Source organism: Harmonia axyridis, chromosome 7 (genome assembly GCF_914767665.1).
Source record: "Harmonia axyridis chromosome 7, icHarAxyr1.1, whole genome shotgun sequence".
Lineage (NCBI taxonomy): Eukaryota > Metazoa > Arthropoda > Insecta > Coleoptera > Coccinellidae > Harmonia > Harmonia axyridis.
The window spans coordinates 26,767,852-26,871,820 of NC_059507.1; the positions used below are offsets into that span (position 1 = coordinate 26,767,852).

A 103,969-nucleotide genomic window follows, 5' to 3' on the forward strand; every position below is an offset into this window, starting at 1 on the left:
AATGTATACATTAGCTGAAAAATATGAACATTTGGCTGATAAAAACTATTCATCACTGATGAGACAATAAAAATGTTTCAATGGGAGAAAATGCACAAACTTAGAATGGAATGTCTTAAACTGAATGTAGAAATAAGAAAAAAATAACTGGAAAAATTCCCATTCAATCTGATATATTTATAAGATATTTTTTATTTAATTTTGAGGGCTATGGTTCCTTAACTAATGAAGAATAACATTTTCTTCTCTACTGATCTTTTTTTAACTTTCATTAATAACTCATAGCAGTTTTTCAATTTCAAGAATTATTTTGTAATATTTCTAAATCATCTTCAAAGAAATTCTCCATCAGGACCTCATCAAAAAGTTCCATCTTCAAGAATAATGAATCTTTCTCTTTCTGATAACAACTTAAAACGTGTGCACAGCGGAATCAGCCGACTAGGTTGTTTATGTTCTTCAATATTATTTTGAGGTTAGGGAATCGCTTAAGATGATTTTAAGGGTCGAAATTTGGTCAGTTAGCTGAGGTTGGCTTAATGGGTGCTTTAAGAGACTCATAAAGTCGATGCACACGCATTGATCGCTAAGTATGATTTAAGGGACCATTAGCCTAACTGACCCTTGAAAAAAAGAAGGTACAAACGGGCATAAGTCAAATGTAAAAGGATTTAGATCGAAAAGTTATAACGGGTGTTTTTTTCGAAGTATATAACTTCAAGTTGGCATTACTATTCAAGATGGCGACCGATTTAACAGCTGTCAAGTGATTTATTCTCAGTTTGGTTTGGCAATTCATCATGAATAGACTCACGCTTGAACAACGCTTGCAAATAGTGCAATTTTATTTCGAAAATAATGGTTCGGTGCGGAATACGTATCGCGCACTACGTCCTTTTTATTTTGTTTAGCGATGAGCACACTTCTGGTTGAATGGCTACGTCAACAAACAAAACTGCCGCATTTGGAGTGAAGCTAATCCTCAAGTATATGTCGAAACACCGTTACATCTAGAAAAACTGACTGTTTGGTGCGCTTTATGGGCTGGTGGAATCATTGGTCTGTACTTCTTAAAAACGATGATGGCCAGAACGTTACAGTCAATGGTGATCGGTATAGAGCCATGATTACTAACTTTTTCATTCCTGAATTGAATAACAATGATGTCCAGGAGCTGTGGTTCTAACAAGACGGCGCAACATGTCACACAGTTCGTGCCAAAATCGATTTATTGAAAGACACGTTTGGTGACCGCCCAATTTCACGTTTTGGACCTGTGAACTGGCCTCCAAGATCTTGTGATTTAACACCGCTAGACTACTTTCTGTAGGGCTATATAAAGTCATTGGTCTATGCGAATAAGCGACAAACCCTTGACCATTTGGAAGACAACATTCGCCGTGCTATTCCGGCGTTGGAAAAAGTCATCGAAAATTGAACGTCCAGATTGGACTACATCCGAGCCAGCTGTGGCGATCATATGCCAGAAATCATATTTAAAATGTAATGACACAAGATTATCTTGCGGATAAATAAAATTCATGTCAATCGAGTAATCCATCGTTGTTTTATTGCAATTTAAAGTTCTATAGCTCTAAAAAAAAACACCCTGTACAAACGGTCGTAAGTCGAATGTAAAAGGATTTAGATCGAAAAGTTATATGAATGAAACTTTCAAAACAATCTCTGGAACATTGACAGATTGCTCACTACCAATTCCAATATATCCAAAAATTCTAGGAAAAATTTTTCGCATAGAAATTATTCCGAGAAAAAAATAAAATTCTCAGAACATATTACGATTTCTGCAGAAACCACACTATCGACTGGCCAGATCGCACACTCCAGCCCATCGCAGGTAGAAGAAGAGGGGTGCCACAACTTGTGGACCAGCTCTGGGGATAATTACGAACAGGTATCAAGGCCAACTCGAACATAACGCAGCTCAGTGTGATTATAGGAAGTGATTAATTCTATTAAATTCGAAGGTTGAGACCAGCGACGATGCGGTTCGTATTTCCATGGTCCCGGATCTCTTATGTGTACGTTTTTCATGTTTATTCGATGGTTTGACGATTATATAACAAGGATCTACGCAAGGAAGATGAGTGAGGCGAATTTAGAGCCTATGTGCGGAAGGATAAGATCGTGATTTGCATAAATCAACATAGGTCAACTGTAATTGATTGTTGAAAATTATGTATTAGGTTGTGTTCATGAGAAGTTTTAAAAACGATCAGTTGCAATGCTTTGCCTGATTTGACGTTTATGGAGGACTTGAAGTTAAGTTTTTGTTGAATATATCGCAATTGTGGTCCTCCAGGACTGTATTTCAAGCAAGGTGCTAGCAACATGTATTAGGTTGTGTTCATGAGAAGTTTTAAAAACGATCAGTTGCAATGCTTTGCCTGATTTGACGTTAATGGAGGACTTGAAGTTAAGTTTTTGTTGAATATATCGCAATTGTGGTCCTCCAGGACTGTATTTCAAGCAAGGTGCTAGCAACATGTATTAGGTTGTGTTCATGAGAAGTTTTAAAAACGATCAGTTGCAATGCTTTGCCTGATTTGACGTTAATGGAGGACTTGAAGTTAAGTTTTTGTTGAATATATCGCAATTGTGGTCCTCCAGGACTGTATTTCAAGCAAGGTGCTAGCAACATGTATTAGGTTGTGTTCATGAGAAGTTTTAAAAACGATCAGTTGCAATGCTTTGCCTGATTTGACGTTTATGGAGGACTTGAAGTTAAGTTTTTGTTGAATATATCGCAATTGTGGTCCTCCAGGACTGTATTTCAAGCAAGGTGCTAGCAACATGTATTAGGTTGTGTTCATGAGAAGTTTTAAAAACGATCAGTTGCAATGCTTTGCCTGATTTGACGTTAATGGAGGACTTGAAGTTAAGTTTTTGTTGAATATATCGCAATTGTGGTCCTCCAGGACTGTATTTCAAGCAAGGTGCTAGCAACATGTATTAGGTTGTGTTCATGAGAAGTTTTAAAAACGATCAGTTGCAATGCTTTGCCTGATTTGACGTTTATGGAGGACTTGAAGTTAAGTTTTTGTTGAATATATCGCAATTGTGGTCCTCCAGGACTGTATTTCAAGCAAGGTGCTAGCAACATGTATTAGGTTGTGTTCATGAGAAGTTTTAAAAACGATCAGTTGCAATGCTTTGCCTGATTTGACGTTAATGGAGGACTTGAAGTTAAGTTTTTGTTGAATATATCGCAATTGTGGTCCTCCAGGACTGTATTTCAAGCAAGGTGCTAGCAACATGTATTAGGTTGTGTTCATGAGAAGTTTTAAAAACGATCAGTTGCAATGCTTTGCCTGATTTGACGTTAATGGAGGACTTGAAGTTAAGTTTTTGTTGAATATATCGCAATTGTGGTCCTCCAGGACTGGATTTCAAGCAAGGTGCTAGCAACATAATCCGTTGGATAGTTCTGGAGTTATATTCATATGAAAATTTCATTTCTCTAATTCTGTGGTTATTCCGTTCATTCTTCCACATCTTGCAGAACTAAATCGTGCGAGAATATATCAGAAACGCTCAGTTTTCATGCTTATATTTTATTATTATATGTTGGTACTCCGAACTTTCCGTCACGGCTTTATCTGTCAATTCATCAATTTGCTTTAAAGAAATCAGTTTTGCCAACCAACATTTTTTAATGCAAAAATCACTAAATGATATTTATGGAAATATTTTATTAATTTCAATAAAAATGTAAAGAATTAGAGAAAATAATGTATAATACTCGTACAGAAGGCTCATTCTACCACTCGTTCATTCAAAAACTCGCCACTGCGTGGCTCGTTTTTGAATTTTGAACTCGTGGAAGAATATCAATGCCTTCTGCACTTGTATTATAAATAACTATTTTTTTACATAACGGTGAGCAATCAGGCAGGAGCGGATCCAGGCCCCACTTTTGATGGGGGCACTTTTAGATGCTCAAAATACTGAAAATGTGGAACCCAGACACTTCCGCCATTTTTTTTTTGCCGTTCATTAATATGGGTTTTCACAAAATGTATTGAAGGTGAAATTTTTGCTGATCTTGTGATTATTTGAGCCTAAGTATGTCAAATTCTAGGAGGGCCGACAAAATTTAAGAGGTGCCCCGGGCCATTTGGGGGGGGGCGTTCCCCCAGTTCCCCCACCCCCCCCCCTGGATCCGCGCCTGCAATCAGGGCAGAAAGCAAAAACAATAACTTAAATGAACTCGATAAGAAAGCACATCTGCAAAGAAGGCTTGAAACCACACTACATCGAAAAAAATTAGTGTATACGACCGTTCTTCTGCTCTTGTTCATATACGTAGTATCTGAAAATTCGATAAAGTGGAGAGGAAAGCAAATTCATGTAGAATACCTAAAAAATAGTGACAAAAACTGACCTATCTCATAATTCTACACAAATGTCGAATCATTACAATAGAACGGATTTTGGAGGGTATACTTCGGAACTTACTGAAAATTGGAGATATATTATAACCCATTTTGAATTTTGTAATGCTCAAGTTCGAGGGAGTATAAAACGCGAGGTAATCTTTTCGGAGTTAGATATATATTTGGGCTGAATAGATTGTTCATTCAACATATAACAGGTTAAATTAGCCTGGTAGATGAATTAAAGTAATCAGTTATTTAAAGGTATAGCATCAGTGTCTAGAACCAAGCTGAATAGTTATTGAAATGTCTTCAACAAACTGATGAAGGCCCTAAACCAATGATTTAATTTCAAATGGCAGCCTATCGAAACAATCTTCTGGATATTCTAGAATCTAGAGTGAATGGAACGATTTAAATATGCGCCAAGAATGTACTAAGATTGAAAGAACAGCTTGTAATAGATTCGAACATTTGAAACCCTGCCTTCGAGGGGCAAGGAACTCTTTTTATGATATATTTTGATCAAAATAAGGCCTTTGACTCACTTCCCAATAGGTGGATCAAAATATTGAGAATTTATCAGATCTGCCAATCATTCAAATTATGACAGATGTCTCTGGGCAAAGATTCAGAAGACTGAAAACTGACTGAAAATACCCATTGAATTTCTACAAAACAATTCTCAATACATTTCTCGATAAGTTACTATTTTGAGAGAATTAAGGTCTTCCAGAAAAGCTTGGAAAACCGAGATTTCGCCTAGGACGTAAAACTGCACTTTTTCCGCTTCAGTGCCGAAGTTGCAGTATTCCGCTGACCAGTATAGTAGCTGCAATCAGCCTCGTGCTCTTATATTTATACCTAGATAGAGCACCATTCTCCAAACTCATAATGTTTTCAACACTTCAACAATTAATTATTCATTAGTTGATTATTCACATTTGGGAAAGATAAATTCCGGTTTGCAGTGGACAAGACAAGGAGTTAATAACTCATTAAAAATTGAGACCAAATAAACTGATTTTCTTTCATTTCGGATTAGTCGGATTAGTTCGAACTCTCAAAGAAAAACATCCACAAAATAAGCATCCTATAATCTGGAAGCCACCTACAAGCACCTTATTTTCTAAATTAAAAGATTCAACTCCCTTAAATAACCAATATAATGTGATATACAGGGTGTTCTGATTTGTTTCCGACAAACTGGAATGGAATGGATAGATCACATCATTTTAAGCAAAAAAGTTCCTATGAACATGGGTCCGGAAATGCTTCGTTTCCGAGATACAGGGTGTTGAAGTTGAAAAAGTAATTCGCGTTTTCTTAAATATCTTTCGACTGATTCCAAATAATTGCATGAAAGTTGGTACATAGGGTTTTTGAGGTGAGAAATTCAAATTTGTGGTCGATTTGGTTGTATTTTCTAGAGGGCGCCACTGGCAATCATTTCGTCCCCTTCAAACCGTTGCAACTTTTCTGTGCTACCCTGTACGTCATTCTGGGCTAAAAAAATCAATTCCCCTGACTTTTCTAGTTAAAAAAGGTATAACTCATTTAAGTTGCTAGGGGCAACCGTTTCAGAGAAAAACGCATTTAAAGCCAAATCCATATTTTTGTAATCTCTAAAACATGTAGAAACAAATTTGTAATAATTTTAAATTAAATATTTTTTAGAAGTAACAATTTAGAACAAAACAAAATAACATAATAATTTTTAAAGAAGGTGTTCGAAATGTCCACCGTTCTGTTGAATGCACAAATGACATCTTCGAATGATTGATTGTTTTACATGCAACAATTGTTGCGGCAATAGATTTAAAATGGCTATACACAATGACAGATTTAAAGTGTGTTAGGTTCAGATGTCATTAATTATAATTATGGTTAACTAAGTTAATAGCTTATCAACAAATACAGGAAAATGGTATTGGTTACCAAAGGCCCGAACGAAGCATACAAAGAAGAAATCATCTACAGAGAAATAGGATTTTACAGACCTTCGAAGAAAATAAAAACTCAGTATTCGTAAAGCATCCCAACAACGCAATATTTCAGGAAACAGAATATTCAGAACACTTAAAAACAACAATTACATAGCATACCACTTCTACTTATTAGTGGGCAATAGAAAATCCGCATGCATTTCGCCTTAGAAATTTTCAAAATGAATTTAAATTTAATATTTGAATAGTAATAATTTCATGAAAGAATTTCGAAGCAGTCAAAACATATTAAAGAAAACGCGAATTATTTTTTTAACTTTAACACCCTGTATCTCGGAAACGAAGCATTTCCGGACCCATGTTCATAGGAACTTTTTAGCTTAAAATGATGTGATCTATCACCCATTTCAGTTTGTCGGAAACAAATCAGAACACCTTGTATAAAATGCCCAAAATGCAATCTAAACAACTATTAAGAATGCGAATCGAATAACATAAATATGATTGGAATGTGAGATTCAGGGATAAGAGAAATACAACCACCCTTGCAAAAACACATTTTACAGTAGAACATATGTTCGCGGATATAGTAGATTATGAAACAAATGGAGAGAAAAGATACATCAGCGCAATTATACATAAAACTAAATAAAACAGTCAACAGGACAGATACACAAGATCAAAGTCAAGTATATTAGACAGATATCGGGATTACCACAACCCATAAATGTGTTAACACATGACATCTGTAAAAAAACAAAATATTACTCATTCAACAGTTTGTTCTGACAGTGATTGCAATTTTATATTAGAGTTTTTCGTGTGTATATTGTTCTTGTTTTATATATTTACATGTTACTAATAATAATTTCCAATATTGTCTGAATACAAACTTATCCTATTTATTCGACTAAATGGACTTGGTAAGTAAATACTTTAAACTTCGACTTGGTTACCTTTCATTTATACATATTTTTCACTTAACTTAAACCCATTTTGTAGGTTTTTTCCTGTAGGCTTGATAATGTTTAAATAAATAGACGAAACGTTGGCTTAGTCCAAATTGGTCGTCTGATTTCTATGGTCTTATGGCGACTTGCACCGTCGAATATATGCCTGACTTAGGTCCATCTTAAATTTTGAGAGAGGTTTAAGACACAGATTGTCTTGCATCTCAGACTAAGTGCGTGTTAAGTTTTTCTTATTTTAAGCAGTCATATTTCTTGTCTTAAAAATGACTTATTCCCTTCTTAAACATTTATAACCTCAAAAATGAACTTCTCTTATCATTGTTCGCAGTGTTGTTTTGTTTATTTTGATTCGTTTCAATTCGATAATATGAGAATAACCCTTTAGATATGTTAGAAATAATTGATTTTGGCTTTCCAAAATATTTCGAATATAATAGAGCTGATCACTATATCACAATATATACCTTTTAACTTGATTCTTTATGTACCTTTGATAGTTTGTGTTTACAATCAACATGTTTCGTGAGGTTAGAATGTCAGTTTATAAATAGATTTCGAAGTTCATGTTTGGGTGAAACGGCTGTAATCTAGTATTACTATACAGGATGGTGCAGATTTTAGTGCAATATATTTGGTGTTGTATAGAACAACTCTTTTCATGAAAAAAAATTCATATAAACATATATCTTAATGAGCTTCCTATTCGAGACACAGGGTGTTAAAAACAGTTTTTACTTATATTTCTGGTATTATTACATTCATTGGTTTTCAATTTTTTAGGTATTAAAGTCTAGGTGATGTAATATTTTGAATCATAATTCGAAAATTGAATAATTAATTTTTGCAGATTTTCGTGGATAGTATGCTTTGTACTCGATTATCTCGAAAATAGTACATTCTATGAAAAAATTCAGGAGACCAGATTTATTTTAGCTCTGTTGATGTCAGCAATTAAATAATTTTTCAGAAAAATAGGCAGTGATGTAGAGTTTCAATAGAAAAAGGATCATCGCACCTCTATATCTACGCCACTGAATAATAGTGGCAAGAGACGCCAATACCTAAAAATTGAAACAATGAATGTAATAATACCAGAGTTATAAGTAAAAAACTGGCACAATAGAATACAATACTAAAATACAAATATTTCCATCATTAGAAAATTTAAAAAAAATCAAAAAAGCCATTGACTTGGCACTAGGAGCTTTTGAGTGTTCGTTCATTCACGTTCCTATTGCGCCCTTGGAGACAATCCTCCTGAAATTTGGCATTAATATTCGAGTGATTATTTATTATAATCTAAATATTAACCTAGTCCGATCATTTTTTTGATATTCTCCTTGAAATTTATCTGATTTTGATGACGCAATCAATACGCAATTTTGGACTAGCTTGAAATTGTTATTTTTTTATAGGTATACCTACCTAGACGTAAAATCTCACCCAAATTGTCTCTGGAACATTGAGGTTTTTCTAATATTTTTTTCGAATTTTGGTGACGCGATAAAAAAATAAGCGTGATGCTCGAAATAGTTATCCTGAAATAATTCTGAATAAAAATTTCTTCTCCATTGCATCCGTAATGCAATCTGAAATTATCGAGAAAACTGTATTTCTAATAAGCATATTTACGGAACCTCTAGTCTGATTTTGCCCATTATCGAACTCACAATAACATAGCCATTCGAGATCCGAAACTGCCCGGAAAATCTCAAATTCGAAAAATACTGACATGATAAATATCAAGAGTTTTTAATATTATCCAATTTCCTCCAATAAATTTAACGTTTATTTTATATCTTTGTTATTTTATGTTGAAATGTCTATAAATCCTAATAATTCATGAACATTACGCATATACACCTGAATTCAGGGTACTTGGTCTCCGTTGAAATAGTGATGCTATGACTTTTGCAGTGGACTCTTAAAAATAAATATACAATTTACCAACAATTTTCACACAAATTGGTGCGGAATTGGAATAGGTATAGCACCAAGCTTGCGCAGAAAATAAAGTTACACATTTTGTGTATCTTTGATTGTGTAGTAATTAGTAATTCTATCAAATTGTTTTATTTTTAACACTTAACAGTTATTGTTTTTAAAAAAGTTCAAAATATTTGTGCACTTCTCATGAACAATTGTAGGGGAAAGGTATACAAATTTTGTGAACTTTCTCTATATAAACATTTCGAAAATATACCCAATATTTGTGCCCTTTTAACGAACAATTGTAGAAACATTCAAAAAACTCCAACTGTAATATATATCTCTAAAACGGTAATCAATTTCTATGATCTGTTATGGGTATCATATAAAACATAAAAATTACTGAAAAAAGGTTTTATAATTTTTCGATTATCGAGTTATAGTGAAATATTTGAAAGTCATTTTTCGAGAACGAATCAAGTTATCTATGATTCACTTTCTGATCCTATCGTATCATTCCGAAAAAATAGATCGGAGGTCTCTAAGTCAGTGGGGACGCCAGCTTCCAAAAACAGGGTTGGCCAAGAGGGGGCCGGATTTTTTTTTTGGGGGGGCCAAAGTAAAGCAGAACTATAGTTTTGCTAATCTTTAAGCCTTAGTATGTCAAATTATAGGGGGAGCTAGTAGAATTTTAGGGAAGGCCGGGCCCCCCCTAGCGTCGCCACTGCCTTAAGTCTTAATATTCTCGAGTCGAGATGCTTTCAGTGAGCTTCCTGTAATTTTTTAAAACTTCTACTTTCGATTAATGTATACTCGTTTGTGTAAAAATTTTTTTTATTTTTCACATCATATTGTATAGAATCTTCCAAAGTAATAAATATCTCTTTTCAATTTCAATACAATTGTGTAACTTAATGAAACAATTTTCATAGCACAAGGAATTGATATTATATAAATCGGGATTTCTCTGAGTATATATGAATTGCACTTCTCTCAATGATGTCGGTATCACAGATAACATTCGTAGAATAAAATCATCGAAAGGGTACGTTCGGTAAATTTCCGTGATGATTCCGGGTTCGATCTACGCCAGTGATAATTCTAACGACCTATCCGATTACGTTCAAAATGAACTGAACCTAATTATTTTCGAATGAAAATCGTAGATACGACACGATCGACGATTACAATGTATCGACAGAGCCAGAATTAGACACGAATTTATCTGGGTGCTTACGATTAGTTCCAGAAATCATGAAAGACGAGATCAAATTCGATTTCAATACATACGGATTGATAAGACAATCGACCTGTGTTTACAGTTGAAGAAATAATACCTAAAGTCCCTGACTCAATGGATGTTCTACAGATAGAGTATCATGTGTGATTCTTTGATCGATGTTTTATTGTCTCTTTTTGAAATGAGTCAATAATGATGCAGTTTATTATCGTATCGACAAGCGTTGTTTTCTTCAAACCTTCGAACAGCTTTTAAACCTTCAGATTGAAAGAGTGAACTTTAAAAATCATCACTTTGTTTTAAATGTCAATAATTTTATAGGTCAATTATAATAAATGTTTAAAAGATCTATCTGACGTTCTCACAACTAACTTATATAATTTCTATAGAATCCGGATGTGATTCGAATAATTTTATATCTTGAGCGAAAGCTGAAAAATTTTTACATTATATTCTGTTCTCCTTATCTCTCGGAATGTCCTTAACTCTTCTGAAAAAATTTGAAAAAGTTTAAAGATAATAGTTTTCCTCGGAATTCAAAGATTGAGATTGAAGTAAGTCTCTTCGTCGCACAACCTAAAGCATACCTTAGAATAAAACACTAACTATTATACAATATTCGTGATTCGTGAAAATGTTGTTACTGGTGAGAGAATTACAAATATGTTAACATACTCAATTAATTCCATTTCAAAGACAATAAATATGTTTGTTTTGAAATTATGTGTTTTTGTCCAATTCCTTTTTTATTGCGTGGGAAAAGTTTCGTATTTTCATTGAGAATAGAGTTTTATTAATGAAATTTCGTATTTCAACCTCATGAAAAAATTTAAATCATTATTAAAATGATTTCAGACAATTAAAGTATCTTTGTCGTAGTTTTTAAATCGATAAAATAATATCGGATTGATTTTACATGAAATTTCTTCTTAAGTTTTTATAATCTACGCCACTGTTCAAAGTCCAGCCCTCCCTTAAATTTTACTGGCTCCCCTAAAATTTGACATACTACGGCTAAAATAATTACAAGATCAGCAGAACTATAATTTTCGAGTATTATTTCGTGTTACTTTGGCCCCTCCAAAAAATAATCCGGTCGGTTAGTACTATAGTATATCCAAAGTCACTTGAACTAGTCCATAAAAACACTTGGCTATAGAGGTCCCTTTGAAGTGTATACCGCGATCCGCTAAATACCGGGGTTTATTTGAAAGTATTGTTAGGCAATAAATACACTGGCCTCAAAGGAATTTTTGGAGACTTGGACAACCCTTGTATAATCGAAATATTCTGGCTTCCTCCAAGTGACTTTGCATATACTATACCTATATATTGTTTATGGAAGAAATGTTTATTTTTTGAATGGTACATCTATCCCAAGGCGGCCATATTTTCTTTCCATTCACATCTCATTATTCTCATTCCTTTGGTTGTTGCATTGCTGTTTTAGTTAGAAGTACTAATATTTAATATTTGAGATACACAGTTTGCAGTTAAAATTCTTGCAAAAGAAAAAAGTTCGACTTATTTTTATTTTATATAACATTGTATATATAATTTCGAATTATTTTTAGAAATGATCTCAGATGAGGAAAATTTCTTCATCATAATTTTCAAATCAATAATCAATTTCAAATGGAAATTACATAAAATTTCTGATAGCATTCTTACTTTTTATTACCTACTTACGCCCAATGTCTATAGATTTAGTGTAAACTATAGACCTTGACTTACGCCATTGTTCAAAGTCGGTCATATTGAAATTCTATTCAGCTAATACTCCTTCCTGTTGTTCTATATTCTAAGGTTGTGTTCGTTCACTTTAACTTTATACACAGAATACTATACCAATTTTTTCTTTTTTTTTGTCAAAAAAAAATCGTTTTCAATGAAATATTACCAAATGCAAGCAATAAACCTATGGAGGGTAGAGATATGGATATGGAGGGTAAATAAAGATAAGGAGAATAATCTTCCCGCATCCGTTGAACTGACCTAACTGGTGGCATTAGTGTAGCCAAATAGTAAATTTCATAGAAAACGTCAAAAAGTACTGATAGAGATAAAGCAAGAAGTAAACAAGAATGAAAGTGTGTTCCTCAACAGATACTACTGGAAAAAAACCTAAAAATTTAGCTAATATGTATTTCGATTGCACACTCAAAATGAAAAGAGCAATTTTATAACGCAAACAATAAAATATATTTTGGATCAAATGAAAAGATACGTACACAATGGAAGACAATAATTCAAAAACCTCTAATTTTAGAGGTTTTTAAATTATTGACTCCCAAATGAACTTGTAGAAATTTTACAAAGAAGTAATAATGTTCTTTTCAAAGGAATAGAAAGCTTTGTCAAAGCTAGAAAAAGAATTATTTTAGAGGAAGTTACTTTCTTGAGCACCAGCTTCAACAGATTCTAAGTTTCGAAATTCCAACTGAAAATAGGATATTTCTTGTGGCCTTTCTTTTTGGTGAAATATATTTGAAAATCTGAAATCTATTCGGTATTTCGTAAATTTCGTTTGAGTGTGTTTTGAGCGTGTTCCTCAACAGATGCTACTGGAAGAAAACCTGAAAATTTGACTAATATTTCAATTGTTCACTCAAAACGAAAAAAGCAAATTCAACACTTAGATCTCTTCAACTACGTCGTTATTTCAAATATCACACCCAGTATATCATTAGATAGCTTTTTTTTTTAGCGATGCCATACCTTGGGTAAAAACACAACGGTTCATGAGTTCATGGGATTCTTACGAAAAAAATGGTGGCGACGAGGACTCACATTTTTTTGAAAAAATCTTTATCATTTTCGAATCTGCAAATACTTAGTATTATAACACTGTTTCTAACGGGTGTTTTTTTTCGATGTATATAACTTTAAGTTGGCATTACTGTTCAAGATGGCGACCGATTTGACAGCTATCAAGTGATTCTCAGTTTATTTTGGCAATTCATCATGAATAGACTCACGCCTGAACAACTCTTGCAAATAGTGCAATTTCATTTCGAAAATAATGGTTCTGTGCGGAATACCTATCGCGCACTACGTCCATTTTATTTTGTTTAGCGATGAAGCACACTTCTGGTTGAATGGCTACGTCAACGAACAAAACTGCCGCATTTGGAGTGAAGCTAGTTCTCAAGTGTATGTCGAAACACCGTTACATCCAGAAAAACTGACTGTTTGGTGCGATTTATGGGCTGGTGGAATCATTGGTCCGTACTTCTTCAAAATTGATGATGGCCAGAACGTTACAGTCAATGGTGATCGGTATAGGGCCATGATTACTAACTTTTTCATTCCTGAATTGAACAACCATGATGTCCAGGAGCTGTGGTTCCAACAAGACGGCGCAACATGTCACACAGCTCGTGCCACAATCGATTTATTGAAAGACACGTTTGGTGACCGCCTAATTTCACGTTTTGGACCTGTGAATTGGCCTCCAAGATCTTGTGATTTAACACCGCTAGACTACTTTCTGTGGGGCTATGTAAAGTCATTGGTCTATGCGGATGAGCCACAAACCGTTGACCATTTGGAAGACAACATTCGCCGTGTTATTGCCGATATACGGCCATAAATGTCATCGTCCAGATTGGACTACATCCGAGCCAACCGTGGCGGTCATATGCCAGAAATCATATTTAAAATGTAATGCCACAAGATTATCTTGCGGATGAATGAAATTCATGTCAATCGAATAATCCATCGTTGTTTTATTGCAATTTGAAGTTCTATAGCTCTAAAAAACACCCTTTAGAAGGTCATGAACATGGACAACTAAAATTCATCAAAACTCAAGGTTTTCAAATTATAAACTATATTTTTGATTATTTCAGTCGATTCTACTTATAAAAAGAGTGGAGAGTTACTTGAGCAAACCCTATTCCTGAATTGAATACTTTGAGATTTATCGTGGAAGAACTTTAAACGAAGAAAAACTGCAATTTCTAACTGTGTGGAGTAGTCTGTGAGTTCTGGAAAACTCGAAAAAAAATAAAATTCGATGCTCCGATAACTAAATTTGACATTTCAAGAATTGTAATTGTAATGAATTATTCGTAACTGAATATTGTATTGGTTTATGGATTTCTCAACAATCCCAACGAAAAATTAGTTATAATTTATGAAATGTAAAATTTTGTTATCCAATCATCGAATTTCAGTTTCTTTCTGCGTTTTCCGGAAGTCACAGACTACTCCACTCAGTTAGGATTTGCAGTTATTCCTCATTTAAAGTTCTTCTTACTCTTGAAGTATTCATTTTAGGTGAAGGGTTTGCTTAAGTAACCCCCACTATTTTTGTACGTAGAATCGACTGAATTAATAAAAAATATAGGTTCTAATTTGAAAATCTTGAGTTTTGATGAATTTGGGTTGTCCAAGTTCATGATCTTCTTATTAACACTCTGTACATTCTTGATCCAAACTGGAAACGGTCTTATAATGCTAAGTATTTGCAGAATCGAAAATGAAAAAGGTTTTATCGAAACAATTTTTTTCTGAAGAAGTATTCGAAAAAATGTGAATCCCCGTCGACACCATTTTTTTTATAAGTATCTCATTAACTCATGAACTGTTGAATTTTTACCCAAGGTATGGCATATTGCTGAAATTGTCATCTTATCTTATGATGCATTAATATACTGGGTGTGCTATTCGAAATTGGGAAGTAGTAGTATGTTTCCAGTATAACCGGAAGTTTAGGGATCTGAAAATATATGAGGGAGAAAGATCATCGTCTCAAACCTCAACATGCAAACTTTCAGCACAAAATTATAATTAGTTCTCCATAAACGTCTAATAGGCCATCGCGGTGAATCACCCTGTATTACTTGTTAGCTTTCTTTTTGGTAAAATATATTTGAAAATCTTAAATCTGTTCGGTATTTCGTTTGAGTTCAGCTATGTGTACGATTGTCAATTCAATTCTTCGCATACAAAATTCAAGGTCGGACTAACCCACTAAACAATAAATTTTGGTGAATGATGATCCACCACATAGAACCACGTAGATCTCTGACGCGATATGGTATGCGATTTGAATAAAACAACGGCAGAAATTATTATCGTTCGTACGTTTCCGGAATCGATATTTTCAATTTTCTGTTCTTCTTATCGTGATATCGGTCATTTTTGATATAATCAAGGGCTAAATCGTATCTGCGAAGAACAATAAACGATAACGTGATTATCAAAGGCTTTAAACGAGCTGATTGATACTAGATGTGGAAATTCAATGGATGGTTATTTACACGATTTCAAGAGTATCAAGAGTTCATAGTCGAAATCAGCTCTCGAAAGTTGATAGTCGAATAATTTTTTCCAGAAAATTTTTGAGGAATTCTCTATACAGGGTGGCCCAGTTTTAAAGATCCACTGAAAAAACTCCTTGGGAAGAGTTTGGATCGAAAATGAAAGTTTCAGGGCCCCCGCAAGGGATATCAACGCCCGCGTGCGGAACATATTTTGGCGCCCCTTAAAGGGGGGAGGTGGAGAAAAGCACTGCTGGATAATCGAGAAATTTTTTTTTTTATTTTTGTTAAGAATTTATTGTAGAATGGTTGAAAATCTATCAGCAACCTTCATTGCCTTAAGAACTTTATGGTGTTAGTTGTAACATAATACATTTCAAATGTGTTTCAAAATTTAAGCTGTATTCTTCTATAAATCATTTATAAAGGCATAAACATTTAATTAAGATCAATCCAGAAATTGAATGGATGTTTTTCTAGATTTTGCTGCTGCAAATTCTTTTATATTATCAATCAATCAATTTTATCGAGTATCTCTTGCTCTATATCTAAGATTGCCAATCCAGAAAATCTTTCTTATGACATGGTAGAATTCAAATAGTTTTTAATTATTTTTAATTTAGTGAATGATCTCTCACCAGAAGCAACAGACACAGGTAAAGTGAGAAGGATTCTTGAGGCAGTACTAAGTTTCGGTAGAGAAGAAGTTAGATTATTTTCAAAAATATATTGTGGAGGATTTTCGCTTTAGATAATGAAAACAATCTTAGGGCTTTTATCTCGTTGAATCATTTTCTTTCACGTCAGCCTCTTTTTTTCCTGATCAGTTAGCTTTTGTTAAAGATCATGACAGCATTTTAATAGATATTTGTCATTTAATTTAAGAATATCACAAATAAAACAGAAAACGTAATCGTAATCAGATATCATAATAAACCTACTATTTAAGGAACTTAGTGTTTGATCAATTATTTTCAAAAAGAAATTTATTTTAAAAGCGATTTTTGGATCTTGAGGTGCCTCATCAGTCTGTTCATAATCGAACAATTTTGGTTTATACTTTCGTCTTACAGTATATAATGAAGAAAAACCTTGATCTATCTCAAGAGCAGCCGCTAGTTTTCCAGCTTCCGCAAGTTTTTCGTCGAGAACATTATCATCCCTATAATTTTTGAAATGATCAACTAAATTTTTCAAATAGTTTTGGCACACTTCAAAGTCAATCGCTACACTTTGCATCATTTTGCTTACAATATTAATCTGGAATGAAACATCATAAGAAATTATTATACTTCAAATAAATTTAAAAGAATGAATATTTAATAAAAGAGAACTTGCTTTATGTCTAGTTTCTATGTTAAAAGTATCATTTTCTGCTATTTATAAAAGGCTGTTTTTACATATTTGAATAAAATGAAACTTTAGCATCAATTCTACTTGACCATCTAGTATCACTTAGGGGTTTTAGATGTTACCGAGGATCATGCTCTTTTATAACATTCCAATTTTTTGGGGATGAAGAGAAATATATATAAAGTTCTTGTTCAATATCAAAATAGTCCACTGTTTCATTTGAAACCTTAGCAGCATCATTTTCAGTTTAATTTAAGCTGTGTGCAGCACTTGGCGCAAAAAATGCCCTAGGATTAGCATCGAGTATGCGTTTTTGTAAACCAATATCTGGCTATTTCATACCGATTGCGACGTTCGGAAACTTGTATAAATTGCAAAAAAGAAGTTTGGAAAAAAAAGTTGTTGAAAAAATTTGAAAGAATCTTATTCGAAAACCTTTGGTCCATCGGTCCTTCATGCGGTCTATAAGAGGTTTTGGCGCCCTTTTAGAGTGGCGCCCGCGTGCGGTGCACGCGTTGCACGCGCGGTTGCGGGGGCCCTGGAAAGTTTTATAGACTTCATTGAATGCAGACATTCAGAAGTTTGATTTTAAGGTCAAGTAAATTTTTTTAATAGGGAATAATTATTTTTCGATTCTCAATCTCATTCTTCGTAGAAAATAAGAAATACTTCGTCTCCTTCGTTTTTCCCAATAAATGAACCATTGTGGAGATATGATTCTTCATACTTATCTACTTATGATGAAAATCTTCTAAACATTTACTACTGAGCATTTTTGAAGAGATCAGTATCATGATGGAGAGAGAAATAACAAATCAAAAATTAACTCTCATTCGAAAGAATCCAACAAAACTTAAATTAATAACAAATGTCATGTAAGTTGATGTTCAAAAGTTAGCAATGTAGGTACCTACAGTTCTATCCTCTGTTCAAAGCTTCAGACGGTTGATAAAGCCTCATTTTATTAAAGAGAAAAATTGTCTGTAATTACGCACAATCTGGTATACAGGGTGATTCACCGCAATGGCCTAGTCGGAGTTTATGAAACACTAATAATAATGTTGTGCTGAAAATTTGCTTATTAGGGTTTGAGACAATGAACTTTCTCCAAAAATATTTTCAGATCTCAACAATTTCCGGTTATACAGGAAACAAACTACTACTTTCTTATTGCGAATTGCACACCCAGTATATTATTGCATCATTAGATAGCTTTTTTTATGACAAATTCAGTTATAATGCATACCTTGGTTAGAAACTCAACGGTTCATGAGTTAATGAGTTTTTGAATATTTCTGCAGGAAAAGTTTTTTCAAAAAAACCTTCATCATTTTCGATTCTGTAAATACGTAATATTATAAATCTGTTCGCGGTTTGGGCGAAAAATGTACAGGGTGTTTATCAGGAAAAAAGTTGTAGAGATCTGAAAATATTTCAGGGAGAAAGTTCAAAGTCTCAAAAACCAACATGTAAATTTTCAGCTCAAAATTATGATTATTTTTCCATAAACGTCTAATAGGTCATCGTGGTGACTCACCTTGTATACCACCACTGCATTTTTTTGTATGGGAACAATGTCAAAATTCGGCATGCGCTGAGATTTTAACGTAGCCTCTGATTGGAACAAATTCAGAAAAAAAAACTAGTTTTCATTTTTGAATATGTTCATACATATTCAATACAGAAGAAGAATACAGAAGAAAATGATTTTGAATTAATTTATCATACTCATCAGCATAAAACACTTCTTATCTCCTGAAAAATTCATTCTATAGAAAAAAAGAGACAGAATGTTTTGAGTTTTTCCAGAAAATCAATATTCTGCAAAAATAAATGTATAATCCCAAAATAAAAAATCTTGAAATGACTCAAACTCGAAGATCATATCTAACGTCCTTATTTGATGTCCACCTGAAAATTAAAAAACTTCCATTTGAAACAATTTTTGATCCAGTTCAAAGGAGTTTTCGGTGTATAGGTTAAAATAGGTCATCCTGCATAATTCATTTCAAATTTTAACCTCTTCTCTCCCAACATAACTCATAAAGAAAAGTCTGAAAATAAACATCATAGCACAGGCTTTGAGACCAGGGTTCAATTCCGAATAAGTATAATATTTGAAATCATACACTTGTAGAGTCAAATTTCCATTTACATAACATGTCATTATGTCGTCTAATTGCCACTTAAGAGGGGTTTATACCACATGGCATTCTCTTGAAAGTTTAACAAAAGTTTGACTAGTTAACTACTACTCTCTCTTCAGCATGAGTGAAGCAATCTCTGATTTACCGTTTTTTTCTATCACATATACAAGAATTCAAAATACGTTTTTACATCTTTATTTTATTCAATACATAATAATGTATTCTTCTCGAATTTTCTATGATTTTGATGATATGTGTTCTTCTCAAATTTTCTATGATTTTAATAATATGATCATCTTGAAATTTCACACAAAACTTGAAACTATTAGGTGTTTTATCATCACGGACATAAAGGCTGATTTTTTTTCAATATTCTTTTTGAAATTTCTATGTTCTGGCTACTCGATCAACATAGAATTTTCCCTGAAGCTTGAAAATGTTATACATTCAAATGCAAATTTTCATCTCAATCGAATCTGTAGTTTTGAAAATAACTGTTCGAACTTCTAGATATACGGAACCCCTAGTTTAATTTTACTCACTAACCATTCGAAATCCGAAACTCTCGAGAAAATTTCAAGCTATCACGACTTTCCGTTCGAGAGTTATTGTGTTCACGGACGGTCAGACAGAATCGAAATCGTCATCATGAGTCGTTTGAGACCATTTGTTCTTAACGTATCTTCAGGCGTCAAATCGTTAATGACCGAACAGAAGAGTATATTCTAAAACAAGTTGCAGATTGGGCTCCTATTCCAACACGAATGCGAAATGGGCGACGAAGGAGCGAGTTTTCGAACGCATGAGTGTTGGAATTGCCTTCTGCAACGAGTATTAGACGATAATTTCTCTATTTCAGTCAAGTTTTGTGAAATATTGCCGAAATTCAATGAAAAATTCAGATTATATATCCTAGTGACTTTTGTATTTTATCTTGGCAGTTGGTGTGAATGTTACGTAAATTGACAGATTGAAGAATTTGGATATGAATCGTACGTTTCGAATTCTGAAATAATTTACAATTACGCATTAAATTCGTGATTTATGTCTGACGAAATCAATTTTACACCACCAGAATTAAGAGAAACTGGAAATAATGTTGCAATTCATTTCACTATATCCAAATTATATTATACTGACAATTATTGACGTTTGTTGAAATTTGATAGACAAGTATAGACAACCACATAACGAAAAATATAACTGAAAACGATGCTGTAATGGGTTCATTACAGCACTGTTTTTAGAACTGTAATGGACTCATTACGATACTGAAATAGAGAAATAAATATGTGCAGGGAGTAAATATCTACATAGATATCTCTACATATTCGTCCTTAATAGATCCATCACGTGATTTTGTAAGACAAATCTGGACAGCAACGAATGTCCCCAGAATCGGAGATCGCATTGACCTATGAAATTTCCATTAAATTTCAGATATCAGACAATACGAAGCTTCATCAATTGGGTAAACAGAATGATACGTGAAGTGATTATTTTGTTTGAATTTGTTTTTCGAGCGATGTTGTATCGCTGCTATTTCAGACCAGATAGGGTATCTTTCTCAATATGGTGATCTATCACTAATGAATGTTTTTTCGAGTTGTTTATGTCGGGAACTTTAATTGTAATAGATTATCTAAAGTCCATATGAGTATAGAAAGTAATCGAACTTTTTCGAGATGAAAAAGTATTGCGTTCAGGAAATAATTATTTCGAGGTCCGTTTAAATATAATTATATCAAAATGAAATCAAAATAATTGTAGTTGTGAAAGAAATAATCAATGTGACCAAATTCCTCTCATCATTTTTTTTTATTTGAGTTCCTTGAAAACGCAATAGAGATAGGATTTATTCAATTGATGAATGCTATTTTTGAAGAAAATGAAATTATTTCCATTCTTGGGTGCTTGTTCCCTGAACAGATCGATCGATAATTTCGTCACAATGTCTATTTTGACTGATGATGAATCCGTTCCCAATTTTGATTATATTCGTCCGTAAACACGATAATTTTCGAACGGAAAAATCAATAAACTCAAAAATATGGATAATTTCACAAATAATCCATTGGATTTATATCCGAAAAATTACCTGCCCATTTTGCCTTCTTGAAAAATGTAATTATGAATTTTTTTGCTAAACATAGTATTTATTTTCAACTCAATTGAGAAGTAAGGATATCGTATGAAATCTAAATATATTCCAATTGGAAATTGTATGTTTTGTATTATTCGAGAAATTAATCTGTTTTTTTTTTGTGTTCTCCCATATGCCTATTATTGACTGGGGAGGTATTTTGGATGTTCACAGGAGAATAATAATAAGTAATAAGTTTATTCACCAAAAAAATGTTTTACATAGATAACAAAAGAACAGTTGAGATGTAAATAAACATTGAAATCCCACTAAAACTAAAGCTGCGATAACTCAAAATGATCTTTTTTGAGTTATCTCGTTGGCAATTTGACTATATGTCATATCGTTGCGAACGAGATAACTCAAAAAAGAGCATTTTGAGTTATCGCAGCCTTCCACTTGAAAACTGAATACTAAGCATGCTAGGTGGTTCTTAAAATTTGAAACTCTGTGGTACTCAGAATAAGAGAGATAGGCCAAACATATGTTATATATTTGAAATCAGGGGAAAAAGAGCTAGTCAAATATAGAAAAATATACAGGGTGTTCCATTTGAAAAAATGAAGTTGCTATCAATATGTGGCCCACTCTGTATATATTTCGTTTTGTGAAATCATTTTCAAAAACATTAGTCGATTTCGTGAAACTTTTGTGGAAAACATTTTTTTGTACCTCTTTTAGTAACAAAGTTAAAGGGGGGTCCAATTATGGTAAAAAACCCGGTACGTATATACCTACAAGAATTTACCCAATTGTTCCGCAGAAAATCAGGAAACTGAAATGTGTGAACCGATTCGAAACAGAAATCAGGTTTATAAGAGAGAATCGATACATGTTCCATAGAGTGATCAATTCTAGTTGAGATTTAACTGGGCAAATAATAATAATAATAATATATATTTTTTCTTTAAAACCACATATTTACATATATGAGTACAAAAAAATATACAAAAGGTATAGGATATTTCCAAAATGATTATACAATCAACTAGCATCTGAGGAGTATTTCTGAAGAGAGTAGAAACACTTAGAAAATAAAAAAATTTCAACTGACCTATTGAACTCACGTATATTTTCAATTCTTTTCAATTCCAAGGGGACTGCATTTTGAATTTTGATTCCCATATATCTTGGTGATTTTTCGAATCTTGTTAAGTTGTGATGTGGAATTACCAAATCGTGCAATTGTGGTGTAAAATATCCATGATTAAAATTCAGAGGCAGGAATGTATTGATATTCTTTTTAATGTGTTTCACAATTTCAAAAATATATCCCAGACCCAAGGGTAATATTCTCAGTTTTCCAAAGAGTAGTCTGCAAGAAGTTCTATATGAGATACCCCACAAATTGACCTTACATTCCTTTTTCGGAGTTTGAAAACTCTTTCAGTACATGACGAACAACCCCAAAGCATAATTCCATATTTTATCCTAGATAAAGGCTGAAATAGTACGAGAGACATATTTCACTATTTGTGGTATCCTTGAGTCTATACAAAGCAAAGCATACAGATGATAAAATGGAGTCCGGGAACTCTTTCCAACTCTTAGTAGGAGGCTTTTATTTCTGTTATTTCAACAATGTCTTTTCAGTATTCAGAAACAATTTGTTGTCAACGAACCATTCAAAAAATCGTGTCATATTATTACAGGTACTCAACAATGCATTCTGTACCGATCTTTCCGAACACAGTAGTGTATCATAATCAGCAAACATTATCAGCTTAGATGGAACATCAGGAGCAACAGAAAGATCGTTCACAAATATCAGAAATAGTAATGGCCCCAATATGGAACCCTGAGGTACGCCACACCCAATTTCAACAAAAATCTAGACTGGAAACACCCTAATGCTGAAATCACCGGCTGAATTAGGATTCTTTATAAATTCTCGAACGTGTACCTACCTACCACCGAAGAAGACGGTACACACCCGATAATGAGAGAAAAAAATACCGATGATGACCAAGAAAAAGATGAAACTCAGGATATTTGAATAAGAATTGAAAAGGGATAGCTGGTGAAATTGTTCATTCTAATTTTCTCTACAATTTTGATTCGAAATAGCTGTACACAGTTGTCATTGAATAACTCCACAGTATTTTCTAAAGTTTATTTGTAATTTCCGAACCAGAAACCAATAAACTCATTATTATTAAAAAAAAAATACCTACACTCTTGCTCTGACAACAAAAAAGTTTTACTGCTGCTATACCTATAACCAAACACATAGATTCTGCAAGACTTTTTCGAGTGGGTATAATAAATGAATTTGTGAAATGCTACAACTGCAGCCATTTGAATAAATAATTAAAGAGTAGGCTATGATGTGAAATTGCGGATTCCTTTTTTAACCTGGGTCGTTTCCGACTTTTACTTGTGAATAACCTCAATCTTAACCTTTCACTTTCACATGAATTCGACAATTAGATGCAATTTTTCTAAAGAATTACATCAAAACCTCGATTTGTTCTGCCGTGGGAGAAATGGAGTTTGTTTCCTAGAACGATGAATACAGCTGACCGGTCTTTTCACTTGAACAGCATTGTGTGACGCAAACTAGTCGATCTTGTGCAATCTGACATAATTCGTTCCCCTTATGGTTTCTTATTTTTAACAATATATCTTCAAAAACGTTGGAGAAAAAAAGTTTACCTGTATCAAATTTTCAGTTTCTATGTGTTGTGAATTGCGGAAATTTAAAAATCGATTAGAAAAGAGTCGGTCGTCTGAAAACGAAACCATTCTGATTATTTGTTATGTTGTTTGAGCAAGCAATATTTATTCAAAAACGATTTTGTTACTTCGAAAGACCTGTCTAACAGCGTGGTACACGAAAAACTAAAAAAAATTCGGAATTGTTTCCTTTTTTGGCTTATAACTACTGAAAAGTGCATGCTACGAAGGGAATGTTGCATACCTTTTCAAAGTAAACAGAACAAGCTATGATTTCAGCTGGACTTAAGTATCCTAGATTGAAAAGGTCCCGAAATACCTACATCATTTCACAAGTTGATGGCATGTTGATTCTTTTCTCTGAATATTATAAATTTGGTCTTGGTGATGTTCATTATTTTTGCCGAACCATTTTTCGAGGTTTTCCAAATCTTTTTCAACTCCGGATTTGCATTCATCTGGAGTGGAACCAACGCAGATTAATGAAACGTCATCGGTATACATTACAGTATCATTCGATGTTACTTTAATCAAATCATTTGCGTATATTATATAAAGTAGGGGACCTAAGATAGATCCTTGGGGAACCCCCTACCTACATGCAAGGCGTTTGATATTATTTTTTTCTCATTTTTTTTTTTTACAATTGTTCTCTGTACTCTCCATGTTAAGTATTATCGAAATAGTTCTGACGTTATACCTCTTATACCATATCTTTCCATTTTTTGCAGTAAGATGTTGTGATTCACTGTATCGAACGCTTTGGTCAAGTGCAAGAAAAGCGTCGCTGTTTCTGATTTTTATGCAATGATTTTATTACGGATTTTAGAACTCGATATAATGCATCTAATCTAATGAGACTAACAGGTGAGCTTCTTAGAAGTGAGCCTCTGTCTCTTTATTTCAGTATATTTGTACAATATTATTTGAAGTGTTCATTTTGTTTTTATAGTCAAATGAACTTTATTATTATTATGGCCGATTTTCCCTTTCTAAATCCACATTGTTGTTCCACCAATATTTTTTTCTTCTCAAAGAACTGCATTACTCTATCGAAAATTATTCTTTCGAAAAATTTTTTAACATTCGAGAGTAGAGATATTGGTCGGTAGTTATCAAAATTGTTTTTTTCTCCTAGTAGCTACGCTTCCTCATCCTCCGCTCTTAAAAAAGCAGGTCTTGACAAAACGTTATTTGGGGTTTCCAAGTTACGCTTGTGTAACCCACACCTATAATTCAAAATAGGTGAAATTTTTATGAAACATTAAATATTGCAACCTGAATAACCATACCAAAAGAATTTTAATTTGCTCGATTTTTTATGTTGTAGAGGTAGAACTCGTGTTGCTGATTAAATGTCTTCATTGCATCACCGCTCAAAATTCAACAGTTAAGATTATATAGGGTGCTAAAATAATTTTACTGGATTTTCAAATAGCCATTGTGAAGAAACTTTTTGGAATATATAAATCAAATCGAATATGTACCGATTATTCATACAGCTTGTTGAAGTCCATACTGTGGAGAAAAATGATTTCTGCAGGCACAGAAGATTCACAGGGTGGGTCTAAGATGCATAGAACCCCTGATGTGTGTAATGATTCGATTTTGTTTCAGCTTTTTTGAGATATTTCACCTGTTGCTTTGGTGTTCTGCTTACAAGACTCCTGTAAGGTGGCTTTCTTCAGAATTGTTCGAATTCTTGCAATCTGTCTGGCGCCGTTTGAAAATGAAATAATGATTTGAGACACTGCAAACTTTCACAATTAATTAAAATTCAGTTCTTATCGAATTTTCAATTAAATGAATGGAATATAATGACAGACGGCCATTGGTCTATTCAGAGTATAGAAGATTGTCACCAGCATACAATATAAAATATTATAATTCTATACTCAAACGTCACGACAGTCGAGAATCGCGAGAAATGTCAAATACAAACGCTGTATGCGCCATCTGAAACAGACGCGAACTCTCGAAATCAAGTACCTAGGTATAAATCTAAAAAATCTCACGTTTTGTCTGAAAGTTTTACAGGTAAGTAGACACACATGGTTTTTTATGCATCATAGGTGAGTCCAAAGATTTCAGGTTTTTCAGTGATTACTTAAATGATGAGCGGTGGAATTTCATTAATTTTCACATATTTTATGGAATACCAATACTTATCAATTACGATTTTGACTACCTCGGTAGTATGGTCGACTGGGAGGTTGACTGTGGTGCCGGGTTCGAATCCCAACTAGGTCATGGATGTTGTGCATGTCTAATAATAATTATTTATTAATCAACTTGAACCTGGGTAAATGTCCAATGAGCGAGCCCATAAAAAAAAATCAATTACGATTGATGACTTTGACATCTCCAGAATTTAATGAGATTATAGTAGTGACAAATGGTATTCTGTCACCTATAATATTATTATTCAATGATTTTTTTTGTTATTTTTCGAGAAACCTCTACCTAATATTATATAAGGACACTAAACTTTTGGACATTCATAACCTAAAGAAATTGAAACAAGTTAAACTGATACATGGCATGACGAACAATTATATAAAGTCAAATTATAGATATACACTAGTACAGGATGTGCATAGTCATAACACCCGAGATAGAGGTACCATCAGAAGTGAACTCAGGTTTACAAGGAAAGCCCAGGACTGCCCAATTTACCGAGCAATAGAAGCATTTAACCAAATACCACCAGAAATAAAGCATATAATGCTGTATATCTTGGAAAATTGACTCTGCCGTTTGTAATAAATAAATAAATAAATATAAGAACTAAAAAAAAACTTTAATAGTAAGCTTATGTTGTACCTGAAATATTTTGTTTAGTTTAACTTTGTTGTTGTTTTGAATATTTAATAGTATTATTTTTTTGTATATTGTTAAATAGGCCTTGTCACCAGTACTTGTACTGTATTAGAGGTCAAGAATAAAGAAGTAAATGAATAAAAATAATTTCCATTTCAAAACTGATTGCAATGATTCTTCTACCTCCGCTCTAGACTCGAAAGCAATATCGAAATCATATCTGAATTTTATAAATACCCATTTGTTTTAATGTCTGGAACATGACATTCTGAACAGGAAGCGACTGTCTGGTCTTATCGTACTCCTACAACAGAAATACACAGCGCAAATTGAACTAGTACATATTTATTAAATTTATAATCGATTATTATTAATAATAACTTAGAGCTATATGGGTATGTGAATTTAGCTTCGAATATTTGGCGAGAAACTTCCTTTGGAGGAGTCTCCTCATTTCAGTCTTCTCTTCCTCCATGTACCATTTCTAACATATAAAGGATGTTTTTTTAGAGCTATAGAACTTCAAATTGCAATAAAACAACGATGGATTATTCGATTGACATGAATTTTATTTATCCGCAAGAAAATCTTGTGGCATTACATTTTAAATATGATTTCTGGCATATGACCGCCACGGCTGGCTCGGATGTAGTCCAATCTGGACGTCCAATTTTCGATGACTTTTTCCAACATTTGTGGCCGTATATCGGCAATAACACGGCGAATGTTGTCTTCCAAATGGTCAAGGGTTTGTGGCTTATCCGCATAGACCAATAACTTTACATAGCCCCAAAAAAAGTAGTCTAGCGGTGTTAAATCACAAGATCTTGGAGGCCAATTCACAGGTCTAAAACGTGAAATTAGGCGGTCACCAAACGTGTCTTTCAATAAATCGATTGTGGCACGAGCTGTGTGACATGTTGCTCCGTCTGGTTGGAACCAGAGGTCCTGGACATCATGGTTGTTCAATTCATCAGTTACTATGGGTATAGTAATAATAATTATTGTCATGTTATACATATATGTTGTTTCCAATGTTTCCATAGATATTGTTAGATGTTGTCAACATGGTGTATCACAGCATAGATCCAGAAATCGCACGCTTGAGGTCTCAATAGTAGGGGCACCAAAGCCTATGCAGTTCACTGAAGCCATGTGAAATAATTCTAATTTGAAAAATAACTCAAATGCTGATAATGTGGACGACACAAGAACCTAACGGCCGATAATAAATAATGATAACTACTAAACGTAAACTGCGACTCTTTTGGTTCAGGTCAAAAAAGTGACTTGAGAAACATTTATTTTCAACCCTCTTTGATTTTGCCGCTAATTGGAGAATTCGCTTTATGGATAACACACATCTGGATGCGAGAAGGAAATTCAACTACCTATTTGGGGATTGATAAATAAATACAGGCAGAAGCGCTGCTCACTTTATTGAAATCACGTATTCACTCTTGTTCTTCCAGCAATCAGAGGTAATTATTGTAAAACGAATTTAGTCACCAATTCAGTGCACTTTGTGTGTATGCATGATCCTAGCCTAGGACAAGAGTGATCTTTCAAAGCGTATACGTACCTCCAGTACGTATACGTTCAGAACAGAGGCGTAGCCAAAGCAAATGTATTTAATGTAGTAAATATGTTTACGAGTGCCTCACGTGAGCGTAGTTGAGTACAGTTGAGTAGTTAGGAATATACTTGAATAAATAATTTTGTTATAGGAGAATGAAACGAAAAGAAGAGAAATATTCATTTATGCTATTAATATCATGAATATTTGATATTAATAGCATAAATGAATATTTCTCTTCTTTTCGTTTCATTCTCCTATAACAAAATTTCTGGATCTATTGTAGATACAAATGAAACATAAAACATTGAATACAATTTATCCAGGGCTTTAAAGGTCATCATTTTAGGTCCATTTACCCCATTACTTATGCCTCTCTCTGATTTTGGCTCTTTCAAAGGGTATTTTGAAATAGAAGATATTTGGCATCACATCTGATGGTTTTGCCAAGAGGTTTGATTGTTTGAATCTAATTGATACAATACCCCCATATGTCCAATCCGATTTCCAGGTCGAAGCTTTCCATGATGGGATATTCTTATTGCTACCACCAGCCTCTTCATTTCCTATTTCCTCACATGTAAGTGAAAGGTAGGCAGATCCAGCATAACTTTAGCGCTGTTCAAGACTAGCCTTTGTAATTTCTGCAGCCGACTGCGTGTGGTGACATCTTCGGTTTTTGTGCAGCCCCACATGACTGCTACGGCTCTGGAATGAGTCTTATCCATATGTTTCCTACAGTTCACTTTACTATGCTGAATGGCACCCAGCTATTTGCACTTACTGGAGAAGTTCAAAGTCAAGTCATTCTGAACCGGTGCAACAGAGCACCTATTAAGACTTCTTCTAGTGAATAGAATCGGTATTATCTTTGAGGGATTGACAGTTAGTAATTCTTCTTCCCACCACTTCTCGATGATACTAAGAGCATGCTGCATTCGGTCACTTAGTGAACCTTATGCTTACCTCTATGTCACTACTTTGTTGTCGGCGTACACCTAATTATTGAAACCATTTACCGTAAGCATCTCCAGGGGGGCATCCCCTGCATGTCAGCACAGTCACTTCCCTTCCCCCAGACAGGTCATGACGGTTCGCCCCTTCAACATAGCCGATATCCTCTTAAAAATGGAATGTTCTATTCCTTTGCGTTCAACAGCATTGCATATTGGAACATGCAAGGTATCCTTTGTGGTGAGGGTACCTTCCACCTCTACAGACAGATGATGGAGAGCATCTTCAGTAGATTTACCCGCCCTAAAGGCAAACTGTTCCTATGGAGCTTCAAATTTCCCCTCATGTTGTGGTCTATTATTTTCTCCATGATCTCCAGGAGAAAGGAGGTGAGATATATGACCCAAGAAGTCCTTCCTACCTTCTTTGAGTATAATTTAAATACCCTTGCTTCACTCTATGATTGGGGAGTATAGCCCCTTCACATAGCTAGGCTTAATATCTCAGCTAGCGGGGGTATAATGAATTCAATTCCTTTTTAGAGCTTGGCCGGAAAGATGCCGATGCCTTCCCGCAAATTTGAAAGGCCGTAAGTGTTTTGATCTCCCAATCAATTATTTCTGGATTGAATGAACCATCAGCTTTCTTATATTCCCACCTGGAGGGGTTAGGCTATACATCTCCAACGGTGGTATCATCTCTTATGCTAATTCGCTTAGAGCGAGGAAAATAAGTGACTAGCAGAGCTCGTAGGCTCTCTTCAGGATCGTTCGTGAAGTTCCCACATGACTTCTTGATTTGGCTAATTGGGTAGGAGTGATTTTTAGTCCCTTTCGAAGTCTGGCTGCGAAGGCTGTTACCTATATCTATCCCCCACAGAACTATTGAAGACTTTCCTATTCCTTGTCTTGAGGTCCTCCAACTCCACAAAGGAACGTCTCTGAAGATCATCTTTTTCCGTCAGTGGACAGCTACTTTCTTATGATCTCTCCTAACACATTGTGAAGTAAGCAGATGCAAATTCCGACTCTTCATTTGAACTGTTGATGTACGTTTCCCTAATTTTGCCGTTGTGTCTATATGTACTAGTGGAAATTATAAATTTTTTATTTAATCTATGACGAAATGTTAGCGTTATATGTGTAATTTGAAAATTTGCTAAATCCACATCTCACATACCTATGCATATGTAAAGGTAAGATTTGCCTTGTATCTCTGGTCTCCAATTTTCTTAATCCACGACTGGATGTTGTTTACATAGATGCTCATCAACACAGTGGCGGATGTAGGATTTCTTCCAAGGGGGGAAAGGTTGGTGCTTGGTTTAGGAGCTGTTGGCGTACAGTACCGAATGCACATGAAAGTTATACAGAAATAAATCATTTTTCCATTTTTCAACATGAGTTGCTTCGGAAAAAGACGAAGCATCATCGCTCAAAAGACATCATAGACCTATTTAAATAGACATAAACTGAAGGAAATATGGACTCCGCGGCACAGTTCGTTGTGTCCCATAAAGGCAACGTAGTACCTACAAGAAGCCATCTACAGACTTCAATATTGTTTTGCTCGATGGATAATTGAAGTAAACCCTGAGAAGAGCGAAGCCGTTCTTTTCAGCCGAAAGAAAAAAGATCCCCAAGGACACGTCGTAATGTTCAGTAGGAGGATCGAATGGCAAAACGAGGCCAAGTATCTGAGAGTTATACTTGACAAGAAGCTCACTTGGAAACAACACGTGTGCTGTGACTAAGGAAAAGACAGCAGCGTCAGCGTTGCAACCGCTAATTTGCAAAAGCAGCAAAATGTCTCTTTCCAACAACCTTCTTCTATATAAGTCCACCATTCGGCCGGTCATGTCTTACACATGCCCGGCTTGGAGATACGCAGCAAAGATCCATCTGCAGAGACTTCAAGTCGTACAAAATACTATCCGGAGATGAGCCGTGAATGTACCATGGTTTGTCAAAAACGTACGGATACATGAAGACCTGCAAATACCATTCCTACACGACCATCTGAAAGATCTGAGCGTCAAGACCTTCAGTAAAATGAAAAATCACGCAAACCCTCTTATAGAGGAGGCTTACGACTAAGATGAAAAAGCCCCTGTAGGAAACACAAACGACCGAAGATGGCACTTCCCTAGGAAGTGTGGGTTAAAGTCAAACTCTTACTGCTACAGATATTGTGTAATGATTACACAAATCTTCTAAGTGGCATATTGCCACCTGCTAGAGCAAATCAAAATAGCTCACCAGAGGAGAATTATATTGAGATTGAGCAGTAAAAGGCTCATAGCCTGACTGCAAAAGAGAAAGAAGTTTTAAGGAAAAATGGACTATATGTTTAAAAAAAATTACTCCTTCTGTTAATAAGTAATAAATATCTACTACATATATTGCGAAAACTAATACCATAAAAATAAAACACATGAAATTTTAAGGTGGCCTCATTCAACCTAGATACTTCACAGACTTTTTGGCAGAATGATAATGGGCTCAGTTCCCTCTTAAAAGCTAATAAAAACAGATAACCCATCAATTTCCGTTCCTTCCTCATTAATTAATTATCTAATAACGAAGTTAGGTATCCGTTTCACTGTTTACATCTTGACTTTAACAAATTCGAATGTCTGTTGCAGTTACATCACCATGATGCTATCGTTCTTCCTTTGTTTCTAGAACGAAAAATGCCTTCTAGCATAATTTCGCTTTTCGAGGAAAGGTCTCCGAACAATCACAATAATCCGGTTCGGTATTTTTGTTCAATCAATTCAATTTCAATAAAATCCAGCCAGCAGCCTTACGGCATTTAAAACGGACGTAAACATTGGGCTGGTACTGGTCTCTCCGGAGGGGCAACTACTTGATTTATTATGGATTCTGTAACTTCTCATCCCTAATTGTCTATTATTCCGCTTCAACACTTCACAACTCACGAATCGCTCGATTTATTGTATTAAAAATTGTATTATCTTGTATCAATTCAATTCATGGAAAGCAATGTCTTGGCGTCAGAAACTTTTAAATTAGCGCACATTCTTGCACCCGTGGGGACAACAGAAATGTGTATGTTATTATGATGTTACGATACTCTTAAAATTTGGCATGACCATTCGAGTGGTTATTTTACGTGTACGAACTAAATTTAATCCCAGATTGAAAAAGGGAAAAAAACCATATATTTATATTTGATCGGTGTGGAAAAAATAACAAACATAATTTCTGTTCAAATTACCTATTTCATACTTCCGATCGAAAATTTTGTTCTTCTTCAGACTTAAATTAAAAAAAAAACATACATCAGTCACAGTAATGGAGGAAACAAACAAGTACAAAAACTCACCATCAGTATAAACAATTGAAATTTAAGAAAATTACATTAATTAAATTCACAGAATCCCCTACAAACCACTCTTATGAAACTGATACGAGAAATCAGCGTTAATGAACAAAAACGACAAACACATGTAGGACACTACAGTCAAGATAAATCTTTCTTTTTTCAAGCGAGAATTTTGAACATATTTTCCGTGCATACAGGCTTGAACAAACTAAAAATGAAAATAAAGGCATCACAATGGAGTAGTTTTCATTTTTTTGTTAAGGATTAATTCTAAAAATTTAAGTAAAATGAAACAAAAATGTGGAAGAATCATTGAACTATCTCTAGAAATGAAAAAGTTATGGGACTTTGAAGTTGCGCTTGGAAGAATAATTTCATAGTACGTAGCGTCTAGTGTGTGACGTCACGCCACTTACACGAGGCGACTGGTATTCGCAGAGTGCTTACGAAATCATTGGTGTACAATCACTTGTGCCGTTCGTGTCGTGTTTTGTTCGTTACACGATGGCTGAAATAAAAAAAATCCTACAAATATTGTACTATGCCTATGTGTCCAAGCACGACAATTAAAAACCCCAATAAATTGTTTTTTCATGTACCAAATGACACGAATCAAAGGAAGAAGTGGTGCAAATTAATGAGGCGTGACTTAATTGGACCTAAAACTACTTCATATGTGTGTGAAGATCATGTTGATGTGAGTACCTATCAGTACTAGCTATCTATTTCTGATAATAAAAATACTAAGGTGTAAGTTGGTTCGAAATAAGTTATTGTGTAAAAATAACTTTGTCCTTTCACGAAGCCTTCTTCCATTATGGTGACATAAAAACAAAACTCGAGTTAAAACTACACAGTACAACTACAAACGGCGCGAGAGCCTTGGCGCGGCTAAGTATTTAAACGTAATTTATGGTGTAGCGATCACAGGCAAGTGGCGTGACTTCACAGACGAATCGGAGACCAAAGACGTTCCGCGCTAAAATACGTAAATTTAAATAATCTATTTCTCAGTCATTTATTGATGGATTTTCAAAATTTTTTCACTGATTTATCAGTTTTGCTCTATATTTTAATTCTATCGTGTCAAATATAGTATTATTAACATCACTAAACTAGTCCATTTAATTTTGTTTATTGAATAACTGTACTTTGGACTCAGATGCAGAGCCGCCGCCAGGGCTGGCATACCGGACATTTTGCAGGGGCGCCATATTATAAAGGCGCAAAGTCAGTTAATAGAACAGGATATCCTTTTTGATACAAAAATGTTTTTTTAGTAAAAATACAACTCTTTGTAGTGACATTAAGAAATCGCCAATTACCAATTTTATTGAAATCGAAAAATCTACTAGTTTTAAAAACACAAATAAATACTAAAATGCACTTCGAAAAACTGCGTTGTCGTTTTGATATAGTGCGTCGTACTTTCAAACAATTCTGTATAATTTTCTTAAATTTCAAAATTTTATGCTGGTGAGTTTTTTACTTATTTTTTCGCCCATTATTGTGACTGATGTATCTTTTGTTTTTTTTATTTTAGCCTGAAAAAAAGCTCGTTGCTCGTTTTAAATAATTTTAACACAAATCATTTCATTTCGTTCGTTTGACAGTTATCGTGACAGTTACGTTCGGATACGACTGGCACCACAGAATACTAACTGTCATCGAGAAGGATCTATTCGTGGAACAACTACTCAGAAAATATATTATCTACTAAAACTTCCTGTCAAAAAATTTCGGATATTCTAATTTCATTTCGATCTAATGGGCATTATTGAAATTATTAGGAAAACAAAACTCCAAAACGCCATATATACGAAAACCCTAGTCAGATTTTGCGTTTTACGATACTAACTGTCATCGTGAAGGATCTATTCGTTGAACAACTACTCAGAAAATATATTATCTACTAAAACTTGCTGTCAAAAAATTTCGGATGTTCTAATTTCATTTCGATCCAATGGGCCTTTTTGAAATTTTTGGAAAAAAAAAATTCCAAAACGCCATTTATGTAGGAAAACCCTAGTCAGATTTTGCGTTTTAACGAACTTACTCGTTGCAATCAAGGTTCGTTTAACAGTTATCGTGACAGTTACGTTCGGATAGAGCTGGCACCACAGAATACTAACTGTCATCGTGAATGATCTATTCGTGGAACAACTACTCAGAAAATATATTATCTACTAAAACTTGCTGTCAAAAAATTTTGGATGTTCTAATTTCATTTCGATCTAATGTGCATTATTGAAATTATTAGGAAAACAAAATTCCATTACGTTATTGTTCGAAAACCCCAGTCAGATTTCGCGTTTTAATGAACTTACCCGATGCATTCAAGGTTTGTTTGACAGTTATCGTGACAGTTACGTTCGGATACGGCTGACACCACAGAATACTAACTGTCATTGTGAAGGATCTATTCGTTGAACAACAACTCATAAAATATAATACCTACTAAAACTTGCTGTCAAAAAATTTCGGATGTTCTAATTTAATTTCGATCCAATGGGCCTTTTTGAAATTTTTGGAAAAACAAAATTCCAAAGTGCCATATGTAGGAAAACCCTAGTCAGATTTTGCGTTTTAACGAACTTACTCGTTGCAATCAAGGTTCGTTTGACAGTTATCGTGACAGTTACATTCGGATACGACTAGCACCACAGAACACTAACTGTCATCATGAAGGATCTATTCGTGGAACAACTACTCAGAAAATATATTATCTACTAAAACTTCCAGTCAAAAAATTTTGGATGTTCTAATTTCATTTCGATCTAATGGGCATTTTTGAAATTATTAGAAAAACAAAATTCTAAAACGTCATATGAACGAAAACACTAACCGGAGGCATTCAAGGTTCGTTTGACAGTTATCGTGCTTACGTTCGGATCGAAATGGCACCAATGCACCATAGAATACTGTCAATGTCATCGTGAGGGATCTATTTGTGGAACTACTATTTAGAAAAGATATTTCTGAAACATGCTGTTAAAAGAGATTTTGGATACCTATTCTAATTTCATTTCGATCTTATGGGCAATACTGAAATTATCTCAAATCTCAAAACACAATGTACGAAATGTACGAAACCCATAGTCAGATTTTACCTGTCAACGAATTTATCATCAGGTTCGTTTGACAGTTATGGTGCCTTAGATGGGATCGGAATGGCACCACAGAATACTAACTGTCATCGTGAAGGATCTATTCGTGTAACAACTATTGAGAAAATATATTACTGAAACGTGCTAATAAAAGAAATTTTAGATTTACTTTTATATTGTAAGGTTTATTACAGGATGTTCGAGACGCCTCGATATACAGGTATGCATATCAAATGATTTTAGAAAAAGGCGTTATTAAACTTAGAAAAGGGCAAACACTGCATTCTTGAATAAGTTGCAGAATGGGCTGTTTTTCCAACAGCAATACGAAAATCGAAAACGAGCGAAAAATGAGCGAGTTTTCGAACGCATGAGTATTGGAATTGCCTTCGACAACGAGTATTAGACGATATTTTCTCTATTTCATTTCAGTCAAGTTTTGTGAAATATTGTCGAAATTCAATACAAAATTCAGATAATACCTACATCCTAGAGACTTATGTATTGTATCTTGGCAATTGGTGTGACTGTTACAAATATTGACAGATTACGGAATTTGAATTTGAATCATACGTTTCGAATTTTGAAATAATTTATAATTGCGCATCAAATTCGTGAATTATGTCTGACAAAATCGATTTAACACCACTAGAATTAAGAGAAAATGCAAATAATGTCGCCAATCATTTCACTATATCCAAATTATATTATATTGACAATTAACGTGTGTTGAAATTTGAGAGAATTGGAAGTCAGTGTAGACAACAAAAAACGAAAAATACAAATGAAGACAATACTCTAATGAGTTCATTACAGCACTGTTTTTAGTACTGTAATGAACTCATTTCGATACTGAAATAGAGAAATTAAATTAAATCTGTGTAGACAACAAAAAACGAAAAATATAACTGAAAACAATGCTCTAATGAGTTCATTACAGCACTGTTTTTAGTACTGTAATGAACTCATTACGATACTGAAATAGAGAAATTAAATGGAATCTGGCACAGTCAATGCTTATCTGATCTCGATTGTTTTTTTTTTGCATAGTTACTTATAACCGAGCTTATAACTATCAAACTTGTTAAAAAACTTAAAATAACGATATAATAGTTTTGTTTCTATAGACTTTTTCAGTTGTATAATACCGATAAATTATAAAGTAGCTTTAAGTATAATTCGCATCACTCAATCATTTCGTCAATCATTTCTCAATCGTGGTTGAAGAATTTGAGAGTTTGGTTCAACTCAACAACCACAGGGCTATTTCGGGCAGCAATTGATAAGGTCCGTGTCGCCATCATGTTAGCCAACATCCAGAATGGATAGGCACCAAAAGAAGAAAAATCATATCATATTTGGGAAGCCATCCAAATTCCATTTTTTCCCATTTTAAATCATTAGCAATCTTCAGCGTGTTCTATGTTAATTCTATACTCTGCCCATCTGTTTATTTATTAATAGGTAGGTATAGTTTATTCAAAGTCACTTGAACTAGTCCATAAAAACGCTTGGCCATATAGATGACCCTTTGAAGTGTATACCGCGATCTGCAAAATACCGGGGTTTATCTGAAAGTATTGTTAGCCAATAAATTCACTGGACCCAAAGGAATTTCTGGAAATTTGGACGAACCTTGTATAATCGAAATATTCATCTTCCTCCAAGTTACTTTGGATATACTATACAATCTCTTCTTTTTTAAAAATTTTTATATTATTTATGCCTTTTGTATTTTAATGCGACAATTTTATTAAGAGAATTTTTATTTCCGCTAATGATACTTAAGTTCAGTCAATTTGTATATTTTCCTTTCTTGATGTTTAATATTTTCGTTTTTTTCCTTCGTTACATTGTTTTTGTTAATTTATTTTGTTCCGTTGTGTCTTTTTCTTTATTATTTTTCGCCGACTTTTGAGTACATCTCGAGTCAACCAGTAGCGTACCCAGGGGGAGGGGGAAATATCCCCCCCAGAGGAATATCCATTATTAGTCAACGCTCAATAATTTGGTGGTGTAAAAAAAAATCAAGATCAAAGATCTTGATCTGATCTTACTGTCGTCGACATAATCATTATTTACTTACTGGCTATAAATGTCAAATTGATGTTAAACATAAAAAATCAAATAAAATTGATAAGATTCTGAAGTAAAAGCTCCGAACTACTCGAATTGAATATAAATCTCAGGAAGTGTCTGGAATTTTAAAGGACATCGGATACGAATAACCAATTTTTCTTTCTTTATCCCCCCAAGACTTATGTATGGGTACGCCACTGAAGTCAACATTGATTTATACAAAACGCAGTTTACAAAATGAAAAAATATTCGACCCTTTTCGAGAAAATTTGGGGTTAGCAAGATAAGTAAATCATTCTGTACATATATCTAATGTTGAAATTTATCAATTTCAACAAAATCTCAAAAAACCTCATGTTCATGTCCTTATGATATCAACAATCATACCTAATCGAATGAATCGTCTTACAATGTAAGAGGGGTACAAAAGGAAATTTTTAGTTGAATTTAATTGAAATTCAATTTCAACAAAATTCGAAAAGTATTTTCAAAGTTGCAAGGGATTATTCATGATAAACGATGATCGATATGAGTTTATTATTTATTTCTCACTGACTAGCGAATAAAACAAAATAGTTTGCAAAAATTTTCATTTTTATTACTAACGAATATTTAAAACTCCGAGATCGTCAGTTACAGTTCACGCAGTAGAGCGCTGAAACCGTTGCTGGAAATGCGTTGCTATTTCCACACCCGCCAATTTTCACACAATGAATTTATTATATCCACATATCAAACAGAATTTTGTACAAGAAATAATTCTGGGAAAACACCAAACGATTTTTTTCATCTATTTTATTTGATGTGATACACATTAATGGTGCAGTAAATTTCAAGGGCATTCAAAATATCACCCTTGAACATTTCAAGAGGAAAGAATAATTAAGAGCCTTTGAAATATATCAATTTAATTATTGTTTTCCCTATTATGAAATAGAACAATCAGAGAAAACAATTTCAGAATAAAATCTATAGTAAATTAAATAAATGGGAATACCTTACAAGTCGCGATTAAATATTTGTTTATCAGTTATTCTCAGAAAAACATAAATTTCTTGATCGTTCAGATAATGTGATACTTTGAAATCTCAAATTTCGATTGAATTTTCAATAATAATATCACAAGTGAATAAGTGATTGAATTTCCTTGATAAGTCTATCGAATTATTTCATAACCAAACTGAGTGCTTGAAAACACCCACGTTAGAGATGAAGTGATATTTTCTTCAACAACTCAGTTGAGATATGAAATCAAAGACAGAATTCTGAGATAAATTCGATCATGAGACCATAACAGGAATTTTATTAAACTATTTCACAAAAGTAGAAAAAAGTGAAAATGTAGAAAATCTCAAATGACGGCAGAATTATTCATATTTATTTTTTTATGAACTGCTATATAGGTATGGATAACTGAAAACACCAAACTTGACATCAGGCTAATTAGAATAAAGAGTCAAGTTTGAATTATTGATAACACAAACTTAGCTTCTGATTGGTTGATTTAACAAGATCTTGAAATAGTCTGATACTTATGTAGGAAAATTCTCGATTAGTATGTTAATTTGTTGCTTTGACAATAAAAGGTTAAATAAAAATAAAAAAGGAATTAGGTATTTTTTTAGAATTGAATACCTAGAAAAGGGGTTCTTGCTATGGTGCTATAGGCATTTAATAATGACTGTAACATCGTAATATTAGTGAAAAGCGGAAAAGAACATTTCAAAGCCCCCTACGATGTTATACAATTATTTATAAAGACCCTGTCTTTTGGAAGTATGAAACACGCAAGTGAAATAGTCACATAATTATTTCGACAGTTGAAAATACGTCCGAATTTCAGAGATTTACATGCAATCTTGGCTTAAAAGGCATGTTGAATAAATTGCTGGTAAGAGGATCTAATAAAATCAAGATATTGAACACATGATGAAGCGTTATAATTCAAAAACAAAGTATATTTCACGAATTAGTTGGAGTTATTCAATACATAATCTATTTGTATATCGCTCGACTCAATTTAAATATATCAAAATATGTTTTGATTGTTTTTTTTTTGTTATGTTCTTAGTTGCTGTACCTACCAACCTTCCTACGATGATCTCTATATATTGTTTATAACAATAACAATAACAACTATCTCTATTTCCAAATTTCAGATATAATATATACATAAAAAATGAAATGACGTCACAATTGCATAAATAAACTAAACTAAATTCTCACATCTGAAATAATCGCATAAAGAATATGGTTCCAATTCAATTAATATATTCTTTATGAACCTATTGAATTTTCCAAAATTATAACAGTTCTTCAAATTATCAGGTAACTTATTATGAAATTTTATGCCCATATAATAAGGTCCCTTTTCTAAAATAGATAATTTATGTTGTGGATAAATTAAATCTTTCGTTCTTGTATCATAATTATGTGTTCCCCCAACTATGAATCCATCCTTATTTTTAAAAACAAAAACTAAACATTCATATATGTTCAAATTTACCTCTACATGAATCCCTATACCCCATCTTGAATATGGTTCTAATTACTCTTTTTTGTGAAACAAAAACTGACTGGATTCCAGAACTACTTCCTCAGAAAATGAGGCACTAGAAACCAATGTATCTCTATACATTTCACGAATTCAAGAGAAAATTAGCGTGGGCTATAAAAAACTGACACAACACATTTTTTTTTTATTTTTGTGTTTTCAATTTAAACTTGAGATCAGCTTGAAAAAAAATTATAATTATTCTACATAGTCTTTCAGACACAAAATAATTCAACAAAACGACTCTATGTAAATTCGCAGTACTTTCAACTATTTCCAAAACTATATACTAATGCTCAAAATATTTTGATAGTTTAATCTGTTTAATTCATAAATCATGGGTGATAGGTCATAAATACTATACGTTATAACCTATGGAAATAGTAAACATGAAGAATCCTTTTAGTCCCATCACTAGAAATATTTTGGTCAAATGTTTTATTGTTTCCTCAATATTTGAGGAAATGAAGATATTCACAATCAAATTAAGAAGTCCGTTGAAATGTTTTTCATTAAAGAAAAAAACACTGTTTTTGCGCACTTCATACCTATTTTGTGTAATAGTTCGATCGATTCGGAAATAAAAAAAATAAGTTCTTATATTTTTGGGAAATTATTTCTATAAAATAATACTCATCACTACTCGAAAATTGCTATACTTATATCCTCAAGTGCATATTTTTCGATCATGATTCAGATTTCAAATAGATAATGTATCATTTCTGTTTTTCTCCAAAACACTCAAGTAGCTTGATATTAGTTCTTAATTTTTTTTTCACTCTATAGTTATTAATGTTATAGTTATATATCAAATTATGAATATGTTATATATGATTTCATTTATTTTTTTTTATAATAGACTAAGACTAGTTGACATTCATGAACCACTTATGAGAATTTTTTCTTTACATATTTTTGCAAACAAAACAAAAATCGAAGTCATAAACATCATACTTCTAAGAACCACAGGAAAAAAAGTGATATATAACAAAAAAGAAGCTAACCAATCAAACTTCGAAAACAAAACGTGGTCGTCATATCGACTCGAGAAAAACGTGTTTTCAACTGTTCTGTTTGTTTCGTGTGAATGTTTTGGTTTTTTGAGGATTTTAGCGGCTAAAGAATTTATTCTAACCCTCTTCATCAAATTGGATCGAATCTCTTTTTAGAAATCATATGTAGAATAGTTGCTATTTCAACATTTTCCATCGAAAAAATTCAGGTATTAAACAACAGATTTTAATAATTCTTGATGAGATCTGATAAAAATATTGAATGAAGGAAATTAACAAACTATAACAAACCATTGGCTGCTTTTTCGGTTATTTGGAGAAAAGGATCGAAGAAATGTCAAGATGCTAGAAGTTACAAGAATTACTGAATTTTCGTGGGTTGTCTATTTCCCGGCGAAATACGCAAAAAACATTTTTGATTAATTTTGAATTTCAAAAATAAGATCGATTTCGTCCGAAATAGACATTTTCTCTCCAAAATCATACCGAATATTCATTTATTTATTTCTTTTCCGTCTTTTAGAGAAAATTGTTCCAAAACAGTGATACCTAAATAACATTTTTTTGAAATTCTCACGTCATCATGTTTTCATGGCATGCCACAGACCAGAATGTTTTAACTTCATATTTATTATATCTAGTATGAAAAGATTCAGATAAGTATTCAGACGACTAAATTAAATGAACTGAAGCAAAATTGTTTATGCGAAATTTCGTGAAAAAATTACATAGATAAATATAAATGAATGGTTTCAATACTAGACTCCAACAAACGCGAAAAATTTCTTGATTTTACGTCATTGCGTTTCTCTCTTACATTGCAAAGGTCATATTCTAAATCTAGATAATTATTTGAACAGAAAATAACTGTATCAAGGATCATCCGTAGTACTAGTTACCTTCAAAGAGAGATTCTTCCGGGCAGGCCAACCGCCAGCATCGTTCAAATTGAATTCTGTTTCATTGCGCATGGTGGGGAGAACGAGTAGTCGAACGTCGAATACAACCATTTCAGAACAAATATACAAGTCCAGTTTCAGTATTACCGACTACGGTACAGCACGCGATATAGGCTGCGTTAAGTGGAAAAGCGCGATCATACGTATTTGAATTTGATAATAAAAAAACACGTTATCAAATCGATAAAGCGAGTTATCCCTGTTCTGCAGTATATCGTTGTGTCTGTGATACAGATTATTGTGTGTGTTACCATCTTGATTTTTCTCTCCTCAAGGAATATGTCTACCATTATAATGCAACAAAACACCCTATATGACTTCGGAGACTCATACATCAAAGTAAGTTTCAAATTCAATATGCTATTAGATTTAGAGCGAAAGCATTAACTAGTATTTGAAACGTTTCTATCCAGCATTGCAGAATTGGCGCACCTGTTGATTCGCTGCCACAAGTGTGTTTCTGACGAGAAACATACCTACGTAGAATTCTACGTGTATTTATTTGTTTGAAAGGGCTGCCTCCCAATACTAATGCACGTTTCGTTCGTGAAATTTTCGCGAAATATTTTCTCTTCTAGGTATCTTACAATAATATCTATATCCAACCTTCTCATAAATTATTATGAAATTGTCGCAACCTCTAGATCTTATGAAAAACTTATAGGCCCACAAAAACGGAAGAAATTTGCACTTTGACTTTCCAAATTTCTGCAGTAATTCAATAATCATATGACCATGTTCGGAAACTAGTTTATAATTAGGAATATCTGAACAGAAAAATTTTTCTCTCGAAAATGTACAGTCTCGAATTCTGAATAAATATGAGGATTAAAAGGAATTTGATGTTAATAAAGGCTTTAATGATATTTCTATTTCCGCAGTCATTTAATAATCATAAATGCTTTGATTATATTTCTACGTTGCAAATCCTAGAGTTATTAGTCAACGTAGGTACTATCATGAAATTTGTGATTGTTATTGGTATGTTGTTGTTCCTATGTATTGATTTGAGATTTATGGAATATTCAATTTTCGATTTGGACATCAGTACCTATCATATTTGGATATTAGATGACCAAGAAAGTAATTATCAAGAAACTTTCTCATTCGTTATTTAATGCTAGTAATTCTGACTCAAACTGGTCATAAAGCAAATTGAGATATCTCTTAAATTTCTCTACCAATATTGAACTTTTATCTTGAAAATTTTCCTAATTGATGAAATTTTCATTCAATTATAATTCGATTATAATTAAAAGAATACGACTATCATTCTCTTTCATACTAATAATTACTTGTCGATATTAATTCCAACGAAAATAGTCTTTCATATCAGCCCGATATGTCGAAACTATGTATCTTCAGATTGTTCTTAAATAATTAATCAATTGAAGATTGACATGTTTTGTTCACAATTATTGACTTCTTATCAAGTTTTTCTGCATCTTTGAAATGATTAGGCCGTTATTCGGTAAGAATATTTTTAGGGTATATTATTACCGGCATCTAGTCCTTTATTGAAAGAATCTTTATATATTGTGATCTTTTTAGCTTTCGAAGGCAGTTTTTAGATTTATTTTCAATTGAATGTTTAAAGTTACAAAAATGACACGAATTGGACTTTGTGTTAAATATTCTATTCGTTATCATGGTATTATTATACGTTTTCAATCAATTTTCTTCGCTGTATAAGGAGTGAAAAATATAATGTCTTCATTGAATTTTTTTTGTGCTTCATAGTTCTTAAAATATCTTTTAATTATTTTTTAATCTTTTTAATTTAAATTTGTTTTGGAGCTTCAGGGGTGGTATAAAACACTATTGTATCAAATTTTATTCATTAAGGTCTTATAAAGCTCTAAGAGAATTTCGAATGACAGAAAACCAGATTGATTTCATTTCACTTTTCAGAAAGCTTGTACTGAAAATTTGTTATTTTTTTCGAACCAATCGATTGTTCATAATTGTTAAAAATTGATTATGTTGCATCCAATAACTACGTTTGGTTTTTGGGGTGATTTATTGTTGTTGACAAAGCGGGCTTAACTTACTTAATTTCTAAATTAATTGGACCGAGAAACTTCAGAAATTGACAGGAAATTAACTAAATATCTTTGAGGGCATTTCCAAAGAATACACCTTCTACGTAACTTGTGTTTCTTGTCGCATGATCAAAGTACGAAATCAACCAGTGAATTAGAAGAATATTGTTAATTTGCTATCGTACTTTTCTTTGGATGAAATTAATTTAGAATATTTCGTAATGCATTCTTTCATTATTGGTGTCTCTTTTCGTCAAGACTTTCCTCAAGATCACCAAATATTCAATTCATAAAAAATGTTTTATCAAATAATCGCGCAATGATTCCATTCAAACCATACATTTTCAAATTTTTTTCTTGTGGATTGTAAATATGAATTGTAAACTTTTCATTATAATTTGAGGCATTTTCCCCAAACTTATTTAGTAGATAATTGAAATAACTTCCATATCTATGTTTTTATTCTTGTGCCTCAGTTGATTGAATTACAAACTCACATAAAAAAACAAACATTCAATTTATATATGTATAATTCATATAAGAGATTTAGACGTGCTCCGCTTTTGTAATAATTTTTTTATTCGAAATTAAATGAAAACTGCTCGTAGTTTCTTTCATTTGAAAAATGTTCACAAAAGAAAAAATTCAAAGTTTTCATATTTAAGTTTTGTCTTGAAAATATCTCGAAAGCTTCCTAGTATAAATATCGTTTGAACCATCTGATAAACAGGTGGCTTTTCACATAACAGCTTCCACCTCACCCTGCTGTACCTGTTTTCAAGGTCGGTATACCTGTATCTCGACTTCCAATCAGAAAAAGGACGATGTGGGAGCTTGCGTAAGAGGAATAAGGGTCTGAAAATTAGTTTTCTTGACAGCACTAACGATGGATCCGAGGATGGATCAGACATATTATATTTTATGAGGGTATCGAACAAAGTTTTTTGTGAATGTTGTATTTGACAACAATATTACGAGAGCGCAGAGTACGCTCGCAATGTTCGCATGGAAAAAACAAACCCATAAAATACATTTGAATTCATTAAGCATGATTGATAACGGCTTTCTTAAATATTCAAGGAAAATATTTACTCCGATATACATTCATTTATGATCTGTCACGTGATCCATTGTTCTAAGGAATAATCGTTGTTCGTTTTAATTCCACTTGATAAAAAACGTTCATAACTTCGAACAAGCACATAAAGAATTGGTTTGAAGGCGCCTTGAAGTTGGCTATATTATTCCGATTGAAAAATCTGAGTGTGATTGTTTAATGATACTGCCTTTGTAATAGTTCCAAGATATCTATTTTCAATTCGAGTTATTGAAATATTTCCAGTTAGTCTTTTTGTAATCCTTCAAATTAAATTATTATCAACTTCGATACCCGTTAATGAATGTCCAATTATTTATTCTGTACCTCCTAAATATAGTTAACCACAGATTGAAAGGTCTCAACGTCGATTGCCTAGTTGAAACAAGGAAGTGATGAATCGAAAAAGAAATAAACTTCCTGAAAGTGAAAGTCTCGAGTTCCATCGAGTAAAAAGTGAAAGCAGCTTTATGGTTACGTTGTTTATAAATGATGGATGTCATATTAGCTATACACGATTTTGCTTGCTTAACTCTGGGTGTTGTACCAATTATCTGGAGTTCCGCAATGAATATTATTAGGTTATTTTTCTACTGAAGGGTCATTCTACTGGAATAAATTTCAAACTACTCAATATAATTCAAAGAAAATGTGATATGATGAACAGTAGTGAGGACCTCTTAAAATACTGCCCTTAAATTTAAATTAGCTCTTTTAGTTTACCAGGGGCGGACTAGGTTGTTAACGTGCCTTTCTGTGCCAAAACTGCATAGTAAAGAATCTTTGTAATATTGTTGGATTCAATACTATAAACTATAACTTTTTTGTTCCTTGAATAACTTTCGTATGACACTTTGTTTCCGACAAAAAAATGGAATTAATTCAATATTTTTTTATTAGAAATAAAAAAATTAATTCCTTCGTTATTTTGTTTTTCGAAAACGTTTCATTTTATCGACGATAAACAAGAGTACCTTTTTTTCAGCTTAATGTTCAAGCTATACAAATTTGTTTTTTTCTATTCCTTATCATACAGGGTGTTGAAAATGTAAGCATTAAAATGTACAATCTAGTCCGCCCCTGGTAAACTAAAAGAGCTAATTCAAATTTAAGGGCAGTATTTTAAGAGGTCCTTACTACTGTTCTTCATATCAAATTTTCTTTGAATTATATCAAGAAGTTCGAAATTTATTCCATTAAAATGGATTTCCAGTGACGTCATTTAGGAGGCCGTATCTCCGTAGAGAGGGCCTCAAGGAAAAAAAATGATGGGAACTTGTCATCTTATTTTTTTTATGTTTTTTTCTGAATCCGAGATATTTTCCCGGACACCCTTTATACTTATTCCTTGGGTTGAATGGGCAATATTATGTCTGCCTTAAAATTACTGGTTCGAAAGGAAGTTTTGTCCATATTTCATAAAAGTCAAATAAAAAATGACTTTTTAACGCGGTACCACAAACTACCACGCGTCTCCCACTATCTGCTTTCACGCTGGAGGGAGCGATTCGCTTTTGTCAACCGCCGCCACATCCACGTCGAGAAAGTAGGCTTTTGGAACGTCCACAACTTTTACCGATTGTTCATCGAAGACAGATGAAAGTACGCCTGGCTGAGATGCTGATCGTCTAAAAGTTCTTGCTCCGCTCCTGAACGAAATATTGAGTTTATTTTCTTCTACTTCTGTCAGTGTTCCACGAGAGCGCGAGTCTTTTGTTTCGTCTTCAATCGGGAACGCGATAGTTAATATGTGATGATTGGGTGTTTGTGAAAGTGAATGTGCAAGGGATTTCACTTGTGAATCTTCGTGCAGTTGTTGAGAAGTTTCATTAAGTAATATCCCATTCGATTCGATCGATCTAGGAGCTTGATTTTCTTGGATATGTCGCAGGAAACATGGTTAGTTGATTTTTCTACCGTGAAACCACAGATTCTCGATGAGTCACCATTTAATTCTATGATCTCTTCGATTATTTTCCGTGTAATGATTTCAAGGGCTTAACGCTCTTCTCTGTCAGTTTCTTCCACTCTTAATCGAGCTTGCCTCTGCAAATACAATAGGTTATGAATCCATGAGCCCGCATAATACACTGATAAGTATCAATAAATAACCTTTCATGCCACTTTCCAAGGAAAAATACGTAGTATTTCCGATACACGAGTCGTATTTCAGTCGTTTCCTCTTTTATTTATATTAATGATGAAATAATGTGTTTATGAAAATATTATCAGTGTTATTCACCTTCCTTTTCTGAGGTTTTCGTTTGATCAGTGTTTTTCATTGATAACCGATCGGATGTGACGTATATTATGCGACTTTTCGCGAATATCGGAGATATGCAAGTCGCAAATATTTTCAATTGATTCCCAAATCATCTCATTTGAAGTGAATATTGTATTCAATTCAATATTTTGCGAATGTATATGGTCGTCGTTTACTTTTTTTTCATATCACAATCCTTTTTTTGCAAGGATTACTTAATCATCAGTGGCATGTTTCTCTAATTAGGAATCCAATTCTGAAAGGTAAATTCCCGGAAACTAATTCAAAATTAACATTTTAAGATGAAATACTTACTTTATGATTCCTTGAATTCGCAGCCTTCTATGAATTGATACGTTACCTTTCATTCCTCAATAAAACCACATCTTCTTGAGAAATGATTATTCCGAGGCAGCGTCTATATTCTGAGAATTAGAAGGTAACGTGCAACTTGATTTAAAAAAAGAGTTATGAACATTCCAATAACTAGAAACGTATTTTAATTAGCGACTGCTATTGTTATCTAGAAACGCCATGAAATCATGAATAATGCACCAACTGTAATGTCGTCAACTCCATTATATGTTTATCCATATTACTGACAAAGTTCATTTTACATTATATGTTGTGAACGTTAAAATAAACCCCCCGAAGAAATTGAGCCTGCCACGGAGTGAAATCCTCAAAGCGAAAGTTGCCTTAATCATATAGGACGTAATTCTGCGTTCATGAATAGAACACACCTCTCTAACAATCTGTCAAAGACAATTTACTCTCACTGATTGACAAATGCGACGCGAGAAATTAAATTATTTTTAAACGACAAACCTACGATTCTTGGAAAATGTAGGTTAGCAAGGTTCAATGAATGCGAATGTGGAGAATGAAGTAATTAATATTATGTCTGAAAGGTTAATTCATTTCGATTTGGTTAATGGACTCACGTAGCAGATGATACGCTCTCCGACGATTCTTCCATACTGTGGAAGAAGATTCACCGTCAGAAAGTGAAAGCGGTTGGAATCTCTATCGTCATCATATTTTAGTGTAATCATAGATGTCGATTCCGATCGGGCTGGTGACTAGATGGAAGATTGGCTCCACGGTATCTTCTAGCATAGAAAGTGGTTGATTCTATCGATATTTCTTTTGGAAATTCGGTGGTTTTGTGATCACTGAATGTCACAGAATTTTCATTATTGATATTTGACATATTCCAGATCGATGTTAGTTCTTCCTTTTTGCTATATTTCGTTCAAAAGTTCGCGTAAATCGAATAATATTAAATTTGATATCCTTGAAACTGATGATTAACAATCGCATTCTTTTGATTTCAGAACAGCGTCGCAAGATCGGATCAGCACTTAACAGTTGGTACAAATGCCGTACGCCTCACGTTATCGAGAATGGCCTCCAATCCTGGAACACAAGAACTTGCAAATTTTCTCGGGAGCCTAGCATCGCATCATCAGCATCGTCGTCTCGAAAGGTAGGTGAAAATAATAATAATAAATAATGGATTAACGTATGTATATTAACATATTAAATAAATTCACGGCTTTCAGACAATTTTTCAATTAGGTAAAAAGTACCTCCCCGAGCGGGACTCGAACCCGCAACCTCCGAATTACTAATCCCATACTCTCGTCTTTAAGCTATCGAGGAAGTTGATAGCTCAAAGGCGAGAGCATCAGGCTAGTTATTCAGAGGTTTCGGGTTCGAGTCCCGCTCGGGTTGGTACTTTTTCCAGAATTGAAAAATTATCTGAATGCCGTGAAATTAATTTAATATAATAATAATAATGCCTCTAGGTACTAGTGATGCATGTTGTTATTTGGCATTGCTACGTCGATTAGTATTGCTGTCGTTTGATGTTTATCATCGACATTCTGCACATATGGCTGTAAAATACAAAAATTGAATGAAACACCGCATTGATCCTGTTTCTTTAAGACTTTTATAAAAAAAGCTTCGAAGACGATCATTTCTGGAAAATAAATGGAAGAATGTATTCTAATGTTACTCTGAGAATGCATATCCTAATTATTTCCAAAGCGTCATGTTGTTTATTGAATTGAAAATTTTATTTCTCGTTCAAACCCCTAACGGTGTTATGTTTTTGTCATTTTTTTTTTAGTTGATATCTCAATAAGCTTGAAGGCCTTCGTGTTACACTTTTAAGGTCTTCAGCATACTTCCAAAAAAACTTGTGTAATTAAGTTGGTAGCGTAAAAACAGGAGAATTAATTTGTAAAAACTGACATCTTGAGGTTCAACTGGATTCATGAAATTTGGTTCAAAAATAGATTAGTCTGAGAGAATCTAAAAAAGAAGGAAATTATTCATCAAATAAGATTCCATGTAATTGGTTTGGTACTAATAAATCTCAGTTTGTGATTTTGCCGAGTTCTTTCAAGTAACATAGTTCTGTATGAGATGCATGGAAAACCTGGTGTGTCTACTTCACCTGTAAAACTTTCAGACAAAACGGGAAATATTTCAGATTTATACCTACTTGATTTCGAGGGATCGCGTCTGTTTCAGATGGCGCTTCTATCGTTTATATTTGACATTTCTCTCTATTCTCGGCTCTCGTGAGTATAGAACAATAATATTTCTGCTATAGTCTGTCATTATATTCCATTCATTCCATTAAAAATTCGATAGGAACTGAATTGTAGTTTATTGTGGAAGTTTGTAAAATCAGTATTTCATTTTTGAACGGCGCCAGGCAGATAGCGAGAGTTCGAAATTTTCTGAAGAGCGCCACCTTACAGGACTCTGGTGAAGCAGAACACCAAAGCAACAGGTGGATATATCAAAAAATCTTAAACAAAATCGAATCAGGGATTCTATGCATCTTAATCTCGACTCAATTTCAATATTCCTCGAGCATTGCAACATACATATGGATCATATTGTAAAAAGTGAAAGTATTAACACGTTGGAAATGTGGCAATCGGGCAGTAATGGGTAATAGGTGCACATTAGAAACGCTCACACACACACCACATACCGTGTAATTACTGAGACTTAATTCAGTAGATATTGCTTCGAGAACATGAGTGAGAAATCTTGATGTTAAAGTCCGTGTCTTCTTCCTTTTTCAGGACTCAGTCAGCTCCCGCACCCTCCGTTTCGCCATCTAGCGTCGTTTCTGGGGCGTCCATCAACAACAACACCTCGAGGTACAAGACGGAGCTATGTAGACCCTTCGAAGAGTTCGGCGTTTGCAAATACGGCGATAAGTGTCAATTCGCACACGGCGTTGGAGAGTTGAGAAGTCTGGCTCGCCATCCGAAGTATAAAACGGAGCTTTGCCGAACATATCATACAGGTAAGATTCGAATTGTGAAGAAAAATCTAGAAAATTGTGTCTATACTTCAATATAATGGACTGTAACTTTTACTTTTATCGTTTATTACAATTTACAAATGTACAACTTTAAATAAAAAAAAAGAACGTAGACAACGTGGCAACAGTGGTACTAAATGTGAGGTTAGTTCGTTCTCTCTTCGGGTAGGAAGTGGCCATTGCATCCCCTATCGTTTTAGATGCGGGGTTGCCAGTGACCATAGAACAAAGTGATCATATTGTATTAGACAGAAAGTAATTAAGCTGATCAACTTGAACAGAAAATATTCCTTGACCTTTGCTCCTAGCAAGTCTGCACTCCAGAGCACTTCCAACACGATTATATCATCTCCCGAGTTCTGCTTAGCTCATTGCCTCTTTTGAAATTCCTATGGTGCCTTCAATGGCCAGAACAGAAAATTCATCAAAATCGGACGTTTGCTCATGAGCAAGCCCTACAGTATGTCCGAAAGAGCTGAAATTTTCAAGGAACTATTCTCCACTCCATGCAAATATCCATTATGATCGAACAAGTAGAACTCGAGATATAGAAACATCAGGAATTTCACGTTTGAGCATGCTCAACCTTTCATCTGAAAAAGCTGGATTTTGTATGGGAACATCTATAGCACCAACAGATACCATTATCCAAATTTCATTTCAATCTGAAAAGAATTGTGGTATTTGTGGCTGTACAAAGAGGATGTGGGGACACACAGAACCAAAGTTACTCAGGATAGCCTGAAATGCATTTACTAGTGGACATTTCGAAATTGGAGACCCAACATTTCTTTAGCGCCATAAGTGATCACAATGCCTCCACTACCTTCAGTAAAGTCTGGAGCAATATTTCATTCCTTCATTGTTCTTTCCGGTTCATCCGGTAATCTTTGTTTACTGAAACATGAAAAACATATATTGTTATTCTGACTTCTTCCTGCATACCTGATGAACTTGACAGCTGAAATAACCTCAATCTTGTTCGCGAGATTTTTTAATTAGGGTTTGACGCAAGTTTCGACAACTTAGTTGTCGTCATCAGAAACTAAATTACAAAAAGATGCGCACTGCTTAGGGTGCTTATGTAGTTTCTGATTACGACAACTTTGTTGTTGATACGTGAGTCAAACGCTGATCAAAAAATACTATGGAGAAGAGTTTAGTACCGAGTTCACAGAAACTCGATTATTTCATACTATGTAATGCTGAAAGACAGAATTGGAAAATTCGAGACTATCCGGTTGTAAGAGTATAAATAAATCGATTATTAACGTATCAATCGATAATAAATTAGTAGAATCCCACCACTGAATAAAAAAAAGTTTCGTATAAACGTAGGCGATTTGAAGTGAAGAAATATATTCAGTACAAATCAATCAAAACATAATACGAAATAAAATATGAAATTTCCTGACTTTTAAGCTGTCGTCTTGTCGATTTTTCACCTGACGTTTCGCTTGCTACTGCGGTAAGCATCTTCAGAGGTTCATATTGAAACTCGACGCTGGATTTCTCTGCGAATAAAGTATTTATTCTCTCTTCACCGGAGAGGACTGAAATGTCCCTAATTTTCCTATTCTGTCAAACAATCCGGCCGTGAAAGCTTTCAGCATTACATAATATGAAATTGTTCGAGTTTCTGTAAACTCGGAACTAAACTCTTGTTCGCAGTATTTTTCCATTAGCGTTTGACCCGCGTATCGACAATGAAGTTGTCATCATAAGAAACTATGTGTTACTTACTAAATTACTAAAACATTCTCACTATCCAGGGTCAGAACTCTAATTATGAATTTCTCATTCAAAATGGCTTTTCCTTCAGGAGAATTTAACGAATTCTTTAAATTATCATCTGATAGTCGAAATTTTTCATCCGGGTGTGATTTTTATTTACTATATTTCATTTTAGTTTCTTTTCTATCCCTCGATATCTGAATAATTTGGTTATAATTTGAACTATTTGTTATTTTTTTTTTAATATTCAATTTTATTCTGCATTAAATAACAAGGTTGAAAAAACATTTCAATTCCATATCAATTATTCCGATTTAACAGACTTACACCCAGTTGCTGGAACGTTCATTAAAATTTAATGCTACATCAAATTTTTAATCCTCCATTCAACCATTAAGTTTTAATGAACGTTCTTGCAACTGGTATTATACTTTAAGTTGGGAAAATCCAAACTCATTATGAACTAAACTGAGTTTAGTCTGACACAAAACACAGTCATGAATAGTTAGTTACGCATATATCTCATTGCTTCATTTAAAAAATAAAATGGCCGTTTTTGAAAAAAATCTAAATCGATATTTATTGCAGCTGGATTTTGTCCATATGGTCCAAGATGTCACTTCGTCCATAATCAAGAAGAAGCACTGATGAACGCTAAAGGAATGTCGCCACCCCTTATGTTATCCAGAAATAGCCTATCATCCAACATTTCAAGGTCGCGACCTGCTGCTCTCAGTCCCAGCTTGTCCTTAGATAGCCCTAGTCCTCCATGCAGCCTAAGTCAATCACCAACCTCCTCCATGGGTTCTTTCTTCAGCAGCGAACCAGAATTACACTCTCCAGTTAACGAGGACAGACTACCCGTTTTCAACAGATTGTCTACAGCTCAGTTGTTACAACTCTCCGAACTTATGTTGTAATATATAGTGAGGTTTATCTCAGCCCGAAGCCTTAAAACTCAAGACTCCTATTTAATTAAAAACAGTGTCTTATTTATGTTAAATCCCGTCTTTTAGACGGAGTGATTTCAATATTGTGTGATTTTTAAATTATATTATTTTTATAAGATGCGTTTTGGTTGATACAGAACGCCTGACTAATTTGATACTTTCAGTTTCTTTGAATTCTTTTGAATACTGTTTTATTTAGTAACTTTGGCTTAAACTCTAACTACAGAGGCTATCTTTCATTTGTCAAAATTTCAAGTTTTTATTTTCTCCTCAAACACACTTCCAAACATGAGCAACAATGTTTCTGGAAAGGTTGATGGGGATTTGATTTTAATTTGAGTTTATCAAGCGTTCTAGTGTCAACTGAAGCGTTCTACAGCTAGAGGCGAGTTTTTACGAATGTTGGCAATTTTCTTTAATGAATGTGCAAGTTAGGTTAGGTTTCAGTCATCGGTCTCGATTTCTGTAACATTCCTCCGTGATCGAAGATTTATTTATTATTTTTTTTATTATACTTTCTCATGTTTTTCTTCATTTTTCTTTTTTACTTGTGTGCTTTGTGACCGATGAGAGAATATGATTTTTTTTGTTATTTAAACATTATTTAATTTGTGTGTTTTCCTCATTTGCAACAAGTTTATGTTTGTAGTTATTTTATTATTATAATTTATATGTAACTTATTTATGGCAATATGAGACGATTGTGCTAGCTGTCAATGGCGATAGCATATGATGCGTCCAGTGAATTTTGTATAGGGGCGCTATACCTGCATATATTATTTATATTTAGCAATGTATCTATATTAATAAATTATATTTTGTTCTTAATAAATCGATTTTTATTGGATTTCCGCTTACCCCGTCTCCACTTATCATTCATTTGAAATTTCAAATGGGTTGTTTACTAGGTTGGTTAACTAATTTCATACATTTTTGGGTGATATGTAGTATGAAAATTATGGGATGTAAGAGATGTGATCTCTCAATCATGGACGTGCTGATGGCTATATTTTGGAAGGCAAAGAACTTGAATTTTACATCAAGAAGTCGAAAAAATCAAAGTATTCAATATTTAATGATAAATTTGTGAATATCAGCGTGTTATTTTGCAATAAGTGCTTTAATATAAACTATTATCTGTGCTTATGAGAACTGAAATTAAGTCACCAATACTCTCAATTAGCAAAAAGCTTAAGCTTTCGTTCTTCAAATTAATAATTTCTGTTGAGGAAAGTTGAAAAATTTTATTTATGTATATAGTGACAAGAATAGGGGGTCTGGAATGAATAACTAGAAACTGAGAACCGGTTTTTTCACATGCAAATAAATAAATTTATTCCTACCTTACCTATGCTGTAGGAATATATTTATTTATTTGTTTGTAAATTTTGAATGTTTGAAAAAATTTTTGTTTAATTATTTCTTACATTGAATTATCAAATGAGAAGAAAAATCCTTTTTCTTTGTCAGTTTGAAAGTGTAGGGATTCAATAAAATTTGAAAGATAAGCTTATAATCAAAAACTATTGATCACTGGAATTAAAACACCTAAAACGTTGGATCACAATAATTCACTCTGAAATTTTTCTGCTAATTATAATCATATTAAAGCATTCGAATATTGATCTGCAGCTAAAACATTACTCATTTGCTTGAAATGTTTTGATGTATGAATGAATATTTTATGTAATGGGTTAAATTGTCTACATATAAAGATATGAGGTAAATTGGTATAAGGATATTTGGAACAAATCAATTTTTGAGTATAATTTACAATGTAATTTGATATAAACAGTTAATCCTTAAAAAGCTCCCACTAAAGAGAGGTATTTATATTCTCTTGAAATAGAATGAAATATAATTTATTCTTAAGGAATATTCAATATTAATATTTTTTTTCAAAGAATTACATACTCAAGGCCAATTTGTATTAGAGGCGCCACCTGTTAATTAATTGAGGAAGTTCCTTAATACTTTTGTAACAGTTTCCTGTTAGTTGAGCTATTTACAGGGGTCTCGCCTCTATATTATAACTCCGACTTATAGAGGGCAACTCATTTACAGTTTCCATTGTGGAGAACGGAGATGATGTTTTTTTTTACATACGAAATCCATAGACCTAATATCCATGGACCGAGTGTCACGTGATTTTTCAGAAGCTCGTAGAGGGGAAAGACCTAGAGAGAGAAGAATATATGATTTCTCTTGATTCGAACAGAGATGCTACAGATGGAAATCTGTCAAGAACCTAAAAGCAATAAAATAGGTGATTTATTACTCTGAGATGGTCAAATGTCAAAATCATCTGATTGAAAGATATAAAGACATGATATTTATTTATACGTTTTATGAACTGAATAGAATGAAATTTACATACTTTTTTATATTTATCATTTCGATTTGCCTAATTCAATGATGGAATAAAATATGGCATATATTTGGATGAACTTCTACCATGTGAATCAGGAAAATTGAGAAATTTTAGACCATACTTCTTTCTGACATTGTGGGGACAGAACAGGATTTAATGTAACAATGAGTTGGACTCGTTGATATCTCAAGGAAATATAATATACATATAAATAATTGCTTATAGGAATCAGCAATACTCTTATTGGCTATAGGTGAAGATAAGTAATATTCGATTCAATCATCTTTTGAATTGGTAATATTTCTTTTACTTCAGGTAGAAAAATTATGCTACAGAAAATTTTTATTAGATAAAAGAGAACATTCATTCATCCATGATTATCGAAATACCATTAGGATTGAGCATTGAGGTTCTATACTATTCCATTCTCCAACTCATGATCTATTTCACCTTTCAATCTATTTCGAATAGAATCAAATTTAATAGATTAAAGCAGCCATAAAAAATTTACCTCCATAATATTTGCCTATTATTATTATTATTTGTAGAAATTCTAAATTTGCCATAACTGCATAGATGATATTGAGGCTTCTTTACCTGAAAGGAAAGAAATAAATTTCGCTAGATAAAAAAATATTATCGGCTGAAAAAGAAAGCTGTGGGTAAGATATGGACTTGGGGTATCTTAAAGCACCATGATACTATGATTTAATAAATGACAAATTGAAAATAAATACTACTAAATTCTAATGTAATATGAAAAACTCAACATGATATTATCTTCTCTTGAAAATATTGTTTTTATTCATGATGGGAAAAAATGATATATTGCTGGAGATTCTTCAACTGACGCAGTTTTCCAGTTAGTCCCTTCGTTTTCATAAACTGTTTCGGACTTCCTTGACCTCATCAGCGTGAGACGGTCATTGAATGAATGACACTCACGGACAGTTTATGCAAACTGCCGAACATTTCATCTTATTTCATAAACAGTTATATACAATTGCAAAATCACTAGGCATTTTTGCTAAAAAAACTCATTTCCACACCACCTTGAGGTAGAGTAAGCGGCGCGTTTTTTTTATCGTGGTGTCCCCTATAGGCCTAATCCACTTGTAATTCTAAATGATTTGACAATAATCAATCACAACTAATCAGAATAATTTGTCTAGATGAAACATTCAAAAATACTTACATATTCCTGCTGGAGTTCCTTTCCTGTTACCTAGAATGACAATTCCCCACAGTTTCATTGATGCCTGAAATGTATTAACTTTGTTAATCTCTGTCTTATTCTAGAGTGAACTTCATTCGAAGTTTTATTAATATGGTGCAAACGGACTGTATAATAATTCAAAAATATCAATTTCACCAATTGTAGATGATGATCAGAAAGTGCATCTTGTTCTAAAGAATGATCTCTAAGTTCTTTGAAAATATCATCTATTGAAATTTTCCTCAGTCCCAATATAATCATTTTATTCATCAATTGAGGATCTGAAAAAGATTTAAATGATCTTATTATACTTTCTGCAACTGTACACAACTTAATAACATCTGAGGATGGTTTACAGAGTCCTCCTCGATTTTTTCTTAGCAAGAGAGCAGATGAAGAAGCTGTTGATGTCAGTAATTGACCACATGTCTCACAATTTATTTTTTTCTTTATTCCTCTGCTTATAAAACCAGCAATATACTCTATTATATCAGAGTAATACATAGAAGTAGTTATTTCTGCAAATGGCACCATGGTGTCCAAATCATTTACTTCTATGGCCTCCACATTCAAGGAATCTAATAAATTTTTATTCATTACATTTGCAGAACTGGCATTCAGAATACTGGTCTCATCTTGTGCTAAACAATTTGCAGCATCGGACGACTGCAACTCAGCATGTATAAGTACTCTTTTATATGCTCCTTCAAACTGCAAGGCTGTGGGATTATTATTGAAGCCTCCTCTTGATCTCATTACTGAAAAAAACATCTCAAGATGATCTTGGCTGAGCTTGTATGTACATAAGAATTGGAGACTTCCTGTTCTAATTAAATCATCAAATAAGTTCCTTATACTGATCAAGCACACTATCAATCCAAGAAATCCAGTTTTTCTTTGGGAATATAAAATCAAATTTCCCTTTTTATCTTTCAGATTACTCAAATACTTGATTGAACTATCTATTTTATCTTTGATAAATGCCTCATTCTCAAGGTTGAGTGGCTTCTTTGTCACTTCTTTATTCAAAAAATTTCTACTATTCAACAGATCAAATACATCATTCATTTGTCTGCAATGTCTCACAAGGGCTTCACTGCCTCTGAATTGTGGAATATTCAAATCTTTATTGCAGTATTCTAATGCATCAGCTACACTAGCACTAAATGTTTCCACAGCTAGTTTCACTCGCATCTTTTCCTTGTCATAATTTAGGTGTCTATTTCTAATTTTAGTTGCCATGTGCAATCCTGACTCGTTCTGTATCTTCACTAATTCAGTGAAATATTTCCAATTTATATCTCTGTTGTTCTCATCATAAAAGTATCCCCAATCACCCAGAGTATTTCGACATAATTTGATCATGTGGCAAGCATCCAAAATTATATATATCTTTTCATTTGTTTTTGGGTGAATAAAATATGGCTTAATATCTGGCCAGTTTAACTTCGCTCCCAAGATAGAGCACATGGAAATATTCGAAGTTGCCCCATCAAAAGTGAGACTTTTTATCAATACTCCAGTGGTTTCCATTTGTACCAAGCAGCCTCTTACTAAATTTGCTTTTTCTTCTGCAGTTAGTGTATCTATAAGGAAATAAGCTATTGGAACTTTCCACCTAGCATTTAAAGCCACTAGCATGAATACTAAGGCATTTTTGGCTCTAGGAATACCATCACTATCTTGGATTCCAGTTCCATAATCAATATATCCTACATGTCGGGAGCCTGTCCACTCAACATGTTCTTTTATTGACATTTCATCCATAATGAGTCCTGCAATCAGTTGTTTCCCCATCGATTTTTCAATATCTACTTTAATTTTTACAGCTCTTATTGCTTCAGAAGTATATCCTGGTGATCCATCTATTGAGCTACACCATTTCAATAAGGTTTTGGGATGGGGTAAACAATTTTTTCCAAATTTATTTCGCAGAAAATTATAAGCTGGTGATGAGTAAAAATTAAGAGTTAAGGCAAAACTTCTCAACTCTGGAGAGAATTTTCCAGTTGATCCTTTCAACTGCCTCATAAGGAGTTGTTTTTCTGCCTCAGGGACACTTTCCTATGCACAAAAAATTAAGTTAGTATTTGCGTATCAAACTAATTTAAACCCAAATGCATCTGAAAATAAAAAGGAATTCTTGCCCTTTGATGGAGAAGCAAAGCACCCTCGAAAGCAGTTATCTTGAATACCAAGCAGCAAAATCACTCAAACAAAAGTACATGCAAAGTACCTACATGCTTAAAAATGGGAATATAATTTGGTCGATTGTGAATATTTCTTAGTATAAAGACTACGCAGAACACAACTGGTTCTCCTAACTCATAAAAGCTCGTAGCCTCTGGGAGATCTCACAAAAGCCTAGGATAGTCGGGATAAAAAACATCTAATTTATCTGACAGGAAATGTAAAGGCTTTTATGTTCTCATTCAATTTTTTTCAAATCATTTCAATGTTCATGCATAGATATGCATAGATAATAATGTTTATTTCATGAGTGAATACCTTTAGTACTATCGAGGATTCAGAAGAAATTTGAAATTTTTTTTTTAAATCACCCAGGAGGTCATTCAGAGTATTAATTTTTTTCTTGTACTTGCAAATCATGGTAGCAAATTTTTTATTGGTTTTCCTCAGTTTAGAAATGACAGATTGAGAAATATTCCAATATTTGTGTCGCTTAGCAGGGTTTTCAAGATCAGCTTCTACAAAATCTTTCATGTATACAGGTACTGATCTTTTTCTGAAAACAACAAGAAAGTTATATAGTAGTATAGGGCCTGTTTTTATGAAAACTTCTGATATACAAAACATGCATACAAAGTTTCCTATTCACCTTTTTCTGATATTACTACCATGTTCCATTGTTTTTATGGGTGGTAGGGATTCTGAATTCAGTTGATTTCCTTCCTGGGATGATGGAACGTTAGTGTCTGAGGATTCTTCCTTTTTTAAAACTTTGTACTTTGACAGATAGTTTTTAAAGTTAAATTTAGATGGAACAGCATTTTTCTTTAAAACTCTTTTTCCTTGCATATTCGTTAGATAATCATTTTCCTGAAAATGATTGCTGCATATCCTTGAATATTGAGTAGGAACAAAATTGGCTCTTCTCAAAGCCAATATCCATTCATTTCTCAATGTGCCTGGATTCGGAAAACTGTAAATTCGAATGTTTTTCATCAGTTTTCGTTGCTTTAAAGGGATGATAAAACTTACGAGTGTAATGTTATATTCTCCCCTTTCTTTCTTTTAACTGTGCAGTTATATGCTGAGCAACTTTGAGGCATGATGGATGTTCTCAAAAGAACAAAAAATTTGAAAGTCTTTCTTTCCCAACAAAATAAATTTAGTAGCAAAATTCCACTAAAAAAAGTCTCTTCTTCTCACTAGATTCTCTCAAAATAAAAGTACACTGCCTTCGTAAGTAGCAAAATTTGTAGAGCTAGTATTCACAATTCTTTGCTTTAAATTCAAATTTGAAATAACGATTTAACGTTCAACTCTTCGAGTTGAAAGAGATGTATATTGTTCTCTTTCTCTAGGGCAATAAATCAAGAGAGTTGACAGACTTCCATCCGATGTTCCATCTCATTCATTCTCTCGACTTCTCTCTCTAACGCGACGTCCATGGATATTAGGTCTATGACGAAATCTAATCAGAATCAGACCATAGATGCTTTCGTTTGTGGTTATGTTTATGTGACTTGAAATTTACAAGTCATTACCTTAAACTTTAATTTTTCATTTGGGAGTTCGTCTATTATACAAAGTTGAGTTTTTTTGTAAAATCTAACTGAAAGACATCAAAACAATTTGCTTGCCATGGAGAACATGGAAATAGTTCCTACCGAAAAGGTGAGCAGATTAATATCATATTTGTCTGTATTTCTGTGATCTGAAATGAAAATAAAATTTAACAAGTCATCATAATCGCTAATATTTCAAACTAATTTCATTAAAAGAAAATGGGTTTTAAGGACGAGGGAAGCCCAATTGAAACCAAACAGGTATTGCAAGATATGGATGTAGAGGATCTTTATACCAAGTATAAAAAACTACAGCAAATGTTGGAGTTCTTAGAAGTCCAAGAGGAATATATAAAAGATGAACAAAGAAATTTGAAGAAAGAATATCTCCATGCACAAGAAGAGGTGAAACGCATTCAATCTGTTCCGTTAGTTATCGGCCAGTTTTTAGAAGCCGTGGATCAAAATACTGGTATTGTCGGCTCGACAACTGGTTCTAACTATTATGTAAGGATCTTATCTACAATTGATCGTGAATTGCTAAAACCTTCCGCTAGTGTAGCTTTACACAAACACAGTAATGCATTAGTTGATGTTCTTCCTCCTGAGGCAGATTCTTCTATTAGGTAACATCAATATCTTCCAATGTAGTGAATTGTTATGAGCTATAACTATTTTACCATTTTTAGTATGTTGCAAGCAGATGAAAAGCCTGATGTTCAGTACAGTGATATTGGTGGTATGGATATGCAAAAGCAAGAAATTAGGGAAGCAGTTGAGTTACCATTAACTCACTTTGAGCTCTATAAACAGATTGGTATTGATCCACCTAGAGGAGTTCTTATGTATGGTCCACCTGGGTGTGGAAAAACAATGTTAGCCAAAGCAGTAGCTCATCACACTACTGGTAAATATGTCCAATTTTTGTGTCTTTATTTAAACTCTATTACCAATGTTGAGCATAAATTAGAAGCAACTAACCCTCTTGAAGTCTAATTTACCCTATATAATTAATGCAATGGGCCTTCCAAAGATATAGATCCAAAAAAGCAGCAAGTCAAAAATATTTTGAGGTGTAAAAAGCATATGCGACTTTATTAAAATGAAATAAAATTCAGAGGACTCAGTGAATTACCTCAGCAATTTTCAGAGCTGAAAATTCCTTATGCTTGCTTCAACTACTTTGTCAATGATAGTTTGTATCAACATATTGCTGACCAAACTAATTTGTATGCATGATAAGTGAACATATCAACAAAATTTGTAACGTCAGCGCCAGAGATAAGAAAATTCCTAGGTATTCTAATATACATGTCAGTTTATAAATACCCGAATACTTGAGAGTATTAGGAAGAAAATTCCTTTGAACCCATATGTTTAATTATGCCAAGAAATAGATTCGAAGAAATTTGTCGTTTCCTTCATTTCAACAACAATAATGAAAGTCTGTCAAAAGATTATCCAAGATTTGATGCGAGATATAAAGTTCGACTGATTGTTGATTATTTCAACAATGCTTTCAGTTGGTGCTTATGAATCAACGTCTCTGTATTGATGAACAAATGTGTTCCACAAAAATGGCATCCCATGTACGTCAATACATGCCAGCCAAACCTCATAAGTGGGGCATGAAATTGTTTGTACTTTGCGACTCATGCGGATTTTCATATGCATTCGAGTTGTATTCTGGCGCAGGTGAAATAAAGTTCCAAGTGGAGCACCAGATTTGGGAGCAGCATCCAATGTAGATCTAGATGCAGTATCTAGAATAGGCATAGCTTTGATGATAGCCAAACTTCGGAACGAAGACGGCACTTGAAGAAGAAGAAGATCCAAGATTGTCGCAAATATTACCAGATCATAAGCAGCATATACTTTATTTTGAAAATCATTATATCGCAATATCATTGATGATTTACTTCTAAAGAAGAGGCATATTTTCTTTGGGAACAATATGTACAAATCAAATTGCTAATTGCAATTTATCTACAGACAAGCAAGTCCTAAAAGATAAACGCGGATATTCTGAAGAATATGTAGCTGTATGTATGAAGGTGTTGACATCTCCACTACTCTTTGGAAAGACAATAAATGTGTAATATTAGCATCAACATATGTGGAGATAAAACAATTCATCAAAGATAATGACACTGAAGTAGAACAGAAAATCTCACGACATGATACACTCTATCATGAAAAAATCAGAAGAAAAGGATGAATGTTGATTGTCCAATTATTATTCGTGAATATAATGCCCATATGGGTGGTTTAAATTTGATTGATGGTCTTATACGTCGCTATTCGCTACCGAATCAAGATTAAGACTAATAAATGGACTAACTGAATATTCTCCCACCAAAAAGATGTGTTAACGCATACCTACTACACAGAAGAATAAATAAAACATATCCAAAAGAATTGAAGCCACAACAGGTTCCTTCAGGAAAGAGGTAGCTGCAATACTTTGTATGCTTACAAAGTATAGGGAAGAGACAACAAAGAAAAGTGTTGGTCGTCGGAGAGCTTCTTCATCTCCCCAAGTTGTTAAAAAATTACCCAAAAAACATATTCACCAACTGATGATACAAGGTTGGATGTATTTGATCATTGGCCTGAGTGGCTTGATCGTTCTGATAAGCGTCAATGCAAATTACCTGGGTGCAAGTCGGAAACTCAGTGTACCTGTCTAAATGCAAAATAAATTTGTGTTGCACTGCTGCAAAAAAATTATTTTTCATTGTTCCATTCCAAATAAGTCGCATATGTATGTATCTCTTATGAAATTAAATCTCTATAAAACATTTGCATTTCAATCTTGCCTCCATCTAAATACATGATCAAATATTTTGTCCTAAATGCTCAGATCCGCCTTGATCAGATGTAAAAGTAAATCAGTTAACTTTTTGCGAAAAAAGATGTAGATTATATATAAGCTATCTTGAAACTATACGGAAATAATTTTAAAATAGAAAAAAAAAATTCGGCATATTAGAGTTAAAACATTTTTAAACTAGTGAAAATTTAAATTGTTTTCCTTACTGTGATAACTGATGTATTTTTTGCTTGGCATAAATAACATTTATTATTGAAATTTTGGAAAGCACATACGAAATTTGAACACTGGCTCTGCTTTTGCCTAGAAGATAGTGACAACCATTTTGCACATTTGATGTTAAAAAAATGAATAGAGTAACTTTTTCAAATATAATAATCGTTTTATAAAATCTACATCATGTATAAATGCATACACAAAAGAAAAGATGCATACTCATAACGAACATAGTATGGTAAAACGTTATTATGGAATCAATTTAAGGAAGGCAACATATTTTTATCCCAGTTTACCTCGATGTTAGGCCACTTAGTCTGAAGCGCAGTTAGAATGGGATTCGAGTCACAAATTGATTTTATATCCATCTCTAACAAAATGGCAGAACCGACGTGATACTGTACCTCACTATTTATATTACTAATGGATAATCCATTATAATGTATCAATCTGAACATGTCAGGTACAGACGATTCTTCTTTTGGGAAGAATTCTTCCATAAAAGCATTTAGCAAGATGATCCCCAGACTTTCTGAGTCCAATTTCCTTTTCATAAGATCTACATATTCTTTATCACTACAAAGTCCTAATGTCTCTAAAACATTTCCTAGTAAATTTGAATTTATGAAATTGTTGCCATCTGGATCATATTTTCTGGTGATGACGCTCACTAATTGGATTATTCTTCATTTCTTGATATAATGATTTCAAATAATTGATTATCCTCCAATCTTTGGACGTTAAAACTACACTATACTGAAATATAATAATGTATATTTATCCTTCAAACCACATATTTACAGTCAAATACATTTGGCATAAGGCCTACCACCAGAAAAAAATTACAAAAATAGCAAATGAGAATACATACAAATGGAGGTTACTTCATCACGTGTCATTTAATTCCAATAAATGTGTTGAGTACATAATTAATAAGATGAATGACGGTGATATGTGTTGAAGTGAAGAGACTTTTCACACTTTTCTAGGTCAGAGTTTTATTTCAAATCAATTTTTTTTTAAAAAGACAAACTAGTTTCAACTTTATTTTGAAGTCTTCATTATAAAATGTAAAAACGAGAACTACCATACAATTTCCATGTTCAAAACTCAATTTAAAAATAACAAAAACACATTAAGTCACAAGAGAGGAAACAGCTTCGGCATTATTATTTTTCAGATTAAATAGAAATCTCAACTCACATTTTCTCTTGGTTGGTTGTCAGAAATTTGAATTCGAACCTGACCTGAACCTTTTGAAAAGTAACTTATAATTAATTACATTCACATTTTCAAAAAATGTATTCCTCAACGCTTGTTTCTATTTAAGATTTTTTTCTTAACATTCATTACAAATAATCAGAATTTTATATATTCTATGGGCTTGTTTGCTGGTTCAGAGCTAGGAGCACCCAAGTGATATTGTGAGGTCTCCTCCAATGGCAATCCCTCAGGAATCTTTGAGATTCCTGGCCAATTTCACTTTAGTTGCATGTATTTGGTTTTCTGTATTTAGGTCGTGGTTAATTTTTTGAAGGACAAGAATTTTCAAGGCGACAGTAATCACAGATTATCTCATTTACTTTGGTTATTTTTGGCTCTGTTCATTAAAATTGATGAATGTGTTTCATTTTAACGATATTCATGTTTAATTGTCCTTTAAGCTGCTTTCATTCGAGTGGTTGGTTCCGAATTTGTCCAAAAATATTTGGGTGAAGGACCAAGAATGGTACGTGATGTATTTAGACTGGCTAAAGAGAATGCTCCAGCTATAATTTTCATTGATGAAATAGACGCAATAGCTACAAAGAGATTTGATGCTCAAACTGGTGCTGATAGAGAAGTACAGCGTATTCTTTTGGAGTTGTTAAATCAAATGGATGGATTTGATCAAACTACCAATGTGAAGGTAACAAAGAAATTACAAGAGTTGTATGAAAATTAGGGTAATTTGAGTTGATTTTCTTGACATATGTCCTTTTTAGGTTATCATGGCCACCAACCGTGCTGATACTTTAGATCCTGCTCTCTTGAGACCTGGTCGTCTTGATAGGAAAATAGAATTTCCTCTTCCTGATCGCAGACAAAAACGATTGATATTCACCACAATCACAGCTAAAATGAATTTATCCGAAGAGGTGAGTTGCCTTCAATTCTTAAATTCCCATGTTCAATTTTGTTTAGTGCAAATAAAAATGCAACTGTTATTTTTTATTAACTTGTATAGGTTGTTAGGGGATAGCTGAGGGTTTGAGGGAACAAGTATTTTTTATTAGTGACAAAGAGGAATTTGTCTTTTTGAAAAGCTTGTCTTGAGTATTTTATAAAGTATTCAAATTATTGAAGTTGATTTGTGTAAAAGTTCAATCAATCACGTGTTTGTAGGCAAGGCATACTGACAAAACCAAAATATTGCCAACACAAATTACCGCCTTTTTCTGCTTATGGTTAGAATCAATTTATTTATACGGCTCAAATTTTCATCAAATAATCAGGAGATTTTTTTTAAATTTAATTCTCATTTTTTGATCTTGTGCTCCTGTACTATAACTAAATAACAATATTTCGACGCATATCTGAGGGAAAAACGTCATATATGGTTTTTTGTGTAAACCATATATTATATAATATTTATCTATGTGTCAATGTGAAAAAATTTTAGAACGGTATTAATTCATTACAAGAGATAATTATTCATTCCAAGTAAAATTCTCTATAATTGATCAAAAATATTGGTCTATAAATGTTGTATGGAAAAAAGGACAATTTGACTATTTTTTCTTGCAACATTTAAAATACGTTTATTTTTGTTCTCGATTATCTCAATTTATTTTTCTCTGCCAAGTCCATGAATTCTAGAAATTAAAAACGCTCTTGTTCCTAATCAGCCATATCTTTTTTTCCACAACCACATATAATAACTATCACCGAAAATAAATAATTATTATTTAAAGAAATGTTATGAGATAAAATAACAGAAAACAACAATTTAGGTTAGGTTCTGTCCAAATGTAAACATATATTTATTTAAATATAACCTAACTTCCTAACTTGGAAAATTCCAAGCTATCTTATCTGTGGTTTTAAGTCTGAGCAAACCTCAAGGAAGACTACCTCGGTAGTGCAGTGGACTGAGAGGTTGGCTGTGATGCCGAGGGTACCGGGTTCGAATCCCGGCTAAGTCTTGGATGTTGTATATGTCTGGTGATGGTTAAATAGAATTGAAAAGAGTCTTATAGTGGATGAAATGTTGGTTGTGTGGATGGTGTGGAAACGCCTAGCACATATAAAGGGAAAAAAAAAAAAAAACCTCAAGGAAGGTAGCTTATCGACTAGAAGGAATACAAGGCCAAGCAGTAAGTGATTGGTGGCCGAGAAACGACTATGATAAGGCCACAAAGCCTTAAGCACTTCTCAAGCAAGGAATATGGACTATGAGTACGACCATAAGTCTGATCTCTTTACAAAATTATCCGATTTTCAATCCCTCAAATCCCGTAAATGAAAACAAAACATCTTCTGATTGAAATTTTCTAATGCTTCAGGTTGATCTTGAGGATTTCGTTGCCAGGCCTGATAGAATATCTGGAGCTGACGTCAATGCAATTTGTCAAGAAGCAGGTATGCACGCTGTACGGGAAAACCGATACATCGTCCTGCCAAAAGACTTTGAAAAGGGTTATAAAAATAACATAAAGAAGGACGAGAGTGAACACGAATTTTACAAATAAGTTGAATAATACATTATTATATCTTTACAAAATAACAAAAAATTCAGTGTATTTATTTCTTTAATTGAGAACACAATTGAAATTTCTAACAGACCAATAAGTATCTTTTGAGAATCATTTTGTAATATATTCATTCAGAAATTATAAACAGGATTTATTCCCAAGATGTTATTCATTTTTTGCTTTGAAGAAGTCAAGCAACTTCTTATAATTTACTTCTTCAAGTACTGTCATCAATTTGGGTAACTGTGATTTAATATTTATACCTTTTAATTTATTGTAATCAGCATAAAGGTCACATACAATACCTGAAAAAAAAAATAATTTATGAGTGGAAATTGAATAAACAATAAATTATTATGCTTGAAATATGCCACAAATACACTAGACAAAAACTGATAACAATATTTTTTTGAATAAGTGCGCTATAAATCTGGGTGTCAACTATTTGGTATGTCAGTCGGTATATATTTCTGGAACATTTACTTTAGCTTGATATTTGTTGTGTTCACAGAAAACTATTTAAATCGAAGAATCTAGAGCATTTTTTACAAAAAAATTATTCTATAGTAGAAACATGAGCCGACTGAAATGTTTTTGGTTAGTCCAGTCGAAAATTAACATAATTTTGATTATTTTGTTTTTTAACATGGCTCCTATATTTACTAGTCCTTAAAAAATTTATTGGTTCTGAACTTTACGTTAATCAATTTGTCTGTGATTATTAGTCAGTAATTTATCAGAAATGTCATGAATCTATTTCCTTCTGCAATACAATAACTGGCGAAGTCTGCATTTTCTTAAATTAAAACACATAGGCTTAGCGAAAATTGAAGCTCCCTGGACAAAATATCCACCTCCTGTGGATTTTTCCGTGCAATTTTGATTAATAATATAATTTTCACATATTTTTTCTCAATGAAATACTCTAATTTTGCAACCACCTTTTTTCTATTTTTCCAAATGTATATGAATAAAAATAAGTACTTGGATTTTCTATTTATTGAGCATTTTGTGCAAGCCTACTAAGGATATTGAATTTAATACACCAATTAAATTTGAATTGACGCTGTCACCATAGAATGCTATGGAAATAAGGTACTGATATTGATCTCCGGAATTGCATTTGTTTTTTATTCTCTGTTTTCTATGGCATTTCATTGTGTGCATGACAATTTTAAATTCATTGGTAATTTTGAGTCGATACTCTAAGCTGAATATGTAGAATTTCGGCAGAAATAATAAAATATGACAAAACATAGGTATTATTTTGCAATCACAAATAATTATCAACATATTGCTTATTTTCACCATACATTTAATCGAAGATAATTCAATTTGAATAACTTTCAATGACGAAAAATGATTCTTAGGTTCTCAACGCTAATAAAAATTAAACAGTACTGGCCAAGAATTATAATAATAATAATGTAGTTTATTGTATCATAAACATTAATCGCAGAGGCTTTAGAGCCTGTATTGTCGAGATACACTAGAAAGATGAAGTAAATAGCCAAAATGTTGGGAATTTTTTGTAATCGAAAAATAATACCTATTTTTCTACTAGAAAATATTATTTGGCATATTATTTCTGCCGAAATTCGTAAGAATAAAAGCAATTCCTTAGCACGAAAAAAAAGGCCATGTGGGACTTTTGATTAAAAACGTAATATTAATTATAATTCTTGTTTTTTTCATCATGACTTCTGAAGAATTGATGATTTTTAAGATTAAAAAGACAATTTGACCTATACCTCAAGAAATAAGCATTTGAAATATGAAGCAATATTCGAGGTTGCGGGATATAAAAATTGGTGTGGAATTGGGAATGCGGGAGACATTTTTACCCTTTCTAAAGAGGGACTGCGAATAGATGGTGGATAAAATCTTACATGCTGGTATCGTAAGCACTTGAAGAAGAGCAGTAGTATCTATAACACTTATTACATTGTTTTTCTACGAAGATTTCACCTGACCAATAAAAAAAATGGGTACTCTTTTGAAAAAAAAAATAGTTTTAATGTTTTTGTCATGGCTCACTTTGGCACTGAAATCAAAACATCTTGTATGTTCAATTGAAATCTTAATTAACAAAGAACGAAGCAGTCTTCTGATAGAAGTTAGAATATTACATCTTATCGCGTACAGGCATCAGCCTCTGTGATTTATGTTTAAGTCACAATAAACTATTATTATTATTTTCATGACAAAATCCCAACCCCATTGGTAAGGCAGCCGTCCTGCTTTTTGGAGGAGACTGAGATTCCTCTCAGGCATTATTTCAATTTGATATGAAATCATATTTCTGAACTCAAAATCACTTTTTCAAATAAATGAAGAATGTTCTGTCGAATTAATGAAAAAACGCCCTGAATTGTTTGAAAGTTCGACTCTACAGTAAAAAGACTATATACCTTTTCTTCAAATTAAGACTAAACAAAATCAAATTGGAATCTTCAAATTCGGATTGGAACTAAACAAATTCAAATTGCTATATTTGATTTTTTCTACGAAATTACCTTATTGAATGTTTTTCACAGATACAAAAAATGAAATAATTAATTCACATAGAAATGAATATTGTCCCAATTTGTATCTATTTGATTATTCCCAATTTAAATGTGTTTCGTCCCAATTTAAATTTGATTATTTTCAATTTGGAGTTAAATAGTTATAGAAGAAGAAATCTTCTTTTTTTATCGTTCAAATTCGGCCTAACCATAGAAATAATAATATGACACAATAAAGGACGAAGAAGAAAAATTTAATATTATTCTATGTCTTTGATAATTTGAAAAATTAACCTCTAAGTTTAACCTAGTTTTAAAAACTGAAAAGTGCCTTGTTTGAATAGTAAATTGAGTAGTTCGTTAATAGTGTTAATACGTGAAATGGATGAAAATAACGAACCTTGCGTTGTTTGTGGTGGAATAAATTTTGAACTGATTTCTGGTTTCTATCATTGCTCAGAATGTCAATTCGTTAGAGAAGATATAATAGATCATGCGGTAGAAGAGTTTGATGAAAAATTGCAGGGAATAACGAATATTAAAACTACGGTAAAGCGTGAAAAACAACAATTAGGAAAGTTAAAATTAACAACATGGGAATGCTATAATTATGTCATTAAAGGATTGATCGAGGAACTATTGATTTTAGGAGCTGATATGTTACTAAGAAGTGTAGTGAAGAAACTGTGGTTCAGGTACTTATTTCAACTTGAAGTAATAAACTCAGAAAGACCTAAATTGCAAGCAGTCAATACTTCCATTGATGCACAAATTGTTTACGGAAAAAACGCAAAGAGAAAAAGAAAGAAGAAATCTAGATCTGGTAATGCTGATTCACGTACCCAAGTTGACTCTGAAAGTGCGAGGGCACACTCAAGAAAAAAGAAACGTCTTTTTAATTCTCAACATAATGATACTCTTTCAAAATCAGTTGACAATTCCTTAATGGATGTAACTGTGGAAGGTTTGAAAAGTGAATCTCATAAATCTAGTCAATCATCTTTCACATTAAAGTTCAATAAATATGCCAAAACAGAATTGAAGAGAAGACAATCCAAGCAACATATTAGGAGACATTCTGTCGATTTTGATAATGATTTAACATGTCATCGTAATTCTTACACTGAAGCATCCAAAAAATATCAAAATAGTTCTTCTTTGCTTTCAATCAACAAGATATACTCCTTGCTTTACTTGGGCTTGCTTTTAACAAAGTCCAAAATTCAATTAGCTGATATGCTGCGTTTTATAAGAGAAGGTCATTTAAGTTTTAACAATTTCAAACATTTTTTTCCAGAAGAATTGAATGATAACTTTTTAACCCAAGCCTGTGTTAGAAAATCGTTCCTTACCAGTATTGGTTTAAGGGAATCTACATATCAAATGGCTCAATTTTTGAATGTTTTGGATTTCATAGAAGTACAAAATTTAGCCTTGTTGATAGAGAGATTTTGTAATGAGTTGAATTTACCACGTCAAATTGAAAGAAGAACTCTAAGTTCTCTAGTGAATACTTTACCAAGAATGAAAATAATTGAAAAAACGATTCCAAATTATGAGGCAAGAGCTTTAAGCCTTATTTTGTTTCAAATAAAATTGTTATTTTCATTAGATGGGAAGACTGAAAAATACTTAACTAATTGTGCCAAAGGTTTGAATAATAGAAAAGCAGAATTGAACATGTTTGATTTTATGAAATGGTTGCAATATATAGATTATCGTAAAAATGTTATGAAAAAATGTCATTTTCCTACTGAATTTGCTTTTGATAACCAAATTAAAAATAGTGATAATTTCGTGAAATTTTTAATCAGCAAAAATCTGGAGTATGAGACAGATCATCTATCTAGGAAAGCGAATGTAATGGGCCAAAATTGTCGGCAACTACTGATGAAACTAAGGAATCAACAGCAAGATATTGAAGAGTATAATTATTTTGAGCCATCATTTACTCCTTTTAAAAATTATACAAAAGAATTGCTTGGTAACAGATCAATAAATGGAGAAGTAGAAATTGGAATATTGACATTGAATTTTGATGATTGCAATTTGGACTTTGTATTAAAACCTTTGGAATACATTCACTTATTGACTGGAGATGGAAATATTGAAGTCAAGTTAGAAGGTGCCAATAAAAACATCAAGCAGCATAAAATAATCAATATAGAATCTGAACGAACAAAAAAATTGAGAGATGATAGAAAATTCAGTGTTGTCCGCATTGGAACAACTTCAAGAGATACTTTAGATGAACACAAAACTTTTGAAAATTTTTCTGATAGCAGTGAAGATTATATAAGAAAGTATGAAGATTATCATAGAATTTCAGCTAGGATTAATGAAATTGAAACTAAAATGAATCTCTCAAACTCAAAAAAAGATGGAAAAAAATCTTTCATTCACTTAGTTCCACATGAGCGTTATTGGGTGAATACTCATTGCAATTTAGGAATACTATCAAAAGAGGTTTTTGATGAGCATTTTTGTTCTTATCCTTACAATTTTCAATTGATTTTGAAAGAGCTTGCTAGAATAGGTGAACAAAGTGAACAAGAATTATTGGAAGAGTTTTCCAGGACAGAGATATATCTTTTGTACAAGGAAACAAACAATACAATAGGAAATGAGAACTTTGATACAATATATAATGATAGCCTAATGAAGAAAATTGTGAAAAAGGCAATTAAGCATTGGTGAATATACAGATGAAGGGAAATTAAAATTGAGAAGTTTAATAGAAAGTGACCATTCCACACTAGTGAAGCCAAATATATATTTATACCTTTCTTGACAATTGTTAAAATACCCATTCTTTTATTTTTGAATGTGATTTGTGTTATTTATTATACATTTGTTATCAAGAAGTTAGTTATTCTTTCCTGTTATATAGTGTAAGTACACTACAGTGCACTAAATTATCCATGTAGTTGAAAGCTGAATGCTCTCAGCATAATACACTCTGATGCATGTTTTCATTAATGTTTATATTATGTTTATAAATGAAAAAAACCTAAATGAAAATTCTCAAATAAATATTTTGAAGTGATTGAATCATATACATAGACTGATTAAGATGTTAGAATAATAGGTCTGTTGTAACTACTATTATTAGTCCAATTTACATAATAAAAGATGAGGAAAATACTGAGGTGAAGTCAGCTTTTGGGCGTTCGTCCTTCATGAGACAGTTGCACCCTTGGAGATCACTGAAATGTATAGAGACGACTTCACGTAAGTGCTTTTCTCTCACTTCTATCAGAACACACCAATTCTTTTACTCTGATAATTAAAAAGTTAATCGACCATACAGGATGTTTTGATTTCAATGTTAAAGATAGCCATGACAAAAACCTTGAAAACTGAATTTTTTTCAAATGAGAAACCATTTTTTTATTGGTCAGGTGGAGTCTAATTGAAAATAGTGTATAAGTGTAATACTGCTCTAAAATGTTTATTTCCCGACATTTAGTCAAGTCTAACATTGTCAGGAATCTCTCAGTATCAGCTTTAAATTATCATTCTACATCCAAATACAACCTCAATATCTATCGAACCTGAAAATTAAAATTCCTACGTTCGGTAGTTATATCTATCTATCTATTTATAGTATTTACGGCCGGTCCGACGAACATAATCGAATTTGAGGATGGATTAAAGTCATCATTCATCATGCTGTCGAACATTATTGTTTGAGACCATCCGTGATTCAACATTCGAAAAATACAGTAATTGTTATGAAATGATTGAGTGATATAAGTTTAGAGAACTTTTTCTATTTTCAAAAAACAATATGGTTACCCTTTTTATCAATCAAAATTAGTTTTGGGGATATTCAATTGTATTAGAATATTTTCTGTGATAATTAGTTTCACTACATCCAAATCATTATGTGAATCAAGTGAACTTACCGTATAATCGTTCTAAATAATCTGGATTATTATTGGATTCATTTCTGAGGTTTGACTCTTCTTCTAAAAGTTTCTTGTATTTTTCTGTTAGGGAACTGACATTATCAGCTTCTGAGAGTTCCAATTCATGTAAAGCTTCCAAGAGTATTAGATCTCTTTTGAAATTTTGATGTTTCTGAAGACTAGGAACCAATACCTTGATGACGTCGTCTATAGTCTGATCGTCAATTGCTTAAAGAAATAAATAACTTATAATGTCTAGGTAATCCAGGCACTGCTTCTTACCTATAGAAAATTCCACTTTAATATTTTTTCTAGTAGCTTCATTGCTTATAAATTCCTTGATTATTGAGATTGTTGAGATATTGTTTGATTTGAAAGTTGCTAGTCCTTTCCTAGAATTTAAGTCAGCATTTATGAACACTTTAGAGCTTAGTACCTATTTCTGTGAAGGTATACAATAAATGCTATAGGAGGTAATTGTCAACAACTTATATTTGTCTTGGATATTTTAATTTTATAACACTACTACTGTGTGAAGCACTACTTGTGCTTGAATTACTTAATCGTCTTAATCACATACCTCTCAGACTTTAGAGATATTTTGAAATATAGAAAAAAATTACGAAAAAGACTGGAAGATGGAGGATTAAAAGCGATAAACATTTTGGAGAAAATTTCAATTACATCAATAGCATTTTTATGGACATCGAAAACAGCAGAAGTGATAATTTCAATAAACTTAGGAAATAAATCAGTTGGTTTACCACCAGCTGTAATTCAACTGAATTATGTAACTAAAACTACTAATATTGTATCATCTAAAAAGTATGAATTCTGAACTTTAATTAATGAAGATCATTGAGTCGGTACTTCACAGATAGTTTTCAGAAAAGTCAAGAAACTGAATTAGCGTGTGGTATGAAGTTTGCCATGCAGGACTAGCCTCCAAAATAATAACTGAAAGCTTTCATCTCGACTGTACAAATAAGTCTCTGTGAGGTTCGTGTTTTTAGACTCAGAAGGCGATAAAAGTTGTATTTAAATTCAAACAAATGTTGCCGTTCAATTCGACTATCCTTTTGATATATTCAATAATCAATTTTTCACGAGGTCCATACTAAGTGCGTCCACATTATGATTGAAGGAAAGCGAGATCATGTGCTACGGTTCGAGTAAGGATATCCCATGTGGATGCAATATCTATAGAGGGAGCCCAAGAAAATTTACAATAGAGAAACCACCAAGTGATATTCTCGTGATCTGTCAATATTTGCCCAGAAGAGGGACAACAATGATATGAGGTGTTTGCCAGAATGACGAATGCTCAGTAGAAGTTAGGAATATTGCAATATTTCTAACTTTCGCCGAAAGGAAGTACTTTACGAGTCTTTCTATAAATTTCCACAAAATAAGAATTTTGTCCCTTTTGAAATGCTTATTTGTAGGTTTTTTTCACGAATATTTTTGAAATATATCAGTGGGGATACCACATCATCAATATTGTGCAAAAAACGAATGTTAATAAAATTACAACTTTTTTTTATTGGTAAATTAAACATGTTGAAATACAACGATGTATAGATTATCGTTTAAAGAAATGATGTGAAAACCCCATAAAAATAGGTGATTTGTAAGAAGAAATATCTCTAATTTCGTTTGGAACTGAGCAGTGATGGTGTTCCCTCTTAACCTCAAAATAAAAATATGTTACAAACACGCATCGTTAATAACGATAGGCAAGGTCGGTCTTGCAGAAGCAATACTTACGTGTAATAACATTGTAAAGATGTCTCTAAGAATGAAGATTTGAAGAACAGGCTATTCATATCATTTGGTTGGGATGTCTGTGGCTTTTCTGGAACCTCTGGTATACATTTGAAGATCCACGCGTGTATTTCAGCCAAACTAAAGCTTCCCTTGATTGTCAAGACATTGAGGTTGCTGCAATGACTAATTTGATATACCTATATTTTTGAGTATTTGTGATAAATACTTGGAATGTTCTATGTTGTGTGTCCTGTAATGGTGCGATAAGGGTTTCACTTCATATTTGCATACCCTGCTACATTTCGGTTGAACCAGAGGTGTAATATATGCTTGAAAGATGCCACTTGAACCTTCGATTGTGCGAATCTTTATCTCAAGACGGTTTGTGTTGATTTGACACCGATAAGTTACCAGAAGGGCGTTGCCACTCTGGAGAGGATGATATGAATTACTATGACAATAATAAATAACGACAAAATGATTTAAACTAATTCAGTGAGTTACACTGAATATATACATAGACCTACAACTTTGCTTCCGCCGTTTTTTTCCAAAATTCGAGGCTTTATTGTAAAAAACTGGTTATACATTTATGATTCAAAGTATTGTCCATCGCTGGCCATTACTTTCTCCCATCTTTCGGGTAGCGTATGAATCCCGCGTTGAAAAAACTGGTAGTCTTTTGAAGAAATCCACGAATTGATTCAATTTTTTATTTCTTCATAAGACCGGAAGTACTAGTCAGCCAGACCGTGTGGCAATGATCGAAACAAGTGGAAGTCCAAGGGAGCACTGGAGAATAGGGCGGGTGGGGTTAGACTCCCCATTTCAATATTTCCAGATATGTCTTGACCACTTTTCGCAAGATGGGATCGAGCATTGTCATGCTATAAAATCACTTTATCATGTCTCTCGTTGTATTGCGGCTGTTTGTCTTTCAATGCTCAGTTCGAACGCATTAATTGCGTTCGATAACGATCGCCTGTGATTGTTTCAGTCGGTTACAACAACTCATATCACACTACGCCGAGCTGGTCCCACCAAATAATTCCATGACTTTCAGGCGTTTTGTTACGTCACTCCCAATGCTCCTGATAATTTTTGTTGCGTTTGACACAGGTCTTGATCGAGTAATGCTTCCAATTCTGCATCTTCGAAATCCTCTCTCTTTCACCGCCATGCTGGTCTTCGACGTCAAAATCACTTTTCTCGAAGTGTTTAAATATCTATCACATGAAATATTGTTGCAAATATTCATATGGAATTTTTGAATGATTAAAAATTTAAACATTGATTACTCTCTGATTTCTTAAGAGAAATCAGAAATTAATCGATGTTTAAATTTTAATCATGTTTAGGCAGATGTTGCAACTGGCCATAAACAATTTAACTGAGGATGATTTATTCAGAATAAAGGTTATGCAATAATTATTTTCCTTTTAAGCGATGGCAATTAACCTGAACAAGATGAAGCAATGTAAATTAGGTGAATTTTCTTCTGTTTTGAAAGATTTCTCTCAATGAGGAAAAATATGATATCAACCGACAAAAATCGGAAATTTTAAAATTTATTTGACATTGAATTTATTGTTTCTATCAATACAGTTATAGTCGGTGGTGTAGTAGAGGCCCCGCAGTATTATTTTTATTTGATTGCTCTTGTTTTTAAATACATTTTTTACCAATTTTTCTTCACTATCCACCATTGAAAATTTTCAAAACAAACTTATATAATATAATCGCAAATTTAGCGATACACCACTGGTTATAGTACAAGCTCTATCTGAATCTGAATATATGTACGAAAATATACTATAAGTATACTTTTTTTTTTGAATATTTTATTTTGATGAAAAATTTCTGAGTCGAAAAATTTTAATAAAATTATCATTGAAATTGTATTTTTAGACAGAAAGCATAAATCAGAATACAAAGCCGAAGTAAGAGGTTAGGTTAAAAGTAAAATTTAAAGATCACTACTCACATCTGCTGAAAAATCACTGTAACTAACCACAGCAGAATTTTTTTCCACATCTAAGAGATCTACTTTAACATTACTCTGCAGTAGTATGTTATCTATTTCTGTGGGGACCTCGATGGATAAATTGTAAGTAGCATTCTGTTTTTCTAAAATGAACTGAAACATAAAAAGAAATGAAAACGAACTTTCAGAGTTGAATATCCTACTGACAAAGATTGCAGAGAATGATGCTTTTCCAATGAAAGCAATAATGCGACCAAACACCTATAAGTTTTCACTCAATAGTGATTCAGAAAGTAGATCTGTATCTACATACATTCTTTTTTTCTTATCTCAACTCATATTGAGTATAATGATCACCCTGTATAATAATGATTTGAGATATTTTACTACTTAGAGAATATATGTTGTATGTTGATATAAGTTGAATTTTTGACGTTGAAACGCTCATTATTACAAGCTACAACGGAAATTATCAGAAATACTTACAGAATCATTCACAGCTAATAAAGGAATAGCAGAATATTCATCAAAAATGGATTGGGTTGACGACTGATATTTTTCTCTTTCTTTAGCTACTTTTCTTTGTAAATCTTCTATTTCACTCCTGCAAAAACCCAAAATATTAAAATACTTAGGTACTCCTTCCAGATCACCATTAGTTTTTCAATTGCAATAAAATGAACTATCAAATTTGGCATAAAGCGCGCGGAAATGAAAACATATCATGAAAACATTTCTCCACGAAGAACGCACTTCTTATGTACCATAGTTCAATATTAACTCAAAATATATTGAAATAAATACCTAAATATATCAGAAATTCAGAAAACAAACTTCAAGCGCCCAAACGACGTGTCGAACCGATGACACTAGGAGAGCAAAAGTTGCCAAACCTTGGATTTCATCAGATAGATACAGAAAATAATAAATATTCTGCCTATTATAAATTCAACAATAGGGAAAAATATCGGATTCCAAATATTCAAATTTGCATATTTAATCACTCAAATGAATATGTTTCATTCAATATATAATTTACATTCATAACGATATAGTAAAATTGTGTTTTTGAAAATAATCACAATCCGACAACGTAATATAACCATGTTGGAGACATTTAAAAATTGATTATACTTTCTCTATATGGTATATGTTTTTTACTCTATGCTTTGCACGGAAACTTTCATTGAAGATCAAACCATTTGTTGTTCCTATTTTTATTGTTTTTTTTTTTTGCATTCGACATCTGGTAGCCTAGTTTTTAAAGAGAGAAAACTCAGCGAACGGCAGCCTGTGGCATATCTAAAAGCCGTCTCAAGAAGATACAAGTGACAGGTAATAAATTGTTAAGAGCTGCAATGAAATGGTTTGTAAGACATCAACAAATCGACAGAGACGTACAATGGAGACAATGTCACAGATTTTGTGGAGAGAAAGGCAGAAAAGATTTTTAAAAAAAGTCAACATCCACAGGACGATCTAAAAAATAGTTGATTATGTAGTGACTCTGTCTGCCCTTGAGGTGGCGTTATAGGCGTCCCGCCACACTTTAATGTGGCCTGGCGGGTTTAAAGGAATCGCCACGTTGCAGCAGTCACCTCTCCTCGATGGTGTGAGAGGGTGTCTTAGGCAGATATCGCTGGATTACCTAACTGAAGAGTCTAGCAGCAAATCCCTAGAGAGAGGGCACACCTACGACATTCGGCTCGAGAAAGACTCGCCAAAACTATAATCCTGTCGAAGATGTGATTATATATATAATTCTCATCACACCTTCTAAAACTTTCATATTTTCTGAGATATACATACTTGCAACTATTCTGTGCTAGCGGGTAAAACAAATTTTTTAAATTTTCATATTGATAAATTTTCTCACCTAAGTTTAGATATTTTATGTGCAGTATCAGCCGAGAATATCATGTTTTCCCCTTGTTCATTTTTCTCCACATTTTTTTCGATCTTTTCCGTTGTCAAACTGAAAATTCTTCCAGCGTACGTTGATACTAAGACTTCATCCAAACCTTTTGAATTTAGAATGCCGCATTGGATGGCAGTAACACTCTCGTTACAGTTCTGAAAATAACAAATATAGTCCGAAATAATGAATTCAATAATAAATGGGAGTTCAACAAATCAGCAAAAATACTTGTTTGCCATCATTGAAAACCATCAAGAATCATTGTAAAATGCACATTTTCAATGAAAAATAATAAAAAAGTGAAAAATACGAGGGGGCGTTAAAGTAAAGAATTACCAACTTACGTATTGAAATATTAAAATTGAAGTGTCATTTGAATCAGAAATGTTGATATTGTATATTTCTATATTACCATCTTGTTTTCCCAGGATGATATTTTTGTTGCCATCTCCAGTTAAGTCGTAGCTGTCTATACAAGAAATGCTGCTCGAATTCTTCTCGTTCGATACCAACCACCTTTCGAAACCTTGCAAACTAAATTAAAAATGAAATATATTTGAAGCACAGGAATGAACAGTTCATGTTTGGCAAGAATAACAAGGTCTTTTTAGTCTGGGTTCCTGGAATTAAAAAGCTAACACACTTGCCAGAAGAAGAGCACAAACTCCTCTCATTGGTTCTGGACCTTTCTGTGGTATATAGGCAAATGTACCTACAATACAGACTTTCAGGAGAAGGAAAAAACCGAAAGAGAAACACTATGGCCGAATCTTCCTGGGTTGGATCATTGCAAAAATTTTCTTCGAAACTTCGAGACCCAAGAAGTATTTGGATCTTAGTAAGAGAATACTACACCTCCTCACTGGATTGCTTCCAAGGCATTGTCGCTTCAGGAAGCATCTCATGAGAATGAGTCCAGCAGAAAATGGCGAGTGTATATTCTATGGGGAGGAGGAAGAAACTCCGGATCACTAGTGGAGTTCATTAGAACTCTGGAACTCGAAGGTGAGCAGTAGATGACAAAAAAATCCAAGGAGAATAGTGGAATATTTCCTCGAGTAGAATTTGTGTAGATACATGTAGATTAATTATTTCAAGCTTCGTGCAAAATTTCGTGGTGTTGATATCGTCATCAAACATCTTTATCTTGTGATAGATAGATTTGCTCATGAGACCATTATAAGACTATCCAGGGAAGAAACCAGCAATGAGGGAATTAGGAATCAAGGAGCCTGGTTCTTTAACCAATTATATACCATCAGCGGGCCTGGTGAGTAGAAAAGAAGATTGGAAAAGGGAGTTCACGATCCCAGCTTTCGAAAAGAATTACATCAAATGATACACAGATGGTTTTAAAACCCTATAGGGACCTGGGCTGAAATATTCGAGGCTGGCACCAGATGATCACTATCGTTAAGCCGCTGTCTAAGTGTCTTTCAGGTATGAATACTTGCAATCGAAAGATGTGTCAAAATGAACCTAGTGAGAAACGATCAGAATTGTGATATAGCGATATATTTAGAGTTCTGACAGGCTTCAGTCAAACCATATCATACATTCTAAGATTAGGTATTGGAGTGGGAAAGGAAACTCAACGAAATAGGAAAGAATAACAAGGTCAACTCAGTATGGGTTTTCTGTCACTCGAAAGTTAGAGGAAATGAAACGACCAATACATTTGCCAGAAAAGGAACACAAACTCCTTTCATTTGCTCAGAATAGAAATATCTGGAGTTTAGCAAGAATTTGGATGCTACATCTCCTCACTGAATTCCTTATAGGACGTTGCTGTCTCAGGAAGCACCTAATAAGGTTCAGTCCAAAACAATGAGTGCAGATTCTGCGGGGAGAAAAAAGAAACCCTAGATCATCTGGTGATAGAATGCCTAGCCATCGATAGCCAACGCAAAAAATGCTTTGGACAAAAGATTTGTAGAAGTGAGGAAGTCACCTTCTTGAAGCCATCTTAAAAACTGGAGGGCGAGCTGTAGACTTTGACTAAGGGCAAGTACAAGCTCTGATGGGGGCAAAATAGAGCATAAGTTCGCGCTGCAATAAAACACCTAATCGAGTGAGTGTATTTAATGAAAAACAATTCCAAGCATTCTGAAAAATTTAGTGACAATAATGTCTTCATAACCATAAAAAAATTAAGCAGATTTGAGAAAGAACATGAGGAAAGCATTAATGTGGGGTCAGGAGCTTTTCAACACACGTTCATTCAAGGGCCTATTGCACCCTTAGAGACCACACAGGAATGACGACCGCTCCAGAGTTCTGGGCTTCTCTTCAGTCCTTCCCCCATGTTTTTATTTGCTTTGATCTTGTGTTCTTCATAATTACGAATAAAAAGAAACGATGATACGACAAACATCATTTTGGTCCTGACAACTTAAAGTCAAAACAACTTACATTGTCAATATCTTGGTGATATTCTGTATTAGGTATCAAAAAGCCCAGGTGTCTCATATATTTATTACTTTGAGCGGCATATTCCTTAAAGTGTCAAAATAGTTTTATGGAAGGAGTGATTGAACTAACGAAGAAATTGAATTGAAAAACTTAAATTAAATAACATTCAATAAAGACTGTGAACGTATACTTACTTCTTTATATCTAAAACTCCCACTCTTCCATCTACCGTTCCAAACAGGACATTCTTCTCTTCGTCTTGCTCAAAAACAAAAAGGACTGTAGGAGCACTATCAATTTCCATACTAAGGGTAACACGACCATGTTCTAACACTCTTATCATACGTCCTTCACAAGCAATCAAAGAAATTAGTCTTCCAGTCTATAAAATATTCAGTATTGTTTATTGTTCGGTGTTCAATTCACAAAGATCGTTATTGATATAAAATTCTAAGACGATATACAATAAATTAGGACATTTTTTGGCTAATTTGGGGCACATTGGATTTTCTGCTGGTGACATAAAGTTCATCAAAAGTTATTTGTTAGGTCGTCGGCATTATGTAAAAATTAATAGGTGTGCTTCCAGAATGAGCTCTGTAGAATGTGGTGTTGCGCAGGGGTCAGTTTTAGGTCAACTTTGGTTTTATTTACACAACATTTGGTTTGAGGACGTAAAATATATGCCGATGACACAAATTATATGCATTTGTTTCTCTTAAAATTTGTGCAAGAGGTCAATGTATATATAAATCCAGTTATGATTTTTCAGTAGAAAAATCTAGACATATTGCATATTATCTTAGATAAAGAAATTTCAATATGTTGATACGAGTTCTAATTTAAGCGATCTTATGGATAATGATCCCAGATTCGGTGGAAATGTATTGTGTTAGGAAAGCTTTCGCAGGGCTCAAGCTACTTTATTTATAGACACACCCTTTCAACAAAACTAAAAATGTTATTTACGGATTAATTCGTCCTAATTCACTTCAATTATTGCGATAGAGTTTATTTTCCTTGTTTGGTTAGAGCAGGTTGTGTAAGGATGCAGGGAGTACAGAGATCTTGTCTCTGATTCATTGATGGAATTCGAAAATATGATCCTGTAATCATTAAACTTAGAGAGCGCAATTGGCTGGATATGGAAAAAAGGTGTATTATTATGATATTACTGAATCGGGGTCATTAAGGCTCTGTTAGACTTCCGGGAACTGAGATCAAGTTGATCTTTTGTTTTAACCCTACTTATTTATATAAACCCAAGAAGGCCGTCGATACTGTAAACGATGCCGACGAAATCCTTAGGAGCCGTGGCTACTAATTCTTGAGTATCCAGGACTAACTTTCCCATATAAGTGGTTCTAAGGCCAGTCTACCCCAGATATTTTCACACTATGAGTTCGGCTGTTTCTACCTCCTTTCCACAGAGCCTACAAATCTCATCTGCTGACTTTCCCATGCGGTACAAAAGGTATTTGCACCGACAGTACTCTGCCAGCACTGCCACCATTACCCGAAGCTCAGCTCGTGGTAGTTTCAAAAGCTTTCTGTTATAGGTCGGTGAAAGCACCACGAATTTCTTTGCCTGAATCAGACCAGGAGTGCTGCCCTAGAGGGTTATTCTATTGTCCCACCGCCGTCGAGTTTTTCCAAGCCTTCAAAAAGGCTGAGGACCAACAGATGTCAACCTTCGCTAGTTCATAATATTTTACGTTCCTTTAATACTACAAGGGGAGGCCTATGTCCAGCAGTGGACGGTTAAGGGCTGAATGATGATGATGATGAATACTACAATGCCCCGGTAACCACCGTAGAGTTACTTTATTGGCACTGGCCAGTTGTTCCATGGTATTACAGTACTCCCATGTCTGCACATACCCCTAGCTATATGATTCAAAAGTTGGGATCCTACTAATTTATTATCGATTTATACGTTGATAATCGGTAGTAACTATGATGAGAGGAATCAAGAGGAATATTATCAACGTATCAATCGATAATAAAGTAGTAGGATCTAGGCTCTGGGACCTCAGCGAGACAAGATATAAGTCTCAGACTACTATATCGTTCTATTCGTTAATAATAATCAATAATTGTAATTATTAATTGGAGGAAATGCGGACAAAACGACTTATGCGGACAAAATAAACTTTTAAATTTTTTCAAAATTGGCGCCGAATAGCTAGGGGTTTTACAGTGATTCAGGTCCCGCTTAATATGTTGAAAATCCTGCGAAAAAATTGACATCCTGCTGTCTGTTTCACTGGTGCAATAGCCACAAATGTGTTTTGGCCGGTTGAATTTTTTTTGTTCACTTGGTTTCTAAATTGCTTTTGGAGAGTGTCATGATAATATTCGTTGTATATTGAATTTATTCTTGATATTAAGGTTGTGACGTAATAATATGTATAAGTTTTGGGAAGAATATTGGTTTTGTTTTGAAATTATGCTTCAATATAATAAAAAGTGTGAATCGGACAAAATGACATATTATCCTGATGGACAAAACGACATAGTATGTCATTTTGTCCAATACATGTTAAGAAAATATATTTTTGTAAATTATATAGAATATTTAGATTGATTTTCACGTGAAACTAATGAGCTCATTTTCATGTTATTTTGTACATAGTTTGCATGCCCTATACGTGATAAAACTTGAAATTTCTAATATGTACCTATCTTGTAAAAAATAGGTGAATTATCTATCGATTCCTGATGATTACAATAGAGCAGGAACTTCTAAAAGATCATTATCCTTTCGTGATGAAATTCTTTCACCATTTCCTCAGAGGCAAGGCCTTATTTTGACAAAATCAAAGCTAAATCTGCTGTGAAAAATCCACCCAAAAAGAAGAAACAAGAAGTTACTAAAACTAACTGAAAAGCGTGGAAAAATAAAAGAGTCCATGGCACGAAGAATCGGTCACTAAACCGTTTAAAATTAAGAAAAAAAAAATAGGATGATGACTGCCCTTGCATTAATTGCAGGGCCCCTTTTTCGTTCCAAACCTGGTGAACAGTGGCTACGTTGCCTTCAATGTTTTCACTGGGCTCATACATCGTTTGCTACTGTCTCGAAAAGAACCAAAACGTTTATTTTGCGAACTTTGCATTCAAATATTATGTATGTCATTATGTCCATTACTAGTGTGTCATTTTGTCCTTAGTGTACGGACAAAATGAATTTTGTTAGAAGTCAAAATAACTTCTTATATATTTTATTTTTGCAGTTCAATTCGATTTTCAGCTTATAATACCTGAAAACAATTAACCAAAGTTAATATATAGTACCAAAATGGGAGTATTATTGCAATAACTTAAAATAAATGATTGAAAAACTAAACAGTTTGTCATTTTGCCCGCATTTACCCTAATCTGTAGATGAATAAATCAATACTAAAAACCAAATACCTGTTCTTGATGCAGAGCAATGACATCTACAATTTTATCTCCACAAAGATACGATCCAATTTCTTTGCAATCCCTGTAGTGATTGTATATATGATTCCCGCAAAGAAAAAGATCATTTTCCAACACGAACCTGAAATATGATTATTAACGGATTTCACTGGGTTTTATTGTGATAATTGTATTGTCAAGTTATGTGACCAATTTCATCAATAAGATGATCGATTAACCACAGTTCTGTGAAAACCCACAACAACAGATATAAAACAGCGAAAGCAGTAGGGTTTATGACTATCCATAAAAAGTTACAGTAGACCAAAATATGATAAGTAGATTCGGATGAATTTAAAGAAACTATCCACGAGAGTTTTTAATAACATATGAGTGGTGGGACAACCCATAAAAATTGTAAAAATTGGCATTTCAATTTTTTTTTTAATTTTTAAAAAACCTCACGTCATTTGCTTCTTTTTTCTGATTCTTTTTGTATCAAACTAATAATTTTCGAACCAGGTCCAGATGAAAGTAAAACTAAGAAATTCGGCAATTGACGTCAGAAGCTTGGATATTTCGTAAACTTTTCAGTTTTTCTTTATTTTCAGCTGAATTTTCAAAAATTTTTCAGTTAATTGTAGATAAAATCAATAATTTCAATTTACAAATTAAATTTTTATGTAATGGCTCATTAGTCACTATACGGAGGGTAATCAGAATAATTTCGTGATAAAATTTTTCCAAATTACCGAGTTTCATCAACATCCATTTCTTTCCAACATTTTGTTTTTTGGTTCATGAGAGGTATCAAGAGAGAAATGAACTTGTCATCTACAGTTTACTTTAAGAAATGAAATTTCCCTCAAGGTGCTTATCGAAACCTAATCGACAGTATGAATCTACGTATGCAGGCAATAAGTAAAAATATCTGAATTAAAGAGAAAGAATTATTTTTTTCGTTATTGACGCTACAGTTGAATTTATATTCTTGATTTTTTACTTGAATACAATAAGTTTGCATAAATCAATTTTGAACTGATCTATTATAATTATAATCGAACAAAATATTGTTGCCTTTTCATTCGTAGACTCATAAAATGAGCTTTCACACTGACATAATGTCAAAATGAGCAAAGCCACATCGCAAAAAAATTCAAATCTTTAAATTGGGTAAACTGTTTATTTGTCTCTCATAAATGAACTACAGTGCACTCTAAGCCATAAATCAAAAAACAAAATGTTGAGAAGGAATCTTGATGTTTCAAAATTAGAGTTTAACAACGAACTTCTGGTTAACCCTGTATAGTGACTGAGGAGCCCGCATATAACAAAATATGCAAGTAGAAATAAGTAATTTTATCTAGATTTCACCGAAAAAATTTTGAAAATTGAGCAAAAAACAAGAAAACTATGAGACTTCGAATTATACCAAATATCAACTTGTTGAAATGAAAAATTTAACTCGACTTAAAAAAATAACCTTGGGTTACATTATTCGGGGTACACGAAAAAAATAACAAAATAAATAAATAAATGACAAAATACGATTACGAAACTTAGTATATTCCTTACATTGATACAATGGGTTCTGTCATACATGAATCAAAAGTAAGAAATAACTTTCCCTTCCTTGTATATCCATGTACTTCACTATCCAAAGCTATAAAGATTTTATCTGTGGACGTTCCTTCAAAAAATAATATTTTCATTATGATACTGAATTGGAGAAAAGGTTACTCACCTATTGCTCCTCCAAGTCTCAGACAGCTAATTTCAGATCCAGGTAAAGTTTTGAATACCAAGGAAATATCCTCTTTTCTAATGCTAAAGACTTGGAGAATACCATCTTTGTCGGCAACAGCTACCTACAAAACATGGATAACTTTTGATTTTCTTTTCACCCATATACCTAATATTGTTACCTTAACTTCATATTAATTAAGAGACAAAATTATTTGAAATATTTGATTTAATTTAATTCATTATCTAATAAATGTTTCCAATTATTTAGGATTATTCTTTTTTAACATTTATATAAGGAATATCCAAGAATGAACCTTTGGAATTTTTCGAGAATAAGAAATATATCATACATAAAATTTTCATTTACGCTTGGTAACTGAGAATTCAAAATACAGCACCACTGATTTTATACAGTCTTTATAAAACCATACTAGTCTTACAATTTTTTTTGAAAATACTCATCAAGGTTTGGAAATATAGATTTCACAAAATTTGAATAAAAATCAATAATACACGATGAATGAAATAAAACAAAATTATTTTCATAGATATGTTTTATTTTATTCATTATGAATTTTCATCAAGTGAGGAACCGAATTCACCAAAAAAATCAATAAGACAATTTATGATCATGATTTTACCATATAAACTGTATATTTTTTTGTGCCGAACTCTAAATAAATTCAAGCCAAAATCAACTATGTAATAAAAAAAAATAGGTGAAAACATCCTATTCCATTCACTATCTTGAGACATAATAATAATTTCATAATTTTATATTGTGCAATATTTTAGAAATGAAAGAGAGTGATGGATTGTTGCTTTATTTTGTTTTTAGCAGAAGCTCTCAATTTATGAATGAAGTAAAGATAAGATATTGAGGATCTTTTAATAAATAAAAAATTATTATCGGTACCTTTTGTGGTTCTTTCAAATAAGTTGTAGGAAGCAATTTCATGCAATTTCTAGATGTTAGACCCACTATTGTATAGTCTAGCCTGCAAAGATCTAATTCCATATTAGGGAAAGAATGGAATTCAAGCACTCTTAACCCCACTAAAATAATGTGATGTTTATATCGAAATCCTTTGGTGTTTGTAATTTACGCAGGTTGCTAGGTAACGGTTTATATTTCAATAGAGTGCGCTGGAGTAGGTTGAAATATTCGTTTGAACGGAGGGATGTACACAGGGTGTTTAGTGTTTCTGAATTGATGCGAAAAGTATTGAGAGATTTTTCATGCAAATTTTAGAAAGTCAGTAATTTAAGCCTTTTTTTGTCCAAGTTATGACATTCTTTTGATATGGAAATCTAGCTTGATTGATATTAGATAGATAAATTTCTAAACTTGACAATAACTTACCTACTCAATATTTTCAATGATTAATGAAGATTCTGAATTTCTTCAGAAGAATTTGATTGTTATTTTAGTCTTATCAGATTGACCGAACAATGTATTAATGATTATTTAAATAGACTAGTTAGATTGATGATTATTATGTCTCTGGTTGATTTATGTGAGAAGAGTATGAGTATTATTTAACTTTTTATATTGAAAAAATCGTCACTATTCGATTCAATCTGAGATAAGAGTGATTTACTAGTGGTGATTTTTCTCCCAAAAAATGCAGTAACTGTCTATAAAACAAATAAAAGGCACTCTGACGAAACACACTATATTTAACACTATTCGCTCAAGATGGCACATTTTACACCTGTTTTCAAGAAGGATGACATCCGATTGTGTTCTAGCTATAGGCCAATATCTGTCTTGCCAACAATCTCAAAATTTTTGAAATGGCCTTGAAAAATCGGCTGCTGAATTTTTTCGACGAAAATCTCTTCTGAATAGTACTCAAAATGGTTAGCGACAGAATAAATCAAACATCACAGCTATGATTGATGTACTTGAGACTAAAACTGAGAAATATAACAGCAGAAATGATGTGGAAATGACTTGTGTTGATTGGAGTGGAACATTTGACACTGTTTGCCAGTGAAGTCTTTTTGAATAAATTCAATTTTTATGGTGTGTGAGAAAAGGCCTTCTCCTCTTATTTGAAGGACAGATTTCAGATCATGAAATGGAAAATGGAATGAAGAAGTGTCTAAACTGAAAAAAGTTGTAGCTGGAGTCCCACAAAGCTCAATTTTGGGCCCTTTGTTGTTTATTACATTCACAAATGATCTCTCTGAAAATATAGCAGCTGAAATAATATGCAGCAAAGATTCGAGTCAGACCGAACAGAGTGATTCGCCAAAAGAGTGCGGTGATCCGGAGATTGGAAATTATCGACCCTTCTCCCCAAGATAAAGAGTTTTGCCTGGTGGTTCAAATTGAGAATTGACTCACAATAAAGAACCCGACGGACAGACTCCACTTGATAAAGACGGATATGAGGAATAAATCCTGTTGGCGCATCCACCAAATAAAGACTCGAGTCAGACCGGACAGAGTTTTGCCTGTTGGTTACCAAATAAGACCCCGACGGACAGACTCCACTGGAAAAAGACGGATTCTAGAAACAAATTCCGATCAGAGTGTACATCGGCACATCCACCAAATTAAGGCATGAGTCAGACCAGACAGACCAAAACGGACCGCAGTGATTCGGAGATTGGAAATAATCGACCCTTCTCCCCAAGATAAAGAGTTTTGCCTGGTGGTTCCAAATAAGAATTGACTCACAATGAAGAACCCGACGGACAGACTCCACTTGAGAAAGACGAATTCTAGAAATGAATATTCCGTTCGCGCATCCACCAAATAAAGACTCGAGTCAGACCGAACAGAGTGATTCGCCAAAAGAGTGCGGTGATCCGGAGATCGGAAATTATCGACGCTTCTCCCCAAGATAAAGAGCTTTGCCTGTTGGTTCCAAATAAGAATTGACTCATAAAAAGGAACCCAACGGACAGACTCCACTTGAGAACGACGAATTCTAGAAATAAATTCCGATCAGGATGTACATCGGCACATCCACCAAATTAAGGTCCGAGTCAGACCAGACAGACCAAAACGGACCGCAGTTATTCGGAGATTGGAAATAATTGACCATTCCCCCAGGGAAAGGAGTTTTGCCTGGTGGTTCCAAATAAAAATTGACTCACAATAAGGAACCCGACAGACAGTCTTCACTTGAGAAAGACGGATCTGAGAAATAACTCCCGACGGAAATGATCGATGGAACAGGAACGTCATCGATAATACAGACAGGAATAAAACGTATCTAAACTCAAGTTTCTTCCGTGCACAAGCTTATACATAAGTGTAGTGTCAAATTCACAACTATAAATTTCTGCACCTCTATTGGCCGACGTTCTAAAAGAAGAGTTTCCTGGACTCAAACTTTGACTCCAGGAAACCTATCTTGTTCAACTGGATAAAATAATCCGAAAATATCTCTCTAGCTTGAAGACCGACAATAATCACTAGAAAAATATCTGTCTACTCCGAAGACACCAGCAAGATCCTCTAACATAACCTCATTTATAAGGTGTGCTGTAAGGAGGAAATTTCGAGTCTCGAAATCGGCGGCGTGTCTATGAAACACAAACGAAAACACGTAGAAAAGAACATATTGAAGAGTTAACTTCTACCGCGGCGTCGCATGGAAGTTTTCATACATAGGCTGAATTCTTAAATTGCAATAATTATATTTTAATGAAATAAATAAACCAGAAATTATTCCAAATGAATTTTTCTTAACCAAACGAAGAATCTTTTTACTCTATTCGATCCAAATCATCGGTTCATCTTGATTTGGATAATATTGATAGAATTTTAAAACTGGGGAAAATTATACTGGGTGATTCTAGTAACGAATTTCACTTCGTTACACTTTTTCAAATCCTTGATTGTTCGAAATTTCTTTAACACTGGCAACTTTAAATTTATGGTTGGGGTGATTAGCGCTGAGTGAATTGTACAGGGTGGGCAAATTTCGATGTTTTAGCACTAAAACCTTTAAACCAGATGAGATACACAAAATCTGATACCCCATTCTCTGTCTCTTTTTCTGAGAAACTAACAAGGGTAGTATTCATTTTTGGCCACCTTCTTTTGTTTTCGAGTTATTAGCGAAAATTGGAAAAATGGCGATATCGAAAAACATTTATATCTCAGCTAATACTGATGATAGAGCTCTGAAATTAAAACATTATACAGGCACTTTTTTACCTAGAGTCCAGTGCCGTGCTCGTATTTTCAAAAGGTTTCTTAATTACGAAGCTATGACCCAAAGTTATGTTTTTTTAAATGGGAACACTAGGTTTTTGTGTCATTTTCTGAAAGCTTAATTTTTCCTGATTTCAAAAATATATAAAATCGTATTTTTTGGATCAATATAAATAATAGAAAATGACCAAAAACCTCTTTTCACCTAAGAGTCTCAATATTTCTATGGTTTCAACTGTTGATGAACACAGAAAAATTGAGCCCTCTATAACAAGGGCAGTGTCCTTCCGTCAATCTGATTCTTTCTATGCTTTTCACTTATTTCTACAAAATTCGAATCTAGATATGTTTTATAAATTTTTTGTCTATTGATTTGGAAATAACGGAGAAACCACAAGATCGAATTTTTCAATCGAAAGAGTTATATTGAGATGCATGTATCAGAAGATTATTTACATAGGTTTCCAGAATCAACCAACCCATTTTAAACAGCATATGAAACAATGCATATATGATTGAACTCAACAATTTAATTACGAAGTGACAAACAAGAAATAATATTTAACCTAATAATGACAACAATTGCACAATGCACACTCGACACCTCTTCTCGACATTTCAATAGGTGAATTGAAACTGTGTTCAAGCTACCTAGGACACTTTTTCCAAGTTCGTTTATCTTTTCGAAACTATTTGTATGAAATAATAATTACCAAAAAAACTTAGTTTAATCTTCTTCTTCTTCTTCCTTAGCAGCACCAGATCCTGCACCCTTCTTGAGGTTCTTCCTCTTAATAGATTCGAATTTTGTAGAAATAAGTGAAAAGCATAGAAATAATCAGATTGACGGAAGGACACTGCTCTTGTTATAGAAAGCTCAATTTTTCTGTGCTCATCAACAGTTGAAACCATAGAAATATTGAGACTCTTAAGTAAAAAAAGGTTTTTGACCATTTTCTGTTATTTATTTTACTACGAATCATACGATGTTATATATTTTTGAAATCAGGAAAAATTAAGCTTTCAGAAAATGGCACAAAAACCTAGTATTCCCATTTGAAAAAACATAACTTTGGGTCATAGCTTCGTAATTATGAACCCTTTTGAAAATACGAGTACGCCACTGCATTCTAGGTAAAAAAGTGCCTGTATAATGTTTTAATTTCAGAGCTCTATCATCAGTATTAGCGGAGATATCAAGGTTTTTTGATATCGCCATTTTTCCAATTTTCGCTTATAACTCGAAAACAAAAGAAGGGGGCCAAATATGAATACTACCCTTGTTAGTTTTTCAGAAAAAGAGGCCGAAAATGGGGTATCAGATTTTGTCTATCTCATCTGGTTTAAAAGTTGTAGTGCTAAAACATCGAAATTTGCCCACCCTGTACTGCAGAAAAACCTAGCAAAGCTGTCTTCTCTAGAAAAATCTTAATTATTTCTCGATATTGATATACCTAATTCAGATAAAAATAGGAATCGTATAAGTAGAATCTCAACTTGACGAAAAACTTAGGTTCGAAACCAATGTCACAGCTGACAAATATCCGAGACGGCCGAAAGATATGCCGAAAATGAACGCGTGATGTAGGGGGAGAGTGATTGTCCTCATTGCCCTTGGACAGGACTCCATCCTGCACTGAACAAACGTGGGAACTCGTCTATTCCACCAAGCTCCATTTCCTTGATATCAGATAAGTTTTGCTTGTAGAAATTGTTGTCAGAATTTTAGGGAGTCAATATTTTGTATATTCTAAATAAACTCTCTGAATGTGATAATTCAATCTTCACGAAATATTGCATTGAATTTAACATCATTTGCAAATTACTTGTATGGGCAAATATAACACAAACTTCACAAAATGAAAGCTTGTTTGAGAAATTTGATGAACGGTAAATAGAAGGATTTATCATAGAAACTGAACTAGTATACATTATGTCACAAAAGTAACAGGAATTGATCTTTTTGAAAAATCGTAATTTTTCTCATCTTTAAATTGACACAACTGTTCTTCAGAATCTAAAATTTAAACGTTATTGGTTGTTTAGTTTGTTAACATCAATATTTTTTATCGATTCATCTGAAGTGCTGTTTTCAAGGGACAAAATATCGAACAAATAATAAAAATTGAGTGTGCATAAGAACTCAAAATCCATATGGCTAGTGATAGCCCGCGACTTCGCGCGATAGATAAATATTTAAATGACTTTCAACTCTCTAACGGACAAGCGAGTATCGCACGGGCGTAGCCAGGTTTTTGTTTCGGAAATGATTAACAATGAATAGATATTTGATAGAATTCGAGGGTACTGATCCTTTTAAACGTCCTATTCTTCCTAGACTGAAGACATCGAAAAAACTCTCACATATTCTGTACATAATGAACACGGAGATTATTCCAAAATTTCTCGCGAATGACCAGACCCTCGAGAAATTGCATTTTATTACCTACCTACTGTGCAGCCTCCACAATATCATCAGTACTCGGCTTGAAGCCAAAATGTAGAAGTGAGCAACCAGCCCAGAAAAACACCATAAAACACCACATTGGCAAATAAGGCTAGGAGTCAAAGTATATAGCCTTCGACAAGATATAGGAAGGCTTACACAATTCGCAAAGGCTCTCAGTCGAGAAAACTTAAAAAAATAGTGGTTTTATAGAATGCTGAATGAACAAACGTTAGCAATATCAGGGAATCCTTCAAGCGCCGAAGATATAGAGAGTTTTGGACCGATCAACTGTCAATACCAACCCTTTGTCACCTCAAATTCTCAAGAAATTACCTGATGTTTTGTATTTGATTTCCTATTTTCTAGCCCTAAAGAGTGATTGATTATGTTCCTGTGCTGAAGAAAGAAAATCATGTAACTATCTCTCAACAGCTTAAGAAAAGGTTTCAACGGAGTGCAGCTTAAATTCTATGACGCAAAAGTCGCTGAAAAAGTAATCTGTTCGTGCTTGCTGCTCTTCTTGGTTTCGAACAAGATCATTCCGGACTGCCAGCACAGTTTTGTCCCCGGTTGTTCTGTGATTATATTTCTGCTTCAGCCCCTGAACTCATGGACAAAGTCCCTTTATTCGAACTGGCTGGTGGATGTGGTCTATTTAGACTTCTCAAGGGCATTCGATCGCGTTCCCCTATGAAAACTCTGTCTCAAACTAAGCCATTTTGGCATCAGAGGGAAATTACTTAAATGGATAGAGTCATTATTCAGTGATCTAGAGTTCTCGGTGAGTGTCGGTGTATCCTCATCTCGTAGCAAGGCTGTGGCTAGTGGCGTACCACAGGGCTATGTTCTCGGCCTACTGCTATTTCTCATTTATGTTGACGATCTACCACAACTGCTTTTCTCTGAGTGTTCTGCTTATGCAGATGATTTTAAATTGTTCACCAATGCATTCTCTACGATCCAGAGTGATCTAAATCGTATCTCTGAGTGTTGTCATGAATGGATTCTCTGCTTGAATATTCAAAAGTACAGGATCCGAAAATAATATTTTCCCTTAAATGAGTTGAAACTTCATATGAGAACCTTTTTAATTACAATGCTTGGAGAAGTTCTGGTTGTCACCATTCTCCGATACGAAAAGGCAGTATAAAAACAAATAGAATGAATGGAATGTGTAGAATCCAAAAATTGAAAAAAAAATCGGTCTGCTGCACCTCATTGAAACCTATTCTTAAGCTGTTGAGAGATACTTGAATGATTTTCTTTCTTGAGCTCAGGAACATGATCAATCACTCTTTAGGGTTATAAATTAGGAAATCAGATTGAATTTCTTTAGAATTTGAAGGAATAATAATAATAAACTCTCTCTATTTCAGAATAGCCTCAAGTGTACTAAATGAAATCGTGTCAAAGAAAAAAAATATATTTATAGTTATCTCCTAAATAATCTTGTAGGCAATAGGGCTCCATATCCACCAACATCGAGGATATTCTCTTCTTGAATATTTTGTAGTTTGTGATGTTGTTTGTTTTATTTGGTTGATGATCGTATAATAGTAGACATCTCTATTCTATTGTTGTTGCGTTGTTATTAAGATTTCAAAATAATTAATCTCGAATTCAAACGCTACCGTTGATAGATATTCGAATTTTTTTTATTCATTGGGAAATATTCCGTAATGGAAGATGTAATGATAAACCATAGTGTAAAATTTGAAGCGTTTTTCATACCTATGCTTATCTTTTTACCTACTATCATCTTATTCAGTTAATTTTTTCAACGAAAAGATTATTCTCCTAACCTTGGTGGAATAGTTGGGTCCCGTACCTAACCTTCTTGCGGCAATTTGTCTAAGAAGCAGTGAGATAGCGCCGCCCCTCCTTCAGGATTCAACCGGCTACCCCTAGGGATCTGCTTAAGTACAGACTGTTCCTTTTCCTACCGTATTCTTCTTCTTTGGACTTCCTGTAATGAACATCCATCACAATGTTTACTTTTCACCCTGTGCAATTCGAGCAGGTTCCCGACGTGGCTGCTCCAGGAAATTTTCCTGTTATTTTCACGGGGGAAATCTATTTACGCAGCGGTAGTATAACAATGACATCGAGGCCATTTTACACTTCCAATGACCGATGTCATTCAACATTTTGAGGAAAATGTGCAAGTATAATGGAATGTATTTTTGAATTTGATTACCTTATTTCATAAAGTACTATGTCAGCTTTCATTAGGGATTCACGGCTTGGCTTGATTTTAAGCTACTTGGCTTGAGCTTGACTTGATTTCAAGTCAAGTAGTAGTTTTTCAATCTCAAGTCAAGTCAAGTATTTATTCATCAAGTACTTGAATCATATCAAGTAACTTGATTTTTAACAGTTTTATTGTGTAGTATCATATCAATACAAAAATTGATTAATTGAAAAGAAACCTTGCAAGAAACATTCTATTTATTTAACTTATTGTTTAAAAGAACCGAAAATATCAACTTTTTCGAAATAGAAACATAAACTGAATCACTATAAATCAAAACAAAATAAAAAATAATTGAAAAACAAAGTCTCTTGATATTGAGAAACCTCCAGGCTTAGTTTGATTTCATAATTTTTCATCCAGGATCTGAGACACATAAGGCATCTTAAAGATTTGTCGTCTCATCTAGCGGCTCTGGAAAATTGTCTTTCAACAGGGGGTGAAGATGCTGGCGTTGATAAAAAATCCTTGGCCATTTTGGCCAAGTTTGTGAGATATTTCTGAAACTACCAAAATCTACCAATAGATTTCATAGAAATGTGAGAACATCACTAATAAAGTCACACTGGCGAATGCTTCAGTTTCTCGGCGCTCGAGAAATCTCCTTATTTAGTCTAAGCGCGCACGAGATTGCAGAAATATATGCCGTGCGACGTATGCATATTAAGCTCAAATAATATCAAGTAGCTTGATATCCAGTAAAGCAATAAACATCTAAAAACAAGTTAAGTCAAGCTCAAGTATGTAATTTTTCACGAGCTCGATTCTCAAGTCAAGCTACTTGGCTTGATGAATCCCTAGCTTACATCAAAACACATCTTAGGTGACAAATATACGGAGTATCCCAATGAAAGAGAGATAACCCCGATATTTCTACACAAACAGTGCAAAACTTATTTTATGTTGAAAGAAAAAACGATTGTGAATAGATACAAGTCTTTATCGATTTAATACATAGATACCTTCACAAAAAAATTGAATGAAATTTGCTGGTCGGCTATTTATAATGTTGATCCTTCTGATGTGAGTCATCAATGGGAAATTTTTTAAATATTATTCTTTGAGGTTTTCAATAGTTCCTTTCCTATTCATGGAAGAAAAGTTGGTAAGAGGAGAAAAGCTTCTTATTTGATTCAGATGAGTGTAGAAGAAAGTTCTTTATATTTTGTGGAATTTTGACCACAGTTATAAGAGGGATTATGAAGAAATGATTAGAGAGTACAATCATAAACTAAACTAAAGAAGTCAAAGATTTATCAAAGGGAAATTCTGGGGTCGGATAATAAATTAAAAACCTTATGGAAAATAATTGAAGACATTCAGGGAAAAAGTGCGCGGAATATGACTTATGTTGAATTTGATGAAGTTGTTTCTGATATTACGGATGATTTTGACTGCTATCTAAGGGATATATCATCTAGGTTGAAGACAGTTAATCAACATAATGAATTTAAACACAATATAACTCCCAACGTAAAATCAATTTTCATAAGGTTTTGACGAAATACCAGCCAAAATTTTGAAGAAGATTATATCAAATATTGTTTATCAATTGGTTTATATCGTGAATAATTCTTTGCAAAGTATCTTGTTGATTTTGGATGTATATATAATTACTTAATGTTGCCTACCTTTCATTTGTGTATTTCTTTTTTTTTTTTATCTTGTTTTACTTATCTCGAAACAAGTGTTCAACACTTTTCGATAGTTTGAGTTTATTCAATCTATGATGGTACAAAAATGTATTTTTTTTCTCTTTACAAATGAATAAACTTTATTATTATTATTATTATCTTCGCAACAATCTTCGGGTAATATCGAGAATGGCTTCTTTTGTATCTCCAATTTAGGCACATCCTGTATCGGTAACTTATAAGAAAGTAGAAGAAACCAGTATGTCTATACATTTCATGAATTCCCAAAAAATAGGAGCTTAGAAATGAATAACGAAACAACAAAAACTTTTTTGAGCTCTCGTTTAGAGCGCTATAACATTTTGTCACGATTTCTGTATTTTTTTTTTGAGTAATTAATGGTTTCAAACAGTTTCTTGCAGAATTTTATGTTCATGTAGGGGTATACATATAAATTGTCAGTAACTTCAACACCTCATATCTCGAAAAACGAAACATTTGCAAACTAAAGTATATCGAAAACTGTCATTATTTTTATGCAGAATCACCCCCCTAAAGTTTGTCGCACTTATTTACCATGAAAGTTGAAAGGAAAAATAAATCATAATGTGAAATTTAGAATGCTTTTTGATTTCATTTTCGGATTTTATACATTCCTAGACTTGAACTTGAAAAAATTCAGGAGGGGTTAAACATTTTTTCTTCGAACAATTGAAAATAAAGAACCTGCAAAAATGAATAGAATGAACCTTTTTTCTGTTGTTAGTTTCATAAGTGCAAAATTGATTCTTCACCTTCACCGTATCAGACGCGAAAAGAATAAAACACAAAAAGAAACTCGAGGTACATCATTGCGGCTTTTCCAGCGTCTGTTTTGATATAGTATAAGCGAATTCTTCGCTCTGGGAATTGGGGAAGATTGTTCCCTTCCCTCCTTCCCCCTCTCCAGCAGATATGACGTTCGTAAAGTCTGACTCGACCCGACGTTGCTCTTTTAATAAGCTTTATTATTATATCGGAACTGTCGACTTCTGCTCAATTTTCTTTTTGTTTTCCCGGTTTCCAGATCGGGTCTGTTGCTCGCTTTTTCCGCCCGTTAATTCCCGGAAATTCGACCTATATAATTGATTCATTTGCTCGTCCTTTGTCTTTCTGATCGTCAATTCTCATTAATGAATATTGATTCATCCCCTTTTCTTTTTTAATTTTGAAACAGTTGTGGTACTCGTTCCAAGGAACTTGAAATTTTTAACACACATTCGTAGTTTACATGTGCCGGTTAGTTCATTCAGAAGTAAAATTATGGTTCGACAAGACAAGAATCTTGATAACAATTTCTTGTTGTGTCTTGAGAAGAAGTCAAGAAATTAAAAAAAGGTTGTCTTGAAGTCTTTTTGATATATGTATTAGTTGTAGTAAAAGGAAATCCATTATTTTTACTATTCCACTAGATGGCGGTTTTGAACTACAAAAACTTTTCAGACAGTTTTGTGATTAGTTGACTCAGTTTAGTTTTAGCGCCCGTCAAAGATGGACACTAGCAAAGATGAATTGCGCTATATTTCACAGTTTTTCTTTGATAAAAGTGAAATTTTAAGCCAGGCGGCTGAAAATATAAATAGTGTTTATGCTTCTGATACTGTAACAGCCAATCACGCGCAATTTTGGTTCCGTCATTTCATTCCTGGTAATTTCGATATCAAAGATGCACCACGCACTGGAGGCCAATTTTCGAAAATGTCGATAAAATTATGGACATTTTTGAGTCCCGCCGTCTTGTTAGAACTGTTTGGATATCCCAAGAGCTGAAGATTGCTGATCTCAAGAAGAAGCTCGATGATTGGTGATGAAAAGAGAATCACTTACGACAACGTCAAGCGAAAACGGTCGTGGGTTTGGTGAGATTGGCAAGGAATTCTCTGCCCGAAGAAGTGATATCATCAGCACACACCACCAACGGCTTCAAGAACAGGCTGGACAATTTTATGGACTTGTAGATTGAGTTTTATTTTTTTTTTTCATTGTGTTTCTTTTTCAATTTGAGCTCTATAGGATTAGCCCTCTGCTCTTTCTTTTGTATAACAATAATAATAGTATTTGACCTGATTTGGGTCATTATAACTAAGGTAATGAAAGAATTGTTTTTCATGCATGAATCATGCATTTATTTTTAATACACCTTAGATTATACAGGGTGGCCACTTTTTCAATGGGATTGTATTGGTAACTTTTAAACCATAAGAGTTAAAAGGTCGGTCAAATTGAGAAAAAGTTGCATGCATAGGAGTATTGTCAAGTAGTTCAAACAAATCGAGATTATCAGGGCCGGTTATTGAGATATCATAAGAAAAGTAAATTTTGTCATTTTGATTTTTCTTTTTTTCCCACTTTATTTCAAATATTATCAAAGAATGTTACAGGAATTTTTTATTCGACAGTAAATTATCCTCAATTTGACGTAATCAGATTTCGTATCCAACGTTTCGTACTCCCTGAGCCACCCTCAACCTCATTTCTTTCAATACGGACCTGTATATTTTATGACACTTTTCGAAATAACTTTTAACGCTGAATTCAACGATATATCATACAATGTCATTCAAAGTTGATTTTCAGGTGATTTTGACCCTTATCCAAATTTCTTTGGGTCGGACCTGTATTACATTTAGGTACCTTTAGTTTAATTAATAACATGCAATACATTTCGATGAGAAAATCAACTTACTCATCTTGAACTAAATGGAACATATCAGAATCAAATCAAGAAACAAGTAATAATTATTTACATATTTCAATTCATAATAATTAAACGAATTATCATTTAATGAAAGGAAAATCGAATGATTATTCAAAAGTAAATGAAAATGAATGAAGTAAGTGTTCGAAATGTCCACCATTTTGTAAAATGCACTTAACAGTTCTGGAACCCATACTTCTTATACATTTGCTTATTTCGTCTTCTTAAATACCTTCCAATACATTCTCAATCTTCTCGCGAGAAATCACTATTGTTGGATTTGTCATTTGTTCCGTTGAAACAAATTACAGAATCGAACTTTATTTTGATATCATTACGATATAAGTTTTGTAAGGCTTGGTATTCAAATTTAAAATCATTGTATTCGCGTCTCTTGACTATGTTATTAACAGCAGTTTTTGATAAATTGCATTCACTACAGATCCGACCCAAAGAAAATTGGATAAGAGTCAAAATCACCTGAAAATCAACTTTGAATGACATTGTATGATATATCGTTGAATTCAGCGTTAAAAGTTATTTCGAAAAGTGTCATAAAATATACAGGTCCGTATTGAAAAAAATGAGGTTGAGGGTGGCCCAGAGAACACGAAACGTTGGATACGAAATCTGATTACGTCAAATTGAGAACAATTTACTGTCGAATAAAAAATTCCTGTAACATTTTTTGATAATATTTCAAATGAAGTGAGAAAAAAAGAAAAATCAAAATGACAGAATTTACTTTTCTTATGATATCTCAATAACCGGCCCTGATAATCTCGATTTGTTTGAACTGCTTGATAATGCTTCTATGCATGCAACTTTTTCTCCATTTGACCGACCTTCTAACTCTTATGGTTTAAAAGTTACCAATACAATCCCATTGAAAAAGTGGCCACCCTGTATCTGGTCTTGTTTAAATTTCAAGATCTTGCAATATTTTGATCAACTGGTGAGACCGTAGATATATGATGTTTCTCCCGGAATTTTCTTATTGCTATGCCTGCCAACATGGTCATCCGTTGGATCACCAGAATATACTTGATTGATTAGTGGAGAAGAAACAAAAATGTCTACCCGTCGTTATCGAAAATAGCGCAATATTTCCTCTTGACGCTAGCAACATTTGAGAGCTGCTTAAATAATAACAAAGTCAAGAAATCGGCAATGCGTTGACTCCATAAGAAGAAGTCTTATGTGCTCTACTTAATTCATGGCTTATGAAGTCCAATCTAAAAATTTGGTAAATTTGATATTTTTGCAATCTAATTTGTAATTATAGTTTATTATAATTTATTATTTTTAATTCATATTTCTGTGAATCTTCGTAGGGAAAAAATATGTGATTCCATAAATGAAAATGTATTATTTTTTTCATTGTTAGTGAAAATAGTTAAAAATTTTTGTTTTTTCTGACAATAATTAATGGTATTGACGTGAAATTCCTTGTCTTGTCTTGAAATCTAAATTAAAGTTCGTAAATCGATATCGGAGATAATAAAATAGAGAAGTTTCCGCTAACTATTAAACTAGGCTCCTTATAAAATGAATATTGAATTTTCATGAAACTAAAAAATAGTCCAATTTAAGAATCGATGATGAACAAATTTATCTCATTCTGTAAATTGTTCCTTATAATTTCATATATCAACAGTAGAGTTGACTATAACATAAAGAATGAAATTGGAAAGTACCTGTTAAATAAAATATTCAATGTTAGAAGTACGTCGCAAAACTGAAGTAATAATCAGTAATTTGTCTCTACTGCAAATGAAAGTCATAATTAGAGTACAGAAATCGAATAGGAGAACAGTTCAAGTGTGGATCGAAAGTGGATGAATAGTCATAACATTTTTTTCAATTCATACTGATGGCTCCAAGAGAAATATTCCACCAACTGAGTGATGCAAATCAATAGTTTCATATAAGATAGTTGTTACAAAGCAAATGTTCCCATTTTATAAACGGATTTGCTTTCGATCTGAAATAACTGTCTCATTATGGAGTAATTTGTTTTGTATTCACACAATTTTTTGAGAAGTAAATCCCATAGTTTATAAAATTCTACTGTTAGTATCAGTAGTAAGCGGAAAATTCTTTATAAAAAGAGTTAAAACTCAACACAACGAAACATTAATTTATTTTTTAAAGTACAGTTAGTGAATGTACAATCATTTAATATATAGAAGGTCTATTAGTTATTACCAAGCATAATATTTATGTCCTTGTACTGGAGTTCTTGATCGAGATTTAAGTAGGTATGTTTGTATAAAAATTTGATTACTATGACCAGACATTTTCTGCAATTACTGTTCTTTTTCATCACTTTTTGCGGATTCACTAAAAGCAGTTGATCTATTCCAGTGATTTTGTTATCTTTCTGTTCTTCACAATCAAGCCAATTGCCTCAGCAGGAGATTTAGTCCATATATTCATAGATTTCTTCCAACAGGTACATTATAGTACAGTTTGTCAGATTCATTATTCCAGGTTCGATTTGGTTTTAAGAACAGTCGTGATGAGGTAATATCATCGCACTATTTTGATATTAGTTTATGAAAAATGTACAGGGCACTAGGGCAGCTTTGTCTGTGGCGTCTTTGTAACTGTGAGACTGTAGAAAATAAAGAACAATTGACAAAATTTTGAACATAATGCATGTGCGAATTAACTTATACTACTCAAAGGAACTGGATATTCAATACAATCTCAGTTTGACTGTGTGTGATTATTTTATTCCAGTCATCTTAGACAAAATTAGGTACTAATCTCTGAGTTTGAGACACCAAGCCATAAACTTGTATATATTTTGAGATTCTTAAAGTTGGCTCAAAACCTACTTGGTTGGGTATCTGCGACTATTGAAAATTGAAATCTAAGATCACAATTTTTTTTTGCGCATTTTTTGCAAATATCTCATTTCCTATGTATTTTTCTCTATTTGTTATCATCATCAATATTGTATAGGATTTAAACTTTTGTTTCGAACGTTTTTCAATACATTGAATCGGTTTGAGGTGACATTTA

The 103,969-nt window shown here is 33.3% G+C and overlaps 5 protein-coding genes and 1 long non-coding RNA gene across 11 annotated transcripts; 4 read left to right on the forward strand and 2 right to left on the reverse strand.

Moving 5' to 3' along the window:
• Positions 1-7,120: 7,120 nt before the first annotated feature.
• Positions 7,121-54,751, forward strand: LOC123685223 (protein TIS11). Of its 3 annotated transcripts, none has more exons than XM_045624840.1 (4): positions 7,121-7,266; positions 49,218-49,369; positions 50,991-51,217; positions 53,558-54,751. In XM_045624840.1, exons 1-4 carry the CDS (start codon positions 7,258-7,260, stop codon positions 53,887-53,889), a joined length of 720 nt encoding a protein of 239 aa, XP_045480796.1. In that variant the 5' UTR covers positions 7,121-7,257; the 3' UTR covers positions 53,890-54,751. The 3 variants fall into 3 exon arrangements, with proteins under 3 accessions (XP_045480796.1, XP_045480795.1, XP_045480797.1); XM_045624839.1 differs by lacking the exon at positions 7,121-7,266 and adding an exon at positions 42,542-42,818; XM_045624841.1 differs by lacking the exon at positions 7,121-7,266 and adding an exon at positions 47,217-47,516.
• Positions 54,752-57,151: 2,400 nt separating this feature from the next.
• Positions 57,152-60,898, forward strand: LOC123683771. Its single transcript, XR_006748051.1, has 2 exons — positions 57,152-57,282; positions 60,075-60,898. It is a non-coding gene; the product is annotated as an uncharacterized LOC123683771 (long non-coding RNA).
• Positions 59,643-60,865, reverse strand: LOC123683770 (THAP domain-containing protein 1-like). The gene is made up of 3 exons (XM_045622659.1): positions 60,729-60,865; positions 60,346-60,669; positions 59,643-60,252 (listed from the first exon to the last, which is right to left on the reverse strand). Exons 1-3 carry the CDS (start codon positions 60,797-60,799, stop codon positions 59,949-59,951), a joined length of 699 nt encoding a protein of 232 aa, XP_045478615.1. The 5' UTR covers positions 60,800-60,865; the 3' UTR covers positions 59,643-59,948.
• Positions 60,899-61,171: 273 nt separating the features above from the next.
• On the forward strand, positions 61,172-68,202 carry LOC123683769 (26S proteasome regulatory subunit 6B). Of its 2 annotated transcripts, none has more exons than XM_045622658.1 (6): positions 61,172-61,367; positions 61,490-61,884; positions 61,948-62,165; positions 65,972-66,216; positions 66,293-66,445; positions 67,853-68,202. In XM_045622658.1, the coding sequence occupies exons 1-6, from the start codon at positions 61,335-61,337 to the stop codon at positions 68,036-68,038; spliced, it is 1,230 nt and encodes a 409-aa protein (XP_045478614.1). In that variant the 5' UTR covers positions 61,172-61,334; the 3' UTR covers positions 68,039-68,202. The 2 variants fall into 2 exon arrangements, with proteins under 2 accessions (XP_045478614.1, XP_045478612.1); XM_045622656.1 differs by having other exon boundaries at positions 61,182-61,367; positions 61,475-61,884.
• LOC123683767 (Bardet-Biedl syndrome 7 protein homolog) lies at positions 68,081-88,767 on the reverse strand. 3 transcript variants are annotated; one of them, XM_045622653.1, is made up of 14 exons: positions 88,608-88,767; positions 87,690-87,813; positions 87,521-87,635; positions 85,958-86,087; positions 82,735-82,922; positions 80,473-80,662; positions 80,087-80,283; positions 78,697-78,814; positions 78,211-78,363; positions 76,453-76,655; positions 76,227-76,400; positions 74,742-74,851; positions 74,457-74,687; positions 68,081-68,346 (listed from the first exon to the last, which is right to left on the reverse strand). In XM_045622653.1, exons 1-14 carry the CDS (start codon positions 88,707-88,709, stop codon positions 68,207-68,209), a joined length of 2,175 nt encoding a protein of 724 aa, XP_045478609.1. In that variant the 5' UTR covers positions 88,710-88,767; the 3' UTR covers positions 68,081-68,206. The 3 variants fall into 3 exon arrangements, with proteins under 3 accessions (XP_045478609.1, XP_045478610.1, XP_045478611.1); XM_045622654.1 differs by lacking the exon at positions 88,608-88,767 and adding an exon at positions 87,871-88,008; XM_045622655.1 differs by lacking the exon at positions 88,608-88,767 and adding an exon at positions 87,858-87,989.
• LOC123683766 (TATA box-binding protein-associated factor RNA polymerase I subunit B) lies at positions 70,838-73,855 on the forward strand. Its single transcript, XM_045622652.1, has one exon. The coding sequence runs from the start codon at positions 70,930-70,932 to the stop codon at positions 73,243-73,245; it is 2,316 nt and encodes a 771-aa protein (XP_045478608.1). The 5' UTR covers positions 70,838-70,929; the 3' UTR covers positions 73,246-73,855.
• Positions 88,768-103,969: the final 15,202 nt, after the last annotated feature.

Coding starts and splice junctions, on each gene's coding strand:
- LOC123683767 (XM_045622653.1), bottom strand. CDS start 88,709: ATGGAATTAGATCTTTGCAGGCTAGACTATACAATAGTGGGTCTAACA. Junction 80,663..82,734: donor GGAGTTTTAGATATAAAGAA/GTAAGTATACGT, acceptor TTTTTAATTTAG/TTTGCAAGGTTTCGAAAGGT. Junction 76,401..76,452: donor CACAACATAGAACATTCCAA/GTATTTATCACA, acceptor TAGTCATTGCAG/CAACCTCAATGTCTTGACAA.
- LOC123685223 (XM_045624839.1), top strand. CDS start 42,759: ATGTCTACCATTATAATGCAACAAAACACCCTATATGACTTCGGAGAC. Junction 49,370..50,990: donor CAGCATCGTCGTCTCGAAAG/GTAGGTGAAAAT, acceptor TTCCTTTTTCAG/GACTCAGTCAGCTCCCGCAC. Junction 51,218..53,557: donor TTGCCGAACATATCATACAG/GTAAGATTCGAA, acceptor TATTTATTGCAG/CTGGATTTTGTCCATATGGT.
- LOC123683769 (XM_045622656.1), top strand. CDS start 61,335: ATGGAGAACATGGAAATAGTTCCTACCGAAAAG. Junction 62,166..65,971: donor AGTAGCTCATCACACTACTG/GTAAATATGTCC, acceptor TTGTCCTTTAAG/CTGCTTTCATTCGAGTGGTT. Junction 66,217..66,292: donor ATCAAACTACCAATGTGAAG/GTAACAAAGAAA, acceptor TGTCCTTTTTAG/GTTATCATGGCCACCAACCG.
- LOC123683770 (XM_045622659.1), bottom strand. CDS start 60,799: ATGCCTCAAAGTTGCTCAGCATATAACTGCACAGTTAAAAGAAAGAAA. Junction 60,670..60,728: donor GAGAATATAACATTACACTC/GTAAGTTTTATC, acceptor TCGAATTTACAG/TTTTCCGAATCCAGGCACAT. Junction 60,253..60,345: donor GGTAGTAATATCAGAAAAAG/GTGAATAGGAAA, acceptor TGTTGTTTTCAG/AAAAAGATCAGTACCTGTAT.
- LOC123683766 (XM_045622652.1), top strand. CDS start 70,930: ATGGATGAAAATAACGAACCTTGCGTTGTTTGTGGTGGAATAAATTTT.